The sequence below is a fragment of the Salvia splendens genome, chromosome 5, assembly GCF_004379255.2.
Source record: "Salvia splendens isolate huo1 chromosome 5, SspV2, whole genome shotgun sequence".
In the NCBI taxonomy this organism is placed as follows: domain Eukaryota; kingdom Viridiplantae; phylum Streptophyta; class Magnoliopsida; order Lamiales; family Lamiaceae; genus Salvia; species Salvia splendens.
In genome coordinates, this window is record NC_056036.1 from 8,470,442 (window position 1) to 8,612,469 (window position 142,028).

The following is a 142,028-nucleotide window of genomic DNA, read 5'->3' on the forward strand; positions in this document are numbered from 1 at the left end:
TCACTTGTTTGTAAATTTCATTTTTATGAAACAAAAATACTAGCTCTCATATCTTTTTCTTCTTTTGTAAACACAACAAATACAATCATAATTGTTTTACTTAATTTGGTTATTTACCGCTGTTACATTTTAAGTTCAATTTTTATGATCTTTTATTAGGCATATGTACAAAATACTAGTAATAATTAAATGTATGTCATTAATTAATCCTAGATTATTATTATTATTATTATTATTATTATTATTATTATTATTATTATTATTATCAATATTTATGTTGATATACACGACACCCAATAAGATACACTAATTACTGATTGTGCATGACAATACTATTTAAGAAAATGTTTCAAGTAAAGGTAAACATAAATTCTAAATTCATATTTATCATAGAAACAACTACTATTACTACTAAAAATAAATCAATATATAGAACACGGATTTTTAATTTCATATACTCCTAGTTAGCAAATAAACAGCTAAAACTATATATCAAGAAAAATTTTAAACTAAATAAATTGATCAATATTTAGTAACTACTATTGACTAAATACGTACCCAAACTAACATTAAATCCTAATTAAAACAATCAAACATAAAAATTAAGTAGTCCGAACATATTGTCACGTGGTATATCCAACTAATCACAATTGCATAAACCACTTCTCTCTATCCTTTTTTAAAGAGGCGACAATTAAGAAACATCATGCCCCAACCTAGTTCACATCCAGCTATTTACAAAATATTAACAAAAGTTAAAATTACAACTTGGTTGTCTAATAAACTTACGAAGGTAGATAATAAGCAGCGGCGGACACACGTACAAAGAGGGTAGGGCTGAAGCCCTTACCCAATTTTTTTTTTATTTTCTACTTCCAAAATTTTTAAAATTTTAAAAAATTATGTTAAGCCCTTACCAAAATAATGCTACTGAAGAATAAATTGTTTTAGATGAATAATTGTATGGGGCTGAAAATTAAAGAAAGGAAAAGTTAAAATTTACAAAAGAAATATAACAATGGCGTTAGAGAAGCATAAGGAAGAAGAAGAGTATTTTCATACATAAATTAATATAAAAGTAAAAGTCACATGGACCCCACTTTAAATGCTTTGACCGGTTCGTAACTTATTAAAAAAGATTGTACTCTAAAAGTGTTGTTACTTTTTAAAGTGAAACACATTTTTGTTATTATATTTTAGTAAAAGGAGTTTACATTTTAATTGGCACACACGTTTTTAAGATTTTAAAAATTAAAAAGGAGAAACAGAAGAGTTTTTCATTTTGAAGTTTACAGCGGCGCGGCGATACAGAAACAACGCCATTTTGTAAAAGTGGGGTTTGAGTTTTTGAAACTTTAGAGAAATTAATATTCAAATTATACACAAATTGTGAGGTAAGGAGTTTATTAAAGTTGTTAATTTTATATTCTATTTCTTGTTTTTGTAAAATTTTGATAGAATAGTTGCAAGCTAAAAAAGTTATAACAATGATTAGTTGCAAGCTAATATTTGTGATTGTCGTATAGAATACTGTTTATATTAGTGAGTGTTGATAGTATCTTTATATCTTATGGAGTTATGTATATAAACTAATATTGTACTTCTGTCGTTATTGCTTAGATTGACCGTAGAGGATAGAACGCTTCTTTAAAAAAAGCGTTGGGATGAATTTTCTTCTCCAAGTGAACCCATTGTTGAAGCAATGGAAAATCAGCTCCGAAGAGAAGTTGAGTTGAACTTGAATGATATTGTTGGTGATCCGGGAAACGCAAGCCAATTGAAGAGTTCGATGTTTCAATTCGACATAAAGTACGAAGAGAGTACTTGAATAAGGGCCCTTGTCAACCAATTGGACATAAATATGAAGAAAAGAAATATGGTAATCAAGAAAGAAGTTTTCAAAATATTTGGTTTAAAAGGTATACATGGTTAGAGTATAGTGTATCAAAGGATGCAACTTTTTGCTTTTGGTGCTACCTTTTCAAGAAATCAGATAAAGGAGGTTGACAATCAGATGGTGCTTTTACAACAACTGGAAAAATGCATTAGAAAGATTCAATTATCATGTTGGAGGCGTGAATAGTTGTCATAATAATGCTAGAATTCAGTTCGAAGCTTTTCAAGATCAAAGGAACGGTGTGGCAAGTATATTACAGTCAAATACCCGTGAGATGGAAGTTGCATATCGCATTCGGTTGACAGTCTCATTGAATGTGACTCGGTTTCTCTTAAAGTAAGGATTATCTTTTCGTGGACATGATGAGTCAAGCAGTTCTTCATCGAGGTAATTTTATTGAGTTGCTTCTATGGTTTAGTGAACTTAACGATGATGTATCCAAAACTTTGTTTGCAAATGCTCCTGCTAACAATCAAATGAATTCACCACGAATTCAAAAGGAATTAGCAAATGCTTGTGCTTCAGAGGTCACACTTGCCATAGTTAATGATATTGGAGATAAAGTTTTCACTCTTTTGGTTGATGAGGCTCGAGATGTTTCAATGAAGGAGCAGATGGGAGTTGTTTTAAGATATGTGAATAACGAAGGATATGTGATTGAGTGATTTATTGGAATCGTGCATGTAACTGACACTTCCTCTCATACTTTGAAATGTGCTATTGATGATTTATTGGTGAAGCATAATTTATCTCTATCTAAAGTGAGAGGGCAAGGATACGATGGAGATTCTAATATGAGGGGTTAGTTTAATGGATGGAAATCCTTAATATTGCAAGAAAATCCATATTCCATGTATATTCATTGTTTCCCTCATTAACTCCAATTAATTATTGTTGCGGTTGCCAAGGGTATTAGAGTTGTGAAGGATGTTTTTAGCTATGTCTCCATGATTGTGAATATGGTCGGGGCATCTTGTAAGAGAAAAGACCAACTTAGGCAGTTGCAACATGACAGATTAGTTGAACAACTTAATGATGGAGAAGTCATAAGTGGAATAAGTAAAAATCAAGAAACTAGTTTGGTTGTGGCTCACATTACTTGACATTGCTTCGTCTATGCTCTATGTGGTCTTCGGTTGAGAAAGTGTTGGAAGTTGTACGTGACGATGCTATTCTCCATGATAACCGAAGTACCACTGAAGGATTGATTGAAAGGATGGATAACTATGAGTTTGTTTTCACTTTGCATTTGATGAAACATTTATTGGGAATAACCAATGAATTATCCATTGCCTTGCAAAAGAAAGATCAAAATATTATTCAAGCCATATCATTTATCCAAAGTGTGAAACATCAGTTGCAAAGTTTTAGAGAGAATGGATGGGAAGACATACATGATCAAGCAACAAAGTTTTGTGAATTGCATAATATTTCACAAGTTGATATGGATGAAATTATACCACTCCGTGGTTATAAGAAGTATGGAGCAGAGTTGATCACGAATTTGCATCATTATCGTGTAGAGATTTTTAATCAGGTAGTATAATATTCATATTCATGTCTTCTATACACACACACACACATATCATAATTTATGTTATTGTGGTTGCAATGTCAAGGTGGTTGATTTAACTATACAAGAGATGGATAATCGATTTTCTGAAGCTAGCACCGAGTTGCTTGGATGCATATCATGTCAATATCATGTCTTGATCCAAGAAATTCTTTCTCTCGATTCAATGATGATCAAGTAATTCGTCTTGTACTTTATATCATGAGGACTTCTCTGCAAATGATTGTTCACGTCTTCTACTTCAACTTAGTAATTTTATTGCTAATGTACGATGTGATCCTCAATTTGCTGCCTTAAGCAACTTATGAGACGTTGCTACGTAAATGGTCAAAAGTGGTAAGCATTTGGTTTTTCCGTTGGTTTATCGGATTATTGAGTTAGCATTGGTTTTACCTATTGCTACTGTTTCTGTTGAGAGAACATTTTCTGCAATGAAGACTATCAAGACTAACTTGCGAAATCGGATGGGAGATGAGTGGATGAATGATAGTTTAATTGTGTACATTGAGAAGGACCTGTTTTCAACGATTGATAATGAAAAAATCTTGCAACGTTTTCAATCGATGAGAACACGTAGAATTCAGTTACCACCGCTTTAGACGTAAAACCGCAACTATGACATGTTATTTTTATTAGATATGTTTTGGACTACTTCGTATTAAATGTATATGCATTTTATAGTTTTTGCAGTTTTATATTGTATAATTATATATATATATATATATATATAGGGATGTATTCATTTCCTTTTCCTATATTTCCTCCTTTTTCCTTCTTAATATCAGCCATTAGATTAGAGAAATGGACGGTCAAGATCAACATTGGGTAATTAATCCCGTGTTGCATTATTTGTCCTATTTTGTGCATTATGAGGGTACAATAGTAATCTAATAATGGCTGGAAACCGCTACAAATAATGCACCACATGGTCACGAGTAATGCATATAATTGCCTATATAATGCACAATATGTGAACTGCAATGCATACGAACAAGATGTGCTGTGTTATGATGTTTGACACACGTTTCTTGTTTCCCCTAAGGGTTTAATAAACTTAGGGGCTAGGGTATAGTACGTAGACATGTATGTAATCTTCACATGGTAACGAGTAATGGATATAATTGACTATATAATGCACAATTTGTGAACTGCAATGCATACGAACAAGATGTGCTGTGTTATGATGTTTGACACACGTTTCTTGTTTCCCCTAAGGGTTTAATAAGCTTAGGGGCTAGGGTATAGTACGTACGCATTAATAATAAATTATAAAACGATACGAATAATTCACCAAATTGTCACGAGTAATGGATGTTATTAACTATATAATGCACAATATGTGAACTGCAATGCATACGGATAAGATGTACCATGTTATGATGTTTGACACACGTTTCTTGTTTCCCCTAAGGGTTTAATAAGCTTAGGGGCTAGGGTATAGTACGTAGACATTACTAAATGCACGTATGTAATCTTCAATCCGTTGATTAACCCATATACACAATACCTCTAATAATGCATAATATACTGAGATAATGACAATTAACAGCTACATAATGCACTACCTAAACCAAATAATGCACATACGTATATTCCAATAACAACAATTTGTTAGTAATGTCTACGTACTATACCCTAGCCCCTAAGCTTATTAAACCCTTAGGGGAAACAAGAAACGTGTGTCAAACATCATAACATGGTACATCTTATTCGTATGCATTGCAGTTCACATATTGTGCATTATATAGTTAATAACATCCATTACTCGTGATAATTTGATGAATTATTCGTATCGTTTTATAATTTGTTATTAATGCGTACGTACTATACCCTAGCCCCTAAGCTTATTAAGCCCTTAGGGGAAACAAGAAACGTGTGTCAAACATCATAACACATCACATCTTGTTCGTATGCATTGCAGTTCACAAATTGTGCATTATATAGTCAATTATATCCATTACTCGTTACCATGTGAAGATTACATACGTGTCTACGTACTATACCCTAGCCCCTATGCTTATTAAACCCTTAGGGGAAACAAGAAACGTGTGTCCAAACATCATAACATGGTACATCGTATTTGTATGCATTGCAGTTCACATATTGTGCATTATATAGTCAATTATATGCATTACTCGTGACCATGTGGTGCATTATTCGCAGATACCAAAATGTGGCAGTTACTTTTCCGTCAAATGTCAATAACAACCCTGTAATGCATACAACCACCTTCTATAATGCAACACGGAACCAGTTTTATAGAATCAATCTGATCCGTTGATGCCTTAGATCTAACGCGCAATATTAAGAAGGAAAAAGGATCTAAGATGTGAAAAGGAGAATAACGCTCCCCTATATATATATATTATGTTTGACCATGAAAAAATATACAGTAAAGTTCAGCCCTTACAGTCAATTTTTTCTGCGTCCGCCCCTGATAACAAGAAAGAAGAAAAGTAGACTATATATGATACATTGAATGAACAACATGTGCGTACTCCATCAACTACCTCATAATCCCAAACCTTTTGATTTTCTACACGGTAAATTTTGGCATTGAATAATTTTTCACCAATTTTATCAATCTATCAATTACTTGATCCCCAAAGTGTGTGGCACACATACAATACCATCATTATCATTTGTATACTTAATGCCGCCAAAGAGTCTCGGGTTTAAGTCTATAACCTTTAAAATTAAGTTCATTCATCAATTAAAAAAAAGAAATGATAAGGGTTAGACCAAGTCATTAAGTTGCTAATACAATAATACTAATAATCTTCATGAATTCCATCCTTGTTTTATATCCAAAGTCAGCGTCTTCCTCTCTCCCTCTCTGTCTAAAACAAAACCATTCTACCTATCTTCCGAGAGAGAAAGAGAGAGGTGCATGAGAAAGTAGGTGGCATATCTCCAAAGCATGTGTAGCAACTTCATCAAGATGATGGACAACTACGAAGGCGATTTATCCGACATAGTCCGAGCCGCCGCCCCAGAAACACGGTCACAAGAGGCGGGGGCCACCCCGGAGTGGCAATTTTCAAGAAATTCGATCAACTACTCTCCCGAATATTTCGGCGATCCATTCACCTACATCAAAGATCCTCTCAATCAAACCATAACCCCTCCAATTTCCGAGCACTTGTACAATTCGAGCATCGGAGGGGTGATCAGTTGCGATGGGGTGAAGAGACCCTCGAATATTTTCTCGAGGATGCTGCAGATATCTCCTAATGCGAAGCCATGTGAAAATCAAGACAAGAATCCTCCTATTTTAGTGTCTAATAATGGGGGTTTGATTTCGGGCAGTAGCTCTGCCTTGCAGATCTCGTCTCCGCCAAATACGGGCACCAAAAGAAGGTGCGACTTTTTTTTTAATTATTGAAATCATTATTATCAATAATAATTGAGATATTGAAATTTTGCATCTTTCATTAATTAGGTGTGAGGATTTTAGGGGAATCACATGCCCTAAATAGGGTTTTTTTATTATGTACTGTAGTTTAGTTGTTTCATTTGTTAAGATAATTAACAGAAAACCCTTAAAAATTTGATCTTTTCCCCCATAAATAGGTGTTTAATTAAGATAATGAATTGAAAACCCCATGCTACTGTTATTTGCACAAATGACTGTTTCTTGAAATCATATTCTCCATCATTTTTGGCCTTTTCTTATGCTTTCTTACATGGAAAGAAAAAGGCAGCGCAGAAACTGCAACTGATCAATTAGTTCTGAAAAAAACACTGAAATTTGTTATTGCAACAGTTCTACAAATCCAGACATGATAGTGGTATATTATAAGTTGAGTTCACTTTATGTCTTAAAAAGGGGCTGAATTTGATGGTATATAATTTAGGAAAAGTCAGGCGAAGAAAGTAGTTTGTATTCCGGCACCAGCACCTGCAAACAGCAGAGCTACCGGAGAAGTTGTGCCATCGGATCTTTGGGCATGGCGGAAGTATGGACAGAAGCCCATCAAGGGTTCACCTTATCCTAGGTAATCTTTCCTTGTTTTTTACAATCGGATTTTTCTATTGCATATCATCCATAAACATATGTCATCTGAAACTCGGATATTCAGTTGCATCATTTTTCATGTCTCTAAGAACTATATAGTCCTTTTTTATTTGTGGAAATTCATAGAATTTGCATGTGTTTCTTGACACATGTATTCCAATCATATCTATGTGTGTATATATATGCAATGTTGCATAGGAATGATAATGGTACATAATTTTCTTGTAGTGAATATCAAAATTAATACTAGAACGTACAATATTATAATGATAATGAAGGATTAACTATACAAAATATTACAAAATCTCTTAATTGATTTTTTTTATCTAGTATTAAATGAGAATGTTAGTAGCTCACCTAATATCCGATTGTGTGATACACATGTTTGATTGTGTTTAAATCCGAAATTCTAACTTTTTATAATATCTACAGAGGCTACTACAGATGTAGTAGCTCCAAGGGTTGTTCGGCGAGAAAGCAAGTCGAACGGAGCAGAACCGATCCGAACATGCTTGTGATCACATACACCTCCGAGCACAACCACCCGTGGCCAACACAGCGCAACGCCCTCGCCGGATCCACCCGTTCTCAGCCAGCCAAGGGCGTCAAAGAAGAGGCCGATCGCAAGGAAACCGCCTCACCGATCCAAACCAACTGCAAAGAAGAGGCCGATCATCGCTTCGAACCCCAGTTCGAACCGGACACCTACAAGCCAACTCAAGAGCAAGATAGCTTTTTTGCTGATTTGGGGGAAATTGGAGATGATCCCTTGAGCTTATTCGGACAAGGGTTTCCACCAGCAGATCATACTAATAATAATCATAGTGATTTGGATCCATTTAGTTTCTATGATTGGACAACAACAACAGCGGAGGACTCGAGCCCGAAATCTTGAAATGGTTCCTTCAATTATCTTTGTACAATAGTTTAGGGGTGTTTTATGAGGTTTGGCCATGCATGAGAAACTATTTATCTTTCTATTCATTTTTTATAATTAATTTCAACAACAAAAATCTCCTCTGGCTTTTTTTTATATTTATTTGGATTAATATTATTTTGTATCCTCAATTTCATTATTTTCCTGAAAAATGTTCTCAATTTATGATTTCTTTCCAGAAATTCTCAGTAAACATTTGATTTATAGAGTGACATAATTTGGGATGAAAAATGAGTCATATCGTAGGATTTAACCTAGAACATATCCACGTAGGTCCGGTATAATTAATATAACAATATGTCGAATTGAATCATTGTTCTATTGTCAAATTATATGCAAAGCTGAATGTTTAGGAAAAGGAAACATAAGTTACGAGCATTTTTTGCATTAGGAACTCAATAAATGAATTGGCTTTTATAATACTTCCTCTATAAATGAATTGGCTTTTATAATACTTCCTATATCTCATTAGAAATAAAATGTCACTATCTCTATTATTTCTTTTTTCTTATACTTTATTCTCTTTTCATCGATTTACAAAACAACACCGCATAAAATCTCCTCTCGAAAATCAAATGTTTCATATTTATTTTATTGAGCAGATGGTATTAGTTTTGGGTTAGAGAGGAGAAGAAGATTAGTTAATGTTTTATTTCTCGGAATATTGGTGGATGGGACAGAAAGGTGAGGAACAGATGGTTGGAATAGTTGAGACAAGTACCTTTTTCAGACACGAATGGAAAGCTCATAGAAGTGACTTGATGTGAGATGGGGACTCCCACTGCAATAAATCAGTCTTCATTTTTTATGATTTGCATTACTTTTTTTTAACTTCAATTTATAAATTACTGTACGTGACTTTTTATTGTTATTGAGGTGATATTAATTGTTGCGATGTGATTTAAAAGGATGGTCTTTGCTTCTGAGCCGGAGCCAGAAATTTGTAGGGATGAGACAAATTTATCTATAAAGAAAATTTAAAAGAAATAAATTATATGATAGGCAATATTTATATAGATGAGAAAATATGAGGTGGGGCAAATGTCCCTCCTAAGGTATGAATAGATCTGCCCCTGCTTTGCTTGCCTCCGCAAGACTTGTACTATCCATTTTCTTACCAACTAAAAAGAGGAAAAAATTAGAAGAATATGAGTCATAATTTTATGTAATACATAGTAATTTTATAAGTTAGAAGAACGTGAGTTTCTTTTATCAAAAATAGTGCCGTATGAGATTGTAGTATATCACATTTTGATTTAACGTAAGTTTTAAGATAGTAGCATCAAAAAAAGTGGTAGAAAAGAATGTGAATCGATTTTTATATATTTGTTCTTAAATAAATTCTACTCCATACAATGAGTCAGTGAAATGTGAAGTCCATTTTCAATAATATAGTAAATGTGAAATACTCCCTCCGATCCGTCCGTGAAATATTATCCATTTTTGCTATTTTGATCCGTCCGTGAAAAGTTGTCCACTTTGCTTTTTTATTATTTTTGGTAAATAGACTACACTTTTCACTAACTCTTTACACTCACATTCCTTAACAAAACTAATATATAAATGTGGGACCCTCATTCCACTAACTTTTCAACTTAGTTTTCTTTATATTTCTTAAAACCCGTGCCGAGTCAAATTTGGACAATATTTCATGGACGGAGGGAGTAAACAATTAATGGTAGACATCCCAAAATTGCATATATAACATATAATGGCGGGCATTGGAAATAAAAGTGAAATGAGACATTTAATAGTAGAAATCACAAAATAATAAATAAATTAATATTTAAAAAGATAATAGGGTAAGTGAAAGAGCACGTTTGTGTAGGTGTCGTTCAAACAAGGATGTATCCTACTGATCAGGATGAAACAATCCCCTGCTAAGCCTAAAACCTGGTATCAATAATTCCTCAACCCTCTTCTACTAGGTAGTATAGTGAAGGTAGGGGTCGAATCCCACAGAGATGGTGACGGTTGGAGTGATTGCGGTGATATTCTGGAAAGGTTTGGTTAGCTACCACGCTTGGGGTTGAGACTTATCTAGACTGGAATTTAAGGTGGTACTCTACTGACTAGGAGGTGGAAAAGGTGTGGACAGGCGGCTGTGTACGTGGAAAGTGGGGAACATGATTTTCAGGAAGTATATGGAAAGTGCTAGTTTACTATAAAAGGTTAAACAAAATATCAGAGGAAAAAAAGTAGTTAGGTGACTAGGCTGACAGATCTGTAGGGTACCAGCTGAAAAGGTAGAAAAAAGTAAAGGACAAAATCAAAAGTAACTAAAAAGTAGAAGTGGTCTCAAACTTGGATGTGGATGTTATCTTCTTCGACATGAATAAACTCAGATCAACAATCTCTGATTTCGTGGACGAGAAACACAGATTAACAAACTTCACAGCTCAGATCTACAATTAAAACTTCGAATCAAAAGATTGAACACTGAAACTGCAATTATGCTTACTGGTCAACATGCAAGGTGGCAGAATAACGTAAACTCGGATTTCACACTAAGACACTTCTGGAAAATAAATCTAAACAGACACTGAATTAACAAATCACAGATCGAAAAACTCCAAATGAAATCATGCTTCCAACACTTAGAAATTACTGAAACAACTAGATCTAAGCTACCTAGGCAGAATGAAGCAGAATTGAACAGAAAGAGATGCATAAAAACAACTTCATTGCATAAAACGTTTGGATCTCAACAAAACACTTCAAAGGATGATAAGTACTGAAAATGCAGCATATCCAACGATAGAAAACAAGTAAAGGTTAACTAAGAAAGCGAATAAAGACTGTTTTGCCACTCCGCGCGATGGAACTGCTACGGCTACGGAATAAACTGGCTGGAACGAGAGAATGGAACTCCGGCGAACTGATGATCTTCAAGTGACCATGGCTGTGGCAAGGAACGAGACTCTGGACTGGGCTGAAGGACTGAACTACCAAGAGAATTCTACCTAAGAGTGATGATGATGAAAGTTATCCGTCCCCCTCTCTCTCCAAGTGGCTTCCTTTTATAGGGAGGCTTACCCTTGATTTTAGGGTAAAACCTTGTGGCGAGATGACTTCTTTGCCCTTAATTGTGGTTGATCAGTCCCAGCTATCGTTCTTCTCCATGTCGAGCCATTTTTGCATGTATACTGGTCAGTACGTAATCGTTTTGACGCCTTTTTCACCTGAAGTATCTAAAGCTTTGCCTACTGGCTAGAACACTCAACCTGCACACTTTGAGCAACTGTTTTGCAGATATAATAAATTATGCACATCATACTGACCAGTAACCAAGGCCTAGAATACGACTTATCAAACTGCTCACACTTACCACATGCTTGTCCTCAAGCGTGAAGAACAAACAAAAAGAAGTAAGTCGAATTCTAGCCTGGTTAATCCCATGACCGACTCTATCCTACCCTAGACTCTAACTATGGCGCAAAGAAAAACACATAACAAAGACAAACACATAAAAGAAAACTAAAACACTTAGACACATTAACACAGTAATTGGGCTATATTTTCAACCATCCCTCCCCTCGGGATCAGGTGCAATCCGGCCTTAGACAGCCTTGAACTTCCGCCGCCCCCCCTTTCTTCCCAGTCAGTATATCCGCTCGTCAAGATTGCCTACACCTCTCGGCCAAACACTAGGTTCAATCAGTCACTCATACCTGACCAGGAATGTTAGGACTGCATTTTCTCAATATGCTCAACCACGATTGCTTCGGACTTAGATCTCACGTGCAGCTACTGAAGGGCTTAAAGGTTTGAAACGGGGCTATTGGTTTGTAATGTTTTAGGTGGATGTTCCTAAGGCTCTAGGTTCAAAATTTCTACTTTATTGAGGTGGGGGAACTGTGTGCACTTGGGCCTCTGGTTAGTTGCTTTTCTTGGCTGGCGCTTCTGGTTTTGATCTCCAACTGGTCAGTAGCTTCTTGTGGCTTCGCCACCCTTATGCCTTCTTCATTTTTTTTGTGTGACCAAGTTTTTCTGACCATTTTCCTTCATCTTTTCTCTTTTTTTTTTCCTTTATTTGTGGCTTCGCCACCCTTATTCCTTCTCTTTTATATATATTTTTTTGGGGCCTGGGATGACTCCCTGGTCGATTTTCTTCCTTGAGCCTTCAATCACTCTTGCCCAGTTTGATTCTGCTTCTTGTACACCTTTCTGGCCAGTGAATTTTACTCGTCTTATGCCTTGCACACACAGTCCCAGTAGCTTGGGGTGTATATCTGGGTAAGAAGGTTTGGAAAATGGGTTCTAAAGGTGGTTTTTTTTTTCGGGTGGGGTTTTCCTACTGCCTTCAGTGTTTGTTACCTGTGGTTACTTCGCCCTATGAAATTTGTGGCAGCCACTCTCTTCTTTTTAATATATGTGGAAAGTGGTTCCACTTAAAGCTTATAACTCACATTTTAAGAGGGCTGTTGTGTTTGGCTCTAAGTGTGGGCTTTTCTTTCATACTCACATCATCTATCCTGACTAGGAGGTACTAAGGGGGGTGGTTTCTGTTTTCAAGCATGTCTTATCTCCCTCAATTCCCCTCACCGTCAGCTCAAGACAGTTGAGTTTTAAACCCAATCAACACAACAATAATAATAAAAAAAACTAGACCTAACAAAACACTAACACAAGCACAAACACAGACTTCACATATACACATGTCATACTGGCCAGTGCAATCCCCCTCCCACTTCACACGTGTCTGCCCCAGATGAGGCTGTGAAGTGGAAAAAGGTAATGACCAGTATGGCCGACACACAGACATACCAAAACACAACAAAACATATTTATACTAAAAACTTCTCACACTTAGACTATACAATAGACTAAGTGGGAGGAGTTACAAATCAACAGAAACAACAAAAACAAAACAACTATATACATAACTCCTCACACTTAGACCATGCAATGGGCTAAGTGTGAGCCAACATGCTTTCGAAAAACAACAAACAAGAAAACACAGAAAACATGCGCCAAAAAAAACACAAATTACACTACCTAAACAACCATCAAAACACAAACAGAAATACGAAAAACTAAAAAAAATAGAAACATAAAAAAAAGAAAACTAACTGGTCAGTAAGGGGTGGTCTATCGGTGTCGCCTGCTCCTTCGCGGCGCAGGTGGTGCAGGTGGTTGTTCCCTATCAGTTCCGGTCTGGTCCTCATCAAACTCCGCCGGCTCCTCGGCATTCGCCGGCACCTCGGCCTCACCTTCTTCTGTCTCAGGTATCTGCTGTTCATCATTCCGTCCACCATGGCCACTTGGTCCAACATCTTCCTCTTGTTTTCCTTGTGCTAACACCATCAGTATCTCGTCTATCACGGACGCCATCCTGGTCATTTCTGCTATCATCCGGTGGTTTTCCTCTCCTAGCTTGGTTACTATCGTCTCCAAAGCCTCTTGCCTCTGATTCTGCCTCCTCTGTCCTGCAGACTCCTTCAAGATCCCTTCCATTACTGACGCTAACCGGGTCATTTCTGATCTCATCTGTTTGTTTTCCTCTGCTATTTCATCCACAGACTTTTCCATTCTTTCTTGCCTCTGATCGTGTGCCGGTGCTCCCTGAGCTGCCGCTACCCGAGCAGTGGGTAAAGCCTCCTATCCCATCGCATAGAAGTGTGGCACGCCTTGCCTCATGTATACCGCGTTCGTTCGGACGAACAAGGGGGTATCAAACAAACCTAGGGCGTCCACCATCGTCAAGGGGGATAAGTCTTCTCCCTCCGAGACGGTTATATTGTTCCTCACAAAAACTCCCAGGAAGTGGCAAAGGGAAAGATTCCGTGCGGGGTGGGTAGCGATGAGGTGGCACTAGTACGCTGTCCAGAACCCTAGGTGCAACTTCCTGCCCTTCTTAGCACACCACATGAAGTAAAACTCCGTCATTGATGTCCGTACTACAGAATTTGACTGTCCTAAAAGGTTGAAATCCAAGAAAAGTTGAACCAGGAGTAGGATTGGGTTATTGAAATGGATTGAGCGAGAGAGAGTGGATGCAAATTCTCCAGAGGCTGGGTGAGTTAACTCCTCCCCTGCTGCCTGGGGCTCAAATTCCACATGTCTGCGGGGAATTCCCCGCTCCCTACTTCTCCACTCAGGCCCTATGGCCTCCTCCAAACTGCACATCCCTAGACGCACGGTCCACTCAATCAGATTCATCCGTATCTCTCCGCCAAACAGTCTAAAACTGATACATTCTTCATCTAGATCAGTGGTGACCTTAAACCTAAAGGTCGTGAAAAACTCCTTCGCTAATCTAACCGGGACACTCGGATCTCCATTCTCCTACAACCATTCGAATCCTAACGCTTGCAAATAAGAGAGAAACTGCTCGCGGGCACCCAACTCATCTAAAGAAGGAATATGAAGTACCTTTCCGCTCTTCACTTGCTACTCCCTTCATCCTTGCTATCGAAAACTTTTTGTAGCTCCTTCGAATCGAAAAGCTTCATCTCCTCCGCTATCTCGTTAGTGAAGTCCACTATCCACCTCCGGTACCTTAATCTCTCTACTGGTGGGTGGACTAACTCCTGATGATCATCCAGAAGCTGTTGTTCGGCGTACTCCTCATCCTCCAAAGAGATATCGCTGTCGGAGGCTGATTCCTCGCTGGCAGCGTATTCGCTATCACTTTGTTCCCTTCGGTGTTCCTGGACTCGCTGAACTGACTCAGTAATGACTATGCCAGTGTTCACTATACGTGGTTTCTTGTTTTTTTTTTTTTTTAAATTAACTTCATATATTTATATCATATATATGAAGGAGGAAATTACAAATCAACTCCTATAACAAGGAGGAAAGACAAATTACGCCACCTAGGGTTCGAACTCGAGACCTCCAGAATGGACGCGGTATCCAGCACCCTTTACCGCTAGGCCAAGGGGCTTCTTGTTGCTGGGCTTCTTCTTCATAGGGGCCTTCCCCTTTCGTTTTCTCTCTTCACGGTATCTAACTTCCTCTCCGTCATCCTTGTCTTTCTCTTCTTCGGGTTCCTTCTCAGCTTGTGTCGAAAGTGGATCCTGGGCAGTAGGGCTGGTCTCCTTGTGGCCTACTGACCTGGATGCGAGGTCTAGACCCTCAGCCATCCCGTCAGCCTCTTCACCTTGGCCACTCAGTGTTGGAGAGACCGCTCCGGTTTCCATTGCAGTATCCTCTAGGTCAGTAACAGGTACAGACTTCTCCCCAGGTTTTGTGGGAGTGGTCCTCTCTTCTTCACTCAAGATCTCCACGGGATTTGCCTCTGTGTTCGGCTTCGCCTTACTAGCTGCCCACTTCCCTAAGCGTCGTTGAGATACCCTTTGCGGCTTTGGCTGTCTAGCTTTAGGTTCGCCCTTCAACACCAACTTCCTCTTGACGGCCTTCGGTTTTGTCACCGGAGGTGCCACTGGGTTGGGTACTTCTGGTCTTGCTTTTGTTTCTTTTGCTTTCGTTTCCTATGCTTCAATAGATGTATCACCCCTCTCTGCTTCTGGCTGGGGTGATTCCGGCATAATCTCTTCTTCCCTAGCTTGGCTTTCCGAGCGGTTTCCTTCTTCGGCTTCTTCACTTTCTCCTATTGCTCGTGATGCGAGGTCTAGCCCCTCAGCCACCACGGCAGTGTCATCTTCCATTCGATTGACATCATCTAAAATAGCCAGAAATTCCTCATCGGTCATTAGGCCCTGCTTCTTGGCTGATTCGTTCAGATCTATCTCCTCCCTCGCCACTTTTCGGAGAACGACTCCCGCCGTCAGTGTTTTCTCTGACTCAACTGCTCCCTGTAGGCTCCCCTATTCCTGACCTTTCCTCACTTCACGTTCTTCCGAGTCGGAATCGTAATGAGCTGAAATGGGGTCAATCTTCATTGAATCACTGTGTTGTGGAGTTTCTGAGGGTTCCGAGGACGTAGGTGGTGGGGTAGTCGATGGAGCTTCTCTTTCTGGTGGAATTCCGGAGGAAGTCGCAATGGGGGTGGGGAGTGTTGCTGTAGATGGCACAATCGGTTCCGAAGGATTTTCTCCCATTACTCTCTCTTGTCCCCCGATTTGACCCAAACCGGCCAGCGCCGCTGACCAATCCCTATTGGGGTCCTGCTGTCGAAGAAACGCCGCCATTGCTTCCAAGGAGACCATTGTTGGAGCTTGAGGAGCCGGCTCCGATGGTTGCGGTTGCGGTTGCGGTTGTGGGCTCGGCGGCCGTTCTTCCCGCGGCGGTGGTGATTCTGGTTTTTCTTCCCTGCGGTTTGAAGCGGGTTTGATTTTTGTTGCGAATGCTTTCCTTCCCATGGCTTAGATCTGTGAAATTCTGGGTATGAAGTGGGGGTTGGAGTTTGTGGGGTGATGGTGGAAATTTTGCAGTGAGAAAAATTGCAGAGTGAAATTGTGAAGTGAAAATGGGGGAGACGGCTGGTTATGGGTTGGAATAGGGCAGTTGTGGGTTTGCAACCGATTATAGGCGAATCCAAACCGCGTCGTTTCGAGGGAGAGGCGGTTGAGAATACTGACTCCTGATTGGTCGGCGTGTCCACTCTCTCTGCTCACGCGCCCCTTCCAGCCGCTGTCACCCTGCAAAAGCTGCAGAAAGTCCACAAATTCAAATTCGTCCCTTAATGATTTCCCCCTATATTTCCTAGATTAGAAATAAAGTAAAAAGGACACTTAAATAAAATAGGAGTTTAACCAAAATGGTATTTTGATGGTCAGTACGTACTCCCAATTAATATTTGAGGTCCGAAAAATATTTTTGGTTTTTCTTAAAACTAACTAGCATGCAAAGGTTCAAATTAATTAACTACCAAATATGTACCATATTTACATCTTCTTTAGGAGAATTGGAATTCTACTTAGCCAGCATATGCAAGTTACGCTGAAAAGAGCTAGCTCAGTGGAATTCCATTCCCTATCCTACCGGTCAGTATGAACCCTGAGTGTGTGGTCGCAGTGGAATCTCATCCACCACAGCCACGTCACTGTTGTCCCTAAACACTTTTAGCCTATGCCCATTCACAATAAAAGGTTCAGAGTTAGGAAGACTCCCTGAAATTTCTACTGCTCCATTGGAACGGAGTGGGGTGATGACATAAGGCCCTGTCCATTTCGATTTGAGTTTCCCAGGCATGAGCTTCAGTCTCGACTGGAAGAGTAGTACTTTCTGCTCAACATGGAGATCCTTGGTCCTCAGATTCATGTCGTGCCATAGTTTGGTTCGCTCCTTGTACCACATGGCTGAGTCAAACGACTCCAATCTAAGTTCCTCAAGCTGATGCAACTGCAGCTTCCTTTCCTCTTCACAGGCTGTAGCATCCATATTCACTTGTTGTACTGCCCAGTATGCCCGGTGTTCAATTCCCACCGGTAAGTGGCCATCTTTCCAAAAACAATCCGGTACGGGGACATCCCTATGGGGGTCTTGTAGGCTGTCCGATATGCCCATAAAGCATCTTCTAACCTTACACTCCAGTCCTTCCTAGAAGGATTGACAGTCTTCTCCAAAATCTTCTTTATCCCGCGGTTAGAAATCTCCGCTTGACCGTTTGCTTGTGGATGGTAGGGGCTTGATAGTCTGTGTTGCACACCATATTTTTTCATTAAGGATTTAATTGTGCGATTACAGAAGTGTGTACCTTGATCCGATATGATCGCCCTCGGAACTCTGAATCGACTGAAAATGTTACTTTTGAGGAACTTGGCCACCTCCTTTGCTTCACACGTGCTTGTGGCCTTGGCTTCTACCTATTTGGAGACGTAATCCACTACAACCAGGATATACAAATTGCCATAGGACGAAGGAAACGGACCCATGAAGTCCATTCCCCAAATGTCGAACAATTCACATACAATTACCGGAACTTGGGGCATCTCATCTTTCGCTGATACCCCACCGATCAGTTGACAGCGCTCACAAGTTCTGCAGAACTCGTACGCATCCTTGTTGAGCGTTGGCCAATAAAAGCCGCTATCCAGAATCTTCCTTGCCGTCTTCTTGGATCCGAAATGTCCTCCACATGCTAACGAGTGGCAATGGATCAGAACGTCCCTTTGCTCCCAGTCAGGAACGCACCTCCTTATCACTTGATCGGATCCCACTCTCCACAGATATGGGTCGTCCCACAAGTAGTATTTTGCTTCACTCTTGATCTTCATTCTTAGGGCCTTGGTAATACTCGGCACTTCAGGAAGTTCTCCAGTCACCAGGTAGTTGGCTGGAAGTCTGCATACCATGGTTCTTGCCCTACCTTCTCCTTTCCTTTTCCTGTATCATACTGGCCAGTAAGCTTCATCACTCCTTCCTAGTCAATCTTCCTGACCTCAAAAATTACCTCACACAAATGCTCTTCTGGAAACTTGTCGTGCACCTCTTCGCTGTTTCCATCTTGCACTATTCTACTCAAATGGTCCGCCACCTTGTTCTCGACTCCTCTCTTATCTTCCACCGCCCAATCAAATTCTTGTAACAAGAGGACCGATCGGATCAAGCAGGGTTTGGATTCCTTCTTGGCAATCAGATACTTAATCGCTGCATGGTCAGTATAAACGATGACCTTGGATCCCAACAAATATGGCCGGAACTTTTCGAAAGAATACACCACTGCCAGCATCTCTTTTTCAGTGGTATCGTAATTCCGCTGGGCTTGATTTAGTGTCTTAGATGCATAAAAAATTACGTACCTCTTCCCATCGATCTTCTGACCCAGTACGGCTCCACTGCATAGTCGCTGGCGTCGCACATCACTTCGAAAGGGTAGTCCTAGTCAGGAGCCCGTATGATAGGTGCGGATATCAGCTTTTCCTTGAGAAGGTTGAAAGCGGCCTTCCATTGCTCATCAAAGACGAACTCCACTTCATGCCAAAGAAGTCGGGTAAGGGGTTGGGCAATCTTGGAGAAATCCTTGATGAATCTTCGATAAAACCCGGCGTGCCATAGAAAACCCCTTATCCTCTTATGATCAGTAGGGAACGGTAATTTGGATATAACATCCACCTTGGCTTGATCCACCTGGATTCCTCTCTCTGAAACCACGTGTCCTAGAACAATCCCCTCAGTGACCATAAAATGACACTTCTCAAAATTCAAAACCAGACTTTTTGTTTGACACCTTTCTAGAACTATGTCCAAATGATGAAGGCAAGAGTCGAAAGAGTCTCCGTAGACCGTGAAGTCATCCATGAATATCTCTATGCAGTCCTCAATCAAATCGGAGAATATGCTCATCATACATCATTGAAACGTACCTGGAGCGTTACATAGGCCAAAAGGCATGCGCCTGTATGCATAGGTTCCGAATGGGCAAGTGAAAGTGGTCTTATCCTGGTCTTCAAGATCCACGTAAATTTGGAAGTATCCGCTGTACCCATCTAGAAAGCAAAAGTATTTCTTCCCAGCCAATCTCTCCAACATTTGGTCGATGAAAGGCAAAGGGAAATGGTCCTTCCTCGTTGCATTGTTCAGCTTTTGGTAATCGATGCACATTCGCCAACCCGTGACTAGCCTCGTTGGGATCAGCTCATTCCTCTCATTTTGAATGACTTGGATTCCCGACTTCTTTGGGACCATGTGGATCGGGCTGACCCATTCGCTGTCCGGCACTGAATAGATAATCCCTAGCGACAACAATTTCAAGATCTCCTTCAATATTTCTTCTCGCATGTTGGGGTTTACCTTTCTTTGGTCATCTCGATGTGCCTTTGCTCCCTCTTCCAGCCTAATGTGGTGCATGCAGACGTCGGGGCTTATTCCCACTAAATCTGTAAGGCTCCATCCAATTGCCTTCTTGTTCTTGCTCAGCACAGTCAGTAGCCTCGCCTCTTGTTCCTTTGTAAGGCTGCTGCTGATGATCACTGGATATTAGTTCTCCTCTCCGAGGAAGGCATACTTCAAATTCGATGGCAATTTATTCAGCTTAACTTGGGGTGGAAGTGTGTCTTCGGGTAGAGGGTTTTTTTCATCTTCTCCTTCTTTTCCTAATTCTCCCCCTGGGGGTTCATCTATACTGACTGATAGCTTGGCCCATGCGGCTCCAATAAATTCCGATTTCTGGCAGAAGTCTTTAATTGCTCCCTCTATCACTTCATCGGTCAACCCTTGGCTACTGATCAGATCACACCATACAGCGGCTTCTACGTCAGCTTGCTCATACACATCCAAAGCTTGGAGTTTCTCCTGCAATAGTTCGGTCTCAAGAAAATCTTGGACTAAGGGGTCAATCACATCAACATATCATACATTTTCAGAATCAATAGGCTTCTTCATGGCCTCATTGATATCAAAAGTAAACTTCTCCCCATGAAAATCAATGCAAATTATTCCCTCAGCCATGTCTACTATTGTCTTGTCCGTCCTAAAAAATGGCCTTCCTAACAATATGCCACTAGATTCCCTAGCCTCGGACTCACTCATTTTGATCACATAAAAGTCAGCAGGGTAGGTAAAATCATGCACTCTGACTAACACATTTTCTAAAACACCCTCAGGACTTATGCATGACCTATCAGCCAGTTGGATCAACACCCTAGTACTCGACAATCTAACTCCCTTCAATCGGTTATAGATTGACAAAGGCATGACATTAATAGAAGCTCCAAGATCAACATTGCATGCTCGACTTTCACATCTCCTATAGTTATAGGCAAAGTGAACATACCTGGATCGGCCCTCTTGGGCGGTAGCTTCTCCTACACAATTGCAGACGCGATCCCTTCTACCATAATCTTCTCATCCTCCTGGACTTTCCCGGCTATGAATTCCTTAATGAATTTCCCAAGTGGGGGTAGCTTCACGGCTTGGAGGAATGGTATGGTGACATCCAATTTCCCAAAAATCGACAAGTAGTCCACCGGGTTCTCCTTCTTTCTTTTTGTAACAAAGCGGAAAGGGAATGGTTTCTTCCCATTTTTCTCCTCTACCAGTCCCTCAGCAACCTTCTTGGAATCCTCCTTGGGCAAATTCTGGGTCTGAGCCTCCGTTCTGGATTCTACCTCTTGATGGGGTTCCTTCCTGACCAGTACGTTCTCGGGTTCACCTCCTCCACATGGCGTCTCCCCCACGAAAAATGGGTCCTGCATCCGAGGCATGGATCTCTTAAGCCCTTCCACTGAGATGGTGTCACCCCTATCTTCGTTCCACTCGGCTCTCCACTTGGTTGTTTCGGTCGAGGTCCATCATAAGTAGTTCCTGACCTCAATGTAACCTTACTCACATTCGCCTTTTCGGGTATTTGGACTGTAGACGGGAGTTTCCCTGCATTTCCTCTTATTTCACCTATCGAACTGGCCAGTTGGGCCAACTGCCTATTCATCATATCCATGTTCACTTTATGTTCCTTCTGGGCATTTTGCATCCCCTGCACTTCTTCGTTGTGGGATTGCAACTCGCCCTTGATACCTTGCTGCGACGCGAGCAATTCTCCCATCATGTCCTCCATGGACCTCCTTGACTTGTTAGGGTATTGTGACTGATTTGGGCCTTGGTGCTGGTTATACTGGGAACTTTGGTTGGGCTGGAAATTTTGGAAGTTTTGCTGGTTCTGGTTAGGTGGGTATTGGTTATACTGGCCTGGAGGGTTATACTAGTCTTGGTGATATTGATTCTGATTTTGGTTTTTTAACTGATTTTGGTTCTGATGGTGTTGGGGTGCTTGATTCGGTTGATTTTGGTAATTTTGGAAGTTTCTCTGGTGGGGTGGTACATAAACAGGGTTTTGGTTCTTGTTTGGTGGGTGTTGACTTTGGGATTGTTGGTTCCTTCCTGACCAGTTGAACTGGTGGTCCGGGTTTGCTAGCCCACAGTTGGGGTTTTGGTTCGAGTGGGGGTTATATTGGTTCTGACCTTGACCTTGGTTTTGATTTTGGTTCCCATCTCCCCATCGAAAATTTGGGTGATCCCTCCATGGTGCGTCCCGTTGTCTCCCTTGGATCCAGTGCCCACTAGAATTGTAGTACCCGGCAGCATTGACTTGCTCCATACTGACCAAGTCGTTTAGCTGATCATAGCTCGGTCCTTGGTTTCCCTGTTCTGCACCCTTGTAGTTCCCAACTAGGGAAGTCGGCGGTGTATTCTTCTCGATTGCACTCAGGAGTGACTTCTTCAGCTCATCCATATTCAAATCCATCTTCTGTTCAAGCTTCTGCTCCTGATCAGTAGACGAGGCACTTGCAACCCTTTCTCGGTTGTATCCATCCCTTAAATGGTCATACTCCTTCTTCGCACTCAGTAGCTTCCTTAGGACCCTCTTTGCTTCACTGACCCGTAGCTGCGTGAAGCTTCCTCCCGACGACGAATTGGCCAGTTCCTTGGTTGTTATGTTCATCCCCTCATAGAAGGTATGATGTATCTCAATGTCTGCCATGCGATGATTGGGACATGCATCTAAAAGGCCCATATACCTCGCCCAATAATCGCTCAAGGGTTCATCGTACCCTTGCTTCACACTAGTTATTTCCCTCTTCAGCGCACTTGTCTTGGATGACGGGAAAAACTCGCCTAGGAATACTGACTTGAAATCGGCCCAACTCTCAATGGAGTCAGGGGGCAGGCGCATGAACCAGGTGTTTGCCTCCCCTTTCAAAACGAACGGAAAAGCCTTCAATCTGTAATCATCCTCGGTCGCCCCTGCTGGCCTCCTCTGCGCCCTACAAATCTTACAAAACTCATGATGGAACTTGTAAGGCCCTTCGTAACTCTTCCCGCAGTATGTAGGCAGAATTGCGATCACATGAGACTTCACATCACAGGCAGTTTGCCCTGGGGTCACAACTATGGCTTGAGGTGGTTCTTCTTCGGTATGTGCGTCCCGATCTCAGGATCTTCTTCTCCTTGAGCGGCCATCCTTCTCGGGTTTCCCTCTATCCTTGGTATCTCTTCCGGTATTGGTCCTTCTATGGTGTATTGCTCCTCGTCACTACTCGAACCTAAGTCAGACAAAGCCGTCGACAAGCCGGATCGAGTGGTTACGAGTATAGATCCTCGCTGAAGTATCTTCGGCCTCCACTGGTCAGGAGCCGAGCTGCTGCTCATAAACTGAAACGAAAAGAAAAGAGAAAAATTATGAACAGTATATACGCCAAAATATCATTCTCAATAACAGCTAATAATGCCATTCATCCCCGGCAACGGCGCCATTTGAAAGAGCAGGTTTGCGTAGGTGTCGTTCAAACAAGGATGTATCCTACTGATCAGGATGAAACAATCCCCTGCTAAGCCTAAAACCTGGTATCAATAATGCCTCAACCCTCTTCTACTGGGTAGTATAGTGAAGGTAGGGGTCGAATCCCACAGAGATGGTGACGGTTGGAGTGATTGCGGTGATATTCTGGAAAGGTTTGGTTAGCTACCACGCTTGGGGTTGAGACTTATCTAGACTGGAATTTAGGTGGTACTCTACTGACTAGGAGGTGGGAAAGGTGTGGACAGGTGGCTGTGTACGTGGAAAGTGGGGAACATGGTTTTCAGGAAGTATATGGAAAGTGCTAGTTTACTATAAAAGGTTAAACAAAATATCAGAGGAAAAAATGTAGTTAGGTGACTAGGCTGACAGATCTGTAGGGTACCAACTGAAAAGGTAGAAAAAAGTAAAGGACAAAAGCAAAAGTAACTAAAAAGTAGAAGTGGTCCCAAACTTGGATGTGGATGTTATCTTCTTCGACATGAATAAACTCAGATCAACAATCTCAGATTTCATGGACGAGAAACACAGATTAACAAACTTCACAGCTCAGATCTACAATTAAAACTTCGAATCAAAAGATTGAACACTGAAACTGCAATTTTGCTTACTGGTCAACATGCAAGGTGGCAGAATAACGTAAACTCGGATTTCACACTAAGACACTACTGGAAAATAAATCTAAACAGCCACTGAACTAACAAATCACAGATCGAACAACTCCAAATGAAATCATGCTTCCAACACTTAGAAATTACTGAAACAACTAGATCTAAGCTACCTAGGCAGAATGAAACAGAATTGAACAGAAAGAGATGCATAAAAACAACTTCATTGCATAAAACGTTTGGATCTCAACAAAACACTTCAAAGGACGATAAGTACTGAAAATGCAGCATATCCAACGATAGAAAACAAGTAAAGGTTAACTAAGAAAGCGAATAAAGACTGTTTTGCCACTCCGCGCGATGGAACTGCTACGGCTACGGAATAAACTGGCTGGAACGAGAGAATGGAACTCCAGCAAACTGATGATCTTCAAGTGACCATGGCTGTGGCGAGGAACGAGACTCTGGACTGGGCTGAAGGACTGAACTACCTAAGAGTGATGATGATGAAAATTATCCGTCCCCCTCTCTCTCCAAGTGGCTTCCTTTTATAGGGAGGCTTACCCTTGTTTTAGGGTAAAACCTTGTGGCGAGATGACTTCTTTGCCCTTAACTGTGGTTGATCAGTCCCATCTATCATTCTTCTCCATCTCGAGCCATTTTTGCATGTATACTGGTCAGTACGTAATCGTTCTGACGCCCTTTTCACCTGAAGTATCTGAAGCTTTGCCTACTGGCTAGAACACTCAACATGCACACTTTGAGCAACTGTTTTGCAGATATAATCAATTATGCACATCATACTGACCAGTAACCAAGGCCTAGAATACGACTTATCAGTAAGAAAGAGAGAGAAATAGGGTAAAGTAGGAGTATGAGAAAGAACAAAGTTTTTGAAAGAAAATGGAGTAAGTAGCTTAGGACGATCCATAATAGAATATGGAGCAAGCTAGTAGCTGGTATGGAGGGAGTATGTAAGTTCATATAAATCATATCGAAAATTTTGGTAGGATTAACAATTATTCCTTTTTCTTATAAAAAACTTTTATACACGGGTATGATCAATTTCACTAACAATAACGTACCACCTTTTGATGTGTTGTAAGACCATCCACAATAACCGCCCAGCCGAGCGCCGGCGCTGGGCGGTTCGCTGGGCGGTCTATTGCAGCCGCCCAGCCGCTGACTGGAGAGAGAAACCGCGCAGCACTGGGCGGTGGCGTGGCGCTGGGCGGTCGGCTGGGCGGTCCTTTCGGCGCTATTGCAGCTCCCGGATCGCCCAGCGCACCGCCCAGCGCGAAAATTAATTTTTTTTTTCCGAAACACTATATATACGCGCTTTGCTCGTCATTTTCATTCGCACCACTTGTTTTAACGAGTACTCTCTCTATCTCTCTTTTTTATTAATGTATTTTTTTTAAATTAATGTACTTTTTTTAAATTATTGTACTTTTTTAAATTTTAATAGTATTATTAAACTTTTCCCGTATATGTCTCGTAAATTAAATTTCGTATATTGTGTGATTGTTAATTATGTCATTTTATATAATTGTTATTAGTGATATGGCTATTGATGTGGCTGGGCTATTTATGATGTGGCTAGGCTATGGCTGGGCTATTTATGATGTGGCAGGAGGATTTTTAGTGCTGATGATGTGGCAGTGGCTGGGCTATGGCTGGGCTATTGCTGGGCTATTCCTATTGTGGATGGCCTAATGGAATTTAGTATACTAAAATTTTACTGACAGATTTTGGTAAACTATATTATAATAGTGTCACTTAATATTATGCTATAAATATATTCAATAAAATATATCAATATTTCATATATATAAATATATTCGGTATTTACAGTGTAGTTACTGTTTTTAAGGTATATACTAATGTCGATACACGCTGAAATTTAGGTATATTGTGTTGTACTACAACAACATAAAAATCATACCATTATTATATCAAAATAATTTGATAAAACATCACACAAGGGGAAAAATCATATTATACCAAAAATTCAATATGGAATATTTTTTTATTACAATAAATTTGATACACCGATGTTTCGGTATTTTTAGCCACCACTTGACACATTTTATATCACCGTTAACTCCGATAAAAGAAACAATCACACATACATCCTTTTTTGAATTGTCTAGATGGTAAAAAACTTATATGTAGAAATAAATAATTAGGATTAAAAAAAAAGATACTCCATTATTAAAAAAACTAGGTTAAAGTGGAAGCGCTCATTCATTGGATGAGATGCTGTGTAATTATGCGTCCATGTGTATGTTGAGTTTTTTTATTCTTCTTTTAATTGTGTAATGATATAATTTTTGTAATTGTGTGATGAGGTTTCCTTGTGCGCATTTGAGAAGTTTTTATTGGAGAAACTGTTTGTGATGGGAAATAAATCTAACATAAAGTTTTTCCATTTAACTAAATTTAAGGCTTTTAGAAGTTGTGCCAAATTATTTACATCGATACATGGACTACAATAATACTAGATGTCTTTTGCAATGATTTCGTGACTCGTGTTACACATACACCTCTACCCCTTTACAAAACCATTTTAACTACCAGTACTATATACATGAGGAATTGAGAATTCAAAAATTGCTCTGTTCTTGCATTTCATGTGTCACAATAATTAATATATGTATCTTGTTAATAATGGGTTATAGTTGTATGATCTACCTATATAGGAGTATTTACTTGAGAAAACTATAATTTACATAAAATAGTTAAGACACTACAATCATCGGAGTATACTACGTACTACCAAAAGAAGTTAAAAAGCCAACCTCATTAAATACTAATCATAATCAAACACAAAACCTAATTTAGGAAACTCCTTAAGATTTGCACGTCCAATCTGAGCTACAAGCCAAATGTACATGAAAGTTAAATTTGGGACCTACATACCTAATCTCTAATCTCATAAATTTAATTTAAAATACAAAAAATTATAATTAATTTAAAAACAAAAAAAATAATCGAACTGATGACCCACCCCAACAGAGTGTCCCTCTCGCACTTGAACTCGTGCTCCTAAAACATCTTTTCAAACATCAACAGATTAGACACCTAAATTATTAGCAACAATTATCTTTTCGTCTATTTAAATTATTTTTTACTACCAGTCGGCGTAGCATGATAATGAATTTATTATTTTATACAATTAACCGCCATTTGGGGGTTGTTATTAAGCAATAATGACTATAAGTATTACTATTATATCATAGTGAAATTGTCAACTGAATCTCACTTGCATAATATTGTACGTATCACATATATGAAGAAGAAGAAGAAGAACGTTTTTTCTTGCCTTTCTCTCCAATAAAATATCCAAGTTATACTGTATATTTTAGATCATAAACATCAAGTCCTAGAGTTCAATTTTAAAACTTACCATCTCCCCAATCAAATAATTAGGAAACCTTGATTTTGAATTTAAATTTGAAATGATATGCAATTGACCAAAAGTATATTTAATTATTGACACGAAAATTTTCTATTTTTTTATTGTAACCTTTCATTACCCTTGAAACACGCCCGTAAAATTTTGTTATATTTAAAGTCTAACCATTACCAGAAGTCTTATATAGTTGTGAGATTACCAAAAATTAAAACCTATTACTCCATATAAATAGACCTTAATTGATAGGAGTAGACGAGTAGTGGTAACTGATAAGATTAGATTGAGATTCTTGAATGATGATCTGACTGAGTTAATTGAAAAGAAAATACATTGAGATTTGATTTCTTTTGCAAGATTCATTTAATTTTGATTTGAGTTGATAGTAATGTAAAGTGGGTTCAACTTTCAAATCAAATTTCTTGTCAGTGTGGAAACATCCCATCAAGATAAGGTTATTCAATTCCATCCCATCAAGGGTTCAAAATGCTTGCATGCCTAATTAATTTTTTTTCAAGCCAACGATCACAATTAGGCAAGAATAAATAGTCAAGAATGAATTAGCTAGATTTCAACCAGCTACTAGTATTACTTATCCTAAAATACCCAAAGCTGTACAAACCTATTTCCACAAGTTCATTGATATTTCAAAGTAGAGGGGAGTATATGATTTTCAAATAATTGATAAGAGTATTTGAAAGGGGTGATTCTACCTAATGATTTTTTATTACTAGTATGTTTTATTTTATTTTAGTTCTTTTGTAGGTTGTGGGTTAAGGTGGGTGGGGTTTGAGGGGCTACATTTTTTCCCATCCACATGAAATAAGAGAAACCCTTGTGTTTTTTTTGAATGAATAGGTCAAGAGATAATAGTACTATCTTTAAAAACCGATTTAATTACATGTTTAAATGTAGAACAATTTTGATGAGATGGGTTGCAATAATTAAGCCCATTTACAGATTTGCCAGCATTTCAAAATTAAAGCCCAAATGCTTACGGGCTGAACAATATGATTGAGCATATTACTTATATATTGTATTTGTGACGTACATAGATAGGGTTAATTAATTAATAAAACAAATTATAATTATCTACAATACTCGTGAGGTTATTGGAAAAACACATTTTGACCTAGCTAGTACATAAACAAATGAAAGTTTTCATAACAAAAAGAAATGAATAACTTAAAATAAAAAACATGAAAACAAACTAAATAAATTCCCGAGGTAGAATTTTTGGTTTTTGTTATTTTTTGTCTTTGCAGAATCCTCGATCCTTCTTGAATGAATTCGTCTTTGAACGGACACATTAAAAAATTGATGAAATATGATATAAAGTGGATAATTCAAAGTTTGGCTAAAGCTATGAACTATCTAAAATTCGACCTCATCTTTATATAGTTGGGCCGTGGGAATAAATACACCAAAAATATAAAACAAAATCCAAAATACATTTGAATTTTTTGGCAATTGAGCTCTGGAAATGTCTATAACAAAACATCACCCACTTTTAATTCATAAATCTGATAATGTCGGTTGCACCCTTAATCAAACTCTTTGATTATTTCAATATTAAAATAGGACCACTACCTTTTTTTATTTCTTACACTAGATCAAGAAATTGGAGGAATGCTTTGCATATCTCCAAAGAAATGATCTTGATCAACCATCTTCTTGACCTTGGCCAATCTCTCAAAATTCCCATTAAAATACTTCTCCCCCCAACCAATAGCTCCGTTCGCCCTTTTTCTGAAACCCTAAATCAAGATCCCTATAATTCAAGTAAGCCCCTCGCGGCGAAGACGAAACGTAAGGCTCCATGAAATCATACACCTCTCTACTCCACTCCAAATGCTTCTTCTCCCCTTCCCCCTCACCCCATCTATTCAAATTCACTATGTTGAACAAATTCCCTTTCCTATGAGGAAAAGGAGTCTCATTTTCCTCAATTTCATCCATTTTCCCGCCATAAGGATCCATGATCACATACACCGAGTTCTCCTTCACCAGCCGCTAGTTGATCCCGTGGTACGCGGATTTCGGTAAAGGCATCGTGGCGAAGTCTGATTTCCCTGTTGACCTTATACTTCATTGTCCTATTCAGAAGAATTTTGTGTATGAAGAGAAGTAGAGAGTTGAGTTGATCTAGCTCATCTCCTCGCAATCCGCCTCTTGTAATCCTAATTCTGGGAAATTTGTGTTCATCAATGCTAATAAATCTTTTGCGTTTCCGAGGAAGAGGGAATTGAAGGCGACGCGTTCGAATTTTGGCTTGTTTTGGGTGTTCTTTTCAACGTTGTTTGATAGGAGAATCCGGATGAATAGATCATTAGGTAGCTTGTTTGCTATTTTCTGCCACTTGTCGACGACCTCGATCCCCGTGTCATCTAGGTCTTTGTGGATGGTGAAAACCGTGGTCAACGAAGGGACTCGGATGAGCTGGACCCGCCACGCAAGTATGATGCCGAAGCTGGCCCCACCCCCTCCTCGGATTGCCCAGAATAGATCCTCACCCATTAATTCCCTGTCGAGGATCTCGCCTTTCGCATTCATGATTTTTGCGTCAAGGATGTTGTCGGCTGCTAGGCCGTATTTACGAACTAACGTGCCCATGCCACCACCGCTGATGTGGCCCCCTGCGCCCAAGCTAGGGCACACCCCAGCAGGGAAGGCATGTGTGTCGCTCTTCTTGGCGATGTTGTAGTACAATTCGCCAAGTGTGGCCCCGACCTGGATCCAAGCCGTCTCGTCATCCATGTTAATGGTGATGGAACGGAGGTTGACTAGGTCAATGAGCACGAACCGGTGCCTTGACCTGTAGGATAGGCCCTCGAAGTCATGGCCCCCGCTCAGTACCCTTATTTGCAAGGCGTGGGCCCGTGCGCATATTATGGCGGCTTTGATTTGGTGGTGGTTGGTTGGAGTAACAATGAATTTGGGCCTTTGATGAACTGAATTTTTCCATCTTGCGTTGTGTTTCAAAGGTTGCAAGAGATTGAAATACGATTGAGAATGAAGCGAATATACATATTTGGAGGTATTAGTATGCAACGATGAAGATTGTTTGGACATGCATTTAACAAATTCTTCTTGATGTGCCAAGCAAAATCCAATTAAAATGGATAGATACAACATGAGATGCTGCAGCATATGAGAGGCCATTGTTCTATTGTTAAGAAACGAACAATGTGAAATATTTTGAGTCCTAAATTTTTCACAATTTTTAGTTTACCATAAGATTCGACAGAAACATAAATATTTGAACGTATAGCACGTCTGTTGAGTACATTAACAAGAAACTGCAGTTGTTATATATTAGTGATCAATTGCACCAAACGCTTAAAAAATTGGATAGTTATTGTTCATCTCAATGTGTAACATTTTTTTATTTATTATCCTTTCATCTTATAACCGAAGTCTTTAATTGCTTCATGATAGATATATATGTGCTATCCATGTAGCAAACATTTTAATTTGTAGTTCTTTGTTCTTCATCAATAAAATTTCAAAATTAGTCCCGGCAAAAAATAAAATAAAAGCTCGAACTCTAATTGTGGATTTTGTGTGCGTATAATTGATCTAGTGGTAGAGTGATTAATATTCGAGGCCGTAGGGCTCTGATCGTGTTCACCGTGACACGATCTTTAAATTTATGCATATTTATGAACAAAATAAAAACACTACAACAAATATATCCTATAAGGACGCAAAATTAGGGATGCAATCATTTGCGTTGGAAATTTTTTAAAAATAGCCAAAATTTGAGGAACGAGTTCATGGGTAAGCAATATGTTATACATAAGGAATAATTGCACGTTATATAATACATTTATGACATTTTGTTTTTGTTGAACAGAGGTTGTAGAAAAGTAGAAGATTTTGATGACCGGAAGGATGATAGGAAGTATTGAGACATTAGAAGAATAAAATGACATTGCTGTGAGAAAGAAAAATGGGATAAAATTGATATCCTTACAGCTGAGGGACAAACTCCACCGAAGGCTGTGTACAGAGAAAGTTTCCCAACAGGAACCCACATCCCCTGCAACAGTTTCAAGTAACTTGAAAATGATTTGAACTGTAAATTTTTCTTACATCAACACTATTGTAAGAACAATAATCTATGTATCAGCTTTGGTTTCAAGAAGTTCGAGACTCTATTTTAGTCAAATGGTGTTATAGTAACCTCGTTGGAATTTACATGTGCTTTAATATGATATGCAATGTTTGAAAATTAAGACATTTTATAATAGCGTCTCTAAGTGCAACATAGAGACGTTTTTTTAATTGTGTCTCAGAGTTGTACTTTGGGACACTTTTTAATTGTGTCGCTAAATGCAACATAGAGACTGTCTCTAAATTGCACTTCGAGACGCTCTTCAATGGTGCCTCTAAGTTGCATATAGGGACGCTTTTTCAAAAACATCTCAAGATTAATAGGGACGCTTTTTAAAAAGCGTCTTAAGATTAATTCACCGACGCTCCCTCCTTGCGTCCTTATTCACCGACGTTTGGGGTTGTGGTAGCCGAAATCCTAACAGGACGGAAGGTGGTTTCTTCTGCGAGGGCCGACATAGGACTGGCGAACCACTTCCGTTCAGCGGTGAAGCAGGGCCTACTATCTGAGATACTGGAGGCTGTCGTGGCTGAAGGCGGCCAAGGAGACCAAGTTCTTGCAGTTGCCAAACGATGTATCAAAGTGAATTCTCGAAAGAGGCCAAGTATGAAGGAAGTGGCAGCCGAGCGAGACGCCGAGCACTGCTCCAAAAGCGACGAGGTTGAATTGGAGGCAGGGGATGATCAAACCATCTCGGAATGAACCATTCGTAGTCATAATACTAGGGATGTCAATAAAACCCGAAACCAATGTGACTGGTGAGAAATCCTGCATAACATACAAACCAAACATGTGCAGTCCTTGCAAGCTACCAATCAACGCTATCTGTCATATTTAATTCAGATATATCTTGTATGATTAGCTATTTTGTAAATTGGTAGATCGATCTATATATTGATTTAAGTCCAAATATGATAGTACTATAATTAATCTATATCTTCATACTTTGTGAGGGAATAAATAGTATAGATCGGAGCAGTGGCGGACGCAGGATTTTGACGTTGGGGGTCCAACACTAAGATATTTTTTAAAATGTCGGTGTTGCCAAAAGCTTCGACATTATAAAGATGCGAAAGAGGTGAATAATGAGATAAAAATAATTAATGATATGGAAACTAGAAAAATTTATGCATTTATTATTATTATTATTATTATTATTATTATTAATTATGAATAATTTTTTAAACAAGTTAGTCACGAAGGAGGAGTACAGAACATAAACTCTTTTTTGTGCCTAATAGCTGTAAGAAATATAAAAAGCAATACAAAAAAATAGCAACAAAACAAATAAAAATATAAAAAGTGCTCAAAGGGAATCAAACTCAGGTATGTAAACTGCTAAGCCTGGTGATTTGCCACTTGAGCTAATGAGTGAATTTTAGTTAAGTGACTATATGTAGTATAAATAGTGAAATTGTTGGGGGTTCCATGGGACCCCCAAGTCCCTTAGTAGGTCCGCCTCTGGATCGGAGTATATTTTGTTACTCTTTACTTTATTTCGTATTGTACCCCAACCTAGTATTTTTATTTATCAAATACGATACAATATATAACATGGTATTATCAATTTAAATCAAGTAGCTGATTGGTAACTAATATGTAACCATAGCTAGGACTATCAATAATAATATTAGTACTCTGCAAGAACAGTAAATTGGATAACGATTTTCTTCTTTTTTTTGTCGTTTTCGAATTTCTTTAAATTTTGATATTTTTATTGAAACGATACCACTCAGAAAACAAGATTCATAGAGCTGAACATTGTGATAATTGCTGGTTTTTGCCGTCTTCCATTTCGACAATCAAGCGTGTTGAAAAGTAAAATATATTAATATTAGTTGAATGCAGGCGCTATCTATGAGAATTTGTTTTCAGAAGAAAAATTTAACTGATAATCCATATTATCAAGCCTAAGCTTGATATTTTGGAACATGAAGCATTAAAACAATTAAAGTACTCCATGTTTCTGAGTAATTTTTATGTGGCTCTGTTATGTTATACAGGAACCAAAAAAGATAAAATGAAAATTATGCAATACATGGACAAAAACTTATGAGTACTATGTATCCTAATCGACTGAAACGAAAATAAATTAAATGCTAAAATGATTATAAATCTTTTTGGCATATACAATAAGAGCGAGGCAATAAAAAATGGGCTAGATTATTTTAAATGCAATTAATTTTGTTTGACGATGTCAATGAGGTCTTAATTGTCGAAGCTTTGCATCAATATTGTATTGTTCCTTGATTTTTTCTATGTTTGCAGGCTTTCTGATTTGAGTATGATCTCATCATATCTTAAGAATACTCTCCTATAAAAGCTTGTCTCCATCACCATATTTCCCACCTCAAAAAAAGGCAATACTTTTATCAACTTTTGTAAGAAAAAAGTAAAGAATAAATATGGCCTCCCATTTTATTGTTCTTGGATTGCTCATTGCAACATTTTCATGTGCCATAGCATCTGATTCAAGCCCTCTTCAAGATTTCTGCGTTGCTGATCTAACTGGCCCCGGTACGACAATATAATAAAATTATCGTCGTTAAATTAAGATTTTTAGTAGTACTATGTTATATATTGATTGTGTGTTTCGATCTCGTATTTGTGCAGTGCTGGTTAATGGTTTCGCATGTAAAGATCCGAAGCTCGTAGTAGCGGATGACTTCTACATGAGTGGGCTCAACGTTCCCGGGAACACCACGAATCCTATAGGATCAAAGGTGACTCCGGCCAATGTGGCTCAGATTCCAGGGCTCAACACACTTGGGATTTCCATGGCGCGCATAGACTTCGCCCCATGGGGAGTTAACCCTCCCCACACTCACCCTCGGGCAACTGAGATATTGACAGTGCTCGAGGGAACCTTAGAGGTGGGGTTCGTGACCTCCAACCCTGATAACCGACTCATCACAAAAGTACTTCAAAAAGGTGATGTTTTTGTGTTTCCGATAAATCTTGTGCATTACCAGAGGAACACCGGAAATGTTAATGCCGTAGCCATTGTTGCCCTAAGCAGTCAAAATCCGGGCGTTATTACCATTGCAAATGCTGTTTTCGGGTCCAAGCCGGACATTGCCAATGATCTTCTTGCAAAGTCCTTCCAAACAGATACTAATACCATTGATTTAATACAATCCAAGTTTTAGATTATGGTCTCTAGTGTATTATTGGTGCTTTTACCCCCTTTTTCTGTTTGTAATGTTTAATTGATTTCTTCAAACGCCCAAACTTGTCATAATCAAAATATTAAAATGGTTGTATGAATCGAAAGATTAGGCATGGAATACTATTCATATATTATATGGGAAATAGTTAATTAATTAATGCTTATAAAATCCTAAACTAATACTAGGATTCAACATTTATACTAATATGGAGTATTACTATTAGAGTTTAGTAATACACATCGATTTGAACACAATCAACTTATGACATTTTGTGCATGTTTTTAATTATTACCACCATTCAAATTGACTTTTATAAAACTATTTCACACTTATAATAACAATAAACTAATACTAGGATTCAACATTTAGGGCGAAAGAGAAAAATTGTCGACATATCGGTTGAACCAATGATAGGGGAATGCAATTTGCAAGTCATGGTTGAATTTATTTAGTAAAAATAAATGTGTTATCACAATACACGGAGTACAATTTACCATAAACTTCTGTATACAACATTAACCATAGATTCACAAATACAATCATCATTGTTACAAATTATAAGATGCAAATTTTCTCAGGAACCAATTCTTCTTACTCATACAATAAAGTGAATACCTTGAAATATAATGTTGCATGCATGGCTTGATTGTTTTACGGTTTACTTGACTATATTTGTGAAGATCTTGTGTAAATCTATAATAGTCTGTTGTAGTTCATTAGATTTTAAATTTCCCGTTGTAATATATAATCGATCTATTTCTTGTGAGGTTGATTGTCTAACAACCCTGAGGAATAAAAGAGGTATAGTTAGACAACGAAATCATATTTTAATCTTGCAATATTAAATAGAAGAACAAGGTATTTTCACTAATGATAAGGCGCTTCCAACTTTTCAATAACGGAACTATCAACAATGTGAGAATAAATAATATAAATAATACTCCTTAGAATAGTCACCTTTAATTTTTCCCAAGTCTAGTAGTTAAACAAGTCTTAACCCATGAGTTGTGTGACAGCAGCCGAAACCTTCCAAGTCCTCTGAACACTTGCTTACCACGTCTGTCTCTGTGGGATCGATCCTTACTCCCTATACTACCCAATAGTAAATGGGTTAAGATTTTGATAGCGATTGAGAGTCTCCCAACGACACAGTCAGATAGTTACAAAGTTCCTAGGCTTAGCGGTCAAGTGAATCCTCTAGACCTGTTTGATCTGCGTACCACACAAGCTAAGTCGAAATCGAACACTATCATTTGTGTTGCTAGATGTGCTAATATTTGTGATCACTGATGAGTTTAGTCATGTATAGGTGTTGTGACTTAAACTTCTTTGGTTCTATATTAACATGTTTAGTAGACCGGATCGGTAAAGATGATTAATATAAATAGTAAGCACGCAACTTTAGTAATGTACAATCATTTGGTGACTTTTATGTTGGCCCAAGTGGGAGATTGTTGGAACATTTTAATATGGTCCAACATAATAGTCTAAAGATTGTATAATATTTATGGCTACTTATGGATTGACTCGATTACGTGATCTACTAAGGTTATATAATTTATAGGGTCAAACGATTATCTAGAAAGTATGAGGACTATTGTGCGGTACTACTTTGGATAACTTTAATTTTGTTATGGGTGAAATTAAAGTTATAATAAAGTTAGGGAATTATTCTCTAAATACATGGTTATGGTCCCCAAGTGCAACCTATAAATAGATTAATAGATTCTCATTCCTATTGATCAGACGTATAATATCAAGACTTCACATATTACAGAGAATCTGTGAGAGAGTGTTGTCACTTGGAAGACTAATTTCCATACTTCAGAATCATCAACAACATCATGAATCTGAATCCATTTACGCTTCCGCTTTATATTTATCAATCGTATTCGACATTTATGTGAATCATTAATTTGATTCCAACAGTATTAGGTGACATTTTCTTGCTTGTGTGCCTTATATCTTAATGCCCACATACATATGAAAATATAAAATAGGATTATTTAAACCTAAACAAAGGGGTTATTCATCATCAACGTATGTAGGCCCTTATGAATTTCCTTTTGGTAAAAGTATAATGTTTGCGGAATTGGATTTGAATAAAAGATGTGGCTTTGCCTTCATAACATTGTCTAGGATATCTAAAGAATTAATTGTGATGAATTTTATTTTCTTGCATATATTATACTGTTGCATAATCTTTGGTTCAATATTTGGGAAGACCTTATAAAGCTTATTCACTAGTATACGTAATACGTGCTTATTTGTTACTCAGTTGATTGAAATAGTAGAATGATTACGCATGTTTGAATATTATAGTACGTACTTATTTTTCTAAAACAAAAAATTTATTTAATTGATTAATTAATTTTGAATTTGAGATGGTGGGGATGTCAATCGGGTCGGTCCGTCGGGTTTCGGGCCAACCCTACTCGGGGTGCGGGTCAATCGGGTGCGGGCTAATCGGGTTGTGATTTCTTTCGGATTAAAAAAGTTTAACCCTAACCCTTAAAAGCTCGGGTTTCGGGCTAGCCCATCGGATTAATCGGGTTGCTACCGATAAGATTATCATGCGATCAATTCAATAAATAATGATGAAAATTAGTTATATTCATAAAATGTAAAATAATTAATTATGCTAAATTTGAGATATATGCTTAAACTCAATCATAAACATGATCAAATAATAATATTTGAAATTTTTTAATGCATGTTTTAGGAATTTAAATATTTTTTCAGAAGTGTCGAATTATGAGTAAAAAAATAGAATAATAGAAATTTTATCGGGTTTTCAGGTCATCCCATCGGATTTGATTTTATCGGGCTGGAAATATTCAGCTCTAACCCTATAAATTTGGCGGGCTATTCGGGTTAGCCCACGAGTTGCGGGCTACACTGACATCTCTAGGGATACTAAACCGACACATTATCCTCCAGCTAAATTAAAGCCGTTGGATAAATTCAACCAGATAGATCTTTAGCCGTTGGTTGAATTCCCAAACCTCTATATATATACCTGCAGGCATTTAGTTTTGTGCACAAAATTCCCAAAATTAAAAAACGTTAGGGTTGAAATTTATAGGGAGATAACAGATAATTGTTCGAGATTGATGTGTGTGGAATACGTTTAATCGAACAATCGTGTCTACGAAATTTGTTATTGAATCTCAATTCGCACAGACACAAAAATCTCTGAAAAATCTTCAAGCTGTTGTTATTCCTCTGTTCTAGGGTTTCCAATTTTCCATTTTTTTCTTCTTAGCTCTTTTTTTGTGGGGATTGCACGACTTCTGTAACAGATCTATTAATTCGATCGAGATTGTAGATTCTGATTAGATTTTTCATTATCTCTTCTCAATTTTACCAGTAATTTTGTGAGAAAAGTTGAATCGATCTCGACTGAAATGAACGACCAAGGATCAATGATGAACCAGCAGCAGCTGATGAATATGAATCCGAGTCTGATGAATTCGAGTCAAATGAATCCGCAGGTAAACAAATTCAACCAGAATAAACCCTTGGCATTTTTTCCAGTAGTTTCAAAACGAGCTTATTCTGTTAATTTTCAGCCTCTGATGGCTCCGATGAATCGGAGCTACGGAATGTGGGGACCGCAGCAGCAGTTTCAAAACCCTAATTTGAGCTCCGACGCCATGAAACCTCCGCGTGTGGCCTTCAATAATTCGTTAGGTCCCAGGAACAATTGGAAGGGCAAAAGGGTAAACAAACCGAGGATGGAGCAGCGTCAGCAGCAAGTAGTTGGCTCCGCTGGTATCAGTGGCGGTGGTGCGAATTTGAATTTTAGGAACTACAACCCTCCAACATTGAATGAGCTGCAGCATCAGAATCGATTGAGGGCAAGAAAAACTTTCCCTAAAAAGAAGTTTAACAAGAACATGAATATAAATATGAATGTAGGTGGTAATGGTGAGAGGTCTGCCCCATATGCACCTAGGAATACCACTTCCTTTCTGATTAGAGCGAAGAAAAGTGGGGGGATAGCTCCGGTGGTTTCTCCATTTCCGGTGACCCCCTCTGTGTTGCCGACCCCAATCTTGTCCCCTTCCACTGAGGTTTTGGGGAACATGGCTAAGGAAGAGTGGGGGGTGGATGGTTATGGCTCGATGAAGGGGTTGATCAGGCTGAGATCGCTCGGGCATGAAGATGGGGAGGAAGATGAGGGGGACTCAAGTGAGAGCGATGTGGAGGAGCATGTCGAGGTTGAGAGGAGATTGGATCATGATTTGAGTAGGTTTGAGATGATCTACAATCCAAATAGTGGCAATGCTGGTGGGATGGAGTATCACAATATATTGGAAAATCGGGTTGATGATCAGGATACTCACATTGCACAACTGGAGGAAGAGAACTTGAATCTCAAGGAGAGGTTGTTCTTGATGGAGGGGGAGTTGGGGGATATGAGGAGGAGGTTGCTGTTGCTAGAAAGGCTAGGAGGCCGAGTAGATGAGGAGGTTGTTGAGAATGAGTCTGGAAATGAGGGAGAGAGCAATACGCAATCAACGGGGGAGAATGATGAACAAGATAGGTCTGAGCCTGAGGTTGGGGAAGGTGTCGAAGGTGACGTTGGTGGTGTATTTGAAACTGTACAACAAACTAGAGAGGAAGAGAGTTCACAAAGTGGAGATGAAAGGATTAAGATGACTGATACGAGTAATGTGAATGATTCTATTGTAGAAGATAAATCTGCTGCAGAAGTTGAGGCAGTAGAAAGTGTTGATGATGAATCTTGCAAACTCGTTGTTGAAGCTGATACTCGTATGTTAGAGTGAAAACAAGAGAATCTTGGTTGTTAGTCTATGCTTATTTTCTTCTTTTTTTTCTTCCTCTGGCATGGTTGACTGAGAGAAGCCATGGATGGATGGATGAATGTAATTAGGTTTTCATTAAGAGTGTTTGACTGTGTCATGAAACTCACTGCTTAACCATTCAGAATATGGTGCCATGTTATTTTGGCCTCCTTGTTTATAATGATATATTACTGCTCAAGAAAAATGAATGTTTAACTATTTTTATTTAGGGATATTGGCATCTAATATCATGAAACTTTCAAAAAGTTTGGTTTTTTCCACGAACTTTAAAATTGGCAAATAATATTTCAAACTTTACCTCGGGTTTGTTTTTTCCCACGAATGAAAAAATTCCCACAAATAATATTATGATATGGATTTTTTTCGTAATTTCTTGACAACAATTTTGAGAGTTTCAAGTTTTTCAATCTTTGAAGATAGTTTTTCTTGAAGCACACTCTCCAAAATTGTTCTTCAATTTATTAAAATAACATGAATTTTTTCATTCGTGGGAAAAAATAAACTCGGGATAAAGTTCATGATATTATTTGTCAATTTTAAAGTTTATGGAAAAAACTCTAACTTTTTTAAAGTTGCATGATATTAGATGCGAATATCCCTTTTATTTATCATAATTGCAAAAATTCGAAGATGAATTTGATTATTTTTAGTTATGATAGTGTGGGATTTTAAATCGCAAAAATATACTGACTTGGTGAACACCGATTTTGGTTATCCTTTTTTAAAGCGATTGAGTCAGAGTCAATGAAGTGGTTGAGTAAGAGCTCTTTCTTCTTTTGTGCTAAGAAGTTAATGGAATTCCAAAATAATGAAGGAGAATAGATTCATTCTACTAAAGGGGGTGACGCATAATGTTTGTGCGTCGTTTATTAATGACGCACAATCCTTATGCGTCGTTTAATAATGACGCACAAAGATTATGCGTCGCTTAACAACGCATAAGGGTTGTGCGTCGCTATTGAACGACGCACAAACATTATGCGTCGTTAAGTCGGGTTTTAACCCCCTCCAGGCAGACACAGATCACAGAACGAACATTCACACACTTTCATTTCCTCTCTCGGCGATTTCCGGCGTTTTCAGGCGATTTCTCCATAAGATCCGGTAATTTGTTAATCAATTTAGCTACATTCGACATTATTCATGTTTATTGCGCTTTCATTTGTTAGTTTGACCCAATTTATACAAATTAGGGCTTGTAGGAAAAATGTCCTTAATTGTCGTTGGTTTATATGTTTTTGATGCAGAAATCATGCAAGTATTTGTGAGTTTGTATTGGGGTGGTAGAGTAGTTCAACTACCACATATGGGTATTGGTTATGACCCACCTCGTGCGAGGAGCTCCATTATATTAAATTCAGGTGTTTCCTATTATGAGTTGGTAGCAATGATTTGTGATGCAATGGGAATAGATATGAACCAACACACAATTGAATTATTATGGAGACAATGTATAGTCTATGGTTCCGGTATGAGTTATACATGTTCTGTGATTCGCAATGATGATAGTGTAATGTTTATGTTCAACAATGCTCAAAATTCAAGTGGGTGTATTGAATTATTTGTTGAGTATTCACCTGTGAGGAGTGAAGAAATCCCACCAGTTGTTGATTATGGTATTGGAGCATCTGCGAGGTTTGAACAAATGAGTTTTGACTGTGGTATTGGTTCATCTGCGAGGGTGGACCAAATGAGCTTTGATCGTAGTATGAATGAGCAGCGAGATGTTGTAGATGTTGTAGATGTTGCTGATGTTGGGGTTGGATTGAATGATGAGGTCGATGCTGCAGATGATCTTGCTGAGCCAAGGCCACTATCTGAGACAGAGGCAGACCCCGATCTCAGTGATGGTGATGGTGCTGATGATGTCGGTGCTAGTTCTGATGATGAGATAGTACCATGTAAACCTGTTATGCAAGGTGAACAACCACTTCCGGAATACAATCCTAGTGGGTTTAGATTCTTTCGTGAATTACCAAGTCGTCCTTCTGGAGTATCGGATGATGTGGGTGGTAATGAACACAGCCTTTTGTATTGGAATGAGAATGAGCCGCATCGGATTGTGTTGGGAACAAAATTCGATTCCAAGCTACACGTGAAGACTGCTATTACTATGTGGAGTTTGTGGAATGAAAAACAGTTTAAGGTTGACGAGAGCAAACTAAGAAGGTGGCATGCTGTATGCAAATTTCCAGCAGGAACGACAGTAACAGGGGCAGGCATCATCAGCACCACCGACGCTGAAAAGGCGAGGGAATGTAAGTGGGAGGTTTCGGTTACACAAAGGTCGCATGACGATATGTGGGAAGTTAGGAAGTGGAAGAATCGACATACTTGTATAGGCCATCGTGCTAATAGAGATCATGCTAACTTTTCATCCCCAATGATAGCTCTGTTGATTCGACATCATGTGCGACAATGTGCCGATTTCAAGGTCTTCTCCATAATAGCTGATGTTCAAGACAGATTTGGTGTGTTAATCAGTTATAAGAAGGCGTGGTATGCAAAGAGAAAGGCTATAGAGTTTGTATACGGTGGATGGGAGGAATCGTTTAGGCAGTTGCCAAGCTACATGTTTGAACTCCAGTCACAGAATATGGGCACAATTGTTGAGTGGAAGCATAACGATCTGTTGAGTCAGAGGCGTACAATGGTGTTCAACTATGTTTTCTGGGCATTTGGGCCTGCAATACTTGCGTTCCAGAAGGCCGCACCGGTTTTAACAGTTGACGGGACTCACCTCCGAGGAAGATTTAAAGGTAAGTTGCTTGTTGCTTGTGGTTTTGATGCTAACAAGACATGCTTGCCTATTGCATATGCGGTGGTGGATGAAGAAACCAATGACAGTTGGTCGTGGTTTATGGATCATGTCAGAACTCATGTGGTGAAATACGAGCGGGAGGTGTGCATTATATCAGATAGGCATAAAGGACTCTTGAATGCAATGGAGTCTGAAATCATGACAAGGGCCCCGCAGATACACCACAAATTTTGTTTGCTTCATGTTAGGGCAAATGTGTTGAAGAAGCACAAGGGTCCCAATGTGAAGGCCATTATATGGAAGTTGGGGGTAAGTTCTCAGGAACGTAAATTTGCCAGAAGACGTCGAGCACTATATGATGTCAACAGTGGTGCGGTTCGAATGTTAAATAGGATTACAAAAGAATGTTGGTCACTGTGCTACGATGGTGGACTTAGGTGGGGGGTGGCCACAACAAACATGTCGGAGTGCTACAATAACGTCTTGAGGGGTGTGAGAGAGTTGCCGATTAGAGCGTTGGTTGATTTGACATTTTGGAGGACGGTGAAATGGTGGGTGGAGAAGAAGACAACAATCGAACACACCGAAGGTGAATTAACCCCATGGGCGAGGGACAAACTTGCTAAAAATGACTCAAAGGGGCGAAAACATTACGTCACTGTCATTGACCGAGATGTTGGGAAGTACCATGTCCGAACTCGAGGAAGAATCGTAAAAGGAGTGTCAAAGGGCAACAATGTTCAAATAGTCAGGTATTTGGAATCGAGTTGCAGTTGTGGTAAGTGGCAGATGTGGAGAATCCCTTGTTCGCATGCTTGTGCGGTTGCTAGAGACAGAGGTCATGTTATGATGGACCTCATAGATGAGAAGTACTACCTAGGTACATGGAGATCACAGTACTATACTCAAGTTTCATTTGATGCACCAAGACACGAAGAGTATTGGGTTGCACCTTCATGGAAATTGTGCATCACCCCTCAGCAGTTGATTCCTAGAACGCGTGGCCGCGTTAGAAGAAGGAGGATACTTAATCAAATGGATGTCCAGGAGGAAGATGAACCGAGGGCTCCCCGCCGCTGCAGAAATTGCGGGATAGAGGGGCATGACCGAAGAAATTGCTCGGCCGGTGCCGTTCAGTAAAGTCGTGGTATGTTATGTTTATGTATAAACTACTATGTTTATGTATCTGTGTTTGAGGCTGATGTAATAGGTACTATGTGTATGTGTCAACATATGTGAGATGTTAGTCGGCAATTTTTCAAAAATGTTAAAAAATCACAAGTTTGTGGACTCAGTGTGCTACGAAAATCGCCCGGTGACGCATAATCGTTATGCGTCACTAAGTTTCTGGACTCAAAAATCACAATCCGACTTCAAAATCGTCATTGGATTGCTCAAAATCGCCCGCCCGGGCGTTTTATAAACGCAAAATCGCCCGCTCGGGCGAAGTTTCTGGAATCTACAGTGTGTTTCTTCATTCACTCGGTGACGCATAACTGTTATGCGTCACTAACAAACGACGCATAATTATTATGCGTCACTAACGAACGACGCATAACAATTATGCGTCACCCAGAAACGACGCATAACTGTTATGCGTCACCGAGTGAATGAAGAAACACACTGTAGATTCCAGAAAATTGTTCATACCTGTTATGCGTCAAAAATCATAATACTTGTTCATTCCACCATATCTAAAATGTTCATAACAACCGGTTTCAATAGACACAAAGAACGAATTACCGAAATTGTTCAAAAATTGCAGGATAGAAAATATGTGAGATGACAACCTGTTTCATCACATCAAAAATTGTTCAAAACAAATTACTTTCATACATTCCGAAAGAACGAATCACATTCGAAATCTATCTAGATGAAGGCGTGAACTTTGTCGGAGCTTTCCCTTTGTTCTTCCTTGTTGACAATCCCCTTAATACATTGTGCATAGCCCTCCCAATCGCACTTGATGAACTCTTCATAGCTGGTCGTGAGGATCCCTCGGACGTTCGTCGGAATATTACTTCGTCTTCTTCTTCCCCGCCGACTTCTTCTTCTTCCCCGCCCTCTTCTTCTTCTTCTTCTTCCCCGCCCTCTTCTTCCCCCACAGGATCAACAAATTGATAATTTTGAAAGTATGAATCACGCCCTGGTTGAGTTGCACCCCAATCAGACCCACCGCCAAAGAACGAATCACATGATGCCCGTGCTCCCCATTGCGAGGGCTCGTGGCTTGCACCACTCAACTGAGACCATCCTGGGGGATCGTGCTCCGGACTCAAGGGCTCTGGTACCGCATAATCAGGTTGCGGCGGTTGCTGCTGCGACAACCTATGCTGTCGTGTAAATAATATACGTCTTTACTGAAAGACGCATATATATTGTGCGTCTTTTAGCAACGACGCATAACAGTTATGCGTCGTTTATCGACGCATAATCTATATGCGTCGTTTTTTATAGACGCATATTATTTGTGCGTCTTTCAGTAAAGACGCATAACATTTGTGCGTTTCATTAATAACGACGCACAAATGTTATGCGTCACTCACTGTGCGGGAATTCATCTATTGCTCTTCATTAAATTGGAATTAAGTTAACATGCATTCACAAAAATAGAATTTTGCCGGTTGAGTAATTGAGTCATAACTCGGGAATTAGACTTTCTAATAATTAAAAATTGACAATTAAAGAATCACCTCTTGTGATTTAATTTACTTAGGGTATCCACAGTGGTGATAGCCCAGCAATAGCCCAGTCATTGCCCAGCCACAAACTTCTCCTGCCACATCATCAATACTAAAAATCCTCCCGCCACATCAGAAATAGCCCAGCCATAGCCTAGCCATATCATAAATAGCCCAGCCACATCAATAGCCACATCACTAATAACACAATATACGGAATTTAATTTACGAGACATATACGGGAAACATTAATAATACTATTTTAATTTTAAAAAAGTACAATAAATTTAAAAAAGTACTAAAATTTTAAAAAAGTACATTAATAATAAAAATTACATTAAAAAAAGTACATTTTACAAAATTACATAAATAAAAAAAACTAACTCCGAGCAGTCCTCCGCGCCCATAACTCTTCAATTAAATCCTTTTGGAGTCGAATATGAGCTTCCGTTTGGCGCATGTCGGCATGTGCTTGGAGGAGGCCGGCTTCATCGTGAGGTACCCCACTCCGTGCGTTGGGGACGGCCACGCCGTGGCTTGGACCGGCTTCATTATCGTCGTTGGCCCAATCCGTCAGTTGTACACCTTCATCTTCGACAATCATGTTGTGCATGATAATACAGGCGTACATTATATCAGCAATGCAATCGACGTGCCACAAACGCGTTGGACCCCTAACCGCCGCCCATCGAGCCTGGAGCACACCAAATGCGCGCTCCACGTCCTTGCGCGCGGACTCCTGCCGTGCCGCAAAGTAGGCCTTCTTCTCATCTCCTGGGCATCGGATCGTCTTCACAAAGACGGGCCACCTAGGGTATATCTCATCCGCCAAGTAGTAGCTCATATCATGCCGGTTGCCGTTGGCGACAAAACTGATGGTCGGACCGACGCCCTGGCACTGCTCGTTGAATAGGGGCGACGAGTTGAGGACGTTTAGGTCGTTGTTCGAACCGGCTATCCCAAAATACGCATGTCAAATCCACAGCCGGTAATCAGCTACGGCCTCGAGGATCATCGTGAGATTCTTTCCCTTGTAGCCGGTCGTGTAGAACCCCTTCCAGGCAGCGGGACAGTTCCTCCACTCCCAATGCATACAATCTATGCTGCCTAACATTCCCGGGAACCCATGCTGCTCCCCATGCATCCTCAGCAGATCCCGGCAATCTTCGCGGGTAGGCTTTCAGAGATACTGATCACCGAATACTTCAATCACGGCTTGACAGAAAGTCAGAAATACTTCAAACATTCCAGGGAAGTCGTCTCACCGATGTGGAGGTACTCGTCCCACATGTCTGCCGCGCCTCCGTAAGCCAACTGCCGGATTGCCGCAGTGCACTTTTGAATTGGTGTGTGGCCGGGTTTGCCAGCAGCATCGTGCCTGTAGCGGAAATACAGATATCGCTGCTCCAAGGCGTTAACAATACGCATAAACATGGCTCTGCTCATCCTAAAACGTCGCCTGAAAATGTTGGCGTTGAACCGCGGCTCCTCTGCGAAGTAGTCTTCGTATAGGCGCTGATGTGCAGCTACGTGATCACGATCAATCGCTTGTCGGCGATGGACAACTGGCCGAGGTCGAGGTACCGCCGGCTGCAAAGCTCTTTGCATCCATTGGTCTATCCCGCGGTTGGTATATGCCTCAAACGCTTCGGTCATTCGACGTTCGTACTCCTCAGCGTCCCCCCCACTACCTCCACTACCATCTCCCGCGTTACTCATTTCTCGGTGTTGATCTTGTATAGAAATTAAGATAGAGAGAGTACTCGTTAATACAAGTGGTGCGAATGAAAATGAAGTGCAAATCGCGTATATATATTGTCTCGAAAATTTAAAAAAAAAAACAAAAAAACCGCTGGGCGATCCCGACGCTGCAATGGCGCCTAGCGGATCGCCCAGCGCCCGTCGACCGCCTAGCGCTAGGCAATTTTTAATTCCGAAAAACCGCTCGGCGGTTTTCGGAAGCTGCAATGGTTCGCCTAGCGACCGCCTAGCGCCGGCGCTCGGCTAGGTGCCATTGTGGATAGCCTTAACAAAAAGATACTAGTATACAAAATTGGGACATAAATTACAATTATTACTGTTACTTATTTGGACACGTGTATGTGACACGTATGACCTTATGGGTATAATAAATCTTAGTACACAATTACAAAAGTAGACTGAAAAAATGAATGATTTATGAACGAATGGAAAGAAAAACCAAACAAACTTGAATATTGGACATGAGCTAAGACAACAGCATATAGGATTAGGATAAGATGAGAATCATGTAAAGCAAAAAAACATAATCTTGATATTGGTTTATGCTAAAAAGAAAGCGAGTGGAGAAGTGAAGTCGACCACAAACTTCGATAGTTAGCCAATTCAATTAGAGATAGGAAGTTAGGTGCATCAACTGTTAGAACAAATGGATTTGATCAATGTTGCATCTTAACATCGTGTTATTTTTCTTAAGGCTGGGGAAAAATATCAAAAAAATGATATATCGCTCGTATCGTATTGAAAAATATCGAAAAATTATCGGATTTTCGATATATCGTAATTTCCGATACGAAACGATACCGTATCGTAAGTTTTCGATACGATAACGATATGAATTTCCTTATATCGCGATATATCGTCTTATATCACAAAAGATGTCAATTGGGGATCGAGAAGCAAAACTAGTACAACATAGTGATATTCCGAACTTCTAATCAAGATCACGAAATTTGTACAATGCTCATGAACCACCCAAAGCAGATTATAACTTAACAATTATAGTAGTATTCATTTTTCAAACTCTAGAATTGGTAATGAAAAAAGGGATGGAAAACCTCACTTCTTCCCACCACCGGAGACATTGAACTTGAAAAAAATAATGTCCCCGTCCTGGACAACATACGTCTTTCCTTCCTGCCTGTACTTCCCAGAAGCCTGCACAAGAGATAAGTAGCATAAATTTCTAGAATAATGGCACCAAAAGGAGTGACCATAGACCACATAATTAATTATTCTACCTTTACTGCCGATTCACTTCCAAGTTCCTTAAGATCTTCAAATTTCATAACCTAAAACACAAGACAGGATTCAGCAATATTTTCTTTCATGAACATTACAGACACTCCTTAATAGTAAGTATCTGATAACTATCACCAACAATAGAGCCAAACAAAAAGTAAAAAAAAGAGGGAAAACTACCTCGGCACATATGAAACCTCGTTCAAAATCAGTATGAATTGCTCCTGCAGTTTGAGTAACTTTAGTCTGACGACAAATTTGCCAGCACTTTACCTGCAAGAGAGCAGTTGGACACATTGTCAATATTGTCAGAGCTAAAGAACAATAAACGGAATACATAATCTGAAGAGCTTCTAAGTGCATCACGGAGGCAAATATGGCTAGCTAGCACAAACTTTAACTTCTATTGGAGTAATTATGATAGGTTAACTAGAGTATTTTTTACATTAATTCAAAATCTGAGAGAAGGATATGCTTTTGTAATTAACTCCAAAGTCACAACATACACTAAATAAAGCTAATAGAAAAACAGCCTTTATAAGAACAATGTTACTTTCTAGTAACTTTATGGAGGCGGAAAATAAAGTACGTTGACAATTTTAAAAAAAAATAAAATACCTCATCTGGTCCGGCAGTGAAAAAGTAAATAAGATTAATGGCTGCGAATCCAGTCTTTATGATCTTTGGAAGAGCACTGTAACATAAGAAAACAATTTCAAATTCAGCCTTATCAAGCTTCACCATACAACCCAATTAAATACTAAAAACAACATCCAGTATCCAGTCAGGAAGTTAATTATGGATTATTCAAACTTAAACATCACTCCCTGAACAAAGAATTTCTTAGGTATTCTAACAGTTGAATGCTAAATCATTACTACTGCCACATTCGGAGGCAACTGTCAGCGCATATTACATCCCTTAACATGCACAGATGGCCATAAATGCAATGACGGTTATTTGCATTCAAAAGAATCGTCCATATAAAGATGGTCATCTTAAATTATGGATAGTTATTAGTTGATAACTAATAACGAAGGAAATGATCCATCCCTTAAGGAAATTATTTATGACATAAGAAAAAAATTTGGGGTTAGAGGGATCTGAATTTTAATGGGGTTGAATTCTCCAATATATTTGAGACGAAAAATCATTGTTATACCTTTGAACCTTGTTCTCCTCACAATATTTAGCAGCTTCATCAGGGGATATATCAGCAAGATTCCTCTCAAGAGCACAACTGAAAGGGATCATGGTTTCACCACCATGCTCTTGCACCCTACATGATAATATGGAACACATCAAACAACAGAAAAAGAGTAACGTGCAGAAAAAGAGCAAAGTGCGACAGGGGAAGAGCATATGTAAGCAGAGAAAAGAAATGTATTTGTCCGTCTATATCGAAGCCAACAAAGGATTAGGGAATTGTTCGTGGATGAAACATACCAAGCATGAATCTTTGGGAGAAACTTTTTCTTTTTCCTTTGATATTCTTTTTCACTCATGTTCACCTATTGAAGAAAGTACTAACAATTACAAGCATGAAAATTGTTGGTAGCTTACTCAGTTACTGCAAGCAAAAGTAATCAAGTAACCAATCGAACAGTCTCGGGGGAAATAATATGGCACTCAAACAAATAAACTGAAATTAATTATGCATTCGACATGAGAGATAATGGTAACTAAAATAAAAAAAACGCAAACACCTTCTACGATATATATTACTCCCTCCGTCCCTAATAAGCACGGGTTTTAATAAATGTAATAGAAATTGGGTTGAAAAGTTAGAGCCATGTGGGTCCTACTTTTATATATTAGTTTTATATTAAAATGTGAGTAAGAATGAGTTAGTGGAATGTGGGGTCAACTACCAAAAATGGTAAGTGAAAGGTGACATATTTTTAGGGACGGACTAAAATGGAAATAAGTGACAAATTTTCAGGGACGAAGGGAGTAGTATTATTTACTCACCAAGTAAACAACAGGCTTTGCAGTGAGCAACTGAAAAGTATTCAGTATCTCAACTTCAACAGCTTTCCAGTCCACCAGGCAGACATCTTTCCCTCATCCAAACTTGCCTTGATCTTGTGGATCCAAAAATTCAAGATTTAGTACAACACCCTTACTGATGGTGATACTACTAAATTGAACCAATAGTCATACAATAATGATTATATTGCTCAATCACTATTTCGGTTAGCTGGGCATAAAGGATAATCACTTTGCTCTTAAATGGTTATAAATACAATCACTATTTTGGTTAGCTGTGTGTGAACGCCATGAAGAATAGTTTTTATTTTCACTTTTAGCTAGCAAACCATCATTGTTGTGTGACTATTCACTTTTATTTACAATTATTAGTACAAACCCGCAGGCACAACTCATGCTCAATTTTCAGCTGCTTGTCATTGCTCCTCTTCATGCTCTTCTCAAGATCATCAATTCGCCTCTCCATGAATTCAATATCCTAGCATCACACAAAACTTCATTTTCAAAACCAGTAAAACTCATTAAGAAATAAATGACAACTTCTAAAGAGTCTAAAGACCCTAAACCAACTACAAGATCAAGCTTCAACATAATTCACTAGCCAATAAGGAGTGGATAATAGCTGTCTAGGTCTCTTGGCCAAAAGACAAAGAAATAAACCAAGCCTACCTTCAGACGTAATTCGGCAGATATTGTCTCTAGATCCCTTACAGGATCCACTAAGTCATCAACATGGATAATATCAGGATCCTCGAATGCACCTAAAGCACAATGCTCCATTAAGAAAGTACATTCAAATAATACCAGTAGACAGTACATTCAAATAATACCAGTAAAAAGTTATTGGAAGAAAAGGAGACTTTCCTTTTTCATGATACAAGTAAGATGCTTTAAGTGCCATGATTAGACCAATGGGAATCATAAATACAGAGACTTAAAACTAACTAAATATTAATGGAGAGCTCAAGCTCCTCATATAAAAAAAAATTAACATAAAAATACCAAAATTAAGAATCACCTCCATACCCTTGCATGTGAAGGGAAAATCTATAAGAAAAGAAGGCACCATAGGACATGTAAAATATACTGATATAAACTACACATTCTTCTCAGAGTGTAAAACGAATACTATCAATCTTGCATCACATTTTAAAGGGCATTTGACAAAGGAAAGATCCAAAGATATCGGCTTACGTAATACATGAAAAATTCCATCAACAGCACGGATATGCGATAAGAAGTTGTTCCCCAGTCCTTGTCCTTCATGAGCACCACGAACAAGTCCAGCGATAACATGAATTTCTAGGAAAGCTGATACCTGCATCACATAGATTAAAGCTAACATTAATGAATCATGGAGCTGCATAATCCCAGCTAAACAGTAACAGAAAACCATAATGCTGATAGAACCTCGCTCTTCGGCTTGAATAGTTGGCATAGCTAGTCAAATCTCTCGTCAGGAATGTTCACTCGAGCCTCATTGGGCTCAATAGTGCAGAAAGGAAAGTTTTCAGCTGGTATAGACAGCTTGGTGAGGGTATTGAATAGGGTCGATTTCCCTACATTTGGGAACCCGACCTGAAAAGACATTGCAGTCGATAAATCTCAAAATGCATTACACTTTCAAAGCGAAAAAACTAACTTATGCACATACCACCAAATGTTTCTACACTAGATATGAATCGAGCTAAACAACTTATTTCTTTATCACATATTCAGCACCCATTCACCAATCATTAGTACTAAAATTTAAGGTTTTTCCCGGTAATGCGAAGCTAGCCGTACCGAAAAAGTTCAGCAAGAAATCCTTCCGTAAAAAAGGTTCGCATGAGCAAACAATTCAATTAGCATAAACTGCATGATAAGTATTGAGCTATCACTCCAATCTTAATACGACTAAAAGCTTCGTCATTGAAAAATTAACCAACAACTTAAACCAGGTTTAAATGGGAAAACATACGATTCCAATCTTCAGGTGAGAAGAAAAACGTCCAAGAATCGGCCTCTCAGCTGGGGCTTCCTTTGATTTAGCTGCTTTCGGAGGCATTTCTGGCAATATCCTAAACCTTAATTACTGGTTTAGAAATTGTTGGATCAAAATCAGATGAATCACAGTGCGAATACAGTAGAGATTTCAGTTGAGAAGTTTTACTTATTTTAGGGTTTTTCAAGCAATAATATTAAAGTAAAAAAAAAGGATTTTTGATTTTTTGATTTTTTTTATTTTTAGGGGCATCAGATGCTTCGCAATTCAGCTGTTGCATAGGCCCAAAAAGGGCCCATTTAATTTTTTAAAAAAAATTGATGTTTGTGGTTATAAATTCATATTCCACTGTCATCAAAAAGAAAATCAAGTAATAAAGTAATCTTCTTAATTTATTGTAGTATAAGTTGTGCTGTAGTTGTTTTAATTATAGGTGACGACGATCTAACTGCCAAAAAGTAAGAAATTTTAGGTGGAAAATTGAATGAACAATAATATTAGGGCTCGTTTGGTTTCCTTGTTAGCCATAGATAGACATCTCTATCCACCCTCTATCTCGTGTTTGGTTTCCATGATAGCAATCTTTCCGACCCGCATCAACAATCCCATGACCCGTCACGGGTTGAGTTATGGAAAACAAAAATGCCGATAACTCCATCTCATCTGCTACCTGCGATTGTCCATTGTCACTAAATTGAAGATTGCACATTTTGCACCAATTGACTCCAATACCCCTTCATTTACTCCATCTCCATCTACCTCTGCCACATTCGAGCAACAATTCCAGAGGGCGGCGAGTTCGGTGAGAGGCTGAAGTTCGAGAATTTTAGTATTGCGGAGTTTGAAGTCGAGCTTTGAAATTGTTAAGGAAGAGAGCATGATTGATGAGGAATCCGAGCTTCTTCCTCTCGCGGGTGAAGCGAAGGGCGAATGACTCAATGGAGTAGATCTGGTCGAGGTACTCCTTCCTCAGTTTCTTGGTTTCTTCAGCATCTGCTTCAATCCGTAAGAATGTTTCTGTGATCTGTTCATCTTCGATTTACCCCTTCGGATCAAATCGCGTTGGATCGAATTCAGTGGATTTCGATTTTGATTTGCAGTCCTGATCTGAATGATGGCGGACAAGGTAGATCCCGCGCAGAAGCTGTATACCACAATGCGCCTCTGGGAATTCCCGGATCAGTACTTGGTTGAGCCGACTGACGGATCCTCCGCATCGATTCTCGCTGTTAGCCACCTTGATGGCTCCATGAATCTTATTGGTAATTTCATTCCTTAACATTTTTCTCTTCCTCATAATCCAGTCTAATTTTGTGGGAAATGTCTTTTTTAATGCTCTCTCCTATTGTATACTTTAGATGAAATTCCTCAATGCAACACGGTTCGAGTTCCTAAAATTCAGACCATCTATGGTGTGGTGGGTATGTTCAAGCTTTTGGCAGGCAAGTTTTTCAATTACCTTAAGATAATTAGCACTTATTCATTTTCTATCGTGTTTTCATTACTAGTGATACATATAATTATTTACATATTTTCACCTATTTTCTTGCACCAGTAGATTAAATACCATGAAACATGAATACATAAAACCCGACGGGGTTGAATTCTCGACGAGATGCAGCAGTCAATCGTCCGGGATTGCGACTTGGAGATCCGAAATTGTTGGGCGGGACTTAGGGTTCCACGAATTTCATTTGTGCGCCTAATTAAGGCTGGAAGAGGACAATCTTGGAATTTTTGGATTTCAACAAGGATAAAACCGACAATGCAAGTGTGTATCTACATTTTCGGTACCTCGTACCAAACATAGTGTTAACTAACTCGAGATGTGGAACAATAAAACCAAACAATTGGAGGTGATTATGAACTCCACCCCTAAACATGAGATTGGTAATTACAATCTTCTACCCTATGTTAGTCCAACATTGAAAACAAACGGGCCCTAATGTTTTGCAATCCAAATATACGCATGTAGCTGACATTGTAGCGTACGTTAAAACCTCTTAAATAACTAGATATGCGGATATTTCAAGCTGTAGTGAAAATAATAATTCTTGTTAAACAAAAGTCCGATTGTAAAAAAAATAACACTTAAACAAAAATACAATAAATTATTTGTACAATTAATCACATTTTAGCATTGAGTCGCGTATTTTTTTATCTTTAATGGCTTTAGGGGTGTTTGGTAGCTATATTGCATGAAGATAAGAGCTCGTAAGCCATCCGCAATGGGGCGGACGATGGCACGCCCGATGGCTCGCATCGTCCGCGCCCGCCATCGTCCGCCCCATTGCGGGTGAGTGACATAGGCCGCAGACGATCGTCGCGCCCTATACTAAGGGCGCGGAGTATAGCACGGACGATGGACGCGGACGATAGGCCATCGGCTGCGCCATCGTCCGCCCCACTGTGGGCTACGCGGACGATGGTAGCGGACGATGGCACGCGTTTTTTATTTTCTATTTAAATCTCGTTTCTCATTCATTTTTACATACGAACATATCGATTATCTCTTTACATATTCTCTCTCAACATCCAACCAAAATGAATCTCGGCGGCGACACCAATAGTTCTAGTTCGTCTGAGTCCGGTAGTTCGACGTCAGAAGCATTAGATGCAGCCGTTGAAGAGGCCATGGCGGCATGCTATGCGGCAATGTAGCGCGAGGAGGAAGCGGCGGCGGCAGCGGCGTCTGAGCAAGTCCATAGGCATATTCGACATAGGACGTATGTCCGACGCGACCACCCGGAAGCTCACAGACGTCTGGTTGAAGACTATTTTGCCGATCAACCACGATGAGGCCCGACTGTTTTCCGCCGCCGGTTTATAATGTCGTTGTACCTTTTTCTCAACATTGTTCGGACATTGTCTTCACGTGATGAATACTTCACGTTTCGGGAGGACGGCATCGGCAAACCCGGCCTTACACCATTGCAAAAGTGCACGACTGCTATTCGTCAGTTGGCATACGGCACCACGGCGGACCTTTTTGACGAGTACCTCCACTGCGGGGATTCTACAGGCCGCGAGTGTCTGAAGCGCTTTTGTCGGGGGATAGTAAAGGCATATGGCGACACATATTTGCGCAAGCCGACTGCCACTGATTGCCAGGGTCTGATGCAGATGCACGAGACGGCGCACGGGTTTCCTGGGATGCTCGTGAGCATCGATTGTATGCACTGGCAGTGGAAGAATTGTCCGACGGCGTGGAGGGGCCAATTCACAAGTGGATACAAGGGCAGCCACCCGACGATGATCCTCGAAGCCGTCGCTGACCACCGACTCTGGATCTGTCATGCTTACTTCGGCGTAGCCTGGTCGAACAACGACATTAACGTCCTCAACTCGTCCACCCTCTTCACCGAGCAATGTAACGGCAACGGCCCGGCCATCGAGTTCACTGCCAACAGACGCCAATACCATATGGGGTACTACTTGGCCGATGACATCTACCCACGGTGGCCAGTTTTCCTAAAGACGATCAGCTGCCCAATTGGTGAGAAGAGGGTTTTATTTGCGCAAAAGCAGGAGTCGGCGCGGAAGGATGAGCGGACATTTGGTGTGCTCCAATCACGGTGGGCAATTGCGAAAGGGCCGGCTCGTTCCTGGTACAAGGAAGTCATCGCCGATGTCATATATGCGTGCATAATCATGCACAACATGATAGTCGAGAATGAAGGCGGAAGCATCACCGATTGGAATGAAGATGACCATGCATCTAGCTCGTCCGACACGTCGACCGAGACACCCGATAGAGGGTTACCGTTAGGCTTCAATGAGGTTCTATCTAGACAGACCTCAATGCGCAACCAACAGGATCATGCGCAGCTCATGAGCGACATGATTGAAGAAGTGTGGGCTCGTAACCGCCGTCGCTGAGTTTGCATTTTTTTTTAATTCGAATTGTAATGTATTAATTTTTATTAAATAAAATGAAGTTTTTGAAATTCGTATTTTAATTTATTAGTTTTTTTAAATTCGTATGGATTTTGTAAATATTAAAAAAATGATGATGTAGCGCGGCTTAGGGCGCCCCACTGCAGGTGGGGAGGTAGGAGGATAAAACTGATGACGTGGCGCGCCATAAGTCGCGCCTTAGGGCGCCCCACTGCTGATGCCCTTATCTGGTTTTATCACGTTCACAAAATATTTCAATGGGCACCAAATTCGTGGAAAGGAAATGAAACATATATTAGTGAGCCTGGTCCAATAAATTGAACTAAACGGCCAAAAGATTTACATGGTACTATCATTTACAAGACGACATAAGTTGATGAAAAAGACTAAACTAGGACTAGAGGCAAACCAGAAATCTCTCTCAAGTTCTTGACGTTCCTTGTTTGCCCTCGTGCGCGCTACAAAAAAGGCTCCTGCGCCAACTTCTGCTACAACTACCCAGTAAATGTACACTGTACCAGCTCAGATTGTCACTCTCTACAGGAAGAGATCTGCATTTGGTAGTTCCAAAGAAAACACGTGTTAAAATCATCATCCATTAGCAAAAATTTCAAATTTTGGAGAATGCAGCTTTCTTAATCAAGTTTCAAAGAAGCAGAACCATATACTTGAATCTGGTTACAAAAAAAACTGTGTTATCAACAGATATGCTATTTCATCAACTTAAATCAAAACTAGCTCGGTGTTTTGAGTATGACTGATGATGAGCAATAATTTGTTCAAGATCACTATAGAAACAGTCTATAGGTTAAAGGCCCGTCTTACCTTGCTATGGAGCATATCACGACAGTATAGTAGATTCTCCACTTAATTCTCTCTTGACCAGCTCAAGGATCTCAATGATCTGCAATTAAGCCGTATCAACTTTAAATACTGTAAGTAGATATGTCATTAGGAAACAGCAACCAAACATTTCAACACAGGTTGAGCGTATTTATATGACAAAACAAAAGGGCAACTGGGTGATATTAAAATATGAGTAATCCTTCATAGCCAGTACATCTGATATGGACACGAACTACTAATCATTTTTTTCCAATGACTATTCGAGAAGTTATACAAAAAGCATATGAACAGAAATGGAAATAGTTATATGGAAAAAATAAAAGGATTTATTTGACTTACCCCAGGGTAATGTTTTAAAACTGGAGAGTAATGATCGAGCGCAATATAGATTTTTTCAAGTAATCTCAACAAAGCGTCAACCTCATCCCCCAAGAGATCAACCTGAAACAGGGAAGAGTATTCAATAAAAAAGATGGCCAGAAGCCTACAAGGATTTCTCAAATTCAAACAAGCACGTGATTTGATAATTCCAATAATGGTGGTACAAAGCAAACAAGTAGCAAATTCAATATATGTGATTTTGGCATGCCAAAGTAAAACTTTAGTATATGTGATTACCTCAGACTCGGCCATTTTGAGATCAGTATTTCCCCTCTCCAGCTTCTGTTTGTACATCAGCTCTGATCTTCTAAGCTCATTAGCCATCCCAGTAATAGCTTTCAAGTGAGTACTGGCATCTTCCAGCCTGGCATTTCATATTAAAGACCACAGAAGCAAATGAACAATCAAGATTGTAAATCATTTTACAAAAAAACAAGACACTGAGTGCCTTTGCTTTCACATAGAAATTCCTACCCAAAATACTGAATAAAATCGAAAAACTTATGACATGCCAAAAACAGCAATAGCTTGGGCCTTGGGGACAGGAAAAAGTAAACAAAAAGCGTAGACTTCCAAGTGCACCGAAACTCATAGACAGATTGAGATCACACTGAAACACAAGGTTGTGCAAAAGTACCTTGAGCTAGTGTTTTTTATTGCCCCTGACACTGCCCACTCAAATTCAGCAAAGAGTTTTGAGAATCTATTGGCAGCCATTTCCATTTCCTTTTTTGTTGTCTGCTCTCTAGCTTCACTTAATGATAACTTATCATTCAATTCTTGGATAAGAGTAAATGCTGCACTTCTCTCCCTGTCAACTTCGGTTAACACTGCTTCTGTTTGAGCAAGCTTTTGGTCAAGCTTATTCATTTCCAATTTACATACTTCAATCTTCTGTAGATGTTCAGTAACCAATGTCTGTTCCCGACTAGCATGTTCTCTTAAAGCAATAAGGTCTTTAGAAGCTAGCTCAAACTGCTCTCTCTCTTTTGAAAATGAAACAGACAAATCCATTGCTAACCTCTCTTTATGTTCCATTGCAAATCTCAGATCGTGTATCTCCTGCTTTAATTTATCCTTCTCCTCAACCTCCAGCCCTAACTCATTTTCCTTTTCAATAGATTTTCTTTCCAAACAAGTTACTTTTTCTTCATTGATAAGAGCTTTCTGGTGCAAGTTGTCCAGCTGCTGCACTACATCCCTAGTAATCTCTGTGAATACGAATGAGACATACCCTTGCATTATCAATGACTCAATATCTGAATCTTTAAATCCATATTTGTTTGCAGTTTCGGCAGAAATAGCAGCTTCCTTGAGAATGATATCAGAAATTTCTTGAGTTATCAGCAACTCCATCTCCAAATCTTCAGAACTGAATCTGGTCTGTGCAATCTGCTCCCTGAGAACAGATTTATATATTTCTTCACTGAGTGAAGCTTTTATACATGATTCTTCTAAAGTGGATTGGAGGCTTTCCACAAGCTTTAGAAAGTTTTGCTCAGCTAAAGAATGCTGCAAGATTTCTGAAGCAGCACTTGATACTTGCTCTTTTAGACCCTTCACCTCATTTTCCTTGTCACTGAGACAATTTCTCAAATGATTATTTTCTGATAGAAGACTCCCTAGTTTATGCTTCATATTTTCCCAGCTTTGAATACTGTTGGTTAATGCAGGGAATCTTTCATTTTCTGAGAGGAAGTTCTCCAATTTGGAACTAACTTGAAAAATCTTTTTCCTTAGCGCATCAAATTCTTCATATTTCATGTGTGCCACGAAAGACCCCTTCATTTTTAGGTATTCCCGCTTCAGAATGTAATATTTATCAGTCAACTGGTGTAGATCTGACTCGTTGTCTCTCTTAATTTTAGTAATAATACTGGAAAAATAAGTCACCAATTCTTCCTTCGACATATGTTTCAGCTGCTGATAATCATAACTCTCTGCAACATGGACGTTTGGTTCATCCACTGTCCCATTTTCTCCATAAAGTGAGGTTGGCCGAGTCACATGATTGCCTAAAGCCTTAGGGTGAAAATTGTCCAAATCATTAGATCCATGAGAAACTAGCTCTGATTCAGGCATGGAGAGCGACTTCTGAATTGCTTCCAACTTGGTCCCTAAAGAAGCTACGTCATTGAACTTTTCGAGCCAATTCATGTCTTTTATTCCACAAAGTTTATAATCTTTTTCCAATTTCTCTTCAAACTCCTCTCGAGGACTCCTAAACATTGTTTGTATAACTACATTCCCAACTTTTGTTAACAACTTATCGCCTTGCTGAGATTCACAAAATGAGATATTGGAGCAGATCAATATATCATCCACCTTTTTGCATACACTATCAAACGTTGTATTTAGGCATTGCAGTGTCTTATTCACATCAGCCCAGCTTTCTGAATGCTTCTCGTGCAACATTCCACCCAACCCCACCAACTCAGATCCCGAACTGGTCTTCTTGACCGAATTAGATCCTGTAGCAGCACAGTCAATCTCCTTTTTAACCTTCTTGAACTGCTCTCTCGCCAGATTCCTTAAGGCATTCAATTCCCCCCTCATAACTTCCAGTGTCTTGCAGGCACTGGTTGAACAAGATTTCCCAATATCATATTCTTTCTGAGCAATTGGCAACCTTACATCCTCACATTCATCTGGACCCACCTCAAGGGACTGCAATCTCTCCTTCAAAGTGGCCAATTCAAGTTCCTTTGCAGCAATTTGTTGCGCAGAATCTTGCTCCACAGCAGTCACCATTCCCTTGATAACAGAATCACTAACCATTCGCGAAATCATTAACCGATCACTAACATCTTCCCAATAATTCTCCCAATCCTCCAACACCACCTCAGCTAAATTTCCATTCATGTCTTCCGAAACACTGGTTCCTCCCGACACATTCTCGCTATACACCTGCTTCAGCCCATTCCCGTTACACACTTGTCCCAACCCATTTCCACATGCAACACCACATACATAGCCATTCGAAGTCCCACCATTCACCACAACCTCTCCACCTTCCATCACACAAATAAGCACCGGAACAGTCTCCCAAAGAGAATTACAACCTAAATCAAAACATATTCAGCATTTCAACTCAAACAAAAATCCTCAAATCCAATCACATGCCCAACAAAACGAAACTCCCCTCACAATACACATAAAACCAGTTCACAATACTTAATAACATAACTTCAAAAAATAAATAAATAACCAAAAAAGAGGAAAAGCATACAGACTTACAGGTAAAAGTAGAGTGAAAGAATTCCGCCCCAAAGTATCCTAGAATACCAGTATCAGCTTTGCAACTTCAAATACTCATATCAATTCGTATTTCTCGTCGAAAATTCGACATTTCGTTTGCTAGGGTTTTGGTAAATGGGAGAAGAAGAGTTGAAATTTGGGGGAAAGTATGGGCAGCAAATAGTCGAAAGAGCGGGAGTGAATACGAAAATAATTTGAGACCTGATTAATACGTAATTTACGGAAGTTGCCATCATTTAATTAGGTACGTCGCTATTCATGTGAGGGGGTAATTTCGGTAGGTGGTGATTTATTGAATACCAAGAAAAAATAGATTCGTATATTAATTTTGTTGGTATTAGAATATGTGACAGATGACTGCACTGGTCGAATGCTTTTAATTTATTGTGGAGGGCTCGGAAGTGTAATACATTTACAATGGACGACATTAGATAAAGATAAAATTTTCTTAATATTATATTTGTGGCCCCCTTTTCGGGTTAATGTTGGAATTTTGTAAGTATAGGGAGTACAAAACTAATATAGTGGTTTGTCTGAAGACAATGAAGTTTATTGTTACCGTTGTACTTTAAATTTAAGTTTAGAGTCTGTGTAATTTTTTTTAAATAACATAATTCTAGTTAATACTCTATAAGATTGCAGTATTATTAAACACAATTAGGGTTATCTATCGAGCGTATTTATTAAAGGAGCCCTACTATTAAATGCGTGTATCAACAAAAATATACACGATCTGTCTCATAATAGATGTCACATTTTCCTTTTTAGTTTATCCCACAAAAGATCACATTTCCTTTTTTGGAAAAAACTCTCTCTCACATTAATATAAATATACTACTATTTTCTCTATCCACTTAACACACAAAACAACATCACCTAAAATTATGTGTCAATCCCCAAATGTGTCAATCTATTATGGGACGGAGTGAGTATATTACTATAAGCTAAGTTGGAAAAAGCTAAATTTAGATTGTGGCACCTTACAAGGTGGTAGCTACTATTACTACTTACATGCAATTGTAAATTTGATTGCGACACTTATATATGTTGTCATTTTCTATTCTCATTTTATTTTATATGTTTATTATGTTCATATTAATAAATGAAATATGAAAATAAAACTAATGTGATTCATGCATATAATCAACGACGAAACCAAAATTTTAAATAAATTGATGCTGAAATTTTTAAAAATAACACTATTATGTCTAAAAAATTATGTTCGGATCAGATCATCAGATTGGAAAATAAACACATGTTTTAATATTTTTAAAATTCACGAGTAAAAGTAGAATCGATTTATCCTATAACTTAATGTTGTTAAAAAAATGTACACCTATAATGAGCGCATTGCATCGCTTTTTCCAACTATCTTGAAACGTCACAAGACACCAAATAATTAGTGGGCAAAAGTTACAAACTTATAAATTTGTGCAATAATCATGAAACAGACAATATACCTGGCGGCGGATTTCACCAGACCAATAAATATGATGTTGACAAACTGTGTTACAAATTATTAAGCATGATGCACAAATCCTTTATGCGTCTATTTTCCATTCATCGTCACTTTTTCCTGTTTTCCCCGACCAAATATCATCCAATCACGCATCTATCAGTTTGTTTGACAAAGTGTTACAATAATGCCAATTAAATATATTTAATTAAATCAAACACAGTTATTCATTGTAGTTAATTGCAGCTAATACATGGTTTTTATTTTTCTGATTTTTCCAACAACAAATAATCATGACAAAAACTAGAGTTGAGCTATAGATTGTGTGTATTAGTGTGGCTAATTAGTGTAGAAAAACAGCTCAAATCAAGTTTTATTTATGCCCTAAATCGAAAGAAATTGAATAATAAAATAGTAGTAATATGAAAAATTACGTTTCATTAAATAAAAAAAAACTATATTGCTTACTTCATCAAACATTTTGTCCATTTTATTTGACATTTAAGTCCTCCAATATTTTATCTTTACCGTCTATATAAAATTGATACTATTTTAATTAGATTTCGTTTGGGTTTATGCGTATATTAAAAAAAAGAAATAAGAAAAAAAAAACACGTCGATATAAGCAAACCACCAAAACTCGACTTCCACTAGCCTGAAAAAAAATGATGCAGCAATATTTACTCCAATACGGCGTCGTCGCCTGCTTCACGTTCGCCTCCATCATCAGCTACTCCGCCGGCCGGGACCTCCGGCCATCTGATCACGGCCTAGCTTATCAGAAAGACAATTCATCTCCGGCTCATCGAGACGGCAACAAACAAAATATGCTTTCGTTCTTCGGTTCGTCGATTCCGCGGCCTGAGTTACAGACAGTAGGCGGCGGCGGTGGCAGAGACGCGTGGCCGAGCATGCCTAGACCGCGCGATCGTCGCAGAGATCGCGTGAGGTTGGGGTTGCTGGCTGCGGCGGCGATTTGTGGCTTCGCCGGGGTGGCGTTGCTGGTTGTTTCCGGTGTCGTCTACCACCTCCGCCGCCGTAGAGAGAAGGCCGGAGCTGAGAGATCGTCGTTGAATTTGGAGGTTCATGAAAAGGAATTAGTAGCTCAACCTTAATTATAGTTGTTTGTCCTATTAATCTTTCATCATATTCAAAATGAATAATTTACTGTATGTTTTTTTTTTATCTGTGGGTTTAAATATCAATTTTAAACTCGTGTAAATGTTTTAGAAGATGCTACAAATTCATAACGTATTAAAAATAATTCGAAATATTATCATTTAAATTATTATAAATTTCTTTGGTTATAACTTATAAGTGAGTTGAAATTTTCAAGTAATTAAAGGATGCTAATCATTTCGCTTAAATTAAATTTTGTTGTATATATTTTTATAATCATTTATCATTGTCATATCATGACTATATTATTTGAACTAGAAAAAGTAGACTATAGTAATAAGATTCACCACACCACACCACAGACTAACGTAGTTAAGTATTTTGATGTGGACTTTCATAATCCTAAAATAATTTTTCCATTTCATTTGGAATATATTCCAGTTTGATTGAGTTGGCTTTTGGATACTCATAGCAATTACTCTCTCTATCCATCAATTAAAGAATCATTTTTCCATTTTCGATTGTCCACGATTTATTGAACCATTTACTTTATTTCACTTTAAGTATACTGATCTCATATTTCATCAAGTTTTTACATTCACAATCCAATATAAAATTAATACTTTAAATGGGTCTCATATTCCATTCACTTTTTCTCTTTACTTTTCTTTACAAAATCAAACAATTTCTTAAAACCTGTGTCGAGTCAAAATGGCTCTTTAAATGGTGGACGAAAAGAGTATATATAATACTTCTTCCTTCATTGTTAATTAGGTTGTTTATTCACCACTGAGATTAAAAAAAGAGCATAAAATAGGAGAGAATATTACTTTTTGTCGAAAAATAGAGATGACTGAATTATAATGAAAATTTCAAATAAAAAAATGACTCAATTAACAAGGAACGAATTAAGTACTTTTTAATATAGATTGATCGGGTACATCTATATAATCCAGATTATAAATGAAAAAAAGGTGCGAGTACATGCTATATATAAACAGAGAAAAACACAGAAAAAAATCATACATGATCAAATTTATTCTAAAAAATGAAAACAATGGGGGAAAATTGTGTTTGTACATGTAGAACAAGAAATGGGGTTCAAAGAGGAAGCCACTCTAGTTCAAGTTCTACTTCACCAGATTCTACATTCTGGAGCCTCAGCCATAGTTCCTGCCTCACCTTCCCAGCTACAATATTCACTGGGCTATCCTCTATCAGCGCGTTGTCGTATGACTTCAGCCACTTCCCGATCTGCATGTCCGAGAACTTCTTAGCGTCTCCGAATGCCATTGCTGAGTTTATCATCGGCTGCATGTCTATATCTGCCTCTCCCATTATGTCGTCAGCAGAGAACGTGTCCTGGTCATAAACTTGCTGTGTTTCGTAGTCACATTGTGCATCAAGTTAGCTATATTTTGGTGATCATAAACTCCTCTGCCTCTCGGATATGGAATTATAATGATGAAAACAATGAGGATTACCAGTTTTACTGGGCTGTAATCGTGTGGGATGGAAAGCAGAAGCTCCTCATTCCACACCGGATTCAAATTGCTACTCACCACACTCGTTTGCACTTTCTACGAAGATCATAGACAACCAACATCACTTTCAGACAACGCAGAAACGAGCTTATCTCCTATTTCAAAGAATGAAAAGGGAAACTAACCTGCTTCCCGAGAGTCAACACAATATATGGATCGCTAGATAGCATGTCCCGAACAGCCAAGTTTGAGCCTCTGAGTACTTTAACCTTCATCTTTCCAATATATTCCTGCTCGAGTCACCACATTCCGGATTAGCTTTACGCACGTTAAGATACTTGGCTGAATTCAAAATATCAGCCTAAAAGTGTAGAAACATACTGAGTCTTCTGCTGAATTCGAACTTTGTTTGCTGTTGACAATCTCTCGGGTTGAATTCACTTGTGAAGAATTCTTTGCAGCGGAGCCAGATTGAATACGCAGACTAGGCTTCAAGAATGCTTGTTGCTCATATTTAGACCTACAAAAGATCACAGGAAATCAGTGATAATGTAGCTACTGATTTAGCTGCAGTGATTGAATTGTGTAGAAGGCTATGAAAAACGCGAAGAATCAAGCTACTCGGTGCATGAAATCTGTGTTGTAACACAGCATTTTCCAGAGTGCATTTTTCATAAGAATTCTCAAATTGCAACCACAATAGTATTCATGTTGGATAACTTTGCTGTAAAGAATTGGAGATGTTGTAAATTTGTAATTGCAATGTTTCAATAGTCGTGCAAAGCAAGCAAACATCAGAAGACATGACAGCTAAAGTATTGAGCATACTTTATAAACTGTGTGCGTTCTTCGTGGCCAGCATCGGGTGCTGGCTTTGACACCCCTTCGGGGAGGTAAGATTCATAAATCGAATTCGCTGACGCATTCCCACCAACCTCAATCACGGCTTCAATATCTTCCTCGTCCCAATCATCTAATGCCACAGACAAAACCTGTGGTAGGATTGAAGATCCTTCGGTCAATAATGAGCAATGGGTAATAACTCTAGATCGTATGTTGCGAAGTGATCACCTTCGAAATATTCGCACCAAGGCTTCTGTGAACACCACAACATTTTAAGCATAGAAACACTCCAATATTTGATGATCTGTAATAGACATTTAGATAGTTAAGCACACAAAAGGATTCATGCAATCTTCACATTTGATCCCATTGCCTAAACATACATTGATATCATAAACATCGTTCTTGATTGCAATCCTGTTTTGCAAGATTTGTTCTTTTACCTACGTTTAGCTCTGTTTTCTTTTGACATCACTGCCTAAGTTATCCCTCCAACTCCATTAGAGTCGAACAAACGAAAGGATGAACCATCCCTACATGTGCACAATGCCTTATATCTATTTCACAAAGATTTGAAAAGGTCCTAATTGGCCTAATTTTGGTGAATGTCAAAGGATGAGGTTCGACTACAAGTGCGAGAAGAACACTAACTAGCCCTTTGCAGCATACATAATCCAACATGAAGAAATTAGGAAAAAGGGGCCGGAACTTACGCCCATTTTGGGTCAGGAGCCTCGCAATCTGCACATACACGATTATCACTTTGACCTAAGAGATCTTTCAATCTTCTTTTGCCTGCAAACATCTCAGCATTGAGATATAAGGCCATTATACCAACATAAACCATCAAACAAACTTATTCAATCGTTTGCAATGGGAAAGCAATGAGTTTGGCAAGATAATTCTCGTGCAGGAAATAAACAATGCACAATGTAGGACTAACAAAAAGGGCCGAGCTTTCTTCGCCACTACACTAAGTTAAGAGTTATGTGAATACGGACAGCTTGTGCAGCTTCATACAATCATTCGAAGTCGACATAATAATCTAACTGAGTGAGGTAAACTAGTTAGACAAACAAGATTTAAGGCCAAAAGTGCAGGGAAAGTTCCTACAATTGTGACCTCAACTGCACAACTGTTATTATTTTTTGCCAGGGCTAATATTTATCAGCTTAAAAAATTCAAGAAAAATAAATTCAGACCTGATGATGGTCTCCCCAGAGCAGATGTACTCATTGATCCGTTCACACAATGCTATCATTAAGCAGACAACCTAAATTCATCAAAAAAAATGGAAGTCTTAATTAATTTCCCTTTTTTTATTAAACCGTTCAAACATTAGCAATGACTCAAAACAACAAAATGCAGCATTTGGGAGTCTCAAAAATTGTATCTTTACCTTAGAAACATTGTTGAAATATAATTACAAACATAGTGTGCGTTTAGAAAAAGCTTTACAAATGAAATCATTCTTGACATGTCAGAATTAGATGGCTGAAAATGCCAAAGAAATTCAGAAATGCAACATCTAGACACAAAAAATTCGACCCACGAAAGGAAACCAAACTAGAAACGAAAAAAAAATTAAAAAGGAGAAAAGAAGAAGAAAATCTTGAAATATTTCATGGATGTTGCCTGGGATTATTTTCGAGCTAAGAGAAATGTAATCATTTTACAATTGAACGGAATTCAGAGAAATATTACCTTTTTCTGGATAATTTCTGAAGCAGAATCAATAATAGAGGAAGAATTGGAGACGAAATAGGCTGTTATCATAACTGTTTTTTTCATGTCTTTTTCCTCTTCTTTTTTCACCTTTCCTATAAAATTTATTAGATTTATTTTTTCCTATACATTACTCCTAATTTAGCAATACTGCTAACTGCTACTCTACTACTATGCTAATGTTTTTTTTTCGAACAATGGTAATGTTTTTTTTTCGAACAATGGTAATGTTTTTTTTTCGAACAATGGTAATGCTATTTAGTTACTTTTATTCGTTTATTTAATTATATCAAAACCCAAAATATTCGGCGTCTTCTTTGTCTGATCACGTATTTATAATATTAATAATACTCGTATTTATATCGAATATTAACTTGACGATCTCAACCAAAACTCCAGCGTAGTGATTATTCAACAAAATTTGATACACAAACAATGGTAGCCCTTGAAACAAATACCCAGTAATGCATTCTCCATCAGTAAAATGCTATAAACAAATCTCTTAAACTCAACATATGTTTCACCTTCAAGAATGGGAAAACTACCATTCCATAAAAAGGAAGGATTATCTAAATAAGGGATAAACCTTTCTCATTGCTCAATACACTTCAACATGCCATTGCTTGTTCTTCTTGAGCTGGGAGAGCTTCCCCTCCCAGCTCTCACCTCGTTGCTCCGCCACCTTCTTCAACGTCTCCTGTATCCCCGGCATCATCCCTTTCAGCCCGCAGAAATAGATGTGTGCCCCGTTGTCCAACAGTTTGAAGACCTCATCGCTGTACTCCTCGATTTTGTCCTGGACGTACATCTTCCCCCCGTTTTTGTTCTTTTGTTCTCTGCTGAGGGCACGGTCGAATCTGAAGTTGTCGGGGTAGTCCTCGAGATACTTGGAGAACTCATCGTCGTATAGAAGGCTGTCGGTGTTGGCCACTCCTAGGAAGAGCCAAGCTAGCCCTCCGAACTTGAATGTGGGGACATTCTCCATGAACATGCGCCGGAGGTAGCCCCTGTAAGGCGCAACACCAGTGCCGGTGGCAATCATGATGTGGGTGGCGTTTGGGTTGTCTTCAGGGAGGAGCATTATCTTACCGGAAGGACCTGCAAAACAACACACTCGAGTTTACATGACAGACCAGAAGTTTGAGGTTTGATTAGCAATTACAAGGGCTGCTGATTCACAAACATAGCTCAACTCGACCAATTGATAAAGCCAACGAAACATATCAAAGAATATTAACCTCTCCAAAGATAAAGATGAAACATGTTTCCAAGTTGCAAAGATAACAATGTGCTAGTATATATCGAAGGATATGGTTGTGTATGCATGTGTGCGTGTGGGTGTGTTTATGTAAGTTAAATGTGGCACTACCGTTTGAAATCTGATTCTCGTGATTAAAATCATACAACTCGAGTTCATTGTGATCTTACCCGTGATCTGAACCTTGTCGCCAGGCTTTGAATCGCACAAAAAGTTGCTGCACACTCCATTCTTTGAGGGATCTTCCTTCCCAGTCTCAGGATCATAATAGACTGCACGTCGAACACACAAACTCGCTGTCTTGCCATCAAAGGAGTCACCATATCTGGTGGATGCTATGGAATACAGCCGAACATTGTGTCGATTACCAGGCTTTTTAGGATTCTCACCCTGAACGAGATGATATACAAGGAAAAAGAAAATCAGAACAAAACCAAGCGTATCATAGTTCTCAGGAGTTAATAAAAAACACGCGCTGCTCAAAAGGTAAGGATAAAACATACAGGAGGGATGATTCCGTAACTCTGTCCTTCCCAGTAGGGAACTTTGCCACCATGGTCGATGACAATGTGACACGTCTCTCCAGGAGCATTCTGGCCAACGAGCCTTTCAACGGACACAATGGTCCCGGTGTACGGTTCTTTGTTCTTGAACAAGTGCATAGGTGGCTCTTTTGCATCTTCCAAGCTCAAGGGTGAAACAGCCACCTTAGGCTTGCTGGCTTGTTGCACAGACATGCAAAGCACGGGCCGATTTCTGGACTGAGAGTTTGCAACTCTGAAGTCCAGAGATAGACTAGAGGTCCGCAAATTTTCAAGAAAACCAACATGAGTGCTCTGAAACACAAAGAGATTCAATCACACAACGGAGAATTAGTATTCAAGAACTTATATTATGAGCATATGAATCTTCAATCAAATCCCAAGACTATTAAGGTTTAAGTTGAAAGAATCCTAATATCAACCTTAAATCCATGCCACATTCGGATAAAACAATGACACTTCAGAGGTGATAAAACGAGATGAAGCGAACATACCGAAATGGCACTTTGACCAACTAGACCACCCTAACGTGATAGAACCAGCTCAATGCAAGCTTAAAACATGAAAAAGGGGAATGTTGAAATTAAACATAAATCATAAACATACCCCAAACTTATTCATTAATATAAATCGTGAATCAACTCAGAATTAACCGAGACAAAGACACGGAATCATGCAGATGAGCTGATCGAAATACACATGATCAAAGACTTAATTTGCAATTAACAACAAAATGCAGCATCAAATCAACACAATTCCATTGTGAAACCAAAGCTGAATTCGATTTTACATGAGCACTAAAAAAACAAATTAACCTTGAAAACGGATTTGAGGAGAGAAACATCGTTATTAACGGAGACCGCGACTGGGACCTGCAAAAAGGGGGAGAAATTGGGAGAACTCAGAAGGAGTGAACATCAAAACAAAAATGCATAAATCGTAAATCAAAACACACCTGAGAGAGAGCAGAATGAGCCATGATCGGATCAAACAAGAGGTGCTTCACAGTCAGAAATAAGGAGGAGGAGTGATAGGGGGATATAGAGTAGAGTAGTGCGCAGGAAAATCAATGGAAATGAAGGGCGGAAGGGTTGAAATATAAAAAGAGGGTGGTGGTACTGTTAATTATTGATTAGTTAAATAATTAATCAAGGATGGCTGCTGACGGCGGAGGGTCATCAGAGCTTTTGGGGTGCGTTATATTCTTGGCTCGGACTCTACTGTCTACCCTCTCCCTCAAATTAATTTATTATTAGTAAAAATGTGTTAATTTGCTGTTCCAAAAAGGAAACTTAATTCCATTTCAGGAGGTATAATTAGTATAATACAGCGTGGAAAATTAAATTAACATTGCTTCATATTTCTATCTGTCCTTGTTTTCTTAATGCTTCTTTAATTTGCTATGATATAGTACTACTACTACGACTATGCTGGAATTCTCCACTAACTTATTTTATTTTATTTTATTTTTTTTGTTGCGGTTTCAAGATGGGTTTATGATTAAATAAGAATTGCTTTGATGAAATGCAGTCATTAAGGGTCTGTACCTTTTTTTATTACTATTATGATACATATACTAGTACTCAATATTTTACTATTTTAAAAAATTATGAATCGAAATCGATTGAGAGCATCCACTACGCTGTCCCCTCACCGTCCCTTAGCCGTCCCTTAAACTACTATTTGAGGGTCTCACTGTACTTTATTCCTCCATCCCTTAATTAAGGGACGGAACCTGCAACGCTCCGTCACTTAACCGTCTCTTATTCCGTCCCTTAAATTACTATTCATTCAATTTTATTTTTTATTTTTTTTCCAACACAATTCAATTAAAACAAACGCACTTCATTAAAATTAAAATAACATTACAGCATAAAATAAAAATACAACTTAAAATTTTTAAAAAAACATAATTAAAATCTTTAAAAAAATAAAAATGACATAATTTAAAATATAATTTTATATGGACATCCTTGAATGTTTTATGTTTCACTTTCGATGTGAGACAAAATCATTCTTGTATGTCTCTATAAAAGAAGAACAACCAAGAAACATAAAACATTCAAGGTTGTCTCTATAAAAGAGAATAAACCAAGAATGACATTATCTCACATCGAAAGTGAAACATAAAACATTCAAGGTTGTCTCTATAAAAGAGAAGCAACCAATAATGAGTTTCATTAATTCGCATGCCTATCAAACATATGTGGGATATTACGAATTTCTTGTATTTATTTAGTTGTAAAAATTATTTTTAAATATAAAAACAATTTTTATAAATAAAAAGTTTTTTTTTTAAAATTCGATTTTTTTTTAAAAATGATTTATTAAGTCAGCACGTGACGATGCCCACTCGCGGGCCGCGCGAGTGGGCGTCACGCACGACGCCGGGTCGCGCCACGTCGCCTAGGCGCGTGGCGAGACGGCCCGTCGCTTGTCTCGGCGACACGGGACGCGGGACGGGACGGCGAGCTGCAACGCGTCGCGCGACGGACCAGTCTCTCCGGGACGGGTCGCGGGATGCCGGCGCGACGCGTAGTGGATGCTCTGAGAGAGGCGACTCGAGATGGAGTAATTTGTCTTTGTCTTTTAGTCAACCTTTTTAATGTTAGTAATTAGAGTAGTAGTAATTTATAATACAACCAACAGACTTATTATTTCGTATAGTGGACTAGTATAAAATATCTACCGAATTTACACTGATTAACCCATTCAAACTGACGAAACTGCCAACAAAAGAGCAACTAGCAAGATGGAGTGCATAGTCTCATTGCAACAACTAAAACCATATGCATTTCTTGAATCAAGATTTCCTGCTTAACTTCAGCATCAACATTATAATGAGGCTGCACAAGGATAGGATTTATCGCCTCTGACATTAAAACAACGTTCAGACAAGAATAGCGAGGCCCTCCTTCTTAGGAGCCATTGGCCACCTTGTTTCCAGGGAAGGCGCTGTGTGAAATGTCCACCATAGCTCTGAAGCTATGTGGCTCGTGCATAGATATCTCGGAGAGAACTTTCCTGTTCAGCTGAATGTTCTCCTTCATTAGCCCGTGCATGAAGTTTCCTTAGTTCACCTGTCATGAATTATGTGTAAACTCAAATCAGACAGCAAAACTTCCATTCAAAATGAAACCAATTGATAAGAGCGTGCATGTATGAGCATTGCTCACAGGCGGATCAAGACAGGTTGACAAGTTTGTGACAGCTCTATGATGACAAACAAGAAAACAGAACCATAATACATAATCAGCCTCCAACATCACCCATTATCCGTTCGTTCTCCAAGAACGCATAAGTCATAAGTCGGGTATATTACTATATCCGCAACCGCAAGATTAAGGATGCAACACTCGAACAAAGGTTCTAACTAGCTTAGCCTTTTTCTCAAACTCTATAGACCTCCATTTCTTGAATGACTTTTACTAGAGTCATATAAAAACTGTTTTTAACTTTCATTTATGCGAATGCCTAACCAATTGATATAATATCGATAGAATAACATTTTATTCCCATTCAAATGTGCTACCAAAAATTAGACCCGGCTATCTTTCAAGCGGGGCCTGCAAAATAACCATCGCAATACATACACATTTACAATGACAAAAAGAAAAAAAAAGTAAATGGAGATTCGTTGGCACAAAAAGTTATATATCATCTACACAAATCACACAGCAAGGAAAAAAAGCATACTACTCCATGTTAGCAGAGTTATAATTTATACAGGCACCACTGTTTCTAGCAGAAGGAGGCACCATCACAATCTTCTGTTACAGGGTTCCATCTTCGCTGGCCTCACAGCTTGCATCGTCCCCTTCCTGTCATTCGCTACCCGCCCTTCCAACAGCTTAAACATCCAAACTTGATTCATTTCTCCATGCTGGAGGTGTCACACAGTCGGATTCTGTCATTGCTCTCTGAGAAGAATGGCCGACTCTTAGGGTCTGAAGTTTGGCGAATGACTCCCTCATTGCAGTCATCGCTTCAAAGAATCGGGTGCAAGATGCCAAAGCAACAGGAATTGGACGGAGCATTTCCTAAACAAAAGATTAAGACAATGTCAAGAATGTAAAATATGTGATATAAAAGTGTTTTGTAATGTTCATTAAGTAAAGAATATGGCATATAATGCATTTGCTTACTAGATGAAGAACTATAGAAAAAAGTATCACTGTTTTAAGGCCCTAAGAACATACAAAGTCAAGCTATAGTGTATGAGCGATCGCAAATTTTGCTCTTTTTTTATCTATATTTCCATACAGTTTTAAGCCACTAGCTTCACAGCGTTATTTATGTGACAATTACCTAGCAAAAGTTACCGAAAAGGATTTCCTTCTTATGATCCAATGTTTCCTATTAATAGTTCAATTCTTTCATGAGCTGAAAAATTAGAATGATGACATCAAAGTAACTAATTCATGAAGCATAAGCTTCGTCCTTATCAATTCTGATCATCAATTCATGAGGACCTTCCTCAAAAGCACAGTTCTTATTTTAGGATGAATGCCTAATGGTTAAATTTTTCAGGATTCAGCAAATAAAAATATCATTTCATGCATTGACAGAAAAGTAAGCAAAGGAATTGCTGCTGCAGTGCATGACATTTGTGAGTTCGAAACCCAGAAAAAATTTGAGATGCACAGCTTAACTTACCCCCCATACTGTAGGTGGTTCTTTAAAATTTTGGCTCCACTGAATATCAGCAACAGAAGCTGTTAAGGCCCCATAATCACTTGCTCCCTTCATTAATAATTCTGAAAATTGTTTCTGTGCAAATCAGAAACAGTAGAACAAGTATTAGAGATCTCTAAGCAGTCATATTGGAGATCCTCAAGTTAATTTTGATAGCAGCAACTTAAACGATATAAATGCAGGGAAATATCCACCGCAACTCAAGTCTCAAGGGATGATATTTCAGTAAGCATCAACCTTTTAACAAATGGTAAATTGACAACACAATAGTCTGAACCGCCTTACAGTATGTATTTCATTAAAAATTAGTAGTATTTCTGAGGTTCTAACTTCTAATCTGGTTCGACTTCAATACACAAGTATCATATGGAATATGAAGGTAGTAAATGTGAGTAAATTGGATTTATCACATTCGATAACTACCTGAAACTCAGCCTCCAACTACCTGAAACTCAGCCTCCACAGGTATGCAATCCAACGAGTAAGGTTGCTGAAGGCGAGCTATAATACGATTCTAGAAAGGAAGCTAAAAAATTAATGACCTATAAAGTTTAAACAGAGACAAAAATTAAACAAATCATGCATGAAGAGTCAGAAATAAAAGAAAAAAAGTAAAAAAAAAAAACAGTTATCTCAAATATATCACAGGACATTAACATTATCTGCAAATTTTATGTATTTGAATTCTATTCCAAAAGCATAGGAATTGGGCAGCAACTCATTCACTATTTACCTTGTTCTGAATAACATCTTTCAAAATAGACGTGATTCGAGTTAAAGTCTCCATCTTCTTCTCCATTTCACTTACATGCGTCAAATGAGCCACATTCTTGTCTTCCTAAAAAATCAACAAATAATTATATGAGCTATCAAAGCAGAATCATTCCGCATACAAGATCAGATAATAACAATTGATTAAGGAAAAACACAAAATGATCGGTTTCAATGTCAGAACCCAAAATTCAAGTAAAAATTGCCAAAATCTAAAATGCATCACCTTTCTGCCTTGAAGTTCAACTTGCATATCCGCTATTTTTCTCTGAATAACAGTCAATTCTCTCAATATCCTTATCAAATCATCCCCTTTTACAGCAGATAAATTCTGAATACCCTCCTGATTGAACAACAAATCAAAGTCAAATTCAAACCCAGCTCGCCACCAACAAACATTACCGCCACACGAGATCGATCATATATGCAAACAGTTAGAATGCAAATTTTATCAGTTCTAGGCCTGATGAACTACACTCAATCGTAACAATTGCATTGCCATTTGCCAACTATCCAAATCACACACATATTGGAGAAATTCTATAACAGATCCAGCTTCACCAGGTTTTAGTGTATCTCAGAGACCTGAGAAGGCGGCGGCGCGAATGAGAAACCGAGATCGGCGGCGATGGATAGGGCGTCAGACATTCCCCCCACTCTCCTCAGCGGCTTCTTCCCCACCCAAATGGTGTCGCCGCCCATCGACATCACACGTTTGTTGTATGTTAGTGAGTGTACGAGCGGAAACATCGGCAGGCACAATTGCCGGCGATTTAGACGGCAGAGGGTCGGAGTGAGTTACAGTGGTCACGAAATTTGAATTTAAAAATTGAAATTTTAATATTTCCACGTCCAGAATTTGAGTTGGATACAAGTTTTAAGAAATATAAAAAAAATATAAATACTACTGTTCTTAATTTTTATATATTTATTTTATAATAAAATATTAATAAAACTAGGTTATTGGAATGTGAGAAACTGAGATCTATTACCTCCATGTAAGATTTTATCTGTGACTCCAAGTGAGACGGACTAAAATAAATAACTGAAAGTCCGATGCTCTTTACGTATTATGTTTGTGTGTATGTAGCTAGAGATGAAGCAGGATTAGTCATAGGTGATCCTCCCTGTTTAGGGCATTAGCAATGGGGCGCCCTAAGGCGCGCCCTAAGGCGCGCCCTATGGCGCGCCACGTCAGCAGTTTTATCCTCCTACCTCCCCACCTGCAGTGGGGCGCCCTAAGGCGCGCCCTAAGGCGCGCCCTATGGCGCGCCACATCATCATTTTATTTATTTGTTTAATTGATTTAAATGTTTTCAACTAACAATTAATAACGAGTAAATAAAAAGGTCGAAATAACAAACGGGGACACATTAATAAAAAAAGAAGTTACACCGTTCAACTTACAAAAAAAAAAACTAAGTCGGTGCAATTCCCAACTTCCGACGCAGTTCATCTATCAATGCCCGGAGGTATTCGGCTTCGTCGGGGTCGGTACACTTCTTGAGGGCCTTGTGCGTCTCCAACAACGTCCTCGCCATCGACGCTGTCGCCAACGACGAATACACTTCGGCTGCCTGGGGCGGGAGCATTTCCGGGAGCGGAGGTGGGGGTTGCAGCGGTCGAGGATGAGGTCGCGGCCGCCTTCCCTTTGGCCTTCGCAGCCTTGACGCCGGGAGGACGTCGGGAGGACATCGGTGTGCCGGAACCGCTGTCGTCCACGTACAACCGGTTGAGGTCAACCGGTTGATTGCCGCTGCCGCTGCTCGTGTAACCACCAACTTCGGTGGTCTTCATCCTCTTTGGCGCACTAGTGTGCAGAATTCCACCTTGGAATTTCTGCTTGTCCCTCAAAAGCGTCCAGATGGCCTCGTGCTTGAACTCGCCGAACATCGACCGGTACGACAATATCGCTTTAGCACGCACGTCTTCCCAGCTCTCGCCGCTCCCCTGTGCCCGCGCGCACTTCTCGAACTCCGCCGCGTACAAGTTCACTTGCTTCTTCACTTGATCCCAGTGCTTGCGGAGTTGCTCACGCTTGCGCTTGTACGCGTTCGGCGGCTTGGCCGCATTGTAGAGGTCGGCGATGCGCTCCCAGTACGCGAACTGCCTCTGGTTGTTCGCGAATATCGGATCTTCCGATATATCTACCCAACACCGGGCCAAAATGAGAGTTTCCTCGTCGGTGTAGTTTGTACGACCGGGGGCGTACTCATCGCAATCACCGGGAGGCGGCAACTTCTGCGCCCGCTGCCGGTTCCGCTTCTTTTTGGCTGGGGCGGAAGCGGTCGCGGCGGGGTCGGGATCGGCCGCTGCGGCGTCACGTCGGGAGGGGGCGACTGGTCGGGTTGGAGACGGCTCCATGTCCGACAACCCATACGAGTCCGTACTGAAATCGGGATCGTATTGGGCGTTGGTGTCGAACGAACGATATTGGCCGGGTTCTGTACCCGGCCAACGCGCATCTCCACTAAACATAGGACTATTTGGACTTGAAGCCATTTCGTAGTAATTATGTAAATATAAGTTTCGAAAGTGAAATTGTGAAATGAAATGTAAAACGAATGAACTCTATTTATAAAACAACCAAACCGCGTGCCATCGTCCGCGACCTATCGTCCGTGTACGCCACAATGGGGAGGACGATGGCGCGCCCGATGCCTATCGTCCGCAGCCATCGTCCGTGTACGCCACAATGGGGCGGACGATGGCGCGGACGATAGGCATCGGGCGCGCCATCCTCCGCGCCCTTAGTATCGGCCGCGACGATCGTCCGCGACCTATCGTCCGTATCCGCAATGGGCGCGGACGATCGATGGCGCGGACGATGCGCGCCATCGGGCGTGCCATCGTCCGCCCATTGCGGATGGCCTTAAAGTGGAACGGAGGGAGTATATTGAAGTTGATAAAAGTAAGGGACTATTTTGTAGAAGAAATATAATGTATGGTCTAATTTGCAATTTCCGAACATTCCATAAAACCTAAACCCTAAATGAAGTTGCTATTTCCTCTCCCCAAACCCTTAAGCCGTTCCCTTTAAATTCTCGAGCTCCTCAGCACAATTACATCATTCTCCATCTTCATCTCCCCGCCGCCGCATCAGCTCGCATCATCTATGTCATATTCTCTCTGTTTTTTTCAACTCCAATGAGGAAGAAATCCCAAGAATAGGAAGTGCCGTATGACACTTTAAAACGCAGCGTTTAGCTCCGTCCGCCGCTTCCATCCACCGCCGCCGATTCTATGTCTATGTGGCGTTAGAATCGGTCGTCGGTCGGTCGCGGCGCCGTTGCCGCTGTGTGGTTGATTTGAAACGGGACTCTGAGGTTTTGAAGTTTTATTTTTTCATTATTTTCTTTTGAATTTTCCCAGCGCCGACGGTTCGATGCCACGTCGCCGGTAGCAACGGCTATGACCGGCGATGTCATGATTGAACCAATATCAAACTCTTTCGCATCCTGATAGGAACCTGTGGATCGATATCCACCGTTCGTTCACGGAGCCGTTTTGTGCGATTACAATTTTATCAATTTTATTATTCGCATTGAAAATTAGATTGAAACTTCTGTTTTCACCGAGGTCAATGATGATCGAAACATATTTATATATCTGGAATTACCGTCTGAATTTATCTTGATGTGTTAGATCGACTATCTGATGCCTGATTTTTAGTATTTGCTAGAATTTGTAAGTATTTATTCTAATTTCTTTCTGAAAATGATTGTTTGAGCAAAACCATTTCCGAATTTGTTGAGAACAAATGGATAAATGACACAGATTTTATTTTATTAGCTTGGTTAGTTTTAAGTGAGACCTGTGATGATTAAAAATATCAATATATCTGGAATTACCGTCTGAATCCTCTTGATGTGATCAGCAATCTGAGGTCTACCCTACTATTTTTAATCATTGTTTGGACCTTATCTTGTCGAATTAGTAGTATCTGTATTTATTTCTTCGGTCATCTGTATCTTGTCGAATTACTTTATTCTATTTTCTACTTTTATTTAACTTATTAAATATAATTTTCTTAAATTTTATACCGAAAAGAAACCCTTCAAATAATATGGAGTACTATTATAATATTCTTTCGACTTCACGACGACAGTGCTGCCACAATTCCATATGCAGTCAAACTTATGGAGGTCGTGAATCCATGTAAAGCACAAGATCAAACAATCCAAATTGTCAAAATCTAGATTATCTTTTTATCTAACTGAACAACTATTCACATGATTATTAACAAATATTCAACAATAAGCAAAGAGATGAATAAATTAAAAAAGATAAATAAAGAATAAAATATGTGATGGAATAGTAAAAGTAATTGAATATTTTATTTTTATTTTCAAAAAAGTAAATGACAGAATGGCAAGTTCTATTACAAACAATGTTCATAAAAATTTAAGATTATTTTTATTATTTTAACAAAATATTCATGAAATGTTGATCTACATCTATTCTCCAAAAAAATTAACTAGTTTGATCATTTTTTTATTGTCCATCAAAATTAGACTAGTTCTGAATATAAAAGTTGTAAACATTATATTAAGGACACTCACAATAGCGGTGATTTACCCGCCCTACACGTCAGCAAATTTATCAGTGCTATTGTAGCATTTCACTCGTGGAATTCGCCCTTGAAATTTATTTGAATTTATTCATAAATTTTATACTATAATATCCCACTTACGTCAATTTTAAGGGTACCTTATAGAGTACATGTTACTACTATATTAGCCTATGGTCAAAAGAAGACGATGACAACAGAAAGAATATGTACCTAGGCTAATCCTCCATCGAGAGTCGATCTTTCGAGAGCATACTGTAGCCACCGAATGGCTAGTTGCGTATTGGCTCGCTGATGAACAATGGTGAAGATTGATTGTTTTTTGCCTGTGTTTTAGAATGAGGCCTTTTGACCCTTGAAGCTTGTTTGTATATTTTTTTAGTGTGTTTCTCGTTGTACTTTTTTTTAGCATTTTTGTCACGAATATTTTAGTATTGTGTTATTAAATCTATGTTATTTTGCTATTTTATTTTATTTTATTTGATAACAAAAAAATTTTAAAGAAATGAAATTGGTAGTGAAATAAATTGGGGTGAAATTTTAGGGTGCATGTGCTGAGGCTAGAAGACAAAGCACTGAAAAAATTGGGATGAACGGATTTTTAGGACGGATTTATAGGCAATACTGCTAATGGCATAATTGGACATCATTTTATAATTTGGACCCCATAATTTTCCATAATGTTTTCCTCCTCTCTTTCTCACTTTTTAAGTTGGCGCATTAAATTTTGTGTCATTAGCAATAGCTATTATCTATCCCCACTTTTAATAATTTAATAAGTTTTGTTTCTAATTTTGAAATCAATAATTACTACTCCCTCCGTCTCATAGTAGTTAAGTCATTTTATCATTTTGGTACGTTATATAGTAATGGAGTAATTTTCATTTTTAGGCCATCCGCAATGGGACGGACAATGGCACGCCCGATGGCGCGCATCGTCCGCGCCTGCCATCGTCCTCCCCATTGCGGGTGCATGACATAGGCCGCGGACGATCGTCGCGCCCTATACTAAGGGCGCGGAGTATAGCGCGGACGATGCCCATCGTCCGCGCCATCGTTCGCCCCATTGCGGCTTACGCGGACGATGGCCGCGGACGATAGGCCATTGTCTGGCCCACTGTTGGTTACGCGGACGATCGACGCAGACGATGGCACGCGGTTTCGTTTTTTTATAAATAGAGTTCATTTGTAATTTCATTTCACGATTTCACTTTCGAAACTTATTACATTTACATAATTACTACGAAATGGATTCAACTCCCAATAGTCCTATGTTTAGCGAAGATGCGCGTTGGCCGGGTACAGAACCCGGCGAATATCGTTCGTTCGACGCCGACACCCAGTACGATCCTGATTTCAGTACGGAATCGTACGGGTTGTCTGACATGGAGCCGTCTCCAAACCGACCAAGTGCTCCCTCCCGCCGTGACGCCGCAGCGGCCGATCCCGAACCCGACGCAACCGCTTCCGCCCCAGCCAAAAAGAAGCGGAACCGGCAGCGGGCGCAGAAGTTGCCGCCTCCCGGATTTTGCGATGAGTACATCCCCCGGCCGTACGAACTACACCGACGACGAAACCCTCATTTTGGCCCGGTGTTGGGTAGATATATCGGAAGACCCCGATTTTCGCGAACAACCAGAGGCAGGTCGCCTACTGGGAGCGCATCGTCGGCCTCTACAATGAGGCCAAGCCGCCGACCGCGTACAAGCGCAAACGTGAGCAACTCCGCAAGCACTGGGATCAATTGAAGAAGCAAGTGAACTTGTACGCGGCGGAGTTCGAGAAGTTCACGCGGGCACGGGGAAGCGGCGAGAGCTTGAGCGACGTGCGCGCTAAAGCGTTGTTGTCGTACCGGTCGATGTACGGTGACTTCAAGCACGAGGCCATCTGGGCGCTCTTGAGGGACAAGCAGAAGTTCCAAGGTGGAATTATGCACACTGGTGCGCCGAAGAGGACGAAGACCACCGAAGCTGGTGATTACACGAGCAGCGGCAGCGGCAATCACCCGGTTGACCTCAACCGGACGTACGTGGATGAAGGGAGTTCCGACACACCGGCGTCCTCCCGGCGTCAAGGCTGCGAAGGCCAAGGGGAAGGCGGCCGCAACCTCATCCTCTACCGCTGCAAACCCATCTCCGTTCCCGGAAACGCTCCCGACCCAGATGGCCACAACATTTGAGTCGTTGGCAACATCGTCGATGGCGAGGACGTTATTGCAGACGCACAATGCCCTCAAGAAGTGTACTGACCCCGACGAAGCCGAATATCTCCGGGCGTTAATCGATGAGCTGCGTCGGAAGTTGGGAATTGCACTGACTTAGTTGTTTTTTTTTGTAAGTTGAATGGTGTAACTTTTTTTTATTAATGCGTCGTCATTTGTTATTTAGACGTTTTTTATTTACTAGTTACTTGTTATTTGAAAACATTTAAATTAATTAAACAAAACAATAAAATGATGATGTGGCGTCATAGGGCGCGCCTTAGGGCTCCCCACTGCTGATGCCCTTAGTAAAAAGTCAACATATTTCTTTTTTACTTACTTTACTTTCTCTCATTTTATTTTTTCTCTTCATTTTTCTATATTTTTTCATTTCCTACTTTATTTTTTTCTTTACTTAACTCATTTAACAAATTTTTTCCTAAATCGCATGGCGAAAAGAAATGCATTCTTCTATAGTGAATCAGAGAGAGTTTTATTTAAAGATAATTTTCTCTAGTGATAGAAATTAAAAATAAAATATTATTGTACATATAATTTATTTTAAATATACTAAATTTATTTATATAATTAAGATTGGTAAAATTTTTACCGAACTTTAATTCATAATTTAAGAAATGATTAAAAAGCAATTTACAAGTTAAATTTACCTGCAACCCAAAAACCCTACACATAAATCTCCCTAAACCTCAGACACCGCAACCGTCGGAAAAGCGGAAAATCATGAAGGGCGGCAAAAATCTGAAGAAGAGACCGTCCCATCCGGCCAAGGACAAGAATAAAATTGAGAAGCGCTTTTCCTCTAATGATTCCTTTTTTGAAGTCACTGATCAGAAGCGCCACCGTAAATTCAAAAACGATGAAGAGATCAAGAGCAGTGACGAAGACGAAGATGAAGGAGAGTACGGTTCCGAGGCGGATGCGGAGGAAAAAAGATGAGGAGATAGAGGAGACGCCGGTGGAGAAGCGGAAGAGGCTGGCCGACGCCTTTTTGGAGAAGCTCAGGGCGAAGGAAAGGGAAAAAGATGAAGATGAGGAATCTGAGGAGGGTGAAGGGCGGAGGGAGAGGGATACGCTTATTGCTAAGATTTTGCAGCAGGATCAGCTCGAAGAGAGCGGCCGCGTTAGACGAGCTATTGCTTCTTGGTTTGTGTATTTTGATAGCTCAATTTGTGTATTTTGTTACCTCAATCTTGCTATGTTGAAGTAATTATGCATAACTGACCAATAGCAATAATAACTTTTTGGAGTTTAGGGATTGCATTTTGTCTAATAGCATAAGCAATGGCGCCCGTTCCGGCAGAATTCTGATCGGCGTGCCAGAATTCCGCGGCTGACGTCCGCCATTGTGCATGGTATGCATGGATACAGAATTCCGCCGAGACACCGCAGTTCCGCGGCGTTACGTGGAATTCCGTCGCGACGGGCGTGCGGAAGTCCGTCATTATGTTGACTCCCACGGACGTCCGCGCGGAATTCCCGTTTATTGCATTAATTTTTTTTTTAATTTCTATATATACAGCTCTTTGAACTGTATTTCATTCGCACCCATTGTTTTAACAAGTTTCTCTCTCTACATTTCTTTTATATATCCGGAATGGCTGGTAGTGGTAGTGGTAGTGGTAGTGGTAGTGGTGGGCATTATGAACATATGATGCGTCTGATTCATGCACGTGTGCGGGAATCAGCGGAGAGGGAGGAACAAGCGGCCTTGGCGCCGGCGGTACCTCGACCCATCCATCGTCGAACTATAATACCCCGGGACCACCTCGCTGCCCACGCTCGGTTGTATGAGGATTACTTTGCGCCGGAGTCACGGTTTGGGGAGAACCTGTTCCGGCGACGGTTTAGGATGCATCGTCCGCTCTTTCTGCGTATCGTGGGCGCTTTGAAGCGTCGATACCGATATTTCAGGGTGCGGGAGGATACGAAATTTATGATCCAGAATCGTACTATCAGTCTAACATTTTATCTTTTCACAGGAACCTCGGTTAGGAAGGTGGGGACGCTCTGCTTCTGCCAAAAACGGTGTTGCATTGCATCCTTTGAAGCTGTCATGACACTAATTCTTCTAAACGATGAGATTATTAAAGCAAAAATTGAGAGCCTGCTCCGATCCTGACTGGACTCAGTTTGTCCTTACTCAACGTCTCAATCTTGAATACCAAAAAAGGATCATCCCTGACCCTCTACCAAATCAATGATCTGACATCGTCTGCGGCCTCCAAAAATTGTTTGTGGCACAAACATGAGGATGCTAATCTGTGTGATGTACCCAACTGAGAAACTCAGGTAACTTTGTAGCTGTTGGTGAGGGTGAAGTGAAGTGTTCTGAAAACCTCGTTTCCTGACTTGAAGCTTACAGAAATCCTTTTTATGCGTTCCCCTTTACATCTTTGTCTCGACGGAAGCAGGCCTCACATTTTGCTGAAAAATTTTGTATTTGATGGAACCATTCTTCATCTTGATCAATTTTGGATCTTGTTTGTTAGTGTAGAATCTATCATTAAATTTTGAAGGGAAAACGTCAGTGGAATATAGTATTTGTCTCCCTTTCTATTTATGTAAGGAAAATGTGGAGTAGTTCTTTTAATGGGGGCTCTTTATGGATTCATTCTTTTATGGTCATAAACACTACACGTCATATGATTTTTTATTGGATCATTTAATTTTCCTTTTCACTTCAAACAGGTGAATCAAATAGGAGTAAATAACTAGTTTTGAGGCACAATAATAAAGGAACCCATGTACATGTACACGCACTCTCATGGGAGCTTCATGCAAAAACTGCCATTCACTTTTAACCAATATGGTGTAATATTTCATATAACTTTAGAAAGTCAATAATTTATTTGCTCTTATTAAAGCATACAATATGGGATTTACATTCCTCACTCGAAGGAGATGACGAGGTTTGTATCACAAAATTAATTAGTTGCATCGGTGTGTAAGGTGATCATGATCCGAGTTTCTAGTGGAGGAGGATTGCTCTTCAGGAACTCCAACTGGTTTGCGTTCGAGGATGAACAACGAGCACTCGGCTGGTCCTGGCACGTCCTCTTCTGACGTTGATGGAAGAGCTAATGATGATGTTGTTGAGAAAGACGAGGCTGGGCATGCCATATCCAAACCTCCTGAATCAAAACTGATGTCGGAATCCGAAACTATCAGCTCCGATAAATTGCCAGAGTGGGTCGAATGGGGGGAAAGCTCTGATTCACTTGAACTGATGCATCGGAAATGGCTACATCTACGCCAATCCCAAACGGCGAGATCTTGGAATCTGAAGCCAAGTCAGATGATGTTAAACTAGATTCAGCTGAAACCACCAACGCTAAAGGCGGAGCTCAACTTCCACAATCTACGGAAGTTGATGAGGGCAGCCGAAGAAGGCTCTTTGAAGGGGTAAATGTTTATTCATGTCGAGAAAGGGAGTTGTGGACCGGTGTACCTAACACATGACATGTATTGATGGAGTCGGGGTCGGAGTCAGAGGGCAGACGGCGGCTCGTGAATTTTTTTCTAGCAAGACATTTCCTTGTCTTGGTTGGAACTGAAGCTACTGAACTTGTATATCAGTTATTTTTTGTTTCCTGCATTTTGGAAGTATAGAAATACAGTTAGGCAAAACAGGATTTGAGAGGATTATGTTATTCATATTGTAGACTTGTAATTATATTCATCTTATTTTTTTATGAATACAAACTGGTTATAAAATGTGCAATATTGTCTGAACACAGACTGCATCTGAACGGGTATGCCGTACGAATTAAGGTTCTTTATAATGACAATTTTTACAAGTATTTGTAATGACATTGTTGCTCTTTCCGGTCTGATTAGTTCACTTGGATTATCCGATGAGTCATATATGACTCGATTTTGCCGGACTCAGCAATCTTGATAAATTCCAAATATGATCAAAGTTTGTGACTTTTACTATAAAGTTTCGAGTTAGTTAAAAATCCAGAATTCGGCTATAGTTCGTGCAATAACCCTTATTATATACTGCCATTAAATCACAATTTGTGTATCTGAATATTTCAAAAAATTGATACATATATTTACATGTAAAATTTTGATGTATCTGGAGAATCAATGTCAAAATATTTAACCCGTTACATTTTTTTAATGTTGACAACTGGTCTTTTTTTTTAAAATATATACTTGCATGTTTCATATTTTGAAGGCCAAAATACATTATTTTTCTTGGAGAAGGTATCAAAGTTTAGGCATACGTTGATGATGATCTTTATCTAATACTGTTGTGTACAAATATATCGAGCTATAAAGAGGGAAAATGTATTACTAACATAATTATAATTTGTTAGTATATCAAGGGGAAAGATGGAGAATAAATGAGTCCTCAAAATTCCAATTTTTCATCGATTCAAGAAATGAGTGTTTGTGATTAAACCTATGTCACACGTTCTTCAGTTACAAACACAAGTTCGTTTTAAAAATGTCGAAACTTCACGGCTATATGTTCTCGACGGAAACGGCGGTACCATCTCCCTCCATGCTCCACCTCTTCTTCTTCCCTTCACCGTGTCTCGACCGCCTTGGGGCCTCATCTTCGCTTTCGCTCTCATCGTTCCGGTAGCTGTTCCCACCGCTATAATGATCATCTTGCTGAGCTTTCCCCCTTCGCTGATTCCGCTCTTCATCATTAGGTCCAGTAATGTCTTGCCCCTTGGCTTGATCAGAGCTCTCGTTCTGATCGCTAGATGGTGCTTTCTGATCTCTTTTCGAACGACCCGGGTTTTGATAAGGCTGTTGCTGTGGTGGCGGATAAAAAGGGGGCATACCCCCCGGCCTGCTGCCTCTAGCTGCGCCTCCGACGCCCATTCCGCCCATAAAGGGAGGCCGTCCGGGACCCATCATCATCCCGAATCCACCGGCAGGCGGCCGGCCTGAGAACATCATCCCGGAGGCTGGACCTGCAAAATCACCGGAGAATCTAGGGTACGGTCCAAAGCCACGGGGCGCCATGCCAAAGAGATCAGGCATTGGGAAACCATCTGGATTTACAGGACCATAAGAGAATCCATCACTTCCCATCATGTTTGGAGGGAACCCTCGCATGCCGGGGAACGGACGAGCACCACGAGCAAGAGGCATGTGAGGGGACCACATCATACCTCTACCTCGTCCCCGACCTTGACCTGCAAAACCCTGCCCGGGGCTTTCGTCCTCCTCGTCACTTTCTTCTTCTTCCTCTTCTTCATTGTCCTCAAAGGGCACAATATCTGGGTTGTCACTTCCATTATCAAGGTTTACTCCCTTAGCTTTCTCCTCTTCACGCTTCTGCTCAGCCGCAACCGAGACAGCCTATGAAAGATGACAGTTTCGAATTTTAACAGGCATCCAATGTCAATTCAAGAAAATGAAAACCAAACTGTATCATCATACGAGCTCACGAAGCGGCAAAACCAACAGTTTATATCGGATAACCAGATATCAACAGCATGATAGAACTATCCAAGCTATAAGTTTTCTGACAACATATGCTAGATATAGTATAGCGAATCTGAAATCGGATCGTTGAAGTTTAAGTACCATCAAATCACTGTCGGGTTCGAGGTAGAGCGATGATGCCAACTGCTCGCCAACAGAAGGCTCGAGTTCTTGACAGTCTCTACTGATCTGCAATGACGAGATAAACAATGTAACCTCTCCACTAGGCAGATATGAAAAAAGTAGAAGGAAATATGATCTCATATTTGTTGGAAGATAAAAGATGCTATCTCCTTTCAATCATCTAATGACTGAACATACTGCAATGTGTATTACGTTTCATGAAGCCATCATTACTTCTTATAACATACTCCTATATCTTCACAACTTAGTTCACAGACAAACCTAGAAAAATTAAATAGAAATCTTAGAGATGTGATCAAACTTTCATACATCAACCATGTGCAAACACTAAATGAATTAACTTTCCGCAACATCGGTTTTAAGTATTGTGAAAGGCTAAATGTTCAATAGGAAACATGAAACTACTTTGAAAAAATTAACGTGATCAGTTTGCAATGACAATTTTATTTCACAGAAATACACAAATGCCCAGTGTCAATTTTTTGGAGCTTGTATACCGCTGAAATGCAATAAAATTAGGAAATACATGAGAGTTTTCAAATTAAAATCCAAAAAATGGACACCCTTTCAAAGGGTTATACTGTTTTAACAAAAATTTAAAAAGCAGGTATCAAAAGAAAGAAAACAAAATAAATTCTCATATATTTGAATAACTCCAGACATGCAACTATCGAAAAGTACCTTTACTGGCAAGTTCTCATTATATGGGTTTCTCAAATGCCGAGTTTTGTCAAAGGATAGTTCACAGAGCTGCAAGCACGCAACATGGTTAGATAAAATTTCAGAATCTCACATAGTAGCATATGAAGAATGACATTTGTATATTACCCCAAATGTACCAAGAATAGGGTAGCACTCCAGTAGAGGGCTAAGATGGATATTATCTATCATAGGCTAGAGATAACAATGAAGGTATCCAGAAATTAAATAATACTGCATAAATTTCATGATTTTAAGATTTTTTATTTAGAAGTGAATGTGAAAGACAAAAGGTAGCAATTGTCTCCCATATCTTAGCTGATTGGCATGTACTGTATACATGGCATATACATGAAAAAGTATGTATTACCATTGATCTATACACCATCAGTATAGTGATCTGACCGGAACATCAATAATAAAATGACTCTGTGATAGATATAATCATCACAAACTAGCATTCCTATGCCATAGCATGCTGATCAAATAGGAACGCAGGCCACATTCTCTGACCCCCAGACCATCTCAACGGATGCAGATAGTTAAAACTATCAGAAAAACAAGGAAATGACACGACGAACCTTTTTAGAATCCCAGATTGAAGAATGAAATTGTACATAGCAAAAATAAGACTAAAATTGAATGTGCTGACAATATAAGATGAGAACAGACTAAAATATTTCACTTTACAACATGAAATACACTGAGATAGAGAATTGTCAGTTGCATCATGACCTTTGTAGCTAATTGTCTTAAAAATAATCACAAATGGTAATCTTTTTTACTAAAAAAACTAAACAGTGTATAAGATAGTGGGATGTAGCATCCGATAAATTGCAAATTCTGATAGGTATCCTTGCAAGGCTATCTAAATGGGTTTGTAAAGCTAAGACCAATCATCACCAGTATATTTAAAAATTAAAACAGTATTCTCCTGGAGCTCTTTAACTAATGTTGTGCCTTTAAAATGATACAACAAAAAATAGAGCACGTCCAACATTTACAACCATCTTATAGGCTCTTCAAAAGATATAACAACAACCAAAAAGTAAATAACACACAGATTTGAACACTGAAGTTCCTATAATAACATATAAAATTCAATCAAGTAGGCCAAGTGGTGAGGACCTTCAACCATTTGACAGCAAAGTTACGTCCATAATGAGCAGTCCCATGGGCATGCTTCCAGTTCCCTCCACCTACGGATCCACCAATTCTGGAAATCATCTTTGCACAACCCTAAACCACAAATAGATCTATCACCGCAAGAAGTCATTGTTGCACAATATAACAACCTTAGCAAGCTATCTGATACTTGAGCAGAGCAACTCAAATCAGTATCTATGTCAATAACATCCATAAATCACCTGAAAATGTCTAGTCTTGTTAACTGAAAAGATCAAAATCACATTGTCAACAGCATCAAATGCTTCATTAAGTTTAGCCTCATTGCTTCTCTGTGTTGCCCATACACCTTGTTGGACAGATAGTTCCAGATTCTCTCTGTTGCAACTTTTCACCACAAAGTACCTAAGACAACCACATGCAGATGAAAATTGGAATATGTAGATAAGTGACCTACACCAATGAAGGGGGTTCCGTCTGTTGCCAACAGAATGTAGCTGAAGAATAGTAAGCTCCTGGTGATGTGTTTCAGTAACTTCACAAAGCACGCCATATTTTACATGTAAGTAGAAGAAAAATGAGTGTCAGCCTCAAAGCTTTGTGCCTGAGGGTTGAGGGTTTCACTGATTAAATCTCAAAAATCATTCACGTGATAACTGACCCCCCCCCCCAAAAAAAATGTACGTGTCTGACAAAAAGGAAAACTCCTTATTTAGGAGCAATATCTTATGAACAACCATTCATGAAAAAACTACCAGAGAACGGCCTCTCACACATGGAAAGGCATATGTATAATTGACACAAAGCTCAGAGACTTAAAATTTCAGAAGAGATTTTCTAAAACTAAGGAGACACGGAAAACTCCTCATCCAAACATGTTGTTATGCTGAGCCATCTGAAAGAAGTTTATCCTATTGCATATTTTAGTCACACAAGGATTTCATAGATTTAATTAACTTAATGTCCTAGGACAGATCTGAGTTGGTAAAAACAATCCTACAGCCTTTTCTGAATCCTTACCCTCAAACGAAAAACAGCTACAATTTAATGATAGCCATCTTATGTGCATCAACAAAAGGCAAGCTTCAAACTAGCAAACCTGCCCACTATTTGATTTTGAAGATTTTCATTTCAAAAACTCTAGTTTGAGAAAAGAGGATCAATGAATAAGGACAAAGCTTTTGATCAAGAGAAAAAAAGAATTTCAGTTTTTTCATAACAGTTTACCAAGTTAATCACAAACTCCACATAATAGATATCTTGTTTAGGAGTTTGTTTATGACCTTGTCATGTAAATATTTTCCGACCTACTAAGCTGCGAACCAATCAAAGCCAATACATTTCAAGAAAAGGCAAAGCAGCATCTCTCATCTGACAAGATACAGCGTTACACTCACTTAAGATCGTGCATATTTTCACATCATGGACCAGCCAGGAACAAAACAATGAGCAAAGCTATAATATATATCATAAAAAGAGTAAGAAGAAAAAAAATAAAACACAAAAACACAGTTATTACAGCTGAGTGGGAAGGATCTCTTAAAGTAACATCAACATATAAATACATGAAGTTTTCCACCTAATTAAAGACCTTGTTTGGAACACACCTAGAAGTTCCTTGGGGCAGGGGTATAGCAGTCCTACTAGCTTGGCTTTGCTGGCCGTTGGCTGTAATCTGGATTTGAACTTGGCTGCCCTGCTGCTGAAGCTGCTGTGTTTGTTGTGGTTGTGGATGAGCATTACCAGGTTCTGTAGTACCAGGTTTTCCTACTTGATGTATACCATTGGGTCCTTGTGGAAACTGAGATTTTTCTGCCGGCTGAGCATAAATAGGATTACGGTTCTGAGAAAATTTGTTTGAGTTTCCGTAGTTATATGAAGCCAATTGCTGAATTTTCTGAAGAACTTCTTCTACAGGGGGTGGAGGTCCAGGTAACTTTGCATGCCTATACCTACAATCAGGACCATTTGGACAAAATCCTAGCTTGTACCTGCCACACAACCCCACTTGTAAGAGAAATGGTTTCATAAAAAAAGCCAATAGCAGAAAATATGAAAATAAAAACAGTCATCAAATATTAGACAAGCAAGATGCAAGACACAAAGACCAGTTCAATACTCCAAGTTACATTTCCTGCAAGTGGCATCTTCTATAACTATCTTCTCTTAAGCATGAAATAACAATAAACCAATTTCAACAAAATCTCCACACGATTCATACATAAAATGAAAAAAAAAACTCCTAGTAACCTAAAGGATCAAGTATAAATGAGATGACCGCAGACATATCCTTCTTCAATCGACATATTATCAGATAACAAGATCAACGACCTTCGTATTGAAAGATCCAGACAATTTTAAAAAAATGTCTAAAAAAATGCCTAAATTACATACATATTGCATTCCTTGATATCTTCATTCGTATGTTTATACACACAATCCTGCTCACGGCACTCCCCATAGAGGCGGAAAAACCGGCAAACCGGCATCCGCGACTTATCGTACTGATGAAGGAACCCACAGGCATCGCCTTTCATGCACAGAGATCGCAGCCAGTGCCGGCACACCGTCTGCCTGAAGCTCCTCCTCGCCCCGCCGCCTCCCAACCCCTCCGCCGCATGCGCCGCCGGATGGGGAACAGCGGAAGGATTGTGAGAATTGGCGGCGGCGGCAGCCGCATTGGAATCCAACGCCGATTGGATTACGGGCACGGATGCAGTCGGATGCGCGGGCCCCGAATCTAACCCGCCCTCGAAGTCAAAGCTTAAACCCCCATCTCCATCATCCATTTTGAAGCGTGCTAGTGCGTGTGTATAGAGGTTTGTATATGTATAATTGTATGTGCAGATGTGAAATTCAATGAAAAATAAGGGTTTTTGGAATTGCAGAGGCACAGAGCAATGGAATTTGGGGGTTTAGAAAATTAAATAGAATGCTACGGAAATTGAAAAGGGGAAAATTTAGGGGGAAATATCAAAAGGTACAACTGCCAAATGCCAGGAATATGGTACCACATCTTAATGCACGCATATCTTGTTTGATTTGGATGCCCCATTCCTGTATAAATAGTTAATTACGTCTAATTTTTTGTTTATAAACTTTAGACCAACAATAATAGTTTGGCCTCCCATAATATGCATACATATATAGATTAGTACTACTATACCTTAAAATATGGAGTAATAATAATTTTATGTGTTTGAAACGTTGAATTATATTAGAAATGTGTCACTCACCCCTTAAAAGGCCTCATAAGGGGGAGGGTTATCCACACTTATATAGATTAGAAGGGGTCTTCACCAAGTCGATGTGGGACAGAATTTAGAGAATTTAACACGCCCCCTCACGTGTGGGCCGGAAAGGACATCGGTCTTCCATCACGTGGGTAGGCAATGCTAACACGCCCCCTCACGTGTGGGCCGGAAAGGACATCGGTCTTCCATCACGTGGGTAGGCAATGCAAGACAAACCATCATCGATGTGGGCCGGAAAGGACATCGGTCTTCCACTCGTGAGGTAGATAAGAGATAAAGAGAAAACCATCATCGACTTGGGCCCGCTCTGATACCATATTAGAAATGGGTCACTCACCCCTTAAAAGGCCTCATAAGGGGGGTTATCCACACTTATATAGATTAGAAGGGATCTTCACCAAGTCGATGTGGGACAGAATTTAGAGAATTTAACAAATTACCTTTTATAAGACTATATTTATCGGTAGGGTGGTCGACTGCCACCTCATCCTATATTTAAAAAAAATGGAATAAGAGGCCCCTCTCTCTCCTTGACCGAGACCTCTTCCAAGGCAAACACATCTCCATGCTATTTCATTTCATCATCCAATGAGACAATTTCATTGATTTGATATATATTTTTTAAAATTAATATATCTTCAGTATATTATATTAAAAAATTATAAAAATTATATCAAAATTTATAATTTTTCTTCCTCTACAAAAAGAGACTACATTTGCTATAGTTTTGCATACAAAAAATATCATCTTTTCTCCTCCTATAATCCTTCTTGTTTGATAAAATTTCATATTTTTTAGTTTACTTTGTTGCTAACTATGGAGGGTGATGAGAATAATATATTCTCCGATTCCCCAAATTTCTATCTTTCCCAAAACTTCAACCCTTCCTAAAATTTTAATCATTTTCAAGATTATTTCCCTAGTTTTGATGATTTTCCGAATTCTGATCAATTTCAAAGTTCATTTCAAAACCAACATTCAAGCCAAGACATATCACAAACCAACTTGAGTGCTTCAAACACTCCACATGGTTGGAGTGAGCAAGAAGACTTGGCATTAATGTCTGCTTGGTGTTCCGTGAGCAAGATTGCAATTGTTGGCACCAACCAAACTAGTGCCCATCTATGGCACAATGTTCTTGATCTATATGAGCAAACAAGAAAAGAAAATCCAGGAATGGGCCAACAAAGAAGTTCGGAGTCATTGAGACAACGCTACAAACGACTCAACACAAATGTCACAAAGTGGGTTGGTGCATACAAACGTGCGCATGATTGAGCTACGAATGGCTAGTCTAAAGAGGACATTGAGAAAACCGCTCAACAACTGTATGGTAAGAGCAAATTTACTCACCATAAGGTGTTTGAGGAGGTGATGAGAACAATCCCAAGTGGGAATTGAAATTGAATAGCACCGGTTCAACGCGTTTTATGCCAGATGAAGATAGTCTTGAAGAAAGTCGTAGGAGCTCAAAAAGGTTGAGGACTAGTGAAGAAGGAGGACCTCAAATCGACTCCACTCCTGAGAGTCGTTCTTCAACATTGCAACGTCCTATTGGAAGAGATCAAGCAAAGGCCAAGGCTAAAAGAAAAGGCAAAGAAGTTGCAACACCATCATATACAATCCCTAATGATTTCACCGCAGCACTGCGTGAAATGAGAGTCACACGTGAAAGGGAATGTGATATTCAGGAACGGAAGATCAAGACAGCTAGTGATATTCAGGAACAGAACATCAAGGCAGCTATCCTTACTCCGCTGATGGCTAGGAGGGACTTAACTCAAGAAGAAAAAGATCTGAAATGCAATCTGATAGCAGAATTGTTTGGGAAATGATCGTATTTTATCTGTTTTCAATGTATGTTTCTCGGTATGTAACTTTCAACTTCTGTTGCTTAGTATGTAATCTTTAATTTCCGTTGCTTAGTATGTAACCTTTAATTTCTGTTTCTTATGTAACTTCCAGTTTATGTGATAAGCCCTTCAATCAAAGCATGAATAGATCAATTGTGCTCACAAGTGATGGAGGAATTCAATGACAACCCATGTGATCACGAAAATCAAAGTATGACTACATGACAAGTCATTTCTATCACAAGTGGTGGTGGAATACAATGACAACCCATGTGATCACGAAAATCAAAGTACGAGTACATGACAAGTCATTTCTATCAATACAATGACAACCCATGTGATCACGAAAATTAAAGTATGACTGCATGACAAATCATTTTCTATCATAAAGGGTGGTTGAATACAATGACAGCTCATGTGATCATGAAAATCAAAGTGTGACTACATGACAAGTCATTTTCTATCACAAGTGATGGTGGAATTCAATGACAACCCATGAGATCACGAAAATCAAAGTATGACTAAATGACAAGTCATTTTCTATCACAAGTGGTGGTGATATCCAATGACAGCCCATGTGATCACGAAAATCAAAGTACGACTACATAACAAGTCATTTTTTTCACAAGTGGTGGTGGAATCCAAGGATATCCCATGTGCTCACAAATGATAGTAGTGTGCTCAACAAATTGCTTCTATATATTTACCTATATGCTTCACGAAAATTACACACAAATCCTCTCACAATTATTGAGCCAACTCTCCCTAAAAAAATGTCATCAGGTTCTAATTTTGAAGCTTCCAATCTTCTTGAAGACAATGAATGGGAAGAAAAAACTGTTGAACAAAATCAGCAACTCGATCAACTAATCGAGGATATAGCTATTTGGCCAACAACCCTGCCTTCACAACCTACAACCCAGACGGTTAGAGCTAAAAGGAGATAGATTGGAAGGAAACGTGAAGAGGGTCATGATACTATTTTCGAGCAGAACTTTGCTGAAGATCCAATCTATCCTCCAGATTTTTTTCGAACAAGGTATCACATGCGAAAACCTTTGTTTGAAAAAATAATGAACAAGCTCGTCGACACCGACAACTTTTTTGTGCAAAAGCGTGATGTTACTGGTCGGCTTGGTATGTTTGCAATTCAGAAATGTACAGCAGCGATGAGGATGTTGGCCTATGGGGCGACGGCTGACTTGCACAACGAATCTTTGAGAATGAGCGCACAACTCATTCGCAAATCTCTCATCAAGTTCGTTGAAGGTGTAATTTCTAACTTCGGCGATGAGTACTTGCGAAAGCCCAACGAAGTAGACTTGGCAAGACTTCTGCATATTGGAGAACAACGTGGGCTTCCAGGCATGTTAGGTAGTATTGACTGCATGCATTGGGAATGGAAGAATTGTCCCACTTCATGGGCTGGACAATATGCTCGAAGAAGCAGGACAATCATCTTGGAAGCAGTAGCATCTCAAGATCTGTGGATCTGACATGCTTTTTTTTGGAACTCCAGGTTCGAGAAATGATATTAGTGTGCTTGATCAATCTCCTGTTTTTGATGATATTTTGGAAGGTCGAGCACCGAAGGTCAATTACATAGTGAATGGCCACGAAAAAAATATGGGATATTATCTCACTGATAGCAAATATTCTCAATGAGCGGCATTTGTCAAATCTATTCCAGGTCCACAAACGATGAAGCACAAGTTGTTTGCTAAACATCAAGAGTTTGCGCGAAAAGATGTTGAGCGAGCTTTTGGTGTTTTGCAAGCTCGTTTTGCTTTTATCAAATGTCCATGTCTTATTTGGATCATGATAATATGGGAAAAATAATGATTGCTTGCATAATCTTGCACAATATGATAGTGGAAGACGAAAGAAGCACGTATTCGAACTATTGTGATCCATCAGAATTTATTCAAGAGCGAATTGGACAAAGTAGTTGTCAAAATGAAGATGGAGATAAGAATAATGATATCATATATTCTACGAATAGGATTGCGAGTCTAGCTTCTTACATGAAAAATAAAGCTCAACTTCAAAATAGAGAAGCTCACAAAGCTTTGCTAGGTGATTTGATTGAGCATATATGGGCAAAATTCTGCAATTGCAATTGAATGTCTAGTTTTCATCTTATGTATGAGCATCAATTATGTATTTTCAATTTCGTATTTCAATTATTGTAATTTACGTTTTTTATTTATTTGTTTTTATAATTTTTAGTTTGTCATTTATTACTTTTTTTTTTATAAATTTACAATAATAAGTATTTCATGTAATAATAATATTATTAAAAATAATATAAAAATAAATATATAATACTCCCTCCGTCCCCGAATAAGAGTCGCTAATTTCCATTTTGGGTCGTCCCCCATTAAGAGTCACTCTTCATTTTTACCATAAATGGTAGTAGGCCCCACATTCCACTAACTCACTCCACTCACATTTTATTATAAAACCAATATAAAAATGTGGGTCCCACATTCCACTAACTTTTTCAACCAACTTTTCTCTACATTTCTTAAAACTCGTGCCCGGTCAAAGAGCGACTCCTATTAGGGGACGGAGGGAGTAGTATGGTTGGGTGGTCATTGATAAACCATGAAAATATGTGTGGTTGGGTTGGATGAATATTGATGATGTGGAAGATGATGTGGAGGAGATAAAAATAAATTAAATATTAAAAAAGTGGATGGTTGGGTTGGGTTGAGTTGGGTTTGATGGTTGCTGATAAACTTAGTCTAAGTAGTGTACATATCTTTTCAAATTAATACAGAAGTGATAATCGCCACCATTTTATAATTCCATGGGTATGGATGTGTGTCATTGTCTGCTAATTTCTTGACTCTATCGTTATTAAGCTATGTAGTTATACATTCTGCATTTGATTTTTTTATCTTTTAGTTTTAAAGAATACTTTTTTTTTCTTGATTTTACAATTGATGTTCTTCTTTTTATCAACATAAGTCTCAATTTTATTGCATATAAAAATGGGAGAAGGGATCGCGTTCGAGGTTGAACTCGTTGTGTGCATCAATGCGGTCGATAAAGGGTGGAACAAATTGTGGCTGGAATCTGACTGCACACGAGTCGTTGAGTTACTATATTCTCGGTCTACAGACAGTGGCGGATCCAGGACTTTTCGTTCAGGGGTACAATAAATAATTATAGTTATTCGAAGCCTCAAAATTTAACCGATTCTTTTTATTTTCTTTAATTTTTTTTCTCAATCAAAATTTATGATTTTATTTTTATCATTAAAAACATCACCAAGATGTGCATTGAAGAGAATTGGAAAGATAAAAACTAATTATATATTATGCCATAATGATATGGTATTAAAATACATTAGAATATTTTATAAAAGCTAAAATGATGAAGATATAAAATATTCTTTTGATGATTTGAAAAACAAAAAGAAGAAATATATGTGGGAATCGTGTAGGCTTCAAATGCATTAAGATATTTTTAAAAAGCTAAAACGACGAAGGTATAAAAAATGCTTTAAAATTTTTGAAATAATAGGTTGTGAATTTTGTATGTTTCAAATGCATTATGATTAATTAAAAAAACAGAAGAATGAAGAATGTGTGCATTGGATGGCCTATTTTGAAATCCATACTAGACTATTTAAAAGGATAAAAAAGAATTGAATAAACAAAAACAGTAAGTAATTATAAAATAAGCAGATAAGGGACAACATTGATAGGACTCAAACTCGGGTGTTTGCTGTGGTAGAGGAGTTGATTACCGCTGGACCAAGTGTGGGAATTATTAAGTGCTATATCTAAATACACTATAATTATACGTTTTGGGGGTACCGGGGGTACAATGGTACCCCCTTGTTCCCACTGTGTACGGACGTGCCTGAGAAGTATGAGGAGATGTGGATGCGAGTGTTGGATCATTTGCAACGTATGCAGTTTCGCGTTACACACATCTATCAGGAAGGGAATAGAGTCGCCGACGCACTTGCAAATCCAAACATCCAAACCAAGCTCGTATCGGAGTTACTCTATCAAGACACATTCGGTTGTGTCAATCTTAGACTGCATTAGTTAGTTTTCAAAATCAACTCCAACATTTGTTGGGGTTATTATAATTAAATAAATCATTGATAAAAAAATTTCCACAATCACTACTAAACTTATCTCGTTGAATGTTATTTTTGTGGTGTTAGCTACTATAAGTCTATAACCATCTATGTCTGCAAACATTTCTAGTTGGAAATAGAACTAAAATACTCCCTCTTACCCACAATAAAAGTCCTATTTTGTTATTTTCGTATGTCCCTCAATAAGAGTCCTATTTCACTTTTACTATAAAGATAAGTAGGCATCACATTTGATCAACTTATTCCACTACATTTTTATTGTAAAACTAATATATAAAAATGAGATCAGCATTCCACTAATTTATTCAAACTCATTTTTCTTTATATTAAAACCCATGCTCAAGCCAAATATGACTCGGAGTAGTATATTATTAACATATCAACAAAAAAATTCTTTTAATTAACTCTAGTTCCAGGAACAAATAAGTAGTTGGAAAGTGAATAAAAAAATAAATCGCAGAATATATCTTTTTTTTTTCAGTGGGAAAAATGAGTGTTTGTAAGTAAAAAAAAAACTATGTAAACAAAGTGACAACATCTCTCCGATATCCTCTCACTATCAAAAGCCTAGGCACATTCTCAACCAAGAGATCCATATACTCCATGTAAAAATATGCAGGGTGGTTCAGCGGCGGCGGAGGGAGACTCACGAGCACCACCGCTGCCATTCTTGAGTACCGGAGTATGGTCGAGTTCAGCTTCAGAGTGGTATAGAGGAACTTCTCGACTTGTTGCTCGTTGACGATGACCTGCTTCCCGTCTGCCATCAACGGAGCACCTTCTAACCGAGCCTTCTCCTTCATTTCGCCGAGATAAGCACCAATTCTCTCCTGAGCAGAGGCAAACGCCTCGACTGATTCCTCCTGCTGGTGCTCTGCTTGGGGATCCCATGACTTCATCGAGACAACAATCACCTCAGCTTGCATGCGGAGGTCGTAGAGGAACTTCTTCACATCGGCCTTGAGTTCATCTGCGTCCGAATCCTCCTCCGCGATGCAGAAGACCTGAATCTTGCAGCTCTCAAAGCTTTCCTTGGTGAGGAGGAGCTGGGACAGAAGCAGCATCAGACCACCGTCTCGTACAATCCAGTACAGATCGATGGTCCCATACTGTCTTTGGTACTCGTTAGGCCACTCGTCAAGACCCTTGACGATGACAACCGCCTTGTTTGCCACAATGCAGTCGTTTATGATCCCCACAAATGTGGCTGGTATTTCAGTCAGATTTTCACGCCGCCAAATCTCAGGGTACCGCATCACCACGATGTTGGGCTTCAGATTTCCCAGACCCATAGTCTGCACAATTCCGCGAAACCCTTCGGACATGCTCGGGGCAACGACTATCTCTGCAACTCCTTCGCATCTTTTGTATTCTATGTACGTACTAAGAGCCCTGCAGGCAACCTTTGCATCCTCGGCACATTCTTGATAGTCTCCATCAAGGATAGAGACGAACATGGACATTCCCCTTCCTTTTTTCTTCATACAATTGGCAAAATCTGCAAGTTTCGGATGACACGGAACATTCTCTGGCAATTTTCCCCATGGCCGGCAGAATATGAGGGGGATAGGGTACCAGTTCTTGGGATGCACCTGACTTGCTGCATTTGAAATTGGATAAATGAGTAATGGATTGATTATATATTGTTATCAAAGATGTGAAAACTGTGATTATAAGGAAAAAAGCAAACAAACCTCCTAAAGATCGCAGACTACGAAGAGCGAGCTGAAAGTATGCGCTCTTAAAACCATCGCCCCAGTCACCTGCTTTTCCTTTGATGCTCACATAGTAATAAATGAGTGTTGCTAAGGCTAAAGAGATCACTGTGAATGTCCAAGAAATTAAAAACATAATAACTGCAATAGAAATTTTAAGTTAGAACATATAAATGCATATGATGTGCTGAAACATAAACTCTCGAGTATTTTGGTCATATAATTGGACAAAGTTATGTAGTATGAAATGGAACTAACCTATACAAATGACAGCCCCAAAAAGGGAGAGACTCCAATGGTGAAACTTCCATCGGGGACGCCAGCTGGGAGCATCTAAAAGATCCAAAAGAAAGCAGGACAAATTCACGCCCCCATAACACAGGAGGTAAAACATAGTGATAGTTGGGGTAATAAGGTCTAGATTGCCAATAATGACACATCCAATACAGATGAAGGCTGTAAACAAGGTAGCAGCATGAGGTTCATTGCCATCTCCCACTTTGAAGTAATTAAGGACAGGTAGAATGTCATCATTGGCTATTGCAGCTAGTAGCCGGGGAGCACCGGTCAAGCTCTGTAGAGCAGCACCTAAGGTTGAGAGAATAATGCCAAGATATGTGATTGCAGGGATAGGCCAAGCAACAGTCGCTGTAAGTAACCTGAAAAGAGGCTCAGTTATGCCCAAGCAGAATATATTTACCCACAGAAACCCTCTCAGATAATATCATGAATGCATGCATGATTAACAAAAATTCATCAGATTTCAAAAACCCACCAAGAGTAAAATATGCCGAAAGATGTCAAAATAAGATACGTCGTTAATATGTTGAACATGAGGATCTAGTTACCGCATGGTGACTATAAAATGAAAGCATGAAAGCTATAGTGATGTTGGTCATATTGTACTTTACCCCAGAATGACCCAAGACTAAGCAATCACATACATATACTATTATACATAGCCAAAAACAGGTACAACATATAATAGCTACAAATTCTAAGCAAGAAATAACCAACAACAAAGTGAATGGCACTCTTGTTGACTAAATAAAGCAGCCAGCACTAAATATCCACAGTTTATATAATAGTACCTGTCTGTCAGAAGTTTATCCCTAGTCGCCAGAGCTCCGAAAAATAGAACAGTAATCAGATATAGAACTGAAGTTGAAACAGTTGCAGCTAAGGTCCCAACAGGAATTGAGCGCTGAGTGTCCTTAAGTGAGGCAGACCGATTTGAACCTGCCATAATCCCAGTAACAGCAGGGAAAAAGAGACCTACCAATGCACTGACAAATAATAGAAAAGGTAACAGTTAGGACACAAAACAGATAATTCCCCACGATCATCCTTCAATGATTCCTAGCATCACTCAGTGTTGTCAAAATGTCGCTTGGGTCACTCGGGTCGCCCGGGTCGCCTGGGTCAAGACCATCACCGCCCCAACATGGGTGGGTTGATTGAGATACAGGGTCGCCGCTGGGTCGCCCTAAACACATGCTATCTCTGGTTTTCTGAAATCTCTCACATGTTTTCTGACTCTCTGAGTCACAATTCTCTATATATATGCATGCACCACATCAAACTTTTCAAACCTACTTTCTACGCTTTAGAATTCGGCCTCTTCACTCCTAAACAAATAAACAATTCAAAGATCTTTTGTTGCCACCCTTCATATATTCCTTTGTTGTGATATTTTCAGACAATGGTTTCAATTATTTATTGTGTTATGACTTATGAATTTTTTGATATTTTGATCATTTCTATTTTCCACTTTATCTCTATTCACATGAATTCACTTTATCTCTATTCACATGAATTGCGTCTACATTTATATTATTTGATATATTATAAACATTAGAGCAATATATTTATTTTATTTAATATTAAAAGGCAAAAAAAATTAGCCTAGATTTGTGGGTCTCTCGACCCCGTCGACTCGTCGACCCGAATTTTCACCTCATCGACCCGGTGCGCCCCGCGACCCTAACAACACTGGCATCACTAGCTGGAACTCCTACAACTATCATATCATACCAGACATTTATGAAGTCCAATATATAGGTCACCCCCGTGTTTGTAGTAGGATATCAATAACCAGCTTCAAGAAGGCATTACTAATAATTTCCATGAAGCATATTCATATGTATGGTTCAAGACTTCAAGGCTTCAAGGCTTCAAGCACATATCTAGAACTAAAGACATCCGGACGTTTCATCTGATACTGATAGTGCATAGAAAGCATCTTTTTGAGGCCAATATTTAGCAGGCCTTACGCACACACACACACACATAATGGGATATGAAAGCACACTTTAATAGAACAGCCAACCACTATTCTTGCCAAATTGATGGCCTCTGCCGGAATTACATATGTCAAGAGTACCTTCCACATTTCCAAAATAAAAAACTAAAACATCATGGCAAAAAGGAGAAATTGTTGCTCAAGTGCACATATAGAAATATGCTAGAAAGAAGCAGAAAAATTAATCAGCAGGACTGACAGTTTGGTCCTTGAACATGACAAGAGTACAAGCAGAGATATAAAAAAGGAGTTGTATTAGAATCCTCACTTGAAATCCCAGTATATTTTCCCATTAGGATCTGGAACTCCAGCATTGTTAGTTTTTTGATAGGCTGAGCTCCAATTATCTCTGAAAGATTTCAAACTCAAGCCAGTGATTCCATCTGTTTAATGCATGGGGACACATAAAGTCATCAAAGAGTTAAAAACACCTCCAAGACAGAGACCAAAATAACATGATTGTGCCCCCGCCCCATGAATAAATAAAACACACAAATGGAAAAAGTAGAGACACTCACCTGTAGGATAATCCTTCCTCGCCAAGAATATCCCAATAAATATGCAGAACAACGAGAATACAACAGGTACAAGAAAGGCTGGTGCGACTCGGTTGATTATTTTGACTCCACCAAATACTATGAAACATAGGATGATTGTCACAACAATCCCATAGACTTGCAAATCGTGTAAATTTGGGCTTGTAACAGCAACAGGTTGCGCAACATTTGTCCCATTCACCATCACAAAAGTTTGTGTATCTACAAGAGTAAGATCCATAGTTTCATCATATATTATATGAGGTCTTGCTTGAGGAAAACATATACTGATATACGAAATTTACAGGGGTTCTATCAAACGCATGGTTTTACTTTTATTAGTAAGATGTTTTCATTCATTTAACATTAACTTGACAGCATCCTTCATAAATCCTAATCTAGATGAACCTCAATAATTTAAAGGGATCTCTAGCAAATATATAGTTTTATATATATCCGACATGTCAAAGATGTCAGTTATATTTTAAGTTTAAAACAGAGACAAATATAGAGCTAAGAATGAAAAAATGAGAAAATAAAATGCAACTTTACTGCAAGCCATAGAAAACACGCCAGACATAATATATCCATCTGCCTTAGAAGCTATAAATTACTTAACAAAATTGCCAAATTGCACATGAAGATGACCAGTTATACTGCAATTATGAGTATATTATCCCTTTAGAAGGTTTACCATAAACAAAGGAACCCTTCAAAAAATCTTTTCACGAGGCAACTGGAGATCATTTCCTTGGAATTTACCTCTAAAAATCCCTGCTGCAGGTATAGCATTGAGGAAGGTCTCCACAGCTCCCAAGACATAACTGTGTGAAAACAACACAATCAAGCATAAAATTCAAGGGACGGTAGTTAGATGTGTCAACTATGAAACATGAACAGAGCAGGCAAACCCACAAATATAGCTTCAGTATACTCACAGTGCACCTGCAACTGCATTTCCAAGGAAAAAGCATAAACCGATGCTCACTCCAACCTCTGGGCCCAAGGCACGACCAATGAGATAATAAGGTCCCCCTCCCTGAACAAAAACAGATAGTTCAACAATGCTGTAAGAGTTAAGTGACTTCCCAAACTAAACATTTGTATAAAAATTCATATGTTGGGTAATCACTAACTGCATCTAACCATGAAAACGTATAATTTTTTACCAATACACTAGATATGTAAATGTAATACCTTCATTGCACCATTAGTAGCGATTGCACTCAGAGATATAGTAGTAAGAAAAGTACATGAACCACAGAAGGCCACTAGCAATAATGACTGACCGATCCCAGCCATACCCACAATCCTAAAGTTACACAGGTAGATCAGAATATATTTAACAGAGAGTATAAATAATAGAACTAAAATAAACGGCTTGCGGATATAATAGCATATATTAATGGTTAAGGACAAACTAATATAGAGATTGGGTTGTCCAAATAGCCCTGATTCTGACAGGTCCATGACTCCATATAGTAATCTTACATACAATCAAAAAAAACTTCTGTCATGTTAAACATAATTTCAACCCAGTCTTTCCAGACCAAGCCCTGTAAGTAATTCCTTGGATATAAAAAGAACAAAGGACAAATAAGAAGAGATTTATAGTTGCAAATTTCAAGTAAGCATGCACAGAGGTAATGTAAAGAATAATCATCACATAATTTGAGATATCAACTTACCATGAAAATCTAATGTAGTAGATAATTCCCAAAATATTTTGAAGACATGGCACAAACACACCCATCATAGTCCCCATTTTGACGTTGTTTCCCTGCATTAAAATTTTCATTACCAAAATGCGTATTAAACTTTGAATTCATGGTCACAGCATAAAGTTTCAGTTCACGCTGATTGACTAGCCAAAAAGGGGAGAAGAAGACAAAATGATGATAGCTGGAATTCTGATTAATTAGGCAAACAAATACTATAGTTATTCCAGATAATTATGTGCATGCAGTTCAAAAGGATATGACACATAAAACACATTCATGAAAACAAAGCAATCAAGACAGATGAACAATACCGAGGGGCATCCACCTGACCAAATAAATCTGACTTTAGTGCAGGAAGATAATCAACATGCGGAGGGTACTAACTTTAAAAATTATGGAGTACTAAAATTCTTCTTTGTGGCTATAATATACTTTTTCAGGGCACTCTCTCATGGATAGGCAAACTGCCTATATGACTAAATCTACTTTGAGGCTGCTGCATCATCAATATATAGTGGCAAAGGTCAGTAAGATTCATTATACCAACAGCACACAACCTTAATCAACCTGGGCCTCATCACCGAAAGTATTAAGAAAGAACAAAACATTGAGAAGGAACACAACTAGTACCAACATGCAGTGGTACCTTTGGATGCTCAATATGAATGGGCGCATCTTCTCCATCTCTAGGACTGGAGGGCGCCTGCTGCTGGTCACTTGCCATACTGAGAAATGAACACAATCAACTAAAGATTCAGACTAAGTCTACAACTAAGCAATCGCCAGGACACAAATTAGAAAAAAGAAAAGCAATCCCAACATCAGGCAAATGATTTCTCGAATTCTTTCATCAAAAAATAATGTAAACAAAAATTTGATCCTTCACGCCATACCTTTTAAGGCCCAAAATATTAACAAGTGAGTCGAAACCAAATAACTCCAACTTAGATTCAGGATGTGAGCCGTTGATATCTCTATGATTAGATAGTCTACCATCGTCTCCATCGGAAGCCACTTTAACTCTACAGATGCAAAAGGGTCAGGCAGACATGCAACTTACTTATAAAGACTTAAAAATAATTCCTGAACAAATGATCCATAAGCACCATGCCATGAAACCATGTGCTAAACAAAAGCAAAGATACAACTAATTCACAAGACCTCTATAAAGTTAAAATAAATAATGGGAATAACCACAACAGCACGCACCTACTAAAATTTTCTGAACAAACCAATAGGAGGAAATCAGTCCTTAAACACGTCTATCAATCATATTTATAAGCGTGCTCCAGCAGCATGTGAATTTTAACGGTAAAACCTAAAACTTTCTCAACTAAGGAATTCAAGCATGCTCAAAAATTAATGGAGAATTTCACACAACTATATTCTATAAACCCCCTCTGCAATATTAAATCTCAGACCGCAAAACATATAAAAAATTGGCACATACCAGTATCCATGATTAACATCAAACCTAACAAATCCAGCTTAAGTCAGCTTAAAACTAACAGAAAACAATTAAATAGGACCAGCTTCAGCTACTCAGCACGCTTGCAAAAAAACACAACAAACAGAAACAATCCGAATCCAAACATTCAAAATCAAGTCAAACGAGACTCACTTCAGATCATTGGAATTGCTGAGCGAAGCGGAGGACGAGGCGCGGGCGGTAGGATCGATCGCCGACATCTCGAGAATGGCTCTATCGTTGTCGTGCGCGAACACTGGGCGGTACTGGCGGCCGCCCAAACCCCTCCCCGCCGCAATCTCATTGTCGTCCCCCGCGTCTATATCGACGCCATTGTTGTCATCCGCCATTGCATTAATTGAATTGAGGCGGATCTGAATCCCTTAGAAATGATAGGGGTGGGATTCAGATCTACGAGGAAGGAGAAGTAAAGGAAACGAATTTGACAGTTCGTACAATCGGAGATTGAAAGCTGAGGCTATCCACATCGATGTTCCCCACCGTTCCTAAACCGTTCCTTAAACTACTAATTGCGGGTCACACTGTACTTTTTTACTTCATTCCTTAACTAAGGAACAAAACCTCCAATCCTCCGTTTCTTATCCGTTCCTTAACCGTTCCTTAAATTACTATTCATTCAATTTCATTTTTTATTTTTATTTCCAACACAATTCAATTAAAACAAATACACTCATTAAAATTAAAATAACATTACAACTTAAAATTTAAAAAAATAGAAAAAGACATAATTAAAATCCTAAAAAAATAAAAAATGACATAATTTAAAATACAATTTTATAGAGACAACCAAGAATGAGTTTGTCCCACATCGAAAGTGGAACATAAAACATTCAACGATGTCTCTATAAAATAGAGACAATCAAGAATGAGTTTGTCCCACATCGAAAGTGGAACATAAAACATTCAAGGATGTCTTTATAAAATAGAGATAACCAAGAATGAGTTTGTCCCACATCGAAAGTGGAACATAAAACATTCAAGGATGTCTCTATAAAATAGAGATAACCAAGAATGAGTTTGTCCCACATCGAAAGTGGAATATAAAACATTCAAGGATGTCTCTATAAAATAGATATAACCAAGAATGAGTTTGTCCCACATCGAAAGTGGAACATAAAACATTCAAGGATGTCTCTATAAAATAGAGATAACCAAGAATGAGTTTGTCCCACATCGAAAGTGGAACATAAAACATTCAAGGATGTCTCTATAAAAGAGAGACAACCAAGAATGAGTTTGTCCCACATCGAAAGTGGAACATGAAACATTCAAGGATGTCTCTATAAAAGAGAGACAACCAAGAATGAGTTTCATAAATTCGCAAGCCCATCAAATATATATGGGCTAATACGAATTTCTAGTATTCATTTATTTGTAAAAATTGTTTTTAAATATAAAAAACAATTTTTATAAATAAAAAATATTTTTTTAAAAATTCATTTTTAAAAAAAATGTTTATTGCGTCAGCGTGACGACGCCTACTCACGGGCCGGCGAGTGGGCGTCACGCACGACGCAGGGCGAGCCACGTCGCCGAAGCGCGTGGCGGCACGGACCGTGCCGCGGGTCGTGCTGTCGGCACCCGGCATGGCTTGGGAACGACACGGAGACGGAACGCACCTCCGCAACGCGTCGCGCGCCGGTTCCGTTCCGCTGGCACGAAACGTGGGCGGCCCGCATTGCGGGTGCTCTGAAGGAAAGCTGGGAGTTGTTTCTCTTTCTATATTGATGTATGTATCGTAAGAGAGAGAAAGGTATTTGAACTTTGACGGATTGAAGAAAAGAAAACGTTGATTATTTCTAACTGAAAAGAAAAGAAAATGTTGATTATTTCTACGAATTTCATTATAACAAATCAATTTGATGCCAACCGTTATATTGATAAATTTGATATTAGTACTAAAAAAGTGTACACATTGATATATATTGACGTATTTTAATAATTACTACTTACTTGATTTAAACGGATATAAGGAGAGGGATTAAAATAATGTAAAATGTTGACGACAAGGACATAAATTGAATTGAATCCTACAAATTCTAGAAATACTATTGGTCGTGGGATTGACCTTTTTTAGGGAAATTGCTGTTTAGAAATGTCAATTATTGTAACTTTCAATTTTTCTATTCAGAAAAATGTTTATGTTTTAAAATTTTACTTCCCCGCCAGAAATATACTTATCATTTTAATTACTCACAGAAGCAAATAAATGTGAGGATCGTAGTAAAAAAATTAGTTTATGATTAAAACTATTCCTATAATATATATTAGTAATTTTATAATAAAATATAAATTAAATAAATTAATAGAATATACAGTTTGTTTATAAAAATAATATAAGTACTCAATAATTATGTTTATCAAGGTCAATATGTAATTACGGCGGAAAAGCTCTCATTTTGTAGTTTTGATTATGATTTTCAAAATGTTAAATTGTAGTTTTGAAGATTTTTAAAATGCTGAAATACTATACCATCATTAAATTTGGTGTAAAATTAAAAACAGTATTTAACATTACCAAAAAAATCATTATTTAATTACTAAACCTAATTAGTTACTTCCATTGCGTAAATCAATAGTTCAAACCTAGGCATTTCTAATTTTGATAGGAACTTCTGTACCAAAAACAATGGTATCTCCGTGTAGGAAGTTGCCTGTACATCCTTTGTTGTAAAATTAAAAGCATTAGTATTTAATTACTTGGAAGTTGCATGCACCATCCATGTGTGGTAGCATGGCCTCAATAATTCTCAATTCGATTAATTTTACATTCAATATGCCAATTCTCAGATAACCATAAAAAAAATAGGGATAATAATTATGCAACAAATTTAAAATTGTGTCATTGTTGTTACAAAATAAGTTAAAACTCCTAATTTTTTACAAATTAATCCGAAAAATCAAAAGTATGTTATTGTTGCAAGATTTATAAAAATGTGTTGTAACCAAAAGTTCAAATTCGATAGCTCCTTCACTTTTTGCAATTAACCCTACTAAAAATGAAATCTTATAAAAATAATGTTAATTCATATAAATAATTGCAAGTACAGCAATGAATAATCTTAATTTGGGTATATAACAAAGAATGGTACCACGGGCTAGGCCAAACCCCCTCTACCAAAGTAGATAATTCTCCTAGGTGAGCATTCGGTTTTTTACTTCGGCTACAATTTAGAAAAATTAAATGAGGCCTAGCAAAATACTATACAAAATATACACAAACTTAAACATTAGAAGTTGGTATCTTCTTCTCCTTGTCATTCCTTAGCTTAGAATTGTCATTTCCCTCCTTCTGATTGCAAACAGACCCCTCTTCCGCGCTGCACATCTGGAACTTGAAGCCCAGCTTCTTCGCCACATTCCCCCAAATGCTCAATCTCTTCGTACGGCCCAAGTTCCTTATCTCCTCCCTCATCTTCCAGCACTCCTCCTCCAGCTCCGACACCCGACTTCTCATGTTATCCATATTCTCCTTCAGCGCGTGCTTCTCCCTCACGGCCTTCGTTGTCCAGCCCTCCTCATCCGGCGCCTGTCCCGAGATGTCAAGGTTGTCCGACACGAGCATGCAGCCGGCCACCGAAGTCCTCAGCTGCAGCTGCTCGAAGAAGAGAACTTGGATGATCGTTCTCAGCGGCAGCCGCTCGTTCTGAGCTGCGTGTGTGCAAGCTTCCAGCGAGAGCTTCTGGCAGTCGATCAGCCGGCATAGGTGGTCCCTGTCGGCATCTGCCAGCCATGGATGCGACTGCGGAGGCAAAAATGAGCAACCAATCGTTATCAGTGTTGTTATGTGCGATGTGGCCTAATTAAGGATGGTGTTTTTTACCTTCAGATAGATGTCGATCGAGCGATAAAGCCCATCGTCCAACGGCCGAGCATACTCGGGGACGGCCGCAGCCAGAGCCTCAAACTTGGGGGGCTTCAGATTGACATCCGGAGCAACCTCAGCGAGGTAGCCATCGATGAGTTTGGCGACCATCGTCATAGGCGTGAGCAACAGCTGGCCTTCGTCGAATGAGCCTGGGGAGGCTGCAACCTGATCCATAGCCAAGAAATGATCAAGAATACGTGACACACAGTCAACATCGTACAGCGTCTCCATCGAGTACATGAGGGTTGGCATCAGGAGATCCTCGAGCGCCGCCTGATCGAGCTGCAACCCTATCCGTTTCTCGAGATTCGACACACACAAGGGGCTTGCTCGAAGAATCCTGGCTGTTTTGAGCAAACCGAAGAGGAACTTTGATGGGACGAGGCCCTTCTCCAACGGAAGCAAGTAATCGATCTCTTCAACGAGAAGCTTCTGATCCTCCTCCGACAGCGATCCCACCTGATGGTTTCTCGGCGCGGTGGGGCCACGACTCCAGTGTAACCCCGGTAGGTACTTTTTCGCGTACGAATTGAGGGAGCCGGCAATGATTTCCGGCTTCACACCCTGAGACTGCATGGCCAGAATCAACCTTTTGTAGAGTGCAAAACTTAAAACAGATGCATCATCATACCACCAATCTTCCGAACTCGAGCTATTCGGTTGAGCACCGGTGCTTATCCCGTTCCACAATAAGCTCCCCGCAGGGCTCTGCAACGGGTCCCCATGCTCCATCACGGGCCATCCCAACAATTTTCGATCCGCGCACGGCTTGGAAGCCAAAGAGTCAATGCATCGTCTTGGGATACCGAGTTGCTCAGCATGGGAGAGGATATCGTCACAGGCCTGTAGCGCCTGCAAAGAATCGTTCCAGGTTTCAAGAACCACCTGATCGAGGAAGCTCTCTGTTCGAGAGATAAGGTTCCCCTCGCCATACTCTTCGGTCATTTCAAGATACTCAGCTGCACAGCGGAGATACACAACGTTTGCAGCAGTGAGTTCAAGCTTGGCTCCATAGCAAAATTTGGCTACTGTTTCGAACGTCTTCGCTCCGCCGGGAATGTCAAGCTTAATAACACAGCCTTCCTCTCCTTGGGATGCCTCCTCAACGAGGCGTTCCATAACCCCACTTCTTGAAAGCAATGGAAACTGTACCAAAACTATATTGTTTCAGCAAATCAGAGGGTTCAATCTGAAGCTAAACATACTAAAAGTTGAGGCATAATGACAATAAAGCAAATTTGTTCATATATAAGCCAGTTGGGAGAATTTAAAAATCTTTCATAAGTTTCAAATGTACCATAAAAGAAAAAAAGATACCTTGTGAAGATGGAACGACATTTCCTCAACTTCGACAACCACGTCACTTGGAAGACCACTTGTGCAAAACCTAAAATGTGTAAGAAAATTTTTAACATCAAAACTAAGACACATTACGAATCAAATGAGCGGTGAATAACAATGAAATGGAAGTGTTTCGTACGGCCATTAAAGAAGCCTATCTTCGTTAATTCAGACATAGTTTGAAATAAACGCCATGGCTCAAGAAACACCGAGAATTAGTTGCATTATGAACCAAAACATAGCAATCTAAATTTTCAGAAAATACATAAAATTCCAACCAAGGAGAAAATAGAGCTTACATATTAGTAAAAGACCGACCTGTTCATTTTAACACGGTAAAAAACACGACCGTCCTACTAAATTACTTCAATGCAGAGAACTTGACAGAGTAGTTACTCGAGACAATGTCATCCTTAATCTCTATTATTTCAAGAAATGCAGTTCTTTCTCATCCACTGCCGTTGCACAGAAGCATCGTTTCCCAACACCACACTAACTCAACGTCATCTACACTACGGAATCACTCGCGTACAAATCCAATCATTCAAATCGAACAGTCGACATGCCATTACACTCGTGCATCCTCCCACAATATCATGCTAAATAGGAAACCACCAAATCTACGCCACATAAATCTATCAGCAAATCAATCAAATAGAGCTCAAAGTCATTGGTGGATGATGGAGATAAGACTGAACTAAGCATAGGCAGATTACAATAATAAATAGTTGAAATACCACATTTGCAAGAATATAACTTCAGATTACCAAAAAAACGACACTAAAAGAGCTAGTTCTACTTGCAGAACTATACCCAATTGATAAACAAATAAACCAAATTATGTATCCCAACTTCAAAAGTAAAAGTAAAATAAAAAAATCAAGTTTCAAGAAACGCACCAAGCCTGTCCTTGCCTCTGAAAAGCATCAGTTTTGGATCCCAGCTTCACACAAGCCATTTCTGCACAATGCAACCTAATTCCAGATTTACTCTCAAATCTGGATCCAACTGCCTCCAAAAAAAACCCAAATTTACAACATCTGACTATCTGAGCAAAATGCGGCAAAAAAGCAACAAATCTGTAAAAAAACCAATTCATAAAAATCAAGAGCGCATCAAAGCTGAAGATTCCAACTCATAAAGACTCCACCTTTACAATGAAGACCTCAATTAATGCAGAAGAAATGTCTCATAATACAAACCTAAAGGGGAAAATGCTTATTTCTTTCTCATTTTCCTGTCCCCCAAAAACAAATCAGTCTGCAAAATGCCATCAAACCTTCGAAAGAGAGACAAACAACTATTTCTTTAACAAAAAGAAGATTCGAAGCTCGGACCATTTCCCCTGAACGAGACGCCGATGTGCTCAAACCATTAAACAAACAGTCGGAGTGCAAATTCAGTTACAAAAAGGGGCGCGTTGGAAACTTGAAACGAGTTATTTGCAAAGAGTTTATGCGCTCAATGAACAATGAGAGTGTGATTACTGAATACTGATTACTATTAATCTATTATAATCAAGATTTCCTTTTTTAATTCTTTTTTGAAAAATGCTTTCCTCAACGTTTTACTCCCTTCCTTATTATGGAATAGGGATTTGAAGTAGTGTGAAATTGTAGAAAAGGAAATTGGGCTTAAATGCTTTTACTAATCTTTATTTTTGGTCAAACAGATTTTACATTTAGGAATGAAAGATTCAAATAAAAGTAGATGGATTTTTTTAGGAGAAATAACGGGACTAGTGTTAAATACAATGGTCAAATATATGTGTACTAGACTTCAACATTTATTGACAGAATCTCGCCGTTACTCTTTTAAGTTTTAACCTTTTAATCTTGTGCATTTGTCACATCTAATAACACATGAAAATTCAAGATCAATATCTCTAAAAACTAAAACGAAAGAAATGCAAAATTAATAAGCAAAATTTCATTTTATTTATTTATTATCACTTATAGATATCGTTAATATATATGAAAAATTCTTGCAAATAGAAGTTACTGACTAAAGCAACTTCTCGTCGATATTATGCATATTATATATATAGAGCAAAATATATGGACAACATATAAATAGTGTGTTTTTTTAAGTATTGAATTGCATCTCAAAATAAGTCTTGAATAACGATAATGTAAGAGCATATTGAATTGAAAACCAAGCGAATGGATGCACATAAGCTAGAGAGAAAGGAAAAGAAAAATGAAAGTGGTGCCAATGATTCTCGAACTAGTACTATAAATTAAGCAAAGCATAGAGTTAAGCCCAAAAAATAAGTCAATAAGCAATAGAGGTATCATAAAATTAATCAATAAAAAACAACTCAATAAGCAATATATGGTGAATACTGTTGAAATAAATTAAACGCAACATTTGAGTGTTTACATATATCGTCCATGAAAGTACATATATTGAGAATTGAAGAGTGTTGCCTCTTACTTCCATATCTTGTAGTAGTATCGTTTGGTTGCATACTTGAATAGTGTTGCTTGTTACATCTAGAAACATAAAATTCAAACAATTAGCAAATTTAATAGTTAAATAAATCTAATTTTATTTATTTTATACTTCATAAAATACGTACAGCTATGATGTGTATATTATGGAGTAAATGACAAAAACTTACGTGTGCTTTCCCTCATCACGAGCTCCAAGAACACGTTATGTGTACATCAACAAAATTATTAGAGACGATGCTGAAAATTTTGTCGATCTCCGAATCTGAATCGATTCTATTTGCAAATTTTTGTTAACACTTGGCCACATTCTAGCTTACACCTTCTGGGAGCGCAACATATCATTTTCACGAATTGACGAATAAATCCAACACAAATATTTGAATGTTCGCTCGGAGTAATGAGGACATTGCTAAATAGTCATTATTGAATATACCTTTTAATGATATGTACAAAAACCTTATATCTTTAAACTAATTCATCAAACTAATAATAAATTCCATGGACGTTTTAGTGGATATTATATGGAGTACTTGTTACATAAGTTCCTAGTTATTAGAGAAGGGCAAAACAAGGGGGGGGGGGGGGGGGGAATGGGTAGGATTGTAGGAAAAATACATGATTCGACTTGAGAAAAATTAATTTGGTGTTGCTCATATCATATAAGAGATGGTTACTTGTGGCTTACTTGTAAATAATCATATTAGATCTTCAAAAAGTACTTGGTAGTACTCCCACCCATCGTCCCATAATAAAAGTATTATTTGTCACTTTCGTCCGTCCCACGATAAAAGTCTTATTTCATTTTTACCATAAATGTTAAGTAGGTCTAACATTTCACCAACTTATTCCACTCAAATTTTATTATAAAACTAATATATATAAGTGTGGCTCATATTCCACTAATTTATTCAACTTTTTTTTTTGCATTTCTTAAAATTCGTACCTAAACCAAACAGGACCTCTATTGTGGGACGGAGGTAGTACATCTTTAGAGGAAAAATGTGTAAATGCTCTGAATCATTCGATAACTTGTTTGAGAACTAAGTAAGTTTTTCCTTAGGATACTTGATGCTATTATAATTTATACTTCTTATGTCCCAGCTCAGCCTAAGCGAGACGTTTTATTTTTTTGACATTTAGTTCATTATCTACTTCCAAAATAGATTAAAAATATACGGAGTAGTCAAGACATAAAATATAAGTACGGCAAAAAACTAAAAATAATATAATTAAATATAAAAAATCGACTTCTGGAATGAAATATGGAGATATTAGGTCAAAAAATAATTTTTACAAAATACAAGTATTAACCATGAGGTGTTTACGTGATGATAGATGTTCATTTAGTGATAGTTAAATAAGGGTACTTTATTGACATTGAATAATTGATAGAAGCTCACCGAGCGACGTGCGTTTACTTGAATAAAATCCATACACGTCCAAAATCTCCATATATTACGCTAGAAAAATACGTAGTACTAAATTAGTAAAAAAGATAACAATAATTAATATCTTATCTAAAATATAAAAAAAAAAAAAACAAAAACAAAGATCCAGAAGGCCGGTCGGTCAAATACTAATAAATAGCTAGTCCAAGTAAAATTTTTGGAATGTTCGAGAAAATTGATGCACAATTATGATAAATAAAAATTTCCAGATTTATCCGACTTAAATTTTATTAAAAAAAACCATCAATTTACTTTCACAATGATATAGTTAAGCGAGTATATGTTTTTGAGACCAACGTTTCATATTCGAATAATACCGATAGAGCTTGATGCAAAAAATATCAACTTCAAAAAAATAATTCTCAAATCACGTGGCAGGTATATATCTGTCTCTACACATGTAATGTAAGCAGTAATATTCTTGAGTAGTAGATACTACAATATATAGTTGCACTTGCACTTGCACATGAAGCCAACTAATTGTCCCTCAAAGTCAAAGCCAACAACAACCAAACAATTTTTTGTCAAACCTAAACCAATAACCTCGCAATATTAACAACCATTAATTTTGAAAATAAATAATTTTCTTAAAAAATCGAGCAAATCTCTCATTAGCTGACACCAAAGCAAGTGCAACACCGACTATAAACCATTGTTATCATAATTGATAATGCTATAAAATAGGAGGAGAGAGAAAGTGGAGAGAGAAGCAGGAGAGGGTCAGCAAAGCAACCTCTCTTCTTTGGATCTCTCAAAGATTTTAATGCGTTTATCTAAATTGGTTTCTATACGAAGAAAAGCATTACATAGAAAAAGTGGATTTAATTTGTGGGTCCATTTTGTTTGTCTTATATGTTCTCGTCTTTCTTAAAAGGGTGGTTGATTTAGGAACCTTTTTTTTAGTAGTCAATTTATTTTTTCTTCTTGATTCTTGGTTTCTTGAAACAAAAGAAGTTATGAGCCAATTTCTTGCAAATTCATCTCCTGACTTGGATTTTCCCAATACAGCAAAGGATCAAAGATATGATGATTTGGCATTACAAGGTAATGATCTTGAATCTTTCCTATGTTGTAGTAAATGTGATTCTTGATTTTTTTTTCATTCTGTAAATTTCAATCTGACATGGGGGATTATATTGTTTGTTTTGTTCTTCCTTTCTCTCGCTCCATAGGTGCAAATCTTGATTTATGGCGTTGAATTAGGCTTGATTCTATTACGAGTAGTTGTTTTTTTCTTATATTTTGTCGATTTCTAATAATCTTGATGAAATTTCATTTTTAATTTGATCTAAAATGTTGTGGGCAATTTCAGTTGAAATATGCAAATTTTGTTTTATTATTGATGTTCTCTCACTCTCATGATTCACAAATGCAATCCTGATTCTTGAAAATAAGGGAATTCATTAAGTGATGAAGGTGAATGATAATTTTTTTATTGAAATTAAAATTTCAGGGGTAGCAGCAAATGTAAAATTACTGCTAAAACTAATCCAAGATCATCAAATAGCCTGTGGTCAAGACAAGAATGATCATAGGAGAATGTTGAGGGTAGCCACAATGATGACAATTTTGGACAATGCAAAGGACAGAATCCAAAAATGCCAATCATTTGGCCTTAAGAAACCGGATCCCGAGCTGAGGAGGTGCAACACCGACTTGCGCCGCAGCCCGGTCCCATCGGGCAAGAAGCCCGGTGGCGAGGCCGAGGCCGTGCCAATGGATACGGATGAGGAGAAGGATCGTCTGAGGCGCGAGCTGAGCTCGAGCATAGCTGCTCAGAGGAACCTCAAAGCGATGTGCTCGAGTTTAGGGAAGGAGAAGAAGTTCATGGAGGCAGAGCTTTCGAAAAAGGTTCATGAATTGAGTGAGATGGAGGAGCTTTTGAACAATCTCAAGGCACAAAATGAGACATTGCGCCAAAAGGTTCAAGAATGCCTCTCTGTTCCCAAGGAGACGGAGCCGGCCGATATTGATGGTGGTGGTGGAGGAGGTGGAGAAATGTACGCGGAGTTTGGGTTGCAAGAGAGGAACAAGGTGCTCTCGGAGCAGTTGATGAGGTCTCTCGATGGTTATCGGTCGATGAAGAGGAAGCTCAAGGTGTCGCTAGAAGAGAATACTATGCTACATTCGACCGTGGATGAGGTTGGGGCCAAAGTTGTGGGGAGTTTGGAGAGGGTTAAGAGTTTGAAGAATCGGATGGCTACGTCCCCTTCTAAGGGTGAGACATCCCTCGATCTCCTGCAGGAGATCGAGGGGTTGGAGGGTATGTTCGAGTGCTTCCAAATGTTGGTGGAGAAGCACGAGAAGAGGCAGGGCGATTGCGCTCGGCTAAGTGGCGAGATCAATGCATATAAGCCCTCGGTTCTGGCGTGATTGTGGTTTAGGATCTTGGAGTGACTAACTCAAATTTTTCTTGGTAGTTATCTTTAATTTTTTTGTTTTTGTTTTGGGATTTTTCCAAGTGATTGTTGAAGATGTGATAGGGTCTTCATTGTGTGTGACAAATTCTATGATGATTTATATAGGTCATTGTAATGTAAATTGATGTATCATAGTCTTCTTGCTTGAAGGCAACCTACAAAACATTGTTTTTTTTGCAAAGTTGCTCTAGGCAATGGAGTTACTGTCAGAAATTTTGATGATGAAATAAAATTACAATAATCAAGAAAATCATGTTTACAGACAGTGTTATGAATTGAAGATGTTTATCACGAGAATTAATTTCAAACACATGAAGAGAAAAGAGTGAACTACATCAAATGGTCTCTTAGTTCAAGGATTACCTATGATATTTTTAAAATTTAGGTACCGTTTATTGCGAAACGCATAGTTCATGAACCATTTGCTTAGTTCACTCAAAAAACAAAATATTGACGGCTGAGTTCTTTTATAGTAGCTTGGATGAATTGCTGGATTCAAATTGTTTAAATAAGATTTTGTTAATGAATCTTAGCATAGTGCTATATTTGTAGTAAACAACCTTTTTATTAATTCTATGCTACTTAGTGACGTACCTTGATTTACAAACTCTAAAATTACACATTACTCGGCTTATTAATAATGCATGAGTGGGCTCGTTAAATTAAACTAGAGCTATATTAATAATGCATGAGTGGGCTCGTTAAATTAAACTAGCTTGGAAATATAAATTAATTATATTAGTATAGCTCTAGTTCAACTTAATAATAATTGAATCAAACTCGAGCTTTAGCTCTATTTTCTCTACTTTTTCTCTCTTATTTCTTTATCTATCTACTTAACACACTAAATATTCATTTCTTAAACTCCATGCCGAAAAATTCCACCTTAATTGATAATTATGAGAGAACAGAGGGAGTATAATAATAGGGGTTTATTGTTACACTATCATTTTATTTTATTTTTTAAAAAGAAAATATTTTGTTGACTAGATTAAGATAGGTGTTTTTGTTGTTTAATTTCTCATTTAAAATAAACGGTTTGTTATTTAAGTGATTAAATATTTATTTTCACAGCTTATTATAGAAGTAAAAATAATAAAGTAATACTATCTAGTATTATTAAAAAAAATGAATGTATCATACAACTCCCTCCATCCACCATTTATAATCTCATTTTGACCGGATATGAATTTTAAGATATTATTTGATTTTGTGAAGAAAAATGGGAAAATAAGTTAATAAAATATGTGCTCCAGTTTTATATATTTATTTAGTGTAATGAGTGTGTTGAATGGTGAGTCCACTTACTAAAATAGAAAAAAGCAAATGAGACTTTAAATCACGAATATCCCAAAATATCAAATAAGACTTTAAATCGCGAATAGAGGGAGGAGTATTACATATCAAAATTTCAATAGTTTGGTTTAACTAAGTATATTAATCTATTGGCAAACAAAGTTGAAATTTTCATTTCTATCAAGGATAGGTTACCAAAGTGTGATATACTAAATTGACGTAAATGCAAACCAACACACTTTTAATATGCCGCTGTCGACAGCCCATTGCACCGTAACTAAAGTAAAACGGCCCATACTATCGATGACCCATGGCGGCCCATAATGACCTTGTGAACTGTGGACTGCAACATGAGGATGAGTCAGTGACTCTTATACCAATATTATAATATATTCCATTTAAGATGATCACATTTCCTTTTTTATTTGTCCCAATCAAAATGACCACTTTCCAATTTTGGAAATAACCTTCTCTCTCCTCTCTCCTAATTAAAATATTCAACTACCTTTTTCCTCTCTACTTTATTTCATCTAAAAACACTTCCTAAAATCTCGTACCACTCAAGAATGTGGCCATCTTGAGTGGGGCGGAGGGAGTATGTCTCTTATACTCATTCACAAAAGTCAACCTATCAATATGAGAATGTGTTATAAATTACTACTTCCGCTTATACTAAAGCGATGTGAGGTGCAACCATTTCATTCCACAACTTAACCTAATCACCCGAAACTCATAAAGCCCAACCAGAAAATTAACATAGTCCAATTAACTATTGGGCCACCTTTCATTCTTAATTAAATCACTATAGAAAAGCAAGAAACATTTATATTGCATAAATACATATATTCTATTCCTACTTCTAATTTAAGTATAAATTACTCCCTTAAAATATACTATTAAAATCTTAAAAAACAAGGAAAGTAGTGTAATGAGATAAATGAGTTTAGTTCTAGTAATGGGTCATTTTGGGTAGGATAAACTAAAAAGGAAAATGATCATCTTTGGTGAGACAGAGGGAGTTAGGCCTGTCAAAATGGATATCGGGTATTGGATACCTGATATCCAAACTTGAAATATCGGGTAATTGGATACCTGATATTTTGAGTTTCGGGATCGGGTATAGGATTTTTGGATTATCGGGTACCGGGCAACCGTACCCGATAGGGTTCACCCAAATTACCCGAATTACCCAATTTTTTTCAAAGTTTTAATAAATTATGTATTTATTCCATTACTTAAAATTAAATAATTAAATGTACTCTCAAAATCATTCTCTCTTAAGTCACATTTAGGATTAATATATGAATTGTGATGTTTACTATGCCATGAATGAATGAGGTTATAACTTATAAATTTTTAATTTCTAAAAATTTGTAGTAGTTTTTTTTTCTTCTTAAATTCGAATTACTTCAGTCTCAAATTCGAACCACAAGTTTATAGTTAATTTTCTTAAAAAAATAATACAAAATACAAAATAATAATCCAAAATCAAGACTGGATACCCGATACCCGAGTCGGGTATCCGGGTACCCGAAATTATTTCAAATCGGGTATCAGGTATTAGATTTTAGAAAATTCAGGATCAGATACCCGAAATTTTCGGATCGAATATCCACGAGTACCCGATTTGACATGCCTAGAGGGAGTAGTGTTTTTTTCTCATATTTCGTATTTGGAAATAAGTATGGATGGACCGAATTTAGCCACGTGAATTTCTTGATTTTAGCTAGGTTGTAATATTTCTCACTTTTTTATTTTTAATACTCCATCCGTTTCATAAAAAATGTCTTACTTTCATTTTTAGTTTGTCCCATTAAAAGTCACATTTCCATTTTTAGAAAAAATTATCTTCCACAATAATATCTATATATTATATTTTCTCTTTCCACCTAACACACAAAATAAAATCTTATAAAATCTCGTGTTATCCCACAAGTATAACATCTTTTGTGGGACATACTTTTTGTGGGACGGATCGAAAAAAGTACTCATTTTGATTATCGACACTCCCATTAAGCATCTTCAGTTCTTCACTACGTAAGTGAATAGAGATTGTTGTCTGAATAAACATGCTGATAAATTTTCAGTCATGTCACATTAACCTTTTGTCCACATCATAAACTCTATAGATGCAAAATTCCAAAACTAACTATTCCTAATTTCAGAATTAATAATTTTTTAATTTAAAATTTATACTCCTAGTATTTAAATCACATTTTAGTTTATGCAGGAGGAAAATACTTAGCCAATGTTATATAAACAAAGTCTCACTAGAACACAATATATGTAGTACATAGTATTTATGTTATATAAATATCTATTTTTGCATAAATATTACTCCATTCGTCCCACGTTCCTTGAGACGTTTCTTTTCGATACGAGATTTAAGAATTTTGTGTTTAGTGAGTTAAATAAAGTAGATGAAAGAGTAGAGTAAGAAAGAAGAGAGAGTAAAGTAAAAGAAAAAATAGAGTAGGTGGGATTAGATGTTCTTTTTTAGCAAAAAAAAAAATAACTCAAGTAACTTGGGACAACCCAAAATAAAATACGATTCAAGTAACTTTGGACGGATAGAGTACCAATTTACCAACGTCTTGCGACTTGCATTAGTGTTTGACATATGACGTAGTATAAACAAAGTAACTGTACTTAGAGATGCCCACGGTTTCGGAACCGGCGGTTATGGTTCGGAATCACCGGTTCCAGTTTTGGAAATTGTCGAACCGGAACCGAACGGCGAGTGTGTTTTGCGGTTACTATTCTGATTCCAAAACTTGCAATTACGGTTTCAGTTCGGAACTGCCAGTTTTTCGGCATTTTTTTTTTGTTTTTCACGGTTCTGAATCGCCGGTTTCCAATGGTTTTTTGCAATTCCAACTAGGTTTTCCGGTGGTTTTTCGCGGTTCCTGTCTAGAACCGGCAGTTCCGGCACGGTTTTGGTTCTGGAGTTTGGGAACCTAAACTGAACTACGGTTCCAAAAATGACGGTGTCGGTTCCATTTAAATCTCACGGTTCATAAACACCGGTTGCAGTTTCGCAGTTAGCCGCCCGAACTGTAAACCTTGGGCCTCTCTACATTATAAGAAATTTGTTATATTTGTTAAATTAGAGTTTAGTGCAGTTAATTTTTGAATTTAGTGTATAAGCTTATATGTATATATAAAATATTCATTCTATCTCAAATGAATTGAGACATTTGTTTCTTTACGTCACTTAAAGAAAATAGTGTTTAGTAAATTAAGTAAAAAATAAAAAGTAAAATAAAATAAGTTAATTCAATTAAAATGGTTAACTTTAAAAAATGACTCAATTGATCGCTTTGGACAAGAGACACCCTCATTTTCTTATGTGAAATAGTCCCTCCGTCCCGGATTAGGAGTCACTTATTGTTATGGCTCGGGTTTTAAGAAAGAGTTGAAGAGTGTAATAAATGAAGTGAGATGGTGGAGTGTGTAATAAATGAAGTGAGATGGTAGAATGGGTAATAAATGAAGTGAGTTGGTTGAAGGTGGGTCCCTTTTGACTTTTTGGAGTGTGTAATAAATAAAGTGAGATGGTAGAGTGTGTAATTAAATGTTTGATTTTTATTTTGGTTTATTTTAATGTAGATAATGGCATTTTTATGTAATTTTGATGAAGAATGGGGTAAAATTGCACGACCAAATATGGAAAATTCTAAATATGACTCTTAAACTGGGACGGAGGGAGTAATACAGTAGCTTATACTACAAAATTAAAATATTGAGAATAAAACTTAGTATCACTATTATAAATTATCTGGACAAAATATACATTATCTCTTTCTTACTATTTCAAGCAAATAATTAATATCGAGTCACACAGTTCGGCCTATTTTTTTTAACTAAAATATAACGAGGTTTTGATTTATTGGGTTAGTCTTTTTTATTATTAAGTTTTTCACATTCCCAAAATTCCTAAATTCCGAACTCCTATTATCAGGTGGACCAATACCTTTCTCTATAAAATGCCATTTCAGAAATTTGTGGATGCACACATGCCAAAAGATGGACCACTGTTAAAAGGAAAAAATACAATATAATGAAACAAATAATATTATTAAACGGCAATCTAACAGTGAGATTTAAGAATCATGTGTACACTTACTTGTTTTTTTCTTCTTGTTATGATACTCTTTTTTATATATATTTGTTTACTTTTTTTCCTTGTAATAATATGTTTGACATCAATACGCTACAATTTTACAGAATAACAATTTATATTATACGACGGGGATATTACCTTCTATTTATATTATAAATATAATGATTAAGAAAAATTTACCCATCCCAAATCTGATATGTTCAAGTGGAGTCAGAGCCCAGGTGACTTGGGCCGAGCCCTGAATGACCTATGTTCAAGGGGGATCCAAGATGACTCAAGTTTGACTCGGTCCTTTTAATTATACTGCAAACTCAAATTCATTTTTGCATTTTCTACGACTCTACAAAAATTTTGTAAGACATATATTAAAAAATAGTGTAAAATTTGAGTTTGATGTATCGGGTTTGAGTGAAACTACTTTATTTTAATATATGCTCAAAAATGAGTTTGAGTTTGAGTATGAATTTGACATAAATATTTAGAAATACTTATTTCAAACTTCAAAATATAAATCAATTAATAAAAATATCCTTTATATATGGAATGAAGTTCATAGCAAAATATTGTGCACTACAAATATTTGCATCACGAGAAATATGCTTAATCTTTTAAGAGATATAAAAACATCCACAACAATGTCCCTTTTCATGGGGCGTCTATCCTGCCGGGATGGGATGGTAAGGGATGCCGTTGCAATCGTCCCCTCCGAAAGGGTGTCTCTTGATGGAGGACCGAGCCCTATCTGGCGTGACCAGGCACCCCGCCAGATGGCGTGCTGTCGTGGGTGATGTGATCGTTTAATATTTGATTTTTTAATAAAAAATCAAAAAAAAAAGTTAAAATTAGATTTTTTTTACTTCCTTAAATATTACATTTTTTATTACCATTTCTCCTTTTCTTTTATTTTTCCATTTTGTTTATCCTCCATTTCATTTCAAACTCATCTATAAATACCTCATTTAACTAGTACTCAGTCCGTCCCATTCAAGATGACCACATTCTTGAGTGGCATGAGATTTTAGGAAGAGTTGTTAGGTGGAATAAAGTAGAGAAAAAAAAGTAGTTGAATAGAATTTTAATGAGAGAAAGGAGAGAGGAGATTATTTCCAAAATTAGAAAAGTGGTCATCTTGATTGAGACAAACAAAAAAGGAAAAGTGAACATCTTGAATGAGACGGAGGGAGTATTATTTTAAATTATGTACTTTTTAATATACTTTTTAAATCTTTTAGGATTTTAATTATGTAATTTATAATTTTTAGAAATTTAGAAGTAATTTTTGGATTATTTAATGAAATATTTTTTATTAATTATATTGTTAAGTTGAAAAAATGAAATAGTAAGATCCATGAATAATGAAAGGAAGAGATGGTTACAAGTGCTTTCCCTCAAATAAAGAATAAAGTAAAAAGTGCCCGCACGGGCTTAACTCAGTTGGTTCCTGGGTGGTAGATTGTCCCTAAGCAGACAGGATCGAATGCTGGCAGCCGCAGTGTGGGAGTTTCACCACTGTGGTGGCTCCTTGTGTGCTGGTTACCAGTGTAAGTTCCTCCCACCTAATGGGCCGCTGAGGTACCGTGTTTGAACCCCTCCATAGCAATGTCGGGCCGGGTTATGGGGGCGCCTGGGGTGAGCGAATCACCTTTTGTCCCTAAGAATAAAGTAAAAAGTGGTATGAGACCATGAATAACGACGCTCTAAGAATGGAAATAACACGACTCTCTTTATTTATAATTTTTACATGATTTTTTTCGCAGTAAAAACTGTCACGCCTTTTTTCCTTTACTCGTGACAAGTAGTACTATGATTTTTGTCGCAGTAAAAGCTGTCGCACCTTTTAACCTTTGCTCGTGACAAGTAGTAATTTCAAGAAACGCATCACATTAATGCAGCAATTGTCGATCCAAATGAATACATAAGCAACAATAAAAAAAACATTAGAAAAGATAAGATTCGAGAGACAAAAAATTATAAACAATATAACAAAATGTACATTCTCCCTTTAATAATGTGGGACAAAGCTGTTGTTAAATTAATTGTACTGTGAAACATGTATTCATTCTATTAGCAGTTCAAATTTTATTTACGTTTATCAAATGATCAAATAAAATTAAAATGTTATTTATCTTATTAATAAAATAAACGAGATATTTTGCTATTATAGTGTTCATTCCCGGTGGCTAACGATTCTGTAAAACCAGCAATTTTTAAATCGGGGTGGAAATAGCCATTTAGGACTTCTACTATTTATAATTTAAATTAAATATTGTTGTAATGAAGAGAATACAAGATTGTGAATGGAGTGTGCTATGCAGTTGATGATCATTGGGTGTAAAGCTGATAATTATTTTGTTGATGGAGAATAAGAAACTGAAATCCATCAAATGAAAAGCGTCTTTTTTGGTAAAAATATTGATGGAACCTATTTTTAGTCACTGAACTTTGTTAAAGTATCATTTTTTATTCATAATATTTGAAAAAAAATCTTTTGAGGTAGTCAATTTCGACTTAAAATCATTTGAACTACTTTTTCATTTTTTGGACATTTTACTCTTATAACCCTGAAGGGCAATTTAGTCTATTTACTCTCGCTCTCTTCTTCGTTAAAATAATTTATTTCTCTTTTCTTTCTATCTTCTTCCCTCTTCTTCCATCTTCTCTGCTTAAACAACCACACGAATGAGACATGCATCTCCTTCTGCACCTTAGCTGTGATCACATCTGAATCCTATCAAATTGGTACTCACTCCGTTTCATGTTAATAGAGTCATTTTCTATTTTGGGAAGTTCCAAGATAATTGAGTCATTTATATTTTTGGCAAAAAATAATTCTCCTTTTTACTTTATTATCTCTTCATTTCTCCTACTTTACTCTCTCTTATATTTTTTACCATCTATTTCACACACTATTCTTAAACTCCGTGTCAAAAAGAAATGTCTCTATTAACAAGAAACGGATGGAGTATGAGAATTGACTTGGACTAGAACGATTGAGATGAGGATGAAGAGAGAGAAGGATGAAGGAGAAGAAGAAAGAGAGGGAAATTAAATAATTTTAATGAAGAACAAAGAGAAAATAGACTAAATTACCCTTCATGGCCATAGGGGTATTTCTGTAAAAAAAAGAAGTAGATCAAATGATATTAAGTCGAAGTTGACATACCTAAAAAAATATTTTCAAATATTACGAACCAAAAATGATAGTTTGGCAAAGTTCGTAGACTAAAAAAATGTTCACTCTGAAAGATATTTTTATCTATACAACACGTCACAGGAGAGTGTTATATTGCTAACTCAATACTTAATTGTTAACTACAACTAAATAATAGCCATTATATATTCAAATTAAGGGCCTAGATCATCAGCCCCGGAATGTCAATACGATCAACAAAAAACGTCAATAAGGGTATTAAAGTCAATTTACAACAAATTAGTTGTAACTAACTTTTGAAAAATATTCCATAACTTTAAAATGCATATAACTTTCTCGATCTAAATTATTTTTTCGCACAACATATATCAAATTAAAGATAATTTCATAAGGATTCTAACGAGATCTCACTTGCATATGTTCCGATGTCAAAATTTGAAAAAAAATTCAAAAAATTTCAAGTTTTTCGTATAATAACAAATATCAACATGATATATAAAATATGTCAATATAATACATGTAGAATGTCAATATAAGCAATGTGTTAACATTTTCAAAGCATTATGTTGACATTTTCAAAGCATTGTGTTGATATTTTCGAAATACTATATTGACATTCTCATCCGAAACCCTAATTTGGTAGTTTTTTTTAATCTTTTTTAATTTAATTAATAAAAACGAAAATTACAAGTGGCAAATTGTAGACCACAAGTTTTCTAAAATCCTATAATCTTAATTTAGTTGTAGTTAGCAATTAAATGATGAGTTAGCAATTGATCACTCCTCACACACACACACACACACACACACACATATATATATATATATATATATATAGGGGAGCGTTATTCTCCTTTTCACATCTTAGATCTTTTTTCCTTCTTAATATTACGCGTTAGATCTAAGGTATCAACGGATCAGATTGATTCTATAAAACTGGTTCCGTGTTGCATTATAGAAGGTGTTTGTATGCATTACAGGGTTATTATTGACATTTGACGGAAAAGTAACTGCCACATTTTGGTATCTGCGAATAATGCACCACATGGTCACGAGTAATGCATATAATTGACTATATAATGCACAATATGTGAACTGCAATGCATACGAATAAGATGTACCATGTTATGATGTTTGGACACACGTTTCTTGTTTCACCTAAGGGTTTAATAAGCTTAGGGGCTAGGGTATAGTACGTAGACACGTATGTAATCTTCACATGGTAACGAGTAATGGATATAATTGACTATATAATGCACAATTTGTGAACTGCAATGCATACGAACAAGATGTGTTGTGTTATGATGTTTGACACACGTTTCTTGTTTCCCCTAAGGGTTTAATAAGCTTAGGGGCTAGGGTATAGTACGTACGCATTAATAACAAATTATAAAACGATACGAATAATTCACCAAATTGTCACGAGTAATGGATGTTATTAACTATATAATGCACAATATGTGAACTGCAATGCATACGAATAAGATGTACCATGTTATGATGTTTGACTCACGTTTCTTGTTTCCCCTAAGGGTTTAATAAGCTTAGGGGCTAGGGTATAGTACGTAGACATTACTAACAAATTGTTGTTATTGGAATATACGTATGTGCATTATTTGGTTTAGGTAGTGCATTATGTAGCTGTTAATTGTCATTATCTCAGTATATTATGCATTATTAGAGGTATTGTGTATATGGGTTAATCAACGGATTGAAGATTACATACGTGCATTTAGTAATGTCTACGTACTATACCCTAGCCCCTAAGCTTATTAAACCCTTAGGGGAAATAAGAAACGTGTGTCAAACATCATAACATGGTACATCTTATTCGTATGCATTGCAGTTCACATATTGTGCATTATATAGTTAATAACATCCATTACTCGTGACAATTTGGTGAATTATTCGTATCGTTTTATAATTTGTTATTAATGCGTGCGTACTATACCCTAGCCCCTAAGCTTATTAAACCCTTAGGGGAAACAAGAAACGTGTGTCAAACATCATAACACATCACATCTTGTTCGTATGCATTGCAGTTCACAAATTGTGCATTATATAGTCAATTATATCCATTACTCGTTACCATGTGAAGATTACATACATGTCTACGTACTATACCCTAGCCCCTAAGCTTATTAAACCCTTAGGGGAAACAAGAAACGTGTGTCAAACATCATAACACAGCACATCTTGTTCGTATGCATTGCAGTTCACATATTGTGCATTATATAGCCAATTATATGCATTACTCGTGACAATGTGGTGCATTATTCGTAGCGGTTTCCAGCCATTATTAGATTACTATTGTACCCTCATAATGCACAAAATAGGACAAATAATGCAACACGGGATTAATTACCCAATGTTGATCTTGACCGTCCATTTCTCTAATCTAATGGCTGATATTAAGAAGGAAAAAGGAGGAAATATAGGAAAAGGAAATGAATACATCCCTATATATATATATATATATATATATATATATATATATATATATATATATATATATATATATACTTTTTCTTGATTAAAAAAAAGATTTGCACCGTGCGAACTTATAATATTACTAGGTTTATTATTCTTCATCTGTTCGAAGTTAGTCGCATAAATATTAAATACTTAATTTATAGTTTCGGCATATCCATATAAAATTGATAATTTCAGCATTGCAAATTTATACATAAAATGCCTTTTAAACCATATGCATCCAGATCTTCTACAAAATGATTCAGAATTGTCTTTTTTTTTTTTATAATTTTTAAAAGATGTTAGTAGATTATCAGAAAAATCATGGAGTTTTGATCAGTAAATCTCATAATTTAAAAGTTATATTAAAAAATTATAAAATTTTATTTTATTTATAGTTGATTATACAACTAGGAATTAAATGATATCGCCTATTAATGCAGAAATGGACATCATTTTTGTGTTTTTAGTTGCAAGATTGAATAAAATTTAATCAAATATTCTCTCTGACCATGATAAATAGTCTTATTTGTGGACATCGTGAGTTTTAATAAGAAATTAGTAAAGTAAGAGAGAGTGGAGAAAAATAGATTACATGAAAGAGAGGAGAAAAAAGTAAGAAAGAAAAGGAGAAAAAATGGTAAAATATAAGAGAGAGTTTATATAGTATATTAAACTATTTTTTGTGGGAATCTAAAATGACAAATAAGAATATTTTTCGTGAACATAGAAAAGTATATAATTTTTTAATTATTTTTTTTTATTTGTAATAAGAATCAAAATTTGACTAAAAAGTCTTAATTTTTATAGGCAAGTCGGAGCACAACATAAAAAATGATGATAAAGAGATCCGTAAAATCTCTTAATAATGCTGGTCATTGTGGCAGACACGAATTGCCAGTTACCATAAAATTCCATTATTTTGTCATGGTCACTAGTGAATTATCAATTAATATCAGGCATTATTCGTATTTTTGAAGGAATAGCCGAATAATGTCATCGAAATTCGTACCATGATATTACCAGCTAGTATAAAATAGTACTCCAATAGTCTAATAACAACAACAACAACAACAACAACAATAATACTTCCTCCGCTTTTAAAAAATAGCAACTATTTTCATTTTTGACCATTTCTTAAAAATAGAAACTTTATAATCTTTTATTTGAATAAACTACAAAAATGTCCCTGGACTATGGGTTTATCTCGTCCATGTCCCTGGACTTTAAAAATATCACCAGACATCCCTGGACTAAGGGTTTATCTCGAAAATGGTCATTTTCACTGTTTTCGGTCGAAAATACCCTTTTAGAGGGTTTTGGAGGGTTTGGGCAATTTGGTCTTTTTACACTTTTAACATTTTAAATATAATATTATTTCAGTTATGTACTAACTCTGATATTATTTCAAAATTATCATTCTTCTTCCCTTTTGTCATCCTTCACATTGTTTCTTTATTTCAATATTAGATTTAATTTTACAAAATTAAATTTTAAATTTCAATTTTTAAATATTAATAAATTTTCTTAATTATAAAATTATTAAATAACAAATATTAATAGTCATAATCAATATTTGATAGCGTCTAATGTAAGACTAATATAATTTTAGTTCATTAATTTGAAAACAATCAAAATTTACTAGAAAATTTCAACAAAAATACTCCTATATAAAATTTTAGTAGGATCAAATTTTTAGTCAACTTCATAATATTCAATCACAAGCAATTCTAACAACCAGACGAAGGCTAAATAGAATAACTCTTATTTTTCCATCGTGATTAATATTATTTTTCTGTACTTAATTAAAATTTTTTATTGATATTTAAAAATCAAATACAATTTAATTTTATAAAATTAAATCTAATACTGAAATAAAGAAACAAAGTGAAGGATGACAAAAGAGAAGATGAATGATATATTTTGAAATAATATCAGATTTAATACATAACTGAAATAATATTAGATTTAAAATGTTAATGTGTAAAAAAGACTAAATTGCCCAAACCCTCAAAAGGGTATTTTCGATCGAAAACAGTGAAAAATGATCATTTTCGAGATAAACCCTTAGTCAAGGGATATCTGGCGATATTTTTAAAGTCCTGGGACTATGGGCGAGATAAACCCATAGTCCATGGACCAGTTTTGTAGTTCACTCTTTTTATTTTAGGACATGGACCCCACAATCCACTAACTTTACTTTCATTACTTTTTCTCTTCCTCTCTTTGACTTTACTCATTTTTCTTTTCCTCTATCTTATTTTACCAATCTTCTCACATACTTTATCAATTGTGCATCGTGTCGTTTCAAATAATTATATTTTTTGAATACGGAGGGAGTAAATGAATTATGTTATGCAAGTGTTCTATTGTTCTTTTTTTTGCTTATTTTGAAGCGGAGATGTTATGATTCAGACTTAATTCTTTTTAAAAATAGGGTCTCTCAAACGAACAGTACTCCCTCAGTCCCTAAATAGTATGCACTATTTTTTTTCGTCCGTCCCAAAGAGTATGAACTTTCAATTTTGAAAACTCTCTTCTCTCTAATGAGGTGAGACCCATTCTCCACTAACAATACTTAAAAAAAATTTCTCTATCTATCTCTCTCTTACTTTACCAATAATGCATTAAAACTCGTGTCAAACCCAAAGTTCATACTCTTTAGGGACGGAGGGAGTATTAACTTGTGATGTTAATATTTGTCTTCCATTTAATGTCAAATTATAAATAATTCGACTCTCTTTTTATTAGTATTTATTTCCTCATGATATTCAATATCCATTACTCCTCCGTCCGCGAATATGAGTCTCGTTTCCCATTTTAACCCCTAATATTATGGAACTTTTAAGAAGTTGGGTTTTTTCCCACGAACTTTTAATTTGACAAATAATATCATGAACTTTTACCCGAGTGTGTTATTTCCCACTAGCGAAAAAATTCCGGCAAATAATATAATGATACAAATTTTTTTTCGTAATTTCTCGATAACAAATTCGAGAGCTTCAAGTTCTTCAATCATTGAGCATAGTTTTCTTGAAGCACACCTTCCAAAATTGTTCTTCAATCCATTATTATAGCCGAAATTTTTCGCTGGTGGGAAATAACAAACTCGGGTAAAAGTTCGAGATATTATTTGTCAAACTTAAAGTTTGTGGAAAAAAACCAACTTTTTGAAAGTTCCATGATATTAGGGGCCAATATCCTAAATGATAAAGATGTATCACATTCCACTAACTCATTCTACTCATATATTACTTAAAACTAATACTACATCCGTCCCAACTAAGTTGAGTCATTTCCTTTTTTAACAAAAAACAAAACATCCAATGACTCTTACTTTATTCCACTATCTATTTTACTATCTCTTTATCTTTCTTTCTTTATTCCTCTCTTTTACTTTTCCACACAAGTTCTTAATTTCCGTGTCGAAAAGTTATGTCTCAACTTAGTTGGGACGAAGGGAGTATAATGTAAATAAGACTCTTATCTATACTTTGTTCTCTCCATTACTTTACTTTTTTCTTACTTTTTGATTTTTTTTAAATGATTGCAATAAATAACAATGACTTAGCTATGAGAGAATAAAATGAGTATTACATATCTGACAATTTTAAAGTCAGATCGGGTCAGACAATATGTGATAACCGAAATATGGTTGGACAATCCTAGAGGAAAGGTTTTCTAAGAATATACTCTTGAAGAAGCAAAATCACTACCAATGTAAGATATGAATGAGGGTTTTGAATACACCCTTACACTTGTGGAACGTAATGTAGATTAGAACTCCACATATAAAACAAATAGATCCATAATTAACTTAAAATGCATTTTAGCTAAGAAGGTATAGACTATAGAGTAATACAATTATACGTGTATGGAGGAGACGAAAGCACTATAAAAAATGAATAGGGGTTCAATACTCTCCACTCTTACAATTATGAAATACTACTACTATTCTTCAAAGAAATAAATTACTCCCTCCGTCCCCTAATAGGAGTCGCTCTTTGACAGGCACGAGTTTTAAGAAATGTAGAGAAAAGTTGGTTGAAAAAGTTAGTGAAATATGAGACTCACATTTTTATATTTGTTTTATAATAAAATGTGAGTGGAGTGATTAAGTGGAATGTGAGGCCTACTACTATTTATGGTAAAAATGAAGAGTGACTCTTAATGGGGGACTGCCCAAAATGGAAATTAACGACTCTTATTCGGGGACGGAGGGAGTAAAAATTAACTTCCTTGGCTAGGATTGCTCCAAATCCAATAAACCAATGTGTGTACGCCTCCATACAAAGGTGGGAACTTATTTGCCTTCCGTGTCTATTTAATAGAAACTCAACTTGACTTGGATAATATTCCAAAACAACAAGTTAACAACTACATACAAAAATCCCATATAAACCTCGCTGGAAAATCAAGAAAATGGAGGATCTCCGTCACGACTTCTTCACCGACATTTTCGGTGGTGCCCCGCGCCCACGTAGCATATTCTCCCACCAAATATCCGCCGACGCTAGCTTCTACGACGATGTCTTCTGGTCGACGGAGACGGCGCCGCCGCCGTCGCTGAGGCGGAGGGGACGGAATTTGCCCCTTTTGGATATTCCTTCGTTGAAGCATAACCAAAAGAGCCGTTCCTTCATAGACATTTTTGGGTTGGATGCGAAGAAGAAGAAGAAGGAGGAGGAGAAGAGGTCGTATTCCGAATCAGCCGGCGACGTTGCTATGTCAGCGGCGAAGCTCAGGTGCGTGCGTGCGAGTATAAAATAATGATTCTACAAATTAAATTAATCCTCTTATTTTATTGGATATAGCAAAATGTAGTCGAATCTTTTTAATAGTAAATACTGCTAGTATAACTATAATAAAATGTGCATTTTTAAGAACCAAAACATGGAATTAAAGTGGGTTTTAATTATATTTTCGAAGATGTATGTTTAAACATCAAACTCATGCATGCATGATTGGATGCTCATCAATTCCACAATTTTGATAATTCCAATCGAGAGCAAAGCTCATCGAAACTAAAATAAATAAGTTGATAACAATGTTGTGAATACCCTCGTTTGGATTTATGACATGTTTAAAAAAATCGAGTGATCAATAAATGTAAATTATTAATAGTAATATTCATTTCCTACAATTTGTAGAGCAATGGACATCAAGACCAAGTGGACATCCACGAGAAACGGAGATTCCGATCATAAAAAATGGGCACTATTTTCCGATTTGGATTGTGAAACCAAATTAGGGGGCTGCCCTCCTCGAATTGAGGAAAATGTTACTAACATTGAGCAGATAAAATTGAGAATGAAAGCAGAAATAATTGATGAAGAAATGGAAATTGATGAAGATGAGTTTGTGAGCTCATACGTTATAGAGCTTGATTGTTGCAGTAGAGAAACTGCAAGTGCTTATGTACCGAGTGACGTTGATGAAGCGATCGCGTGGGCCAAGCAAAAGCTTCACTCCCAAGAGAAACCCACACTTGGTTAGTTAACTAATAAACTGATTTTTCTTGTTTGAATTTTAAGTATTTTGAATCTGTACATATTGTATTACTAAGCAGCCACAGGAGTAATGAATGATGAGTCAAGAGGGGTTGAGGTACATTATACTCCTTTATTAGTGAGTCTATTTGTTTTATGTTAATAAGGTGGGAGTAATTAATAATGTGTAAAATGATGATAGAAAGAGGATGATAGGAGCATTGTTGATGAAAAGATAAGGTTGTGGTTGAGCGGCAAGGAATCCGATATCCGGCTGCTATTGTCTTCCCTTCATCGGATCGTATGGCCTAACAGCGGGTGGATGGCGATACCTCTAACGAAACTAATGGAGAGCTCACAAGTGAAGAAAGCTTATCAAAAAGCAATTCTATGCCTACATCCGGACAAGCTTCAGCAAAGAGGAGCATCACTCTTACACAAGTACATTGCACACAAGGTCTTCGCCGCTCTTCAAGTGAGTACTTTTTTAAATTTTTAATCATGTCAACTTCTCACTAGCTTAGCTTATTAATAGAACTATTAATTATTTTGTGATTGTCTTAGGATGCTTGGACAACATTTAGCTCCCTGGATGTCTCCAAAATCTATTGAGAGCCAGATTTCGTGTTCATTCATCGATCGAGGTTTGGGAAATGTTTTGTAAGACATGGAAAGTGAGATCTGGAGTTGGAAACCTTCGAGCAATCAATAAATGTTTATCGATGTGACAATAAATGTTCGAGGGTTTGGATATGTAAGATTCGATTGTAGTAGTATTTGATAGTGTTAATCGATTGTAACATTCGTAGTTATTCCTAAATAAAATTTCTGGTCATTTTATTTTTCTTTTTTCAGGCCCCAACTGATACCCTCTGAGAACAGTGGGATTTTCAGCCCGGCCCAGCTTGAATCCATCGGATCATCTACGAAGTTGGGCCGGGCCTCCCATATCTAAAGTGAAAGCTAACATGTTCCAATATCTTATCAACCCACTATCATATCATCTGTACGATTTTCGTAAACTTGAATGATAGTAATACCGTTTATTTCTACATTCTATATTTTTACATTCATGGTCAGAAAATTACAATATTTACCTAAAATTGTCAGTTTGATAAAAAGTTACATTTACATTTATATTTATACTACTGCTACAACTCTATTTTTGTTTTTGAATTTACAACACTTCAATTTTTTTTCAGTATATATAGTTCATGTGTGATGTTGTATTGTCAAACGATATCATGTCGTCCAATTGTACCCCTTAGAAGAACATTAATTAACCCTTGTAATTTTCCCGCTAAATATTGCAACGAAATACTTATATATATATATATGGAGGACAAAATAGATGAGCGGTTTGGTGATAGCAAGAAAATAAAGCAGTGAAAATGATTAACACTGTACTACATCTAAATAATTGTATGACAACAAGGACCAAATTTGGCTCTCTGCAAAATTAGGTCCATAGCCAACACTAAGACAGAGAGAGAGTGGAAAATCGAACACCACTTAGCATTAGCAACAATGCTCGGGCATTACTAGTACATAAATTGAGAGCAGTACATGGTCACCCGCGGAATTGGGACACAGATTTATGAAGATTCTTGAGCAGAGAGACAGATTGCTTGCTGCTTGCTTCTCTCTCCTCCTCATCTATGGTGTCCAGCATCTTCGACCTCCTGTTCCTCATATTGCTCACAAACTGCGGCGGCGCCGCCTCGCTGATGAATCTTGCTATACGGGCATTCGCCATTTTAATTAATTAGTTTTTTTTTTCAGGGAGAGAAAAGAGTAATACGAATATGATGAATAATGGAAATAGCCTATGCTCGAATTTATAGCACAAGGAGTATGTAGGAGGGATGATTAATAAATTTATTAAAATAAGAAAAATAATCTTCACATTTTACTTTCATTTTATGTGGAATTCAATGTTGGTTATCCAATCAATTTGAATAGATTTGATCGTATTGATGAGGGGAGGACCATTTGGGTTTGGGAAGAGGGACACATGGAGGTGTGTGAGTGTGTTGATGGATATGGAATGGGAACCACCATAGATTTTATTTTTATAATTATCTCCATCCAAGATTTTAAATGCCTCACCTCATATTTTAAATGTTACACTAGAGATTTTTTTTTGTCTCGAGACAGTCTACGCTGCTTTGGCCATCTGCAACACTGTCTCTTAATCGTCTCATCTCTTCACTATTTATGGGCCCCACTGTACTTTTCACCCCATCTCTTAACTAAGAGACAACACCTGCATCCCTTCATCTCTTAATCATCTCATCCCTTGACTATTCATTCAATTTCATTTTTTATTTTTATTTCCAACAAATTCAATTAATAAAAACACACTTCATTAAATAAAATAAAATTACAACTTAAAATTCTAAAAAAATAAAAAACCACATTAACAAAATACTAAAAATAAATAAAATATACATAATTTAAAATCTTCCGCTCACTCTCTCTAAATTCAAAATCTCAAAACTCAAAGAAGCAGAAAAAGATATCATCAGTTGTGACGTCTTATTCCGTGGGATCAAAGCTCGAGGCAACAAAAATTCGCAGCGATAGACTTGGGGAGGTGAAGGATTTTATTTTGAATTTGGGAGAGAGCTCCGACGAACTTTTAGTATGTGGATTCCAACGATACTTGAAAATTCAGGGTGTTTGATTTTTTTATTCGACGCATTTGCTCAAATGGATCCATGAATGGATTAAATTTGGGAGAAGAATAATGTTTTAAGATGAAGAATGTAGAGTGTTTGAGTGAGAATAAAGAGTTTTTTTTATGGTGGATTAATTTGTGGGAATGATTTGATATTTATAGAAGTGATTGGGGGCTTAAAAAAATTTAAAAATTTGCAAAAAACGACTATAAACGGCTAGTATATTTTTTGAGAATTTTTTTTTATTTTCGAATTTGTCCTGAATTTAAAAAAAACAAAAAAAAAAACATTTTATTCGGATAAAAACGACGCCCACTCGCGGGCTGGCGAGTGGGCATCACGGACGAACCGGCGCTCGCCACGTGGCGCTGGCGCGTGGCGAGCTGTCTCGCCAACTCTCCCTCCGGGACGAGACGCTCGACGAGACGAGACCGAGACGGAGGGCTGCATCGCCGTCTCTTATCCGTCTCGTCTCTCCAAAATGAGACGGGGATGGATAAGAGACGCGTTGCGGACAGGGACGGATCTAGCTACTAGTTAGCATGGGCAAATGCCCCACCTCAAATTTCATCAAATATACATAAACTATACATGTAAAATATATTTGTTTTAATTTCTTACTAATTGCCCCTCTTAAATCTCTTAAATTTTGTCTATATATATTTTTGCCCCTCTTCGTATAAATTTCTGGATTCGTCCCTGGTTGCGGATGCTCTAAAGAAAATTAGGTTGGGATGGTAATTGAAGTTATTTTGGTTATGTTAATTAATATCTGTTTGAGAAGACATTTCCCTTTGGCCTAGCATAAGGGAAACTTCACGTAGGCTGCATGTGACAAGTGGGAGTTTCTTGCCCATGCATAATTTATGTTATTATCTACCAATTCTGTCTTTTCCACATTACAAAAGCTTCGTTAGTTTTTCTTTGATAGTAATACAACTAGCTCTTGTACTGCATAAAGAGTAAAAATTAGTTGTCCGAACACTATATTGCCAAGTGGTTTATTAAATCAATTACAATTAGGAGAGAGAAAAAAAGAGAGAAGTGATTTTTTGCAATTATGTTTGGTTAGACATACCACGTGACAATATGTCGGGACCACTAATTTATTATTTTAGCATAAAAGACATTGTTTTGGAAATTTGAATTAATTAGCCAGCTCAAAATTCAATTATTTAAAATTACAGAAACATTTATATCAGTATTTATATTATTTGTGACATATCAAAATCTCTCTTAATTTATATACGTTTATAATATTAATAATATTTGACTGACATGAAAAATATGGTTGGTTGTGTTTGGACCGGCCTAATTCATACAGTTTATTTCAAATTGCAATGACATGTAGTATTAAAGCTCAGCCGTAGCCGTGTAAGGCAGGTAATGAAATTTAATATCAATAATGTGATATTAACATCTTATAATAGCGATATATATACTTATAAAGAGAACAATTTTGAAAGTTAGCCGGAAAACGACGGGCCAACGATAAATAGTTTCATTTCACGTAGAGTTTTGTGATTTATTGAATAGTTGAGATTAATTTTTTATACCCGCGGTCAGATTTTAAACATAGAATTTCCATTAAAATATGTACTAATTGACATCTTTAGCCATACGCCCCTACAAATACAAATGTTACGTGAATTGTTTTATTTTTTGGTTTGGTATGATTGAACTAGTTTAATGTATAAAATATTTATTTATAGTTTTTTTAATGACAAAAATGAATTTCAGTATAGTGTTTAAATATTAAATAATTATTAGTGTTAAAGCTTAAAGTTATTAATTGAGTTAAAATTGCTTTGACCCTCAAATTTAAGAAGTCACTGTTAAGATAAAAAAATTACTCAATAAGCCATCTTAACTAAACAAAACATAAATGACTGAATCTTACCAAGTCAGTTCGGGTTGATCCATCAGGAGTCACGATGAGCCGTTGACGTAGCGAGCGCGAACACTCTTTGCTTGAAACTTGAAACACAGACAAAGACGACCGAACAGAACTCTCTCTCTGCATCTCTCTCTCTGTACGTTAATTGGTTCAGCGATGGCAGCTTATTCCGCCGTAGTTTCCTTAGAGAAGCAGCTCCTCAACTCCGACCATTTCCCTCTCCACGATCAACTCCAATCCTTGTACAATACCATCTCCACCTTGCAAAAATCCATCGAAACGATCTTCCCCGCCCCCAAACAACACCGCTACCACCCTCCAAACCCTAATCCGAGACGCAATCTACTCCTTATTCTTCTCTCTTATTTTATTCTTTTCACTCAATACACAAAATAAAAACTGCATAGCATCTTATGCCGTTCAGGTAGGCATGCACAAGGGTCGAAAACCGCCGGTTCAGGGTCATGAACCGGCGGTTCAAGGGTCGGGGAATGTATGAACCTGAACCGGCCCGCCTAGCTCCCGGCGGTTCCGGTTCCGGTTCAAAAAACCGGCGGGTTACGGGGCGGTTCAAAACCGCCGGTTTTCGGCTTGAACCGCCGGTTCCGGGCCAGTTCGACGAATTTTTTTTTTTTTTTTTTGCATTTATCAACTTTTCAATTTTAATCAACTTACATTACACTTTTCAAGTTTGTTTTTTTATGAAATGTGAGTAAATAAAATTGAAAAAAATACGGATAAAGTTGTAATTTTATTGAAATTGCATGTTTACAAATTACACGTTACAAGTTACAACAATTACAAATTGAAAACATATGGCGGTCTTGAAGTCTTAAACAAAATTTAAATACAAATGAGACTACTAGTGAAGAACTAATTACAAATGACAAGAAACGATGTTGAAGTTCTTAAACGTATAAGTGTATTATATATATACTCTTAACCGGCGAAGAAGATCTTTCTACATAACTAAATTAAGGACACCTTTAGCAATTCAACTTTAAATGTTGAGTTTCGTCTAACAATCAACAAATATAGTAGAATTGTCAAAAGTTTCCCTCATTTAGCCGTATAGAGAAATATACTTCATCGACTAGAATATATACAAATACAATTATGTAATTGTTTTTGCATATACAAAAACATATGGCGGTTCAACCCTAAACCGGCTGGTTATCCACGGTTTCCGTCAGAAAACCGCCGGTTTCTGACCGAAAACCGGCGGTTTCTGACCGGTTTTGCAGGCCTACACACTGACCCTACGACCTAGCCTCTGAAAAGTTGCCGGAACCGTCAGAAACCGGCTCCCGAACCGGCGGTTTACCCCTCAAACCGGCGGTTTACCCCGCGAACCGCCGGTTCCAACGGCTATACTAAACCCCTACGCAAACCCTACGAACCCCTAACCTACGAAACACTATTTAACCCTTTGAACCGGCGGTTCGAACCGCCGAACCGCCGGTTTTGAACCGCCGGTTCAGGTTCAATATATTGCCGAACCTGAACCGGCCCTTCCGACCCTTCAACCCTTCTGCCGGTTCAACCCGCCGGTTCCGGGCCCGGTTCCGGTTCATGAACCGGCGGGCCCGAACCGGCGGTTAACCGCCGGGCCGGGTCGGTTTGTGCATGCCTACGTTCAGGGAAGGTGTATCTAACTTGGGACAAAGGGAGTACTAATTTATAGTTTATGTCTAAGTTCTAATTTATTATCTAAAAAAACTAGCATTATACTTTTTATAATATTTACAACAAATTTGAATTGTATAGATTAAAGTAATTTACTCAATTACTCCATTACATTTCTTTTACAAACCTCACTGGTGAATCAAAACTGCATGACCTAATTATAGTTATAAAAAGAACAATTTTGGAAGGTAGCCGGAAAACGACGGGCCAACGCCACCTTTTCCGTTCAATTTCTTCTTCCGCATTTCCACTTTCCCAATATACCCCTCGTTTCGGAATTCTCTATTCCATTTTCTGGCGTCTCATTTTTACAGTTTTCTATTTTCTTCAATTTGAAATTTCGTGCTTTGATTTAATTTTTTTGTAGTAATTGTTAACAAAACTGATTGATGTATATGATCGAATTCATTTTTAAGTTAGCAAATGATTAGTAGTATCTCATAACTAGAGTTATTTTTAGATTTTTAAAATTTTTTTTGATTAGTGCATATTTGATATTCCTCCCTTTGTTTCAAAGAAGATAACCCCTTTCTTGAGTAGTACGGAATTTTCACATAATGGAATTTTATGCAACTTTACTCTACATTAAGTGGAGAGAATAAAATTGAGATGAACTTAATTGGGACAGACAAAAAACAAATGAAATACTACTAATTTTTATAACAAACTATATTCTATAATAAATTAATAATGGGATGTTATGTAAATGACGTATCTTTTCATAACCATGAATCTACTGTCTTTAGTTCAAACTGAAATTCATCGAGAAAATCATAATATAATTACTCCATCTGTCCCATAATAAGTGTCACTCTTATTGTGGGCACGAGTTTTAAGATATGTAAATAAAAGTTGATTGGAAAAGTTAATGGAATATGAGACCTACTTTTTATATTGATTTTATAATAAAATGTGAGTGAAATGAGTTATTGGAATGTGAGAACTACTTACTAAAAATGAAGTGTGACAATTACTATTGGACGGGTCGAAATGCAAAAAAGTTATAATTATTGTGGGGCGGGGGGAGTACAACAAAGAGATCTCAACAACACGACTTCCTATATCCACTTATATTTCAGGAGTATATTTATGTGTTTGCTCATATAATCCTATTCTGAATAATTAATTGGTTGTCTAAAATCCAAATAATTTCTGAATTTATTCAGTAATTTTCACTAGTCAAATAAACAAGAAATGAATGCCTGAGTTTCCGGAAATCAATTAGAAAAAACATAGTAAATTGAACATGTCAAAAGGTATTGATTCAACAAAAAACAAGGAAACCAAACACTTGGCATTTTATTTCTACAATTCAGGGTCCACCAATGGTTTCTTCACCTAAATGGCCTCTCATATGCAAAATAGTTTCAACATCTTTTTCACAGCAACTATTTTCTCTCTTCTCTCTAAAACCTACATAGATACAAGAAATCAACTTCACACCCCCTACAAGAATCCCTCTCTCTCTCTCTCTCTCTCTCTAGAATTTGTTGCTGCTGCACAACAAAAATGAAAAAGCAAGTGAGGTATGAGAACTGGGTTGAGGTTGCACGCGCCAACAATCTTCCCTCAGAAGGTGTTGAATGGGCTGAAGTTCGAGACGATAGCCAAGGAAGGACTGGAGAAGATGAATGCTTCCAGAAATAAGGTGTGGCCAGCGACGCCCTTCCCGGCATTCTTTGCATCAATCAATACCTGTTGTAGAACATAAATACATAATTACTCATCATTTGACATTAAAAGCACAGAGCTTCTTTGTTTGATACTAATATGCAGGAAATGTTTCGTCAAGCATAATTCCAAATCCCATTTCTCTTAGCCCTTCTCAAAGAGTTCCCACCACTTCACGGGCGTAGAAGCTCCCTCACGGGCAAGAGAGACACGAGCGGCAGCAGCAGAAGAGGACAACGAAGGGATCTCGAGAATGTAAATGAATGAATGGAGGCAGATAAAACAAATGATAGATGATGCAGGGAGAAGGCAATGGTATATATGAAAGATAGGACGAAAGAGAAAATGGAGTCGATAATTTTCTTTTGTCATTGGACATGCAATTCGAATAAGAATAGCAAATAGTAACATTTTAGGCTTTCAAGGATGA

General features: G+C 37.9%; 16 protein-coding genes, 1 long non-coding RNA gene, 3 other non-coding genes and 1 pseudogene across 28 annotated transcripts in view; 11 read left to right on the forward strand and 10 right to left on the reverse strand.

Annotated features, from left to right (window-relative positions):
• Window positions 1-6,283: 6,283 nt before the first annotated feature.
• LOC121802960 (probable WRKY transcription factor 14) lies at window positions 6,284-8,523 on the forward strand. Its single transcript, XM_042202655.1, has 3 exons — window positions 6,284-6,830; window positions 7,328-7,468; window positions 7,921-8,523. The coding sequence occupies exons 1-3, from the start codon at window positions 6,391-6,393 to the stop codon at window positions 8,381-8,383; spliced, it is 1,044 nt and encodes a 347-aa protein (XP_042058589.1). The 5' UTR covers window positions 6,284-6,390; the 3' UTR covers window positions 8,384-8,523.
• A 21,212-nt stretch (window positions 8,524-29,735) lies between these two features.
• LOC121803741 (berberine bridge enzyme-like 22) lies at window positions 29,736-30,752 on the reverse strand. Its single transcript, XM_042203359.1, has one exon. The coding sequence runs from the start codon at window positions 30,750-30,752 to the stop codon at window positions 29,736-29,738; it is 1,017 nt and encodes a 338-aa protein (XP_042059293.1).
• Window positions 30,753-34,112: 3,360 nt separating this feature from the next.
• LOC121803319 (putative germin-like protein 2-1) lies at window positions 34,113-34,856 on the forward strand. Its single transcript, XM_042203001.1, has 2 exons — window positions 34,113-34,224; window positions 34,321-34,856. The coding sequence occupies exons 1-2, from the start codon at window positions 34,113-34,115 to the stop codon at window positions 34,854-34,856; spliced, it is 648 nt and encodes a 215-aa protein (XP_042058935.1).
• A 3,078-nt stretch (window positions 34,857-37,934) lies between these two features.
• LOC121805708 lies at window positions 37,935-39,830 on the forward strand. Its single transcript, XM_042205665.1, has 2 exons — window positions 37,935-38,371; window positions 38,450-39,830. The coding sequence occupies exons 1-2, from the start codon at window positions 38,285-38,287 to the stop codon at window positions 39,668-39,670; spliced, it is 1,308 nt and encodes a 435-aa protein (XP_042061599.1). The 5' UTR covers window positions 37,935-38,284; the 3' UTR covers window positions 39,671-39,830.
• A 3,099-nt stretch (window positions 39,831-42,929) lies between these two features.
• Window positions 42,930-43,610, forward strand: LOC121803742. Its single transcript, XM_042203360.1, has one exon. It carries the CDS (start codon window positions 42,930-42,932, stop codon window positions 43,608-43,610), a length of 681 nt encoding a protein of 226 aa, XP_042059294.1.
• Window positions 43,611-47,776: 4,166 nt separating this feature from the next.
• LOC121801881 lies at window positions 47,777-52,300 on the reverse strand (annotated as a pseudogene).
• An 816-nt stretch (window positions 52,301-53,116) lies between these two features.
• Window positions 53,117-53,567, forward strand: LOC121804420. Its single transcript, XR_006051140.1, has 3 exons — window positions 53,117-53,129; window positions 53,225-53,386; window positions 53,483-53,567. It is a non-coding gene; the product is annotated as an uncharacterized LOC121804420 (long non-coding RNA).
• Window positions 53,568-56,290: 2,723 nt separating this feature from the next.
• On the reverse strand, window positions 56,291-60,690 carry LOC121805728 (WPP domain-associated protein-like). Its single transcript, XM_042205696.1, has 6 exons — window positions 60,486-60,690; window positions 57,886-60,310; window positions 57,486-57,612; window positions 57,207-57,308; window positions 56,847-56,925; window positions 56,291-56,572 (listed from the first exon to the last, which is right to left on the reverse strand). Exons 2-5 carry the CDS (start codon window positions 60,264-60,266, stop codon window positions 56,863-56,865), a joined length of 2,673 nt encoding a protein of 890 aa, XP_042061630.1. The 5' UTR covers window positions 60,267-60,310; window positions 60,486-60,690; the 3' UTR covers window positions 56,291-56,572; window positions 56,847-56,862.
• Window positions 60,691-64,010: 3,320 nt separating this feature from the next.
• LOC121802427 (ADP-ribosylation factor GTPase-activating protein AGD12-like) lies at window positions 64,011-67,206 on the reverse strand. Its single transcript, XM_042202100.1, has 9 exons — window positions 67,113-67,206; window positions 66,611-66,681; window positions 66,122-66,203; window positions 65,637-65,712; window positions 65,394-65,557; window positions 64,947-65,085; window positions 64,751-64,855; window positions 64,566-64,661; window positions 64,011-64,458 (listed from the first exon to the last, which is right to left on the reverse strand). The coding sequence occupies exons 2-9, from the start codon at window positions 66,642-66,644 to the stop codon at window positions 64,183-64,185; spliced, it is 972 nt and encodes a 323-aa protein (XP_042058034.1). The 5' UTR covers window positions 66,645-66,681; window positions 67,113-67,206; the 3' UTR covers window positions 64,011-64,182.
• A 366-nt stretch (window positions 67,207-67,572) lies between these two features.
• On the reverse strand, window positions 67,573-70,133 carry LOC121805356 (ferredoxin--NADP reductase, root isozyme, chloroplastic-like). Its single transcript, XM_042205171.1, has 5 exons — window positions 69,889-70,133; window positions 69,749-69,805; window positions 68,895-69,227; window positions 68,562-68,781; window positions 67,573-68,231 (listed from the first exon to the last, which is right to left on the reverse strand). The coding sequence occupies exons 1-5, from the start codon at window positions 69,910-69,912 to the stop codon at window positions 67,732-67,734; spliced, it is 1,134 nt and encodes a 377-aa protein (XP_042061105.1). The 5' UTR covers window positions 69,913-70,133; the 3' UTR covers window positions 67,573-67,731.
• A 2,288-nt stretch (window positions 70,134-72,421) lies between these two features.
• On the reverse strand, window positions 72,422-75,224 carry LOC121803120 (AUGMIN subunit 2-like). The gene is made up of 5 exons (XM_042202824.1): window positions 74,985-75,224; window positions 74,626-74,742; window positions 74,362-74,466; window positions 73,590-73,703; window positions 72,422-72,973 (listed from the first exon to the last, which is right to left on the reverse strand). The coding sequence occupies exons 1-5, from the start codon at window positions 75,147-75,149 to the stop codon at window positions 72,785-72,787; spliced, it is 690 nt and encodes a 229-aa protein (XP_042058758.1). The 5' UTR covers window positions 75,150-75,224; the 3' UTR covers window positions 72,422-72,784.
• Window positions 75,225-77,541: 2,317 nt separating this feature from the next.
• Window positions 77,542-77,606, forward strand: LOC121806056. The gene has a single exon (XR_006051594.1). It is a non-coding gene; the product is annotated as a small nucleolar RNA U49 (small nucleolar RNA).
• A 172-nt stretch (window positions 77,607-77,778) lies between these two features.
• On the forward strand, window positions 77,779-77,922 carry LOC121806054. Its single transcript, XR_006051592.1, has one exon. It is a non-coding gene; the product is annotated as a small nucleolar RNA snoR2/U65 (small nucleolar RNA).
• A 287-nt stretch (window positions 77,923-78,209) lies between these two features.
• LOC121806050 lies at window positions 78,210-78,292 on the forward strand. Its single transcript, XR_006051588.1, has one exon. It is a non-coding gene; the product is annotated as a small nucleolar RNA snoR77Y (small nucleolar RNA).
• A 7,175-nt stretch (window positions 78,293-85,467) lies between these two features.
• On the reverse strand, window positions 85,468-91,615 carry LOC121804538 (30-kDa cleavage and polyadenylation specificity factor 30-like). Its single transcript, XM_042204122.1, has 7 exons — window positions 91,004-91,615; window positions 90,217-90,600; window positions 88,852-89,014; window positions 88,613-88,723; window positions 87,467-87,535; window positions 86,744-86,830; window positions 85,468-86,515 (listed from the first exon to the last, which is right to left on the reverse strand). The coding sequence occupies exons 1-7, from the start codon at window positions 91,396-91,398 to the stop codon at window positions 85,664-85,666; spliced, it is 2,061 nt and encodes a 686-aa protein (XP_042060056.1). The 5' UTR covers window positions 91,399-91,615; the 3' UTR covers window positions 85,468-85,663.
• Window positions 91,616-94,789: 3,174 nt separating this feature from the next.
• On the forward strand, window positions 94,790-95,381 carry LOC121803743. Its single transcript, XM_042203361.1, has 2 exons — window positions 94,790-95,081; window positions 95,236-95,381. The coding sequence occupies exons 1-2, from the start codon at window positions 94,790-94,792 to the stop codon at window positions 95,379-95,381; spliced, it is 438 nt and encodes a 145-aa protein (XP_042059295.1).
• A 2,905-nt stretch (window positions 95,382-98,286) lies between these two features.
• LOC121804525 (cation-chloride cotransporter 1-like) lies at window positions 98,287-106,041 on the reverse strand. Of its 2 annotated transcripts, none has more exons than XM_042204104.1 (13): window positions 105,732-106,041; window positions 105,004-105,132; window positions 104,757-104,835; window positions 104,078-104,169; window positions 103,587-103,701; window positions 103,328-103,428; window positions 103,152-103,213; window positions 102,372-102,611; window positions 102,122-102,236; window positions 100,643-100,837; window positions 99,810-100,210; window positions 99,531-99,659; window positions 98,287-99,436 (listed from the first exon to the last, which is right to left on the reverse strand). In XM_042204104.1, exons 1-13 carry the CDS (start codon window positions 105,926-105,928, stop codon window positions 98,352-98,354), a joined length of 2,940 nt encoding a protein of 979 aa, XP_042060038.1. In that variant the 5' UTR covers window positions 105,929-106,041; the 3' UTR covers window positions 98,287-98,351. The 2 variants fall into 2 exon arrangements, with proteins under 2 accessions (XP_042060038.1, XP_042060037.1); XM_042204103.1 differs by having other exon boundaries at window positions 99,531-99,692; window positions 105,732-106,040.
• Window positions 106,042-108,599: 2,558 nt separating this feature from the next.
• On the reverse strand, window positions 108,600-112,323 carry LOC121803596 (BTB/POZ domain-containing protein At1g30440-like). Of its 6 annotated transcripts, none has more exons than XM_042203225.1 (5): window positions 112,088-112,323; window positions 111,708-111,768; window positions 110,785-110,854; window positions 109,423-110,613; window positions 108,600-109,341 (listed from the first exon to the last, which is right to left on the reverse strand). In XM_042203225.1, exons 1-5 carry the CDS (start codon window positions 112,146-112,148, stop codon window positions 108,823-108,825), a joined length of 1,902 nt encoding a protein of 633 aa, XP_042059159.1. In that variant the 5' UTR covers window positions 112,149-112,323; the 3' UTR covers window positions 108,600-108,822. The 6 variants fall into 6 exon arrangements, with proteins under 6 accessions (XP_042059159.1, XP_042059158.1, XP_042059162.1 ...); XM_042203224.1 differs by having other exon boundaries at window positions 111,708-111,816; XM_042203228.1 differs by having other exon boundaries at window positions 111,708-111,816; window positions 112,011-112,322.
• A 3,088-nt stretch (window positions 112,324-115,411) lies between these two features.
• LOC121802939 lies at window positions 115,412-117,281 on the forward strand. Its single transcript, XM_042202632.1, has 2 exons — window positions 115,412-115,756; window positions 116,166-117,281. Exons 1-2 carry the CDS (start codon window positions 115,669-115,671, stop codon window positions 117,083-117,085), a joined length of 1,008 nt encoding a protein of 335 aa, XP_042058566.1. The 5' UTR covers window positions 115,412-115,668; the 3' UTR covers window positions 117,086-117,281.
• A 15,258-nt stretch (window positions 117,282-132,539) lies between these two features.
• Window positions 132,540-134,510, forward strand: LOC121803291. Of its 2 annotated transcripts, none has more exons than XM_042202970.1 (5): window positions 132,540-132,919; window positions 133,325-133,665; window positions 133,741-133,781; window positions 133,866-134,138; window positions 134,228-134,510. In XM_042202970.1, exons 1-5 carry the CDS (start codon window positions 132,597-132,599, stop codon window positions 134,273-134,275), a joined length of 1,026 nt encoding a protein of 341 aa, XP_042058904.1. In that variant the 5' UTR covers window positions 132,540-132,596; the 3' UTR covers window positions 134,276-134,510. The 2 variants fall into 2 exon arrangements, with proteins under 2 accessions (XP_042058904.1, XP_042058905.1); XM_042202971.1 differs by having other exon boundaries at window positions 133,744-133,781.
• A 6,636-nt stretch (window positions 134,511-141,146) lies between these two features.
• The window catches only part of LOC121805159 (putative ALA-interacting subunit 2), a 5,213-nt gene continuing 4,331 nt past the window's right edge, over window positions 141,147-142,028 (reverse strand). For both annotated transcript variants that reach the window (XM_042204946.1, XM_042204947.1), the window contains exon 10: window positions 141,147-141,622. The gene's annotated coding sequence lies outside the window, so the exon portion shown is untranslated. The remainder of the gene's footprint in view (window positions 141,623-142,028) is intronic.

Bases quoted from the DNA above. Each gene is read 5' to 3' on its own strand.
- LOC121804525 (XM_042204103.1), bottom strand. From the start codon at position 105,928: ATGGCGGATGACAACAATGGCGTCGATATAGACGCGGGGGACGACAAT. The intron at 100,838-102,121 runs GTGAGGATTCTA...ATTATTTGTCAG, and splicing joins AAAATATACTGGGATTTCAA to TGCATTGGTAGGTCTCTTTT. The intron at 99,437-99,530 runs GTTTGTTTGCTT...TTTCAAATGCAG, and splicing joins TAGTCTGCGATCTTTAGGAG to CAAGTCAGGTGCATCCCAAG.
- LOC121803319 (XM_042203001.1), top strand. From the start codon at position 34,113: ATGGCCTCCCATTTTATTGTTCTTGGATTGCTCATTGCAACATTTTCA. The intron at 34,225-34,320 runs GTACGACAATAT...GTATTTGTGCAG, and splicing joins TGCTGATCTAACTGGCCCCG to TGCTGGTTAATGGTTTCGCA.
- LOC121803120 (XM_042202824.1), bottom strand. From the start codon at position 75,149: ATGTTTCCGCTCGTACACTCACTAACATACAACAAACGTGTGATGTCG. The intron at 74,467-74,625 runs GTGATGCATTTT...TTGATTTTTTAG, and splicing joins TTGAACTTCAAGGCAGAAAG to GAAGACAAGAATGTGGCTCA. The intron at 73,704-74,361 runs GTAAATAGTGAA...TGATTTGCACAG, and splicing joins AAGATGTTATTCAGAACAAG to AAACAATTTTCAGAATTATT.
- LOC121802939 (XM_042202632.1), top strand. From the start codon at position 115,669: ATGAGCCAATTTCTTGCAAATTCATCTCCTGACTTGGATTTTCCCAAT. The intron at 115,757-116,165 runs GTAATGATCTTG...TTAAAATTTCAG, and splicing joins TGATGATTTGGCATTACAAG to GGGTAGCAGCAAATGTAAAA.
- LOC121805708 (XM_042205665.1), top strand. From the start codon at position 38,285: ATGAACGACCAAGGATCAATGATGAACCAGCAGCAGCTGATGAATATG. The intron at 38,372-38,449 runs GTAAACAAATTC...GTTAATTTTCAG, and splicing joins CGAGTCAAATGAATCCGCAG to CCTCTGATGGCTCCGATGAA.
- LOC121803291 (XM_042202970.1), top strand. From the start codon at position 132,597: ATGGAGGATCTCCGTCACGACTTCTTCACCGACATTTTCGGTGGTGCC. The intron at 132,920-133,324 runs GTGCGTGCGTGC...TACAATTTGTAG, and splicing joins ATGTCAGCGGCGAAGCTCAG to AGCAATGGACATCAAGACCA. The intron at 133,666-133,740 runs GTTAGTTAACTA...TGTATTACTAAG, and splicing joins CCAAGAGAAACCCACACTTG to CAGCCACAGGAGTAATGAAT.
- LOC121803741 (XM_042203359.1), bottom strand. From the start codon at position 30,752: ATGGCCTCTCATATGCTGCAGCATCTCATGTTGTATCTATCCATTTTA.
- LOC121802960 (XM_042202655.1), top strand. From the start codon at position 6,391: ATGTGTAGCAACTTCATCAAGATGATGGACAACTACGAAGGCGATTTA. The intron at 6,831-7,327 runs GTGCGACTTTTT...TATATAATTTAG, and splicing joins AATACGGGCACCAAAAGAAG to GAAAAGTCAGGCGAAGAAAG. The intron at 7,469-7,920 runs GTAATCTTTCCT...TAATATCTACAG, and splicing joins AAGGGTTCACCTTATCCTAG to AGGCTACTACAGATGTAGTA.
- LOC121803743 (XM_042203361.1), top strand. From the start codon at position 94,790: ATGAACAAGCTCGTCGACACCGACAACTTTTTTGTGCAAAAGCGTGAT. The intron at 95,082-95,235 runs GCATGTTAGGTA...TTGGAACTCCAG, and splicing joins AGAACAACGTGGGCTTCCAG to GTTCGAGAAATGATATTAGT.
- LOC121805356 (XM_042205171.1), bottom strand. From the start codon at position 69,912: ATGGCTCATTCTGCTCTCTCTCAG. The intron at 68,782-68,894 runs GTATGTTTTATC...CATCTCGTTCAG, and splicing joins GTTACGGAATCATCCCTCCT to GGTGAGAATCCTAAAAAGCC. The intron at 68,232-68,561 runs GTAAGATCACAA...GTTGTTTTGCAG, and splicing joins CGACAAGGTTCAGATCACGG to GTCCTTCCGGTAAGATAATG.
- LOC121805728 (XM_042205696.1), bottom strand. From the start codon at position 60,266: ATGGAAGGTGGAGAGGTTGTGGTGAATGGTGGGACTTCGAATGGCTAT. The intron at 57,613-57,885 runs GTACTTTTGCAC...ATGAAATGCCAG, and splicing joins ATAAAAAACACTAGCTCAAG to GCTGGAAGATGCCAGTACTC. The intron at 56,926-57,206 runs GTAAGTCAAATA...GCTTAATTGCAG, and splicing joins TTTTAAAACATTACCCTGGG to ATCATTGAGATCCTTGAGCT.
- LOC121803742 (XM_042203360.1), top strand. From the start codon at position 42,930: ATGTCGGAGTGCTACAATAACGTCTTGAGGGGTGTGAGAGAGTTGCCG.
- LOC121802427 (XM_042202100.1), bottom strand. From the start codon at position 66,644: ATGAGTACATCTGCTCTGGGGAGACCATCATCAG. The intron at 65,713-66,121 runs GTAAGTTCCGGC...TGTCTATTACAG, and splicing joins GCTCCTGACCCAAAATGGGC to ATCATCAAATATTGGAGTGT. The intron at 64,856-64,946 runs GTATGTTTCTAC...TGACTCGAGCAG, and splicing joins CGAATTCAGCAGAAGACTCA to GAATATATTGGAAAGATGAA.
- LOC121804538 (XM_042204122.1), bottom strand. From the start codon at position 91,398: ATGGATGATGGAGATGGGGGTTTAAGCTTTGACTTCGAGGGCGGGTTA. The intron at 89,015-90,216 runs GTGTGTTCCAAA...TGGTTGTCTTAG, and splicing joins CTGCCCCAAGGAACTTCTAG to GTACTTTGTGGTGAAAAGTT. The intron at 86,831-87,466 runs GTACTTTTCGAT...TCGTCATTGCAG, and splicing joins ATGAGAACTTGCCAGTAAAG to ATCAGTAGAGACTGTCAAGA.
- LOC121803596 (XM_042203222.1), bottom strand. From the start codon at position 111,907: ATGAATTGGTTTTTTTACAGATTTGTTGCTTTTTTGCCGCATTTTGCT. The intron at 110,855-111,707 runs GTGCGTTTCTTG...TACACATTTTAG, and splicing joins CAGAGGCAAGGACAGGCTTG to GTTTTGCACAAGTGGTCTTC. The intron at 110,614-110,784 runs GTATCTTTTTTT...GTTTTGGTACAG, and splicing joins TGTCGTTCCATCTTCACAAG to TTTCCATTGCTTTCAAGAAG.